The 143,422-nt window shown below is 44.0% G+C and overlaps 6 protein-coding genes across 10 annotated transcripts in view; 4 read left to right on the forward strand and 2 right to left on the reverse strand.

Moving 5' to 3' along the window:
* Positions 1-1,416: 1,416 nt before the first annotated feature.
* RP9 (RP9 pre-mRNA splicing factor) lies at positions 1,417-14,032 on the forward strand. Its single transcript, XM_083578303.1, has 6 exons — positions 1,417-1,876; positions 5,739-5,769; positions 7,065-7,194; positions 10,090-10,181; positions 10,695-10,756; positions 11,710-14,032. Exons 1-6 carry the CDS (start codon positions 1,701-1,703, stop codon positions 11,900-11,902), a joined length of 684 nt encoding a protein of 227 aa, XP_083434429.1. The 5' UTR covers positions 1,417-1,700; the 3' UTR covers positions 11,903-14,032.
* Positions 13,749-26,344, reverse strand: LOC310745421 (uncharacterized protein). Its single transcript, XM_083577957.1, has 6 exons — positions 26,242-26,344; positions 22,489-22,635; positions 18,586-20,457; positions 17,388-17,513; positions 15,423-15,542; positions 13,749-13,997 (listed from the first exon to the last, which is right to left on the reverse strand). The coding sequence occupies exons 2-6, from the start codon at positions 22,625-22,627 to the stop codon at positions 13,960-13,962; spliced, it is 2,295 nt and encodes a 764-aa protein (XP_083434083.1). The 5' UTR covers positions 22,628-22,635; positions 26,242-26,344; the 3' UTR covers positions 13,749-13,959.
* A 216-nt stretch (positions 26,345-26,560) lies between these two features.
* On the forward strand, positions 26,561-38,076 carry KBTBD2 (kelch repeat and BTB domain containing 2). Of its 4 annotated transcripts, none has more exons than XM_083578017.1 (4): positions 26,561-26,659; positions 30,758-31,282; positions 33,369-33,534; positions 35,366-38,076. In XM_083578017.1, the coding sequence occupies exons 2-4, from the start codon at positions 31,113-31,115 to the stop codon at positions 36,899-36,901; spliced, it is 1,872 nt and encodes a 623-aa protein (XP_083434143.1). In that variant the 5' UTR covers positions 26,561-26,659; positions 30,758-31,112; the 3' UTR covers positions 36,902-38,076. The 4 variants fall into 4 exon arrangements, with proteins under 4 accessions (XP_083434143.1, XP_083434142.1, XP_083434144.1 ...); XM_083578016.1 differs by having other exon boundaries at positions 26,650-26,833; XM_083578018.1 differs by lacking the exon at positions 26,561-26,659 and adding an exon at positions 28,289-28,506.
* Positions 38,077-39,707: 1,631 nt separating this feature from the next.
* On the reverse strand, positions 39,708-76,343 carry AVL9 (AVL9 cell migration associated). Its single transcript, XM_083578012.1, has 16 exons — positions 75,867-76,343; positions 67,686-67,806; positions 65,612-65,697; positions 62,907-62,978; positions 61,450-61,539; positions 59,999-60,065; positions 59,419-59,459; positions 57,037-57,075; positions 54,921-54,990; positions 53,743-54,293; positions 50,597-50,731; positions 49,074-49,293; positions 47,620-47,737; positions 46,630-46,683; positions 45,290-45,378; positions 39,708-43,598 (listed from the first exon to the last, which is right to left on the reverse strand). The coding sequence occupies exons 1-16, from the start codon at positions 75,969-75,971 to the stop codon at positions 43,504-43,506; spliced, it is 1,953 nt and encodes a 650-aa protein (XP_083434138.1). The 5' UTR covers positions 75,972-76,343; the 3' UTR covers positions 39,708-43,503.
* A 4,442-nt stretch (positions 76,344-80,785) lies between these two features.
* Positions 80,786-87,900, forward strand: LSM5 (LSM5 homolog, U6 small nuclear RNA and mRNA degradation associated; the record flags this gene model as incomplete). The annotated part of the gene is made up of 5 exons (XM_083578392.1): positions 80,786-80,831; positions 82,482-82,577; positions 83,188-83,215; positions 84,214-84,286; positions 85,045-87,900. 5 exons carry the CDS (start codon positions 80,786-80,788, stop codon positions 85,075-85,077), a joined length of 276 nt encoding a protein of 91 aa, XP_083434518.1. The 3' UTR covers positions 85,078-87,900.
* Positions 87,901-108,432: 20,532 nt separating this feature from the next.
* Positions 108,433-143,422, forward strand: part of PDE1C (phosphodiesterase 1C) — a 343,488-nt gene continuing 308,498 nt past the window's right edge. Inside the window, exon 1 of one of the 2 annotated variants that reach the window (XM_083577923.1) lies at positions 108,433-108,945. In XM_083577923.1, the coding sequence (XP_083434049.1) occupies positions 108,624-108,945 (322 nt within the window). In that variant the 5' untranslated portion in view covers positions 108,433-108,623. The remainder of the gene's footprint in view (positions 108,946-143,422) is intronic. The other variant, XR_014540117.1, reaches the window with a different exon arrangement.

The raw sequence follows: 143,422 nt of genomic DNA on the forward strand, positions 1-143,422 counted from the left end.
CATACTGTAAAATAAACAAGGCAGTATTGTGGATGAGAAAAATTAAAATTATTATTATTTTCTTACCTGCACTGATGATAGTTATTGTTTGGAAGGGGGGCTTTTATCCATTTCCGCAGTCACACAATCAGTCAATTAGTATCTGAACTGGGTTCCACACAGTCACAAAAATAAATTAACCATAAAAGCCTCAAAAATGCAAAGTAGCAAAAACAAAAGTGCCAAACTTAATCCGTTCCAGAAATCTGTTTGACTTCCAAAATGTTCAAAAACCAAGGCACAACTTCTGGTCGCTGCAGGCGCCCCAGAAACAATAGCCGACAGCTGCATAAGACATTCGGCTTCCGAAAAATGTTCGAAAACTGGAACACTTACTTCTGGGTTTTCGGCATTTGAGAACCAAGGCGTTTGAGAACCAAGGTACCACTGTACTTAGTTCCTGAATCCAGGTCACAGGCTCACCATAGTATACTCTTAAGACAGGATTTGTGAACAAAGAGACAATGGGGAGGCTTTTCCGGTTTCCTTCCTCACTGCAGAGAATATCTGAGGTCACTGGAAGAGTCAGAATGGCTTCAGGATTGCTCTCCTGTAATATTTCAGATGTGGTTTATATACTTATATTTTATATTTGCCTTGTAGATTTAGGAACATATGATTTATATATATATCTGAGACCTTAGAATTCCTATAAAATAACAACAACAACAACAACAACAACAACAACAACAATAATTGAATGGGACGTCCCTACTTTAATCAGAGAAATGTTGAAGGATATGGAGAAAGTTGTGGAGTGGGGCCAGCAAGGTGTGCTCAGGGAAGGGAAGGAATGGTCTGGGGAAGGAGATGGCCTAGCCAGGGCCGATTTAGGTTTGATGAGGCTGTAAGCTAATGAAGGTAATGGGGCCCTTTATATGTCCAGCTGTCCTTTGTCAACAACAAATTGCCGCTGCTTTTTGTGTTGAATATATGCTATATGCTAATTTATGGACCCAATAGGTATCTAAAGCCATTTGCACATGCAGAATCATAGCTGCCAACGTTTCCCTTTTTTTAAGGGAAATTCCCTTATTCCGAATAGGATTCCTCGCAAGAAAAGGGGAAAGTTGACAGCTTATGTGCAGAATGTAGGCAACCCTATATAGAGAAATGAGCAAACCAGTGATATTTTAGTGAGCCTTTTCTTGCATCATAAGAGCCTACACAACACAAAACACTGCTGCTGTATGTAGGTTTTATTTTATTTGTTTAAATTTTGGAAATATTAAATTTTGGAAATATAGGAAATATTAAATATTAAATATTAAATATTGGAAATATACATCCAGTCCCCCCCCCATTATATTTTTGGGGGTCCCCAAGAGAGGGGGGCCCTAAGCTAGGGCTTGCTTAGTTTACACGTCGATCCGGCGCTGCTCAGAGGAGCTCAATCCGGCGCTGCAAACGACCATCGGGTTTTATTATGAACTGATCGGGTTTCGTTATGGATTGATCACGGACGGCTTCGGTTCAGCCTGAGCAGGCGGCGCTGGGAAGCAGCTCCGCCGAGCGCCGCGTCGCGGGGGCGCTGCCGAGAGCGAGGCGGCCCCGTCGGGCCGGAGGAAGTGCTCGCTTGGCCTCCCCGGGAAGTCAGGCGCGCCAGGCCGGCGCCGAGCAGCGCGGTCGGGCCGGGCCGGGCCGCGGTTCCCCGGCGCACCATGTCCCGGCGCGGCGAGGGCGGAGGCCCGAAGCGGCACCGGAGCCGCAGCGAGTCGTCGTCGTTGGCCGGCGGCAGCCCGGCCGGCTCCAGCAGCCGAGGCCACGAGCGGAAGGAGCAGAAGAGGAAGAAGCGGGAAGTGCAGCAGATCCAGCAGATCCAGCACCTGGAGTCCTTGTAAGGCTGGGGGGGGGGGTCGCTGGGGGGTGGCTTGGACCCTCCGCCTTCCTCCGAGGGCAGCGGGGAGGCGCACGGCATCCCTCACCAGAATCCAGGCATCCCCAAACTTAACCCTCCAAATGTTTTTTTGGGACTACAACTCCCATCATCCCCTGCTAGCAGGACCAGTGGGCAGGGATGATGGGAATTGTAGTCTCAAAACATCTGGAGGGTCGAGGAAATCTGGTCTGTGCAAATGTTCTAGCTCTGAAGGGGATCCTTTAGCTCAGGGGTGCTCTCTTATTTCCCCCCCCCCCCGCCGCCAAGGGGGCAGGCATAGGCAAACTCGGCCCTCCAGATGTTTGGGGACTACAACTCCCATCATCCCCAGCTAACAGGACCAGTGGGGAGGGACGATGGGAATTGTAGTCTCAAAACATCTGGAGGGTCGAGGAAATCTGGTCTGTGCAAATGTTCTAGCTCTGAAGGGGATCCTTTAGCTCAGGGGTGCTCTCTTATCCCCCCCCCCCGCCAAGGGGGCAGGCATAGGCAAACTCGGCCCTCCAGATGTTTGGGGACTACAACTCCCATCATCCCCAGCTAACAGGACCAGTGGGGAGGGACGATGGGAATTGTAGTCTCAAAACATCTGGAGGGTCGAGGAGATCTGATCTGCTCAAATGTTCTAGCTCTGAAGGGGATCCTTTAACTCAGGGGTGCTCTCTTATCCCCCCCCCCCGCCAAGGGGGCAGGCATAGGCAAACTCGGCCCTCCAGATGTTTGGGGACTACAACTCCCATCATCCCCTGCTAGCAGGACCAGTGAGCAGGGATGATGGGAATTGTAGTCTCAAAACATCTGGAGGGTCGAGGAAATCTGGTCTGTGCAAATGTTCTAGCTCTGAAGGGGATCCTTTAGCTCAGGGGTGCTCTCTTATTCCCCACCCCCCCATCAAGGGGTCAGGCATAGACAAACTCGGCCCTCCAGATGTTTGGGGACTACAACTCCCATCATCCCTGACCACTGGTCCTGTTAGCTAGGGATGATGGGAGTTGTAGTTCCAAAAACATCTGAAGGGCCAAGTTTGGGGATGCCTGAGTTGGGGGGGCGGCTTGAACCCTCCGCCTTCCTCTGAGGGCAGCGGGGAGGCGCGCCGCATCCCTCACCCTCATCCAGGCATCCCAAAACATGGCCCTCCTAATGTTTTTGGGACTACAACTCCCATCATCCCTGACCACTGGTCCTGCTAGCAGGGGATGATGGGAGTTGTAGTCCCAAAACATCTGGAAGGTCGAGGTTGAGGAAATCTGGTCTGTGTAAATGTTCTAGCTCTGAAGGGGATCCTTTAGCTCAGGGGTGCTCTCTTATTCCCCCCCCCCATCAAGGGGTCAGGCATAGGCAAACTCGGCCCTCCAGATGATTTGGGACTACAACTCACATCATCCCTAGCTAGCAGGACCAGTGGTCAGGGATGATGGGAATTGTAGTCCCAAATCATCTGGAGGAGGGCAGAGTTTGGGGGTGCCTGCCCTAATCCCTAACCTTCAAAACAGCCCTGTGAGGTAGGCTAGGCAGGGCTGTGGGCGACGCACGCCCTCTGCGTTGAAAGCAACCCCCCCACCCAAAAAACGACCAATAATTCCAGGAAGTGGCTCAGCTGCTCTTCTCAGCGATCTTAACAAACCACAGATATAGATATTGTCGCAGTATAAGCCAGGCATAGGCAAGATTTCCTCAACCTTGGCCCTCCAGATGTTTTGAGACTACAATTCCCATCATCCCTGACCACTGGTCCTGTTAGCTAGGGATGATGGGAGTTGTAGTCCCAAAACATCTGGAGGGCCGAGTTTTCCTATGCCTGGTATAACCAAAACAAGCTATAGCTTAGGCCCCACTCCCTTGGGGGCCCCCAAAAAAATTAAAGGGGGAAAAAACTAGATGCACATTTCCAAAATATAAGATTAAAAAACAAATAAAATAAAACCTACATACAGCAACAGTGTTTTGTGTTGTGTAGGCTCCTATGATGTAAGTAATGGGCCCCGCCTGCAAGCCTGCTCCCTAAAATATCACTGGTTTGCTCATTTCTATATATAGGGTGCCTACATTTTGCATGTTCAAATGGCTTTAGATACCTATTAGGTCCATAAATTAGCATATAGCATATATTCAACACAAAAAACAGCAACAATTTGTTGTTGACCAAGGACAGCTGGACATATAAAGGGCCCCATTACCTTCAGTAAGGGCCGCATCAAACCTAAATCCGGCCCTGCCCCCCGAATCCCGGGAAGTGGCTGAGCTGCTTTTCTCAGAAATCTTAACAAACTACAGCTAGATATAGATAATAGATAAGATAGATAGATATGTGCATACATATACACACACTACCACCTATTCCCTTGACAGGATTCAAGACGGCTTGCTGATAAAATACGAACAGTCAGAAACACAGGAAAAACAATTACATATTTTTGGCCTTTGTTTTTATTATTTTGTGTTTTTGTCTCGTATGTTCATTCCGTGAACTGCCCCGAAATCTTCGGATGAAGGGTGTTTTCATAAATAATAGCAATAATAATAATTGTTAGCTTCAGCTATTTCTATTTATCTGGGTTTCTTTTATACATGCACATGTGTATAATTTATTAAAACCATACAAATACAATAAAAAACAGCACAGCACCAGACCTTTTCATTAAAAGCAGTCAGTTTCCAAAACGCTGTTTTAACAATAAGGCTGTTGGTTCAGCTGTTGGTGGATGGAAAGGAAGCAATAAAATTGCTGGCATATTTGCAAAGCTAAGCAGGGTCCAGTAAGGTTAGGGTACCAGGTGTTGTGATTTCTGCATTGCCAGGGGTTGGACTAGATGACCCTCGGATCCCTACCAACTCTAGGATTCTATCTTCTGCAGGGAGGGAGTTCTAGCGTCTAGGAGTAGCCACGAGAAGTTTCCAATATTCTTTTTTGGGGTGTTTGTGGAAATGTTCCCTCCTTTCTGGTTTGTTCTGTCATCTAGGCATAGCCTTAGTGATCACATGAAGTGATCAAAGGTTTAAAGGGCATCCTGTCTAGTGCTGTTTTTATTTACCCATTCTGACTTTGTCGATCAGAGTTGCTATTCTGCTGTCAAATTAGCACAGCCACTTGTGTCCATGAAATGGCATCGCTTCAAATCCATGACACAGAATTTTATTTTATTTTTAAAAGGAACAGGCAGGCTGCTTCAAGTCAACATTGCATTTCTGCCACTAAAAAAACCCAAAAGCTTTCAAAATTTCTCATTTGTGGCAAGGTGGTGAAAATAAATATTGTTTTCTCAGAGATGGCTGCGCTATGTCTGACAAATAGGTTGTTGCTTGAAATAGTTTCTGGGATATAGTCATTTTCAGCCAAACTCAGATCAAGATTTGCAGTTATCCTGAAATCTGTAACATCTGTAACATATCGGGGTACCTTTTTATTTTCTTTTTTCTTAATACCATTGCCAGCATCAATAGATAGTTGAGGCCTTTTTGATGTTGCTTTAAGATTTCTCATTTATTAAATCATCTTTTACTATGTATTATTATACTACTGTTTGGAGTTGATGAGTTGTTTGAGATTTTAATAAGGATGCTTTTTATTAACTGCTTATGGTCAAGTATCTTATATTTTTACTTGTAAACCAGTTTGTGACTTTTGTGAAAAATGAATGACATAAATAATAAGCCTCCTTGCTGTGGTTCTCCCTGTCCTCCTTAGTTAAGGGAGGGGGGATTGAGTGACAGGTGTTCAAAAACATTACCCCCTTCTCTATTTTTGCTTCAGCTGAACTTTCTGCATTGCTTTGTAGTTTGTTTTTTAATGACACTAAAGTATATTTTCAATCTTTTTCAGCTATGAGAAACTTCCTCCAGGGTTTATTAAGGTAGGTTGGGTAGCTTGTAAAACTGTTCTTTAAAAAAAATGAAAATACAGTAAACCAGGAATAAAGATGGAGTTTCTCTACCACTTTATACAAAAAGAAACCTTGAAGTGTTTTACACAAAATATAACTGAGGGACACACACACAATATTTAAAAATACAGCGCAAGACTTTAAAAGCTAAATGAAACTAGAGTAAAACTATACTTATCTGTGGTATAGATAAAACGGGGGGTTGAATTAGATGACCCCAAAGCTCCCTATTGCAATCTCATGTACCCTGAGGTGAGTGAGTTTGTTTGTGGCAGCCATGTAGTTAACAGATCAGAATTGGAAGCTAAATGCTTTACTCAGCCTGCCTAGATGTCTTGGTGCACACACTGGCCTGGTTCTGCAGAATTTGAAGTGAAGGAATGGGTTTCCCAAATCTAAAAACCTGACTGTGTAGTCAGTCTGGAACGGGCCCCAAAATCTGCATTTTTCCTTCTCCAAGGGAGCATTTCTAAAATGCATTGACTTGAGCTGTTGAGCAAATGCATAACAGGAACCCAGCTGTATAAACAAAGCGCTCTCCTTTATCAGTCCATGACAGCAATGTATGGCCTTGACTGTTCCAGTGGAGCAGGGATGGCATATCTGGGTCTTATCTTACATCCTGACCACACTCTGATGCAGAGACCAAGTCTGGGAACAGCGCCAGGAGAGTTGGTGACCTTCTTACCCCAAGATAAGAGTGCCGGAACAGGAATACCCTTATATGGTCAAGAGTGCAGGAAGAGGAACACCCTTTTATGGTTAAAAGTACCGGAGCGGGAACATCTATGATGTCAACCTGCGTGTATAAGCTGACGTGGCTGGATTCCTGGGGAAAGGGGGAGAGGGTGCCTGGAGGATATATATACTGCATGAAATTTCTCATTTCTTTGGACTTGCTGTGAGCTGACCACGCAAGTGCCTTCTGCTATCTGGAGAGCAGAATAAACTCTTTCTCTGAACCAACCCTCGGTGTCATTTGACTTCCTTCCTCCCGTCCGGGAGCGACGCTCACCCTACCAATTGGTAAAGTCCAATAAGGCTACAGAAGGAAGCCCTGTTAAAAGGTCTGCCTTTCTCCAGAAGTGCAAACCATAAGTCTGAATTGGTTGTGGGCTAAAAAGTTGGAGGTGGTAGCAGATTTGCTGGAAGAAAGTAAGAGTGTCTTGCAGCCCGTCCCACCTCACAGGGGTGGAGGTTAGACCAGTTCATCCCATTTTGTTTTCGCGGCTTCGTTTCATTTGATTTGCTTCTTTTTCGTACAGGAAGATGAGACTAAACCAGAGGACTGCATTCCTGACGTACCTGGCAATGAAAATGCCCGAGAATTCCTTGCCCACGCCCCAACCAAAGGGCTTTGGATGCCATTGGGGAAGGAGGTCAAAGTTATGCAATGTGAGTGAGCGAAGTAGATTTCTGTGCAGCTTTTGGGGAATGGGGAACAAAGAATGAATGGCTTTGCTGGCTGGGGATGATGGGAATTGTAGTTCAAAAATCTGTAGAGGACCAAGTTGATGACAAGCTGGACTTGACAGGCTGGAGAGAAGGAATGAGGATTCAGAGGCAGGAGTCAACTGATATGCAGACAAGGAAGTCCTAGAAGGGTTTAGGAAAATCTTGGCAGAAGAGGCAATGGCTTCTCTTTTCTTGCTGTCATTTTTCATATTGCACTTCTGGTTGTGGTTGGTATGGCAGCTTTGACCATTCCTGGACCAGGAAAGCTTGACCACAGCAGTTCAGGTACTGGTGATTTCGAGACTGGATTTCTGCAATGTACTCTATTAATAATAATATAGTGGTACCTCGGGACGTGGGTGGCGCTGTGGGTAAAACCTCAGCGCCTAGGACTTGCCGATCGTCAGGTCGCCGGTTCGAATCCCCGCGGCGGGGTGAGCTCCCGTCGTTCGGTCCCAGCGCCTGCCAACCTAGCAGTTTAAAAGCACCCCCGGGTGCAAGTAGATAAATAGGGACCGCTTACTAGCGGGAAGGTAAACGGCGTTTCCGTGTGCTGTGCTGGCTCGCCAGATGCAGCTTGTCACGCTGGCCACGTGACCTGGAAGTGTCTGCGGACAGCGCTGGCCCCCGGCCTCTTAAGTGAGATGGGCGCACAACCCTAGAGTCGGACATGACTGGCCCGTACGGGCAGGGGTACCTTTACCTTTACCTCGAGTTAAGTACTTAATTCGTTCTGGAGGTCCGTTCTTAACCTGAAACTGTTCTTAACCTGAAGCACCACTTTAGCTAATGGGGCCTCCTGCTGCCGCCACACCGCTGGAGCACAATTTCTGTTCTCATCCTGAAGCAAAGTTCTTAACCCGAGGTACTATTTCTGGGTTAGGGGAGTCTGTAACCTGAAGCATATGTAACCTGAAGCGTATGTAACCCAAGATACCACTGTAATTATTATTATTATTATTATTATTATTATTATTATTATTATTTAATTTCTATACTGCCCTATACCCGAAGGTCTCAGGGTGGTTCACATAAAATACATAAAATCAAAACAAAACCCAACAACCCAATAAAAAAACCCCAAAAGAGCCAGCATATATTTTTTTTTAAGAGCCAGCATTTTAAAAAAGGGTACAGGATGTAGATCAAGTCAGGCAAAGGCCTAGTCAAAAAGGAACGTTTTTGCCTGGCGCCTAAAGGTGTATAGTGAAGGTGCCAGGCAAACTTCCCTGGGGAGAGCATTCCACACACGGGGAGCCACTGCAGAGAAGGCCCCGTTCTCGTGTTGCCACCCTTCTGCCCTCTTGCTGAGGAGGCACACAAGGAAGGGCCTCAGAAAATGATCTCAGGGTCTGGGTAGGTTCATATGGGAAGGGACGGTCCTTGAGGTATCGTGGTCCTGAGCCACCTATGTGGGGATTCCCACAGTCAGTGCAGAATGCTGCAGCACGGTTGCTGATAGATTGTAGCACCTCTACTCAGCAGATCTATGCTGGTTGCTGATCTGGAACTTGGACATGTTGGAAGCGATACTGTTGGTATATGAAGCCTTGTACAGCTAGGAACCAGTTTACCTGCGTGATCGCCTTGCGCCATTTGTGCCGACTTCTCTGCTTTGAACTGACCGGAAGACCACATCTGTGAGGGCGAAGTAACCCCCAGAGAGACCAGAGGCTCAGTGGGGCTTTGTTTAGGCTGCTGAGCCACCCCATCTAACAGCTGATGTTTGCGGTAGCACACCAGCACCGGCCATTTTTACAGCCCCAGAGCTGCAATTATAGTGGTGGGTATTTTTGGATTGGAGAGAAAGTGGCAGAGAGGGTGCTTAGAGGGTGCACCCCAATTTATGCCATTTCATTTATGTGCAGGGTCGTAGCTAGGGGGTGATGAGGTGGGGGGCCCCCGCCAGGGGCTCAGGTGCGGGGGGCGCAAAACTGGCTAAAATATGTCCATAAATAGTAAAGGTAAAGGGACCCCTGACCATTAGGTCCAGTTGTGACCGACTCTGGGGTTGCGGCGCTCATCTCGCTTTACTGGCCGAGGGAGCCGGCGTACAGCTTCCGGGTCATGTGGCCAGCATGACTAAGCCGCTTCTGGTGAACCAGAGCAGCACATGGAAACGCCGTTTACCTTCCCGCCGGAGCGGTACCTATTTGCACTTTGACGTGCTTTTGAACTGCTAGGTTGGCAGGAGCAGGGACCGAGCAGTGGGAGCTCACCCCGTCGCAGGGATTCGAACCGCCAACCTTCTGATTGGCAAGTCCTAGGCTCCTGCCAACCTAGCAGTTTGAAAGCACCTCAAAGTGCAAGTAGACAAATAGGTACCGCTCCGGCAGGTAAACGGCGTTTCCGTGCGCTGCTCTGGTTCGCCAGAAGCGGCCAATAAAGCGAGATGAGCACTGCAACCCCAGAGTCGTCCGCGACTGGACCTTACAGTCAGGGGTCCCTTTACCTTTAGGGGGTACAATCTGAACGATTCTGCCAGGGACGCAAAATCACCTAGCTACGGCTCTGCTTACGTGCGCTGTGCCCCGGAATGTAATCCCCGGGTAAGGGGGGTGGGAATGCCTGTAATCTTTTTCAGTGCCTGCTTAAAACAGAGTGGGGGGGGGGCATGTCAGTCTTGCTCTATATGTGCTCTTATACCACAACTGCCTTTCCTCTGCAGGACAAGGGCAGGGAGAAATCTGGTCATGTGAGGGCAAGCAACTAATGGTCAGTGCTTCGTTTTGTAAAGAAAAGCCAATCATTTTTAGATACTGGTTTTTAAAGGTACTGAATATTTACTTTTTTGGTGCACAGCACTATGTTAATATTTCTCATTTCTCCCTCAAGGCTGGAGATGTAAACGTTATGGACACAGAACAGGAGACAAAGAATGCCCATTCTTTATTAAAGGCAACCAGAAGCTAGAACAATTCAGAGTAGTAAGTAAAACATTGCGGCATTAGTTTATTAATGGTGTTTTTGAATATTCTGCCATGTTAAGGATGTCTGAATTCTTTCTTATAACTAGGGAACTTTGTATCTTCTGCAGCGTGCTGTTAGATAGAGGTAGGATTTCCCCCATCAAATGTTCCCTACTGCTGCTTTTAAGGTTTTTATCCCCAGCTTGGTAATGAAACAGTAAAGAAGCCCAGCTGTAAGAAAAAACAGTTGAGAAGGGGAACTTACAAGAGAGAGTTTGCGAGTGCAAAAGGGGTGAGGCACGTATTCAATTGATTCACTCATTGATTTTAGATACCTATACCCCCTGGTTCTGACTCTAAATTAAAGAAGAGCAGTTAATATGGATAAAACAATCACCAGTGATTCTGCATGAGGACATAGGCTGGCAAGGTCTTTGCTTGAATCCTTAGGAAACAGCAATTATTTAAAAACAAACAAGCTGCAAGTTATTCTATCGGGCACTGAGCTTCCCTCCCCCCTTTTCTTTAAAGGCACACGAAGACCCCATGTATGATATTATAAGGGAAAATAAACGCCATGAGAAGGAAATGCGGTAAGACTGATTCCTGTTTTAATCTGGGTCCATGCATCCAATAATAACCACAGTCATAATAGCACTCAGTCAGTCAGTCAGTCAGTTTTATTGCACATAGCCAAAGGCTGCCGCAATGTACACAGATAATAGCACTCTATAGAGTGTTTGGAGGCCTCCATATGCTATAGCAGGGGTCAGCAACCTTTTTCAGCCGTGGGCCGGTCCACCGTCCTTCAGACCATGTGGTGGGCCGGACTATATTTTGAAGGAAAAAATAATGAACAAATTCCTATGCCCCACAAATAACCCAGAGAGGCATTTGAAATAAAAGGACACATTCTACTCATGTAAAAACACACTGATTCCCGGCTGGATTTAGAAGGCGTTTGGGCCGGATCCGGCCCCCGGGCCTTAGGTTGCCTACCCCTGTGCTATAGGAACATAGGAAGCTGTCTTCGCTGCATCGGACTGTTGGGTGCTTCCGGCTCTGTATTGTCTGCACTGATTTGCAGAGGCTCTCCAGGGTTTCAGAAAAGGAGACATTTCCAGGCCTACCTGGAGACCTCAGGGATTGAACCTTCTGCAAAACAAATGCTTTACCAGTGAGTTACACTCCTTCCCCTAATAATAATAATCAGTTTTCAAAAAAATCAGTCTTACCCTCAGGCCAGGGCATGTGTTTGGTGAGGCTGAGATTACCAGTTATGCATATTTTTTTAACCCAGGGGAACTTTTGATTCAAAGCTCAGTGTGTCTGCCACTACATTTCAGTAGCTCATTTCATGGTGATGGTTTGAAAAGTTCAGTGTTGCTTTCAAGGATAGAGACCTCCACTTTTCCTGTCATAATTTCCATTTCCATTTAAGACTACCGCCCACCTAAAAAACAAAACTACAGGGGGTTTGCCCTGCCAGGCAAAAGGGGGAATTTGATTTTGTGTTCATTGGCCATTTGTACATTTGTACATTTAGGATACAACAGTTGAAGCAGCTGCTAGAGGATTCCACTTCGGATGAAGAAGGCAGTAGCAGCAGCAGCAGCAGCAGCTCCAGCTCTTCGGGATATAAAGGAAAACACAAGAGGAAGAGGAAGAGGAAAGAAAAGAAGAAGAAGAAGAGAAAGCACAAATCTTCTAAACCAAGCAAAAGATCCAAAGTGCATTGAGGAGACTTGTGGCAAGTTTGCAATATCTTGCGAAGCATTCGGAGAACAATTCTCTGCAAAGGGCGTGTTTTAGGTGCTCCTTGGTGTCATTTTGTGAGTCGTCCTATCAGGTCTCCCCCACTGTCCCTCCACGTTGCATTTTTCTCATTGTTTGGGTTTGACAAAGTTTGGTACTTTGAGCACAGAGGGCTGTACCTGAGATAAAGAGCCTCTGGCGTCTTAAATGTTTTTCTCTCCACCCCTTGCAACTTCCCTTTTTGGCAGTTCTTGGGCCCTGTTGTGTCCCCGCCCTCCCCAAAAAATTTTTTTAGCCTCCTGAGAGGTCAAAAATTAAATCTAAAATTTTCAGGCAGGGGGAAGCTGCCAGTGGAGAAGCTAGGCACATAGCTCCCAAGGCGTAGAGAAGCGCCCCGTGGTATTTCCTGGAGAATATGGAGAAAGGGATTCCTTTAGCGGCATGTAAACAAGGCCTCTGTGGTCCTGCACAGCCAACACCTGGGCTTTGTTGAAGGAAGACTAACAAGGAATGCCTCTGGCCACTCAGTTTGAGGCAATACAATGGGAAAAAATCGAGAGAACTACAAAGGAATTTGGTGTGACCTTCACTCCAATTGCCTGTTCTGTAGTCGACTTTTTATTATTGTACAGAACAGTGTGATTAAACACAGATCACAGTATTGTGGAAAGTGGTTTGTTTTCTGCCATTGGGAGGAAATGTCTTCATGGCCGCAGCTGGACTTCAATGTAAACATTTCTCCTTTAACTTAATGCCAGCCTGTAAAATAGGTGACCCACTCAGCCAAATGCAATCCAGCAGCCTTTTATGACAGACCACGAGGAGCTCTTCAAATCTCCTGTCTGCTTGGAACTGCAGCAGAAGGGGTTGTCAAGCAATGGAACAGAGTTGGTGGTCTGCATTCAGTTTGCAGGATCACAAGCTGTAGAGAACCAGATTTAAAGTTTTGTCCCATGTGAATTATGGCACAGTTGTTTTGTCTGATAATTCCATACTTGAAAGCGTTGTGTATATGATGTAACATAGGGAGCCACAACAAGCCTTTTCTGTTCACAGGGTAAAATGATGCAAATTTTGCATATGATGCCATCTTCAAGCAGTAATTTTAAAGAGGTGTGCATCATACCAAAAGCATATAACAGGATTGGCATTACTACAATTGAAATCTAGACTTAAATTTCAGTTGCGCTTTTTCCTGCAAATCATTATGCAGAGCACATAAAATATTTCTGCTGCCCTATGGAACTGAACCCTTAAGCGTTAAAAATAATCTTGCTACTATGTTTTTAAAATAAGCAGCAAACAGGCTGACTGCTAGAAAGATTGCTTGAAAAGTTAAACATTGTCTGTAAAATAAGTTAGCAAGATGTATTCTTTTGGAATATCAGAAAATGTTTGTGAAGTGGTTATAATCAGAATATACTTTTACGTAGCACCACTAGACCATAAATTCAGGTTCTCTTTTGTTAAAAAAAAGAAAAGAAGAGAAACCTTATAAGGGTAGAAATGTTAATATTGTTGCAGCTGATTTCTCAAATAAAAAACTCATTCACCTGTATTGGATTGAAGATACGTGGCAATGAAAACCAGGTAACAATGAGAGGGCAACAGGAGCTTTTGGGCCACAAAAATTGAAACAACTCTTCCTGTCCCTGGATTTCACAATGCTTGAGAGAGGGAATAACATCCAACAGAGTTCTTCTGAAAATGGAACTTCATTCAACCCTAAATGAAAGTTTCTCAAACTAAGTTGCAGTTTCCAAACAGAAAACTTACTTGCTTCAAAGTCAATGTTTGAGGCGCTACAATTAATATTCCGAAGACATCCCATTAGTGCAATTTTAAACTTTTATTTTGGTTAAATATCAGTTGTGTTATTTACAAAACCAAGTGCCTTTGTTTTGGTGTTCATTTTTTTTATACATTTTGTCAGACGTGTGCTCAGAAACCTTTACAGTGCAACTTTAATCTTGCTGAGCCACTTGCAACCGTTAAATAGGACTCATCCGAATGATATCTGGGGTTTACAGTTCGGTTATGATTATCTTCTTTTATAGAGAGATCTCCTTGTTCCACGTCCTGCACAAATGATATTAAAGAAGGTTAATTATTAAGGGACTCTGCTGCAGGCTCTCTTTTTATCCAATCACATTTTGATGGACACTGACCTACTAAAGGAGTTGTCCAAGATTCACCTGCAAACCTTAGATGAGGCAGAGCCTAAACATGGGTCATGTGCAGGAGTGATGAGAAAGCAATACCTGTTTGGGGAAGCTCGCAGGACTCCTAAAAAAAAAATCTGTTCTCAAGAGGCTCACCTGTGTGTTCCACACACTTTCTAAACGTTTGACGTGTCCCCAGGCCTTAAGTGTTAACTCAGTGCAAAGCCCCACAAGACAGCCAGTATTGTGGCACAACAGATACTTGCGTCTCACTCATTCTTGCAGCTACAAACTCTTTGCATACACAATAGGTGCAATTTAAGAGGCAACAGGTTAAAATGAAGCAAAAATAAGGTGAGTTTGCATGAGAAGCTGCCTTATACTATGTCATGACTGATTTGGTCTATCTAACTGGCAGCAGCTCGGCAGGATTTCGGGCAGAGAATACTCCCTGCCCTACCTGGAGGTGCCAAGGATTGAACAAGGTATATTTTAAGCACAAGGCAATGGGCCCTTCCCAATGCACAAAATACTTTTCCAGCTTGGTGAGTCAGAATACAGGCAAAGCTATAGCAAGCTGAGTATACAAAGTCACCATAGCCAACACCTGAAATCAGGTTGCTCATCTCTTCTACATCCTACAAAGCAGGGCTGATATTTCAGATATCCATGCTGTAGAGATTATAACATCAGATGGCTTGCATTTGCAACTCGGAAAGTGTCAGTGGCCTCTCTTGTCATCAGAGATAAGCCAAATCACTATAGAAAAACACCTGAAGATTCAGATTCATGTGTCCTTTCATATTTCCCCAGACCTGTGTTTCAAATCAGACTTCCTAGGAGCACCCCATGCACAGATTCACAGTGAAGTTCTCATAATTAAGTTTTCCAGTTCTAAGGTAAAGGTAAAGGGACCCCTGACCATTAGGTCCAGTCGTGGCTGACTCTGGGGTTGTGACGCTCATCTCGCTTTATTGGCCGAGGGAGCTGGCGTACAGCTTCCGGGTCATGTGGCCAGCATGACTAAGCCGCTTTTGGCGAACCAGAGCAGCGCATGGAAACGCCGTTTACCTTCCCGCTGGAGTGGTACCTATTTATCTACTTGCACTTTGACGCGCTTTTGAACTGCTAGGTGGGCAGGAGCAGGGACCAAGCAATGGGAGCTCACCCCTTCATGGAGATTCGAACCACCAACCTTCTGATCGGCAAGTCCTAGGCTCTGTGGTTTAACCCACAGCGCCACCCGTGTCTACTGACCAGCAATTTCTTCTGAGAATCTATTCTGGCACCTACACTCTGAAGACCACTGGACTAAGTCTTAGGTTAGACTTAATAAACCTACCCTTGTGTTGGGTGGCTTTGGGCTTCTCCCATTCTTCAACTTCTATGTCATGTCTTGTGTCTCTACGCTTATGTGGAGGCTTCCGTGCTTTTCTCTTTGGCATGCCTAGAAGCAAGTCACCTGAAGAAAAAGGGAACAAATATTTCTTCATCCAAAATATTCCAGAGTTTGCTTCTGCAACCCCTTTCTCCCTCCCAATGGCTCTCCCTTTTCTATGAAGCCTTATCACAGATGTACCATCTGCTGTTTGGTCGAAGAGAATATGCAAACACTTTAAATAATGCCAGTTTTATTAACCCAGTTAAGACCAGAGAGCTGTTTACTGCCTCTACCCTTACCCCGCCCCTCTCTCCCAACTAACTTGAATGACTGATTATGCTATAAAGCTGGGTTTATATTGTTAATACTTTCATGGACAGCTATGGAGAATGGTGTGGATTAAACTCAATTGTAGCAACACGGGCAACTTTCTCTCCTGCTTTGGAAGGTAGGACTCAAACCAATGGCTTCAAGTTACAAGAGATTCTGACTAAACATCAGGAAGAACTTTCTGACAGTAAGAGCTGTTTGACAGCGGAATGGTCTCCCTCAAGAGGTTGGAGGTTTTTAAGCAGAGGTTGGAGAGCCATCTGTCATGGATGCTCTAGCTGAGATTCCTGCATTGGAAGGGGGCTGGACTAGATGAGCCTTGGGGGTCCCTTCCAACTCTACAACCCTATGAACTCTTGCCTTGTGTAGATTGGCCCTCGGGATACATTGAAAGGTCAATGAAAATTAAGCATATTAATTAAATAATAAAATAATAAATAATAATAATAATAATAATAATAATAATAATAATAATATTTTATTATTTATACCCCGCCCATCTGGCTGGATTTCCCCAGCCACTCTGGGTGGCTTCCAACAGAACATCAAAATACAATAACTTGTTAAACATTAAAAGCTTCACTAAACAGGGCTGCCTTCAGATGTCTTCTAAAAGTCTGGTAGTTGTTTTTCTCTTTGACATCTGTTGGGATGCCACAGGGCGGGTGCCACTACCGAGAAGGCCCTCTGCCTGGTTCCCTGTAACTTGGCTTCTCGCAGCGAGGGAACCGCCAGAAAGCCCTCGGAGTTGGACCTCAGTGTCTGGGCAGAATGATGGGGGTGGACATGCTCCTTCAGGTATACTGGACCAAAGCCATTTAGAGCTTTAAAGGTCAGCACCAATACTTTGAATTGTGCTCAGAAACATACTGGAAGCCAGTGTAGGTCTTTGAAGACCAGTGTTATTTGGTCTCGGCGGCCACTCCCAGTCACCAGTCTAGCTGCCGCATTCTGGATTAGTTGTAGTTTCCGGGTCACCTTCAAAGGTAGCCCCACGTAGAGCGCATTGCAGTAGTCCAAGCGAGAGATAACTAGAGCATGCACCACTCTGGCGAGACAGTCTGCGGGCAGGTAGGGTCTCAGCCTGCGTACCAGATGGAGCTGATAAACAGCTGCCCTGGACACAGAACTGACCTGTGCCTCCATGGACAGCTGTGAGTCCAGAATGACTCCCAGGCTGCGCACCTGGTCCTTCAGGGGCACAGTTACCCCATTCAGGACCAGGGAGTCAAGTGCATCATATTGCATATTTGCAAATACATTTACAGATAGGTAGCCGTGTTGGTCTGCCATAGTCAAAAAAAAAAAAAAAAATTGTTTTGCAAATACATGTGTTGTATTAGATACACTGACCTGAACCCTGTGATGAACTGCAGCTGCATCTACCTTATCTGTGCCAAATCCAGCTTTGCCTCTACTTGCTTTATGTGTGCATTCAAGCTGTTGTGTTGACAATGTGTTTTTCCCCTTCCTTTGGGCCGTAACAAAGATAACAACCAAGTTTAGATGAATCGCTACAAGGACAGAAGAAAGTACTTTGTGCCTTACGTTTAACAGGTGCACTTTCCTAAAACATTTATATAGACAATGCCATACCTCTCTCTCTGCTTCTGATTACGGGGAAGTGGTCACCATGTACGAGGCTAGCAAATTTGGGCCTAGCTCCACTTTTCACCCAGTATTCAGCAGATGCAGTCCTCCCACCTTCCTTCTGTAGCCTTCCTGGGCAAGATAAGGAAGAAGAATCCAAGTCAGTCATTGTGTTTCCTGCTATTACACTAGCCTTAATGCTCTCCTCCCCCCTTGCCAGCACTCGCCTTCCAACAAGCATTCAAGATCATTTAATGCAGAAAGCCTTATTGAACTGAACTCTACCATCGACATCCAGTTTTCTTGGGTTCTGGGCCGAGACATTTCAACCATCAAGTATCACCATCTTACTGTTTCCCCCACCCACTTCATGCACTGATTTAACTGCAGAGCAGGATCACAATCACATGTACAAATATCTGTAGCAATACCAGTTAGGATCCGGCCCACAACTGACTATAAATCAGGACAGGAGCCCCTTTCAAGTTAGTTTTTGATAAGGCATTCAGTCTAGCCTGAATGTTACAAGCTGTTACAAGAATAGATTGCATCAGAAACACTTTCTAATTTTATGTGCACTGTTTGGGGATTTCATATTAAGTTTTGGATTACATTTATTAAAACCTGATTAAATCCTTATTAAGTAGTGATAATTTCTTCCAAACACCTAAAGAGGCATATCAGTTTGTATGTATGTATGTATGTATGTATGTATGTATGTGAGTGAGTGACAGAGAGAGAGATACATACATGTACCATATTTTTCGCTCTATAAGATGCACCAGACCATAAGATGCACCTAGTTTTTGGAGGAGGAAAACAAGAAAAAAAATATTCTGAATCTCAGAAGCCAGAACAGCAAGAGGGATTGCTGCGTAGCGAAAGCAGCGCCCCCTCTTCCTGTTCTGGCTTCTGGGATAGCTGCGCAGCCTGCATTCGCTCCATAAGACGCACACACATTTCCCCTTACTTTTTAGGAGGGAAAAAGGGAGTCTTATAGAGCAAAAAATACGGTATGTATAAACGTACTGAATATACATTGGGACAAGAAGAATGCGGATCCCACATACACCAGTCTATTAAAAGGTACTTTAAAGCTTCAGTTCCTGCCCCCCTTCCAAACTGGCAAGGCCCATAGTGTGTGAGAAAATGAATACTGCGTGTCCCAACATGCAGGAATGCCACTTGTGTGTTTGCTATTTACCTGAACTCTTTTGTGAATTTCTTCGTGCCTCAAGCGCTTCTAGTTGCTGGGACGTAGGCCTCTGCAGCCAGAAGCTGTAGTCGCCGAAGAGATCCTCAACTTGTTCTTGATCCTTCTTCAGTTTAGTTGCCGTTTTCATTTTATCTTGCACAGGCCAACTAAGGAGGTGTGCTGGCACAGCATTTTTTGGTACTCTCCAGATCACTTGCTGGCCGGTCTGCCTGTATGGGCAACTTCTGGTGGGGGTCAAGGTTCTTCTGGAGCCTCTTTGATTCAAGTAGTCGTCGTTGTCCTCCTCCTCCTCTTCCCCCTCTTCCTCCTCTTCTTCTGGTTCCTTTACCCAGTATTCTTCAGACTCATCTGCTTCTGATGGAGACAAACTCTTAGTAGCTTTCTTCTTGAGAGACTGGAGATGCCTTTTACTGGACGTCCTGGGGAGAACACCCAGCTTGCCACTTGGACTGGAAACCTCTTTGATCTTGACCCGTGAAGTGCCCTTCAAGTTCTGGCTGCAGCTGGTATTGCCCTGTTCCATCGCCACCATTTCCTCATCTTCATTGAGGGAGCCTCCACTTTTTATTTTATCTATCTCCAAACCTTCGACGCTTTTCTTAAAGGTATACATATTCTGAAGCATGTAGTCAGAAGCAAAATAAGACAGCGGTGCATCGTCCATCGACGAGTCTTCATCTCCAGAAGACATCTCATCGGAGGTAAAACTAAGTACACTCGGACGCTTCCTTCGGGAGAAATGTGGATTGTAATTTGAGTTGGAATCCATGCTGTTTAAGCAAGCTAACCAGCCCTCAGGAGGAATGTATTTCTCTGAGTCGTCACACCACATGCTTTTTTCTGAAGTTGGCACGTGTTCATCACTCGCATCATTGTTTTCATTCAACTTGCGAGGGAAATACGAATCATTCATTATCTCCATGCCAGACGGAAACAGTTCCCTTTGCCGAACCAGGTTGGACACATCGTGAGGAGCTCTGGAGCCACCGAACCTCTTCAAGCCAGATCTTTTCGACAGCAAAGCCTCTTGCCTCGCCCCTAACTGGTCGGGTCTGTTCTGTTCAGCCAGCTGCACTGTTCTGGCTTCGTCGAGAGGAGACTTTGGCCCATGAGTAGTAGCTCCTTGTTTTTCCAAATCCAGCTTCGATTTATACTGAGGCTCTGTCTCTTGCACATCTTCAACAGCCTCTTGCTCCTCCGGGTAAGAAATGCTCGGCACCAGTTCAGTTTGTTCACGAGGCCCATATGCAACGCCTTCGCAGGAACTCATAGCAAACATATCCCTTTGCATCACATTCTCTGGCCCTGGTTTCTTCACCACATCATAAAGAGGAATTGTTTCTTTGAAAGACTTCCACAGTTGAATGGCGGGAGCCCCACTGTTCCCATACTCTATTCTCACTTCCTCTTTCTCAAAAGCGTAACCTGATGGGGGAAGGCTTCGGAACTGTAAAGAACCTGCAGAGCCCTTGGCAAAGTCTCTCTCTGCAATCAGAGGAGATACAGCCCTCTCTGGCTTTTCCAAAGAGATATCAGCATCTTTACCAACACCAGATGAGACACAGGCCATGTTCCCCATTTCACAGTCTCTCACTTCTATACCATGATCCTGATGTTTTTTCGGTTTACTTTCAGCCTGCCTAGGGTCAGTCTGAGTTTCTTTGGTCTCCGTTCGCTTGCCGGGGTTATAGTGCCTGAAGCGTGTGGCTTGGAAAAACATGGGTGATGAGGGCGGAGGACCATTGAAATAGGGTCTCCTGTTAACTCTCATCTGCATGGGGTGCTGTGGAATAAGATATCCAGGATACTCTTGAACAGGAACGGAGTAAAAGGGGAAATATGGACTCCCACTTCTTAAGCCTAAAAAGAATAGAAACATGCATTTTCCACCAATGTAAGTTTTGCCCAAACAACCTTAAGATTCATTATTTCATAGAAGACATTCAGACCTTTAGCAAGACCTACTTTTGATCAGCAAAAGTTAATTGAAATCCCTCTGTGATGTTCAAGGATGAAAAAAGGTTGCATCTATCATTACCAAAGCAACCTCTTCAGGTTGCTTCTGTTCCTCCTTGGCATCATGTAAAGAAACCTGTGTTCTTGATTTCTGCTGCAATATGCACTGAATACAGCAGTTGGGGGAATCAAGAACAGGGTAGCACAAGCAACCCCATCATGCGGGGAAGAGCCCTGTATTTGGAACCATCTGGGGTGAACTGTCCCATGTGCTCTGCCCCACTTCCCCCCACCCTTGCAGGGACCTTGGGGACCTTGCAGACGTCGGCTGCCAAAGGGGCAGCACTCAAAACTTGATAAATGCCTGGCTGTCAGGGGTAAACAGCAGCAGACAACAGACCAGCATGGTATGGAAGGAAGCCCTGTCCTGTCCTATATTTACACAACTGCATTTACACCACAGCCATCCTGGCGCGCTCAGGGGCATTTGGGGATGACCCAACACCTCCAGTGGATTGGATCACTCTGCTGAGCTGTAATAAGAATAAATTAATAATAATAATAATAATAATAATAATAATAATAATAATAATAATTTATTATTTATACCCCGCCCATTTGGCTGGGTTTCCCCAGCCACTCTGGGCGGCTTCCAACAAAACACTAAAATACAATAACCTATTAAACATTAAAAGCTTCCCTAAACGGGGCTGCCTTCAGATGTCTTCTAAAAGTCTGGTAGTTGCTTTTCTCTTTGACATCTGGTGGGAGGACGTTCCACAGGGCGAGTGCCACTACCGAGAAGGCCCTCTGCCTGGTTCCCTGTAACAGGCAGAACGATGGAGGTGGAGATGCTCCTTCAGGTTACAAACTGAAGAGTTACATACTTTTCAGGTTTAGCCTTTTGGAGGCTTGGACTTGCCTAGAGAGCATAAGGCAAGGGGCCAGCTTCTCTCCCACTGAGGCAACCATTAATCTTGGGCATGTTCCCAAGATGAGCTTGCGGGTAGTTATTTACACCAACTGTTTGTTGGCTCTGGATAGACAAATGAGATGGTGAAGAGACCACCATTTGATTTCTCTAGTTCACCTGGAGTAAGCTTCTTATGATCTGTTCCAGGCTTCCTCAACCTCAGCCCTCCAGATGTTTTGGGCCTACAACTCCCATGATCCCTAGCTAGCAGGACCAGTGGTCAGGGATGAGGGGAATTGTAGTCTCAAAACATCTGGAGGGTCAAGGTTGAGGAAATCTGGTCTGTTCAAATGTCTAGCTCTGAAGGGGATTCCTTTAGCTCAGGGGTGCTCTTATTCCCCACCCCCAGCCAAGGGATCAACCTTTTTAGGGTCAGGGGCGGCATTCTCTAGCTTAGAGCCTCACACTGTTGCCAGGTAGGTTCAAAGCAAAAGTAAGATAAAGTTTATTGAAATAAAGCAACTTGAGTAATGAAGTATTAAAATAATGGCTATGATAAAAATTGCTTTAGGGTTTCCTTTTTCTTCTTCTTACAGGACAACATGCAGAAGTTCAGTAGGTGAAGCGTTTTCCATCACTATTGCTTGTTACTGAAAGCTTTACCCATTGCAATTCCTCTGGTGCACAGAGGATTCCTGCCAGGAAGGGAGCACCCCAACATGGCAAAACCACAGTTGTAATTGCTGCAATCATGAAGGTCTCTGTATAATTCTCTATTATATCACAGATAGCCAGTTAAAAAACAAACTAGAACTGCCTTCGCCAACTTGATGCCCTCCAGGTGGTTTGGACTACAACGCTATTCAGTTCTGACCGGCAGAGCACCAGGTTGGCCAAGGCTGGACTAGGGAAATACCAACATTAAATCCAAACCTGAATATGAACTGCAAGACCACTGCTACATAATGGATTCCATTCTTATTTCATCCGTGGCCCAATCTGTACCTCTTCCTCAGCCTTACCTGCTGTAGGGATGCCGTACGGGTTGTACATTGGGCCAAGGAACCATGGATTAGGGAAAGGTTGCTGTGCCGTCGGTTGTGCGTAAAAAAAGGGCCTTTGGTTTGTGGAATAGGGTCCGTTTTCCGAGGAAGCTTTCATTTTGTAGGCTGGAAAACAGAAAAGCAGCACTTAAAAACACACACACAGAGACAAAAACACACACACCACCTTTGTTAAGTTTGTGGACGGCCTGGGTTTTCTGGGGATGAAACAGCTTCAACACTCCCCATGGAATGGTGGTTCCATTACGCATTTAAAGGACACAGGCAGGGCTCAGGGAACAGGAAACAAATGCTAATTTCTATGTTATCTGGAGAACTTAAGTTGATGGGTGGCTGGGGTCGCACCAGCACTCTGTTCTGCAGTGCAACCGGTTGCCTTGTATGCAAAGTATTTGGGAAACCCAACCAAATGGGTGGGGCATGTATGTATGTATGAATAAATTAATATAATTAAAGGGAAGCAGAGGGAAAGTGGGAAGTAAGGCTGGGGGGGGCATGGGCTTGATACCCATTCATCTAGATATCATTCCCCTGTTCTTTCCCCCCACATTTTTGGAAAAAGCCCTCTTAAAGTAGAGAGCCTTAAGGGGGCTTTATGGGACAGGTGGGTATTGACCATTCACCAGGTTCCCTTGTGACCTGAAAGCCATTATTGCATTTAAGATAAAAACAACTTCAGCCTGACTGATTCCTGCAATGTTCAGAGAACTCTATCATTTATTATTGGAAAAGTCCTCCAAACAGATTTTTGTGAAACCATGTCCTTAGGCCTCATTGCTCTCTGTGGATCTTATGCCATAAGTGCTCTATTTAATCACACAAACATACAAGCAAATACTCTTTCTTCTACTTTAATCATCACCTTTTCCACTCAAACCTGACTATTTTGTGCAAACTGTTGCAGAGAAACCATAAGTACTAGCAGAGACTATGACCACTGCTTAAAGACAATACTAGAAATGGAAAATGCATATAACTTTGAAATAATACATTTCACATCCCACAGATACATTATAGCTCACTCCTGTGCAAGCTCACTCAGAACTGAGTCCCTTCAATTTCAAAATTTCAGTAGGACCAATTTCAAAGTATACAGGGCACAATGTTGACCCAGCTTGCTTAATGACTAATCAGAAATACATCTATTTCTAAAATGGCAGAAGGCTATTACAATGAACACACCCGTCTCAATTCATTACAGTCAAAGTTCTCTTCTTTCCTCCTAGGCAAAGACAATAAATCTCCCATTACCCCTCAAGTATTCATTATTGCTGTAGTCAGCATTAATACTAGGATTTAACACATACACAAAACTTTAGCAGTGACTGCCTACATGATAACTTATCCAGGATACCTTGTTGAAACTATAGCTTTGTATTTTTAGAAAGGGGCTGTAAGTTTATAAACATATAAAAAGCATGACAGGAAGAGAAATACACTTATTCAAAGGTAACAAAAAGCCTACAAACCTCTTCTGAAACCCAGACAGTCCAACAATACAGAGAATTCTTTCAACAACAGGCCAGCCTCTTCCAGGCCTCCACTAAAGCTCTCACCATCTTTCTACACCTTTCTATAAACCAAGAATCCCCACCTTCCAATTGCTTTTTACTCCTTAAATGCAAGCTCTACGAAGCCAAGTCATTCCTGCCCTTCCTGTATTTGGCCCCAAACCAGGTATCCATGCTGCTGCTGCATCCGAAGACAGCCCAGCAAAGAACTAATTGCCAACACCTCTCTCCTCTCTCTTAAGCACAAGCCCTTCCTCAGCACACCACACCTGTGGCTAATTGAGGCCCTTACTTTAAAGCAACAGGAGAGTTACAGCTAACAGTCTGGTCCCGTGCAAATTTGAGTGCATCTAAGTTGATTAATTTCAATGGGCTGATGCACACTTTACTTTGCATAAGGTATGGCTGCTTAAAGTTATAGCTATGGTTTTCCCAGTAGCGATGTATGGAAGTGAGAGCTGGACCATAAAGAAGGCTGATTGCCGAAGAATTGATGCTTTTGAATTATGGTGCTGGAGGAGACTCTTGAGAGTCCCATGGACTGCAAGAAGATCAAACCTCTCCATTCTTAAGGAAATCAGCCCTGAGTGCTCGCTGGAAGGACAGATCGTGAAGCTGAGGCTCCAATACTTTGGCCACCTCATGAGAAGAGAAGACTCCCTGGAAAAGACCCTGATGCTGGGAAAGATGGAGGGCACAAGGAGAAGGGGACAACAGAGGACAAGATGGTTGGATAGTGTTCTCGAAGCTACCAGCATGAGTTTGACCAAACTGCGGGAGGCAGTGGAAGACAGGAGTGCCTGGCGTGCTCTGGTCCATGGGGTCACGAAGAGTAGGACACGCCTAAACAACAACAATGGGTGCATGCATTCACTCACCCTCAACCTATAAAGTTCAGGCTTATTGCCAAGGTAGAGACACAGTAAGGCCAGTGACCACTGCATTTCATTTGCACTTTGATCCTGCAAATACTTAGTGCCACTCTGCATCCAGTAAACTCACTCTCATGTCTCCCTTACTCTGCACAGGGTCAGGCTAACAGAACCAGTCTGGGGCCCCTTACCTAATGAAGTTACAGTTGCAAGTAAATGACAAGAAAAGATCGTGGGATATATTTGCCACCCCTGCTAGGGCCTTTAAGGCAGCTTTCCAACAGAATGCCTGACCCCATTCACCCTAAGAAGTTCTACCACTTTGGACTGAGTGCCTCTGAGCATGTGCAAAGCCCCCCTGGGGGGGAAATGAAGTCTCAATGACCTAGTGTCAAAAGTTCCACTGTGCATGTACAGACTTTCCTTCATGGAAAGGATGCTCACTCTGCTGTTTGGGATCTGGTGTCCTACACCTTGCCTCCAATTCAGTCTGCCTGCTTAAGATGCTGATTGTTTCACTAGCCCTCATCTGCTGAGAGAGCGTAGGGTAAAATAGGGTAAACATTGACTTAACAGAATGCAAGGTTCCATGTAGGCAACGGAGAGACTGAAACACATCCTGCAGTCTGGCTCAATACCACCTCCAAAATGGCCTGTTTCTTCCTCCTTAAGGACAAGAGCCACATAAGGTAATACAGCGTGCATGGATTGCATTCAAAGCATGATGCACGCGCACTTGTACCACACAATTTGCTGCTCACTGTCCCAAGATGGGACACTTTATTGTGCCGGTGTGAATTATGGCTGTTATGTACTGAGTTGAATAGGATCCAAACTGCAGCAGTCTGATTGGTCCTAGAACAATAGGATCCAAAAGGCAGCAGTCTGATTGGTCCTAGAACAATAGGATTCAGAATGCAGCAGTCTGATTGGTCCTAGAACAATGCAGCAGTATGATTGGTTGGCAGGAACCACCCAATCATGCTCCAGATAGAAGTGAATCCACAACCTGATTGGCTTACAGTAGAATTCTGGAATTAGCCAATCATGTGCAGCCCATTGTGTAAATAATGTATATAAAGCAGATACTTAGAGGGGACTTTGATTCATTCCTCCTCACCACTATGAGCTGAATAAAGAGCATGAAATCACTTTGCGACTCTTGAGTCTATTTCAGAAACATTCCCTGCATATACAATGTAAATAATGCACATTAGGTTCGTGGTTTATAACTGATTGCATTGGTAGCTGGGGCCTGCGTACATGTAGAATACGGTTTCAAAACCGTCGTTTGTGTTCCTGAGGGTATTCCACAAGGGGACTCTCACAATCATTTCTTGCGCCTTCCAGGTGGCACCAGGCGGCTGCAGTTACACCAGCCGGCCGGCAGGGGTGCAAAGCAGGGAACAGCCTCTTCCGCCAGGCGCCCGAAGGCGCGCTGCAAACAGCGAGCCTCTTTCCTCGAGAAACCGCGGCGGTAGGTGGAGCGAGGGGCGCGTGCGCACGAAGGGAGAAAGGCCGCGCCGGGCGGAGGCGGCCCTGCCCATGCGCGAAAACATTTCCCGCCCACACACCCAAGCTCCGCCTCCTTGCCGTTTCTCTCTCTCTCCCCCGCCCGCGTCGCGCTCCCCTCCCTTCGAGCATGCGCAGGAGGGCGGGCTGGAACGCCGAGAGGGTGCGCCCGCGCGCGCGCTGCGCTCCTTTCAACGGACGTCGGGGCGGGCAAGCAGGCGGGCGGAGAGCGAGGTAAGGCCTCCCGCGCGTGCGCAGCCGCCCTGTGTGTCCCTCCGCCCCGGGCCCCTTTCCCTCCCCCGTCCACCTCCCCCACCCCTCACCTCCTTCCGCTTTCCTTTTCGCCCGGGAGGATCCTGAGGGGAGGAAGGCGACGCGGCCGCCGCGGGAGGGGAGAGGGTGGCGCAGGTTTGTGAGGGGCGTCTGTCCTGGGGGTGCGGGTGAAGGGATGCCGCCTCCACTATCTCCTAGGCCTCTGTCGGCCCTTCCGTGACAGGAAACGCGCGCGACCCCCCCCCTCAAAAAAGAAAATCCGCCATAGACTCCTATTCTCTCTTCCCCCCCCCCCCCACGCGTTGGCCTGGACAAAGCGGCCTGGGCTCCTTCCTGGCCGGGTTGAGGGTGGTCGGCACCGGCTTCCGCGGACGGTGATGGGGGGAGAGGAGGAGGAGGAGGAGGAGGAGGAAGGCCGCGGGGGTGTGAGGCGCCTGAGCGACGTGTGTTTGTGTCAGTGTGTTGTTCCCCACGCGCCGTGAACGGCTCTCCCCCCCCCCCCCGGACTCCGCCTCTTGCGGCGACGCGACTGGAGAGTAGGTGCTTTTGGGGGGGGGCGCGGAATTCCCCGCTCAGGGCCGCCGCAGCGGCGCATCCTCCGCGCCTGCCGCCTCCCATGTCAGGCTGCGGCTCTGGGCCAGAGCGGGCGCCCCAGGTCTTTGTTCCAAAGGGCGGGCGGAGGGGTTGCTGTTTTTCTTTTGGGGAGGAAGGGGTGTTATGGTGGGTGTGGAGGTGAAAGCTGACGAGTGGGCCTGGCCTGGCTTAGCATCGCATCCAGGTGAAGCCATGGTCAGGGTGTCTGCCTTGCTGCATCCTGTCGCCGCTGCGTAAAAATACAGTGGTACCTCGGGTTACATACACTTCAGTTTACAGACTCCGCTAACCCAGAAATAGTACCTCGGGTTAAGAACTTTGCTTCAGGAACAGAAATTACGCAGCGGCAGCGGGAGGCCCCATTAGCTAAAGTGGTGCTACAGGTTAAGAACAGACCTCCGCAACGAATTAAGTTCTTAACCCAAAGTACCGCTGTACTGGTTTTGGGTGGTCATCCTTACAGAGCTGCTGTTTAGAAACACACCTTGTTCCCCTCCCGGGATGAGAAAAGCAGGTGGGGTTTTTTTGACACCACAGCCTCCTAGCGGAAAGGAAAGAGGTTGGCGTTGCTTAGCAGAGAGGGTGAGGATGGGATTCCGCTCCCCCTCCCCGCCCCCCAAAATGAAATGTAGGTGTAAAGTTACAATTAATGATTTTGAAATGGAGGTACTTAATTGAAGCTGAGCAACAGACTCCTTTTGCTTCTTCTGTTTTAATCTTGATCTCTCTCTTTCACACACACACATATAAATTTAATGATGATTTATATTGGCTTGGCATAATTATATAGTTGCATTGTGAACTTGGCATGTGAACGGATGTTTGGATTGTAATGTTTTGAGAATGGTGATCAGGTTACTTTTTCACCTGTTCTACATAGAACAGATGCAAATTTTAACTACTGAGTTGAAGTAACAAGTTCAGAAATATATTGTGCATTTGATATAGCTGTTGCTGCAAGAATTTTTTTTTTTTGGGGGGGGAGGTAGGGAGTGGGCATGGCATCAATAGGGCTTGCTTGGCATTCTTAATTTTGCCAGGTTTAGTGACTGGTGCTATTGCTGTTCCCAGGGGCTCATATTTCAGCAATAGTATGTGTTTCTGTGCTGGCACTACAATTCATATTGAGCTTTAATTGATATCTTTTTAACAGCGATTATTGGCTGGGTTAATAACCGAGGATCAGAAGGACAATTCATACAGCTTAATTTCAGGTGATGGTGTTTTAATAAAAATAATATAAAGTGCAGTTCTGTATATAGGCTTTAAAAGAAAAATAGTTTTGAATAGGATTGTGTGTGTGATTTATAACACATCTTGCAATTCTTGTTTAGAAATCAGATTTCTCTTGATCTGAAAGACTGAAGGTTGGAGAGTTCAGTCTTGCAGAGTCATCCTACTTGGAAATTTGAAGTGTATGCCATTTGAAATGTATGCCAGTATAATACTTACAGAAACCACAAGCAGGGCTTTTTTTAGCCAGAACTTGCCAAAACTCAGTTCTGGCACCTTTAAAGTGGACACCGTTGCCATTATGAGAGAACAAGGGAGGCGTTCAGGGTGAGCACCAATACTTCTTTTTCTTGAGAAATAGCATGGACCATAAGAATAAGTGATTGGTGATGGTAGTGATCAGAAAAGATGTCATTTGGTATTACAGAGGGATCCGAACTGAAGTTTGGTGCAGCTGAGCAGCCTTGTTAAGACATGGTTGAAAGAGTAGCGTTTGAGATCTGTAGGTATATGGGAGTAGCTGAAAAAAATGTTGTCTAAAAGTTCAAAATAAGTTCAATGAAATGGAAAAGTAGTAATATGTATTATATAAATGTAAGCTGTGTTGACAGAGATAAGTTGGACAAGTTTCTGAAATGAAGCCACCAAATTGTGTACAAGTTTTGATAGGATGTACTGTAACTGGTTAGGCCACAGAACTCCCAGAAGAGATTTAGAGATGTAGTGGCTGTCTGTGCATGAGCCAGTAGTTGGTGCTGTCACAGTTTAGTTCTAATAAAAGCAGTATTTCCAAGACTTTTAGGAGTAGTAGTATTTGGCTACATTTGAGCTTTGGTATTCTTTTTTCCTTAGTACTATGGTTTAAGAAGGATGTTTGGAGGGAATCAAAGGAGTATGTATGTTCTACTTGTATTTAGTAAACAAGCTAAAAACTTTGAAACTGCCAAGCTTGCCTGTTTGTATTTGTAGTTGGCATCCATCCATTGTTATTAATGAAGTTAAAAAAGAGAAAATTTTTGACAAAAAAATAAAGCACTAGAATTTTTTCTTCTCCACATCACTGCTAGAAAACAAATAGTATAAGCAAAGGTTGAAAGCATTTAGCTTTCAAGTTATGGAGACCTTGCTGGTGTTTAATGGGGAAACGTTAATCTTGATTGGGAACAGGCTAAGAACCAGCTGCTCACTGCCCTTGAATTGGAAAGTGGCTTGCCATGACAGTGAGCCCCACTTTCTCAGTGGTGATGGCAGTGTTAGAAACTGAGATATGAAAAGCCAGGAGCTAAATGGCACCTTAAGCCTAGGTTATGGGCACAACAACTGAATGTCTAGGCACACTTTTTTATAACAAGAATACAAAGCTGAAACTGAATGAACTGCAGCTAAAATATTATGTCCATTTTTCATATAGTATAGTCCTTTCCCTGCTCACCCCCCTAATATTCTTAAGAGGGTCTTTTCTCCAATCCTCAGAGAGTAGCTGGAAGTAGGGAGGCAAAAAAAGGTCCTCTGCAGTTTTAATCTGAAATCTTTGGCATAGTACTGCGCCCAGAGCTCAGAAACTGTTTGCACTAATGAAATTCCCTGTCGCAAAATGCGCCTAGAACAACGGGAGTTTTGAACACTGGGTGGTGATCTCCCCCACAGTTGGAGTGAACTTGAACCAGAGAGGACAGCTGGGATAGGCTGCTGAGATTCTCATGGCATCTCTATTACCCAGTGCAAAAACATGGGCCACCCTTTCTGTCTCCAGCAGGGTTAGAAACAGGGATAGGAAAGCTATTCTCCACATGGCGCCTGGCTTTGGGTGTCAAAACAGAATGGGAAAAGGTAGTCTGACAGTAGTGAGCCAGTAGGGCATAGGAAGTGGTCGTAGCCCCCTCTGTTAAATATTGTGAAGAGAGACAAAAACTTGATCCATTATTGCAATTATTAAGGAGACATTGCCAGTGCTAGGAGAGGGAGGACCAGTTAGGACCACAATAGATGGGTTTAATAACATTTCTACACTGCTACTCCTATCCAATGCTTCATTTTAGTTCTGGGCATTCTTAAATCATCAGAGGAGTTGAGAAGGCATAAAATGTGTTCTTCACTGTTAGTCTTTGCATTTATGAATGGCCTTCATAACAGCAACTTTATGGTTTAAAGTAGCATACCAAACAGTGTTCTAGGCAGAACAATGGTAGAACAGGCTTAGAAAAATTGCTGACATTTTTTTTTTTCTTCTAGTCACAAGTGATTGAGAGATGGTTCAAGAAAATCTACCTCACAAATTGCATTCATTTGCCCATGAACTGCATCACTGGAAATCTGAACAGGAACTTGGCGGTCGTTCTTGAAAGTCTCAGGCGAACGGATGGACACCAAGTCAGTTTATTGTATCCAAGTAGTGGGTTGCCATCTGAAGTATTGATTCAACAGTCCAATCTATCATTGCTGAATATCTTAATAAAGTTAGCAAAGGATTCAAAATATCCCTTGTAGTTTCTTCTGAGTTCTTCAAAAAATGGTTGCTTGACCTCTTTCCTGCTGAAGTAAAGTGGCTTCTGTAACCTGTTTCTGGAAATATTAATGGAATGCAATCATGTCTACCCAGGAAGAAAGGCAGATCAATACGGAATATGCTGTATCCTTACTGGAGCAGTTAAAGTTGTTCTATGAACAGCAGTTGCTAACTGACATTGTTTTAATTGTTGAGGGCACTGAATTCCCATGCCATAAGATGGTTCTTGCTACATGCAGCTCTTACTTCAGGTATGTGATTAAAGTAGTGTTATTTCTTCCATTAAAATGTATTCTGTTCATCTCTTATGTCTAAGACTACAGTGTATAATATAATTTTAAAATGGTTCTACTGGGTAATTTGAAGTGAATGGAGTTTTGGATGTGGAATAGCTAAACGGGGATGTACAACTACTTTGGTAGCTTCACAAAGTGTGGAATATCTATTGTAAGAGTGATGTTTGAGTGCCAAACATGACATTTGCGTTATGGAGGGAAGCTTAGTTAATGAAAACAAGGTCTGAAGTGTCTCCAGCTCAATTTCACAGAAGGAGAAGGAGGTTTTTCTTCTTTTTACAGTTTTGAGGTTTGCAAAGTTTTTTCTTTTTGAGCGGGGGGAAGAGAGACAACTGTCCCTCTTGCCCTAGAGTTGAGTGTGAACAGATCTAAAGTGTGTGTGCACATGCATGCAAAACCCCATTGCTCTGTTGTGTGTTAGGAAATAAGGAGGCATGGAAATAGAATACTCACATGAAATAAGAGCATGATTCCACTATTCCATGATTCCACTATTCCATGGCAGGTTAGGGAGAAGAGTGCAGTCTACTTACAGGAGTAGCCAGTGGGGCCCTCAAGCTGTCATGGACTGCAACTTCCATCAATCATTGTTTACAATTTGCCATGTGTATGTAGTCCATAATTTACGGAAAGCATCGCACACTGGCTACCACTAATCTAAAAGACTTAGGCAAGCTCGAGTGCAAATTGACCATGGGGAATATGCCCAGAGTTCTGGCTCAATATCTGCTGTGATGTTTATTGTACAAGAGCAAAATAACTTGTGCAACTAATATCTTTATAAATAAAAATATCTTATACATATTGTAGAAGATGTTGGGACATGCTGCATTTTCCATGTGCTTTGTTCCATTGTGTATTTGAAACTTCTGGTATGGTTGATATCTCAGTGAGTATTAATGAAATGAAATAAAAGCACAGTATCAGTGGCTGCTCTTGGCTTTCAGTTGTGCGATGTGTACCAAGACATACTGGCAATTCCAGACCTTTTGAAAACTTGAAACTTGTCCCAAAACGAAATGATTTTCACACCAGTAACATGGAAGTACTCAAGGAATACTAACATCAAACTAATTTAAATTTTATGCCTGTGTGTCTCTGGTGACTGCATGAAAGATGAAGTTAAAATTACTAGAAAGTTGCAGATGAGTGTGAAATACTCAAATGAAACTAGTTTTAACTACAGGAATCTGCAATTTTGTGTATGTACGACTAAGTGTTCTGGTGCTTACTACAAGCCATTGACTGATGTCAGAATGTGTTTGACCAAAAAAAGATTTTGACCATTGACAGTTGTTCTAAACAGGAGATTTTGAAAGTAATAACTGTTTTTATACTTTAAAGAAGGGCAGAATGGTTGGATTTCAGTCAGCATTGCTCTTATGGGAGAGATTACATACCATATTTTTCCATGTATAAGACAACCCCTATTTTTTTGAACCCAAAATGAAGAAATCTGAGCCTGTGTTGCCAGAGCCTAGACCACCTGAGCCCGGGTCGCCCCCACCAGAGCCTGAACCCAAGCCCAGGCTGCCTGCACCAGAGCCCAAATACAAACCTGAGCCCAGGCTGCCTGCACGAGAGCCCAAACACAAACTTGAGCCCGTGCTGCCCACACCAGAGTCCAAACCCAAACCCTTGTGTATACACCCCTGCGTATAAGATGACCACCAATTTTTGACTACTGTTTTTAAAGCAAATTTAGCTAAACAGAGACTTATACACTGAAAAAGATGGTGTATCTGCTTAATGTAACCTAAACACAGAGGAAGTTGATATATAGCATTTATTATGTTTTCTAAACTGATTTGTACCTCAATAAGATCAGGGAGTCCTCTTGCACACAAACTGGACAGTAGCTTATCCATGAAACTGGATGTAAATAGTGTGAAATCCCAATCCTTGGAATGCAGCCTTTGTGAACCATTTAATAGTTTTGAATGCTCTTATATGTACTGAATTTTATCCAGCTCCAGGCTTCAAAGAGTTGGAGAAAGTAAGATAGAAGCTTGAAGTTAATGTATTTTGTTTTATCTTTCAGGGCTATGTTTATGAGTGGGTTGAGTGAAAGCAAGCAAACACATGTCCATCTAAGGAATGTGGATGCGGCCACTTTGCAAATCATAATAATTTACGCATACACGGGTAATTTGGCAATAAGTGACACTACAGTCGAACAGCTTTATGAAACGGCTTGCTTCTTACAGGTAGGAATGTTATATGCTAACTTTTCTAAGACACTTTTAAAAAGGTATCATTCTGAATATTTAACTTTTTATTTTCTTTTACATTTAACAGAAACTGTCATGGAAGTATTTGCATTTTCTGCCCTGATGCTACTATAAACTAATTACAATCTATTTCTATTTGGTTCAAATGAGTTTGCTCTCCATTACATCCTTGTAGAATTAAGATGTAAAATTGATGTATTGATATAGGGCAAGGATAGCTAACCCTCAATTTGAGAGACTAATGTGGCCCTCTAAGCATTTTTTTGGCCCCTTAAGACTGCGGATTTTTGGTAATGACAATTTAACTAAGTTGTGCTGCACTGGGTGGAGCCCAGTGTTCAGAAAGGGGTGATTGGTCATAGGATTGATCATTTGAGCAGAGGGGAAACAATAGCCCTACTCCTCTATTGTCCTGCATGGATGCCACTTTCAAAGGGTGGCCAATGGTGAATGGGTCCCCCAGGCCACAAAAGTTTAGCTGCTCATGATTTCAGGGAGCCATGCACTGTCCTGGGCTTTCTAAAGGGAATTTGCAGTATAATTAATTTTCTATATTTAATTTGTTAACCTCTTTACAACCAAAAAGCAATATATAACAGACCAATTAAAAATAATGATACACATTAAAAGTGTTCAGTCACAGAAGCCATTATAAAACACAAATATCCCTCCCACTAATGGCCAGTACACTAACTTAAGGCCCACATGCCTGGGATAATAAAATAATGTCTTAGCACGACACAGAAGAGATATTGGTGAAGTTCCCTAGGGAGAGCATTGTACAACTGAAGCACTACTACAAACATCTCTTGTAGGAGGCACACAGGGAATTTTTTTTATATGATTATCTCAAGAGTCTGAGGACGCTTATAAGGAGAGTGATAATCTAGAGGTACTTGAATACATTGCAACGTAAGGGGCAGCAGTGCAGTAAAAGGAAGTGGAACCTCCCAGATTTGCATCTGTTGCCTTGTTATGGACATCATTACTGAAATTCTTTGGAGACTGATGTTTACAGCTAACAGTTGAATGACTGTATTAACCAGTGAACTAGCATAAGGTTTGATTCAGCTTTTCCTGTTCACTACCATCCCTGCAGAGATTGGAGCTGTCTGATACCTAGTGAGGTGGGAAAGCAGGGATTTTTTTGTTTTGTTTTGAGGTATGTAACAATTTGACCAGCAGTAGGGAAAGCCTCTCCTTATTATCTACAGAGATAAATAGGGAAAACCCCTGATCACTGAAAGATGGTCAGTTTCTTCAGTAACCAATAGACTTTGGCCTTTGCAGATGAACTGGGGCATTTTCTCCCTTCCTTTCCTTTTTGTGAACAATGGTATGTTGTAGCCAGTATGTTTAGGCACATTCTGTAAATGATCCCTTCACCTTTGTACAGTAGAAGTTGTTTATTAATTTCATATCTATACTGCTTTATATTTTTAAGAAAAAATCTCAAATCAGTTTTCAACCTACATTAAAACATCAAATAAAGTATTACACTATAAAGCATTACAAAAGAAACTGAAATGCAAAATATACAGTCAAAGCAATGTAATTAATAGGAAACAAAAATATTTTCTTAAAGATTTCAAAATAAGACATTACAAAGGAAGGTGAGGTATAGAATACACATTTAAAACAGTATAAATGGCAAGAGAATAAAATATTATCTTAAACATAGAATAAGTTAAGGGGAGGTTGCTTTTATAGAAATCTAGGGAAATTTGTTTCTTTTCCTGTTTCTTTTTCTTTACTGTTGACCTTAAATATGAAATTAATGTAAGCATTGCATTGTTTTTTATTGCAGGTAGAAGATGTGTTACAGCGTTGCAGAGAATACTTAATTAAAAAAATAAATGCAGAGAACTGTGTGCGGCTGTTGAGCTTCGCTGATCTTTTCAGCTGTGAGGAGTTAAAACAGAGTGCTAAAAGAATGGTAGAACACAAGTTCACAGCTGTATGCCACCAGGAGGCTTTCATGCAGCTCTCACATGATCTGTTGATAGACATTTTGAGTAGTGACAACTTAAATGTGGAAAAGGAGGAAACCGTTCGTGAAGCTGCTATGTTATGGCTGGAATACAACACAGAATCTCGATCACAGTATTTGTCATCTGTTCTTAGCCAAATAAGAATTGATGCGCTTTCTGAAGTTACACAAAGAGCTTGGTTTCAAGGCTTACCGCCGAATGATAAATCGGTAGTGGTTCAAGGATTATATAAATCTATGCCGAAGTTTTTTAAACCAAGACTTGGAATGACTAAAGAGGAAATGATGATCTTCATTGAAGCTGCTTCTGAAAACCCTGGTGGTCTTTACTCTTCAGTTTGCTACAGCCCACAGGCTGAAAAAGTTTACAAGCTCTGCAGCCCTCCTGCTGACTTGCATAAGGTTGGGACGCTTGTAACTCCTGATAATGATATTTATATAGCAGGGGGGCAGATCCCATTGAAAAATGCAAAAACTAACCACAGTAAAACTAGCAGACTTCAGGTTGCCTTCCGAACTGTGAATTGCTTTTACTGGTTTGATGCCCAACAAAACACTTGGTTTCCAAAGAGTCCAATGCTGTTTGTTCGTATAAAGCCATCCCTAGTTTGCTGTGAAGGCCACATCTATGCAATTGGAGGAGACAGTGTAGGTGGAGAGCTCAACAGGAGAACTGTTGAAAGGTATGATACTGAGAGAGATGAATGGACAATGGTAAGCCCACTGCCCTGTGCGTGGCAATGGAGTACAGCTGTTGCTGTTCATAACTGCATTTATGTAATGGCACACAACCTGATGTACTGTTACTTCCCCAGGTCAGATGCTTGGGTTGAAATGGCTATGAGACAAACTAGTAGATGCTTTGCTTCGGCTGCTGCTTTTGGGGATAAAATATTTTATATCGGAGGCTTGCACGTTGGCAGCAACTCTGGTATAAGGCTCCCTACTAGCACTGTAGATGGGTCTTCCGTTACTGTGGAAGTTTATGATGTGAATAAAAATGAATGGCGAATGGCAGCCAACATCCCTGCCAAACGATATTCTGACCCCTGTGTCAGAGCTGTTGTAATTTCCAACTCCTTATGTGTCTTCATACGAGAAACCCACATGAATGAGAGAGCCAAGTATGCCACCTACCAGTATGATATGGAACTTGACCGGTGGTTCTTGCGCCAGCATATATCTGAACGGGTGCTCTGGGATTTGGGGAAAGACTTTCGGTGCACTGTGGGAAAGCTATATCCATCTTGCCTTGAAGAATCCCCATGGAAGCCTCCACCGTATCTCTTTTCACCAGATGGAGCTGATGAGTTTGAGATTGATGGAGAGATGCTGACACTGCCACCTGTATAGCTCCCAAAATTAAGAGACTGCATGCCTATAACTGGTTATCATGAAAACTCTTTGAGAGAACAGGGCTGGAATATGAAACAATAAGCTGTCTTGTATGTATGCCCTATTTAACATTTTGTGGCCATTGAGTGTAAATCGGTGGAATTTATAAGCAGATATGCTTCCATAATCTGAAACAATCCCTCTGGTAGCTGATGGGATCTGTATGTATATTGCAAGCTTAAAGCATCTGCTTATTGTCTAAATTTTTAGTCTTGTGAAGACTTTTAGTTCAGGAAACTTTCACAAAAGCAGCTTCTATTTCTAGGATGGTATGTTAATTGCTCAAAGTATCTTCCAGTTATATTTGAGTGAGTTCTGGAAATCTTTGTATGTGCTAGTTATTATAGATTGTGTGGCCTAATGGAATGTGCTACACCTATTACACAACAGCCGTGTTGGTATAATAATGCCATGTAAAGAGAGAAACAAATCCCATGGATCTACCTGTGGTAGGAAGGGTAGATCTTCCAATTTACGGTGACATGCAGGGCAAAATGACTGCAGGCTCAGTCAAGCTGTATTATTATTATTATTTTATTATTATTAGGTGCATGTATTTTCACTAACTTATACCTGTCTATTTAGAATACAGGTCTTCCGAGCAGCTGGTAGTTTGCCAGGTGTGAACTTACGTTGCTGGGCTTGCAGTAAGAATTGCCAGCCCTACCTAGTGCGGGTGTGTGTGGAGCTTTTGCTCAGTAAACAGTTCCACATTCTGTATTTCAGAAACAATGGCTCATGCATATTACTTCCTGCTGCTTATGTCCCCCTGCCCCGATGTTAACCAAGATATAGTGTGGATTAACCAGGTTTTTATTTTTGTTAATTTAATAACAAGCATTACTGTAGTGTGACTGTGTATAGATATCCCTTAGTTGTCTCTCTTTTGTTTTTGTTTTTTTTTTGGGGGGGGGAACAAATTTTTTTTTCCAGGAATACTCTGTGCAGGAGAGCAGTTCAGTAGTGCTGCTCTGGCATTAATCCCAGGAACCACTAGCAGTAGCGGAGCGCCGCCAATCTTACATGAGCACAGGTGCTTCATGATGGATCATACTAGCATGTTCAGCTGCATCATGTTCTGGCACTGTATTTTGAATGATATTAATTTATTAAAAAAAAAAACCTGAGTCAAAGACTTGTTTCCTGCGTTTTCTGCAAGACAGTATCTTCCCTCAAACTGTAATGTCAAAAAAAATATTTCCTCAAACTCTTAATGTCAAAAAACATTCTGGTACTGGGTGGCTCAGAAAATTAGGCGCAACAGGAAGTGCAAGTGCCTCGTGTTCTGAAATATTCCAGAGAGGTAAGTTACAGTATACAAGTTTGTTTTCCTCTGAGGGCCACAAGATGTAGAGGGGACAGATGATGCTGTACAGTGCACTCACTACACTTTGGAATCATAGGCAAGGTGCTGAAAATCGTATTTAAAATGCATGCTTTCTGATAGCTGGTTCACACGTCATGCTAAGCCAAACAGTGGCTACATGTGAGTGTGCGGTCTTCCAGGGAGATGGTGCCTGCCTCACTCACTTGTTGCATTGCTGCTGTGCCGTTCTGAGACCAAGAACAAACCTTGGTTTAACTCCAGATGTAACCATGAATTGTAACCAAGGTTTGTTCTTGATTACCTTTTGTCCACGACAAACCAACCACAAGCCCAGGTTTGGATAGCATGCTAAGACAAACCATAGCTTGGCTGAACATGGCACAAAACAGCTGGTGAGGAGTGAAGTGGCCACAATCATCTCCCTAAGCTGTGGTTTGGCTTAGCATGACGTGTGAACCAGGCCACTGTTAAAACTTGCATAGTTCTTTTCAGTAGCTGAAAGATTCTTGTCCAGCACTTTTCTGCTAATTGTTTTTGGTAAAAAAATTGAACCTATTAAAAAAAACCAACCCACTTCCAACTTGTTAAAATAAAGTCGGAACATTATGGCTTCTGAATTCCGCAAACCGGGAAGTGAGTTTGCAAACGTTCTTTGGAACCTAAACGTCCCACTGGCAGCAGGAGCTTCCTGCAGCCAATCGGAAGCCGCGCCTTGGTTTCCGAACATTTTGGAAGTTGAACGGACTTCCGAAATGGATTCCGCTTGACTTCCAAGGTACCACTGTAAATCTGCCCTTCTAACAGAACAGGAGGAAATATTATTCAGAAATTTATAACTAATACTAACTAGCCAATAGGTTTCTTGGAAGAAAACAGTATAGGAAAGAAATACTGGAGGAAATTATTATCACATTGATTGCAAGTTCATGAAGATAAACAAGTAACTGGTTTGTATTTTTTATGAAGATGATTTTGTTCCTGTAATATCAGTGCACCTAACCTGTGGTCTAGAATGGATCAGTTTCTTTGAGATTTTGCTCAGTGTCAACTGAATGTCTTGGGCAACTTTAACAAGCAGAAGAAGACATGGATTCATATTTGGTATTTAGAATGTCGGCTGTAATTTTGACTGCAGCAGGTGAAAATGAAGGCTATATAATTAAAAGCTGCTGCTGATTTGCATGAGGCAGATAATTTTAGCACACTCTTGAAAACAAACCGGTATGAGAAAGTCATGAGGGAAAAGAGTTAAAACATGAATACCCATTTTTAAACCACCAAAATTAGTCTGATATAGCTGGCAATGGGGGAGGGCCTGTTCACACTTGTTAGTGTTTCTTGCCTGTTTCTCTTCCCCTGTCTAGGTTGTGAGAGAGAGTAGGTCTCAAGCTTTTGCAGTTCAAACTGCAAGTAAACCCTTGTGCCAAACAAGTTACATTCAAGCAAAACAAGAACAATCTTTATTTTCTTTAGAACAAAATATACAGCAGAAGCATTAATAATCTTTTGAACATAGTAACCTATTTTTTTACACATTGATGATAGATGAAATACCTAATATTTATCAACCCTCCTCTTCCAACAGGCTGGTAGCAGTAAAAACCATATGGAAATAAACTTAGGTTTCATTTCACTTAAGCCATGATTATATAACTGATTTCAGGTTTATGTCTCAAAACCAGCCTTGAATGATTGATATTAATTTGTTAAGTGGTATAGAAACTGGAATAGAGGTATTTCTAGTCTATTTCTTACTGTAATATGATACACATTTCCAAATACTTGTAACATTTAAAAAAATATAAAAATCAGTTTCTCTACTGTGCATGATGCAAATATATACGTTTGTAATAGGGAGCACCAGCACATAAAACAGCCTTACAAAATACCAAGTTAGCGGCTTGATTCTAAACACTTGTGTGGGACAAAATGTTCAAACACCAGCATAATACTCTTTCAGTAGCCATAAAGCACTGTACTATGCAGTATGTTGGCACCAGTCAAGGTGTTGCATCCTGAACATTTACTTGCTTGTGGAGCAAGTATTAAGATCATACTGTTAGATATAACTCAGGGTGGAGGTTTTCCTTTGGGCTGGGCAATGCTTTTACATTTGGAAGGGAATTTTTTTTTATATTTTACTTTAACATGCTCTTGCCATTTTCTATAGAACAGCACATGTATTATTTGAATTTGAAGCACTTCATGTTCTTAATTTGGCTTTAGATCACATCAACATCGTGTGCCCCATTACGGGTAGAATTTGCATGCGGTACTAACCAGCCCTTAAAGAATGTAACTGAAAATAGGGGTAGCCACTGAGTGTGCCCTAGATGATACCGAGCTCATAACCATTCCTACTAGCCATGCTGGCTGATACTAATGTGAATCCAACAATATCTGGAGGGTACCACATTGACTACCTCTGCATTACAGGAACAGCAAGGCTTAAGTCACTAGAATTGTCACTACAATACTAGAGTAAATGACAGTGCTTGCATTTTAGCTGGTGCTTTCTTGATGTGAAGAACTTCAAGCAAGAGTGCTTCAATGCGCTACATGTGATGTTTCAATAATACAAGCAGCACTGCCTTTTACGTTTTCCAGAATAAATTAAACTCAAACCTCAAAACTGAAATCAGTGGCTAGAAAACAAATGCTAGTCATATTAAATTTGAATTATTTTCCCTTACAGACCTCCATCTAATCTATAGTCTTTCAATACCCTTTTGCAAAGATATGTATGTGACCCCACACATTTGTAATACACTATGTGCTTATGCCGGTTTTTTTTCAGTGTATACTACGACTACCTGCTGAATCCAAATTATGTGATTGTAACTACTGCAGTACACACAGTAATCATTTTCAATAGGTTTTACAGTTTATTCCTGCATTTGACTTGTACAATTAACTACTGCCAAATTTTTCCCTGTAGCAAAATTATAAATATAAATTGGTCACTCCCAAGATGATGGCTACTATAAACACTTATACAGCGTATTGTCATGTACTATGAGCGATCGCCAAAGAAGAGAAGACATTTTAAAAGAATCACCAGCTTTTCATTCCATCTTGTCCCTAAGGATTTTGCTGATCCCTCGTTATGGTGCCTGTGGATTAATTGGCAAAAGGTGTTAGTCAGATGCCTCCTAATTTGTGCTCCCTTTAGGGAAGGATGGAAACCAACAACTGGATGTAACAATTCCAACCAAGGAACTCCCAAGAAAAAAACTCTGTTTACAAGTTGTATCAGTTTGACTGCAGTGTAAGGACACTCATGGCGTGCCTAGTTCTGTAGTTTCAATAAAAGGGTAGCATCTCCAAGCCGCAGCATCCTTGTAAAATGTTTTCTTTAGGAGCACAGTCAACTTCTGTGGTTAGAAAACTATAACTCTAATTTATGGGCTCATTCATTTAAAGAAGTGTGGAAGAAAACATACAAGGGGTTTTTTATGCTGGCTATATTATTTCAGATATCTGAGTAAGCTTGAAAGCATAAGATGTGTCTTGCAAAGAGTACTATATACATGGATTATAGCAGGGCACCTGCCACTTCATAACAACCTCCCTGTTACAGCACCTATGAAAAATACACAGGTGTGTGAAAATTGCACCTGTGTACTGGTTGCAGTCCACAATTGGTCATTAATTTTCATAATGCGTATGTGGAACAGGTGTGAAAACAGCTGCACACAGTGGTATACATGCTTCTCTCTTGGGAAGTTAATCTACAGGAAAGTTGGGTGAAGTAGCCCAAACTGCTTATATGAAAATCTTGAAGTGCAACCCTAGCCATCTCTGAAAACTGGGTTTTTGAGATGTGGCCAGAATACAGGAATTCTGGTTGGGGTATGCTGTGACAACTTTGGTGCACAATGTTACATCATTAATAAATATTCCGTCCCCTAAAAGGATATGAAGTAAAGCAGTCTAGCTACAGTACACCTGAATTAACACTTTATACTCCACATCCATTTAAATCATTGCAGTTTGGAGAAGAAAACCAAGAAGGAAAGGGGAGGAGACTTGAACTGGCAGTTGTAAGCAAAAATATGATCTAAGGGAAGCCCTGGAATTCTTTATTTTGGTAACTCATTCATATTGTAATGTCCTACACTAAGATGAATTACTTAAAGTCCAAGGCAATCTCACGGCTTCCTATATTGCAATCCATAAAACTATCGTTGGCAGAAAGCCAATATCTCGTTACAGTCATTTCTCAAATGTCTGCTAACCTACACATTAAATTAGAAAACCCTAAAGCAGCTAGGAAAGGGGAAAAGCACTTCCGACTCTTGCATTTGGAGTCTTAACTGTGCCAGAGAGGTAGGTATTTGGTTATAGGTATTCACTAGTGAAAGTTTTCGAACAGCCACTGTTTGATGCAACACAAGCAAATGGGAACGTGAAAGATGAAAGCTAAATTCACACACACAACTTGAAAACAAGGAAACTGCAGTTACTGAGCAAGAGTTGCAAGAGTTGTTTTTCTGCTAAGAGGTATCTTGGGTGTTAATTCCAAAGAGGTAACAAAAATATGGTAAACCTGTGTATTTTAGTCAGTATCTTACTTCCATTTTATCCATGACCTTTAAAAACAAACTTTTTTAAACCTAAGTGCTAGCAGCTAGATTTCCGAAAGCTGAAATGAGCTGGTGCAAAACGGCCAACAGCTGTTCAGATCAGCTGTCATTTAGGCGCTTTAAGTGTTAAACTGGGTGTGAACGTCTCATTTAATCTGTATTTGTTTCACTTCGTTCCACCCACAGGTGCAAAAGGTTGCAACATTAGGCTGCAATCCTTTGCACAAGTTGGTTCCACTGAAATGAAAAGATCTTCCTTCTGCATTTGGTATGGGAGGGTGGAAGTGAGAGGTCAGTTTTCTGTTCCAAACCTAGTCAGCCCCACTCTTTCTTTTTTTCAAGAAAAAGTCTAGACAGCTGGAGTTAATACAACAAAATTTACATAAATAATTATCAACAACCAAAGAACAGCACACACTGAAAAATAAAGCCCGTCTTACAACAAGGCTTGTATGCTACTGTTGTTACAAAGGCTCAGATTTTTTTAAAAGAGGCATTAATGCAAACTGCAATGACATCCTGTGATGCAGCTTTAAAGGCCATTCCTTCATCCTCATGCTGCTTGAATTCATGGGTGTGTTTTTTAAAGCAAAACCACAGGTCTCTTTCTCAAAATGAATGTAAGGGCTTGGTCCGCGGCAGAACAGTTATTCCCCAAGGCTTTGTGTTGACTGGGTGAAAGTAGAAAGCCACGAGGACATGGCTGATTTTGCACTCGTGAGAGCTCCTCCAACTGACTGACCTGGATTTTATAGTAAAAAGAGGGGAAGGTTAGGCAAAGGTAAGGCTAAGATGAGAGCAATTAATGGCTTCCCTTTATCATAGACACAGCCCAACAAGACAATGACAATAACCCACCAACAGCATACAAATCAATATGGCTAACCTGATCCAAAACACCCACCCACCCCACTCACACACGAAAACAAAGATCACCACAGCCAATCACAAACAAACAACCACACCCTAGGCCAACCCTAACCTCTCTGACCCCCAAAGGAACACAAGTGAACAGCACAAGCAACGCTGACACCAAACCCCACATACATTAAGCATAATAGAAACATCGCCACCTGACCCCACCCCCACCCATCTTCCCTCCCTCCACCCCCTTTTCCCCCCCTCCCCCTAATGTCTCAACAAATGAAACAGATTTGTAAAAATGTTACATGGAAAAAATATGAGAGACATTACACTTACTTCTGTAAAACAAGAAAATCTTTAATAATAATTAAAAAAAAAAATTCCACTAAAAAAAAAAAATAGCATGATGCTTACTTAGAAGTAATTCCCATTAAGTTTAATAGAACTTGAAAAGTATATATGGGATTGTAGTGCAAGGGCACTTACATCTATGTGTAAAAAGCAGATTTCTCAAACAGACAGCCTCTTATTTTGGCATTCTCTACGACATTTTTAAAGCTGGTTCAGATTGGCGAAGCTTGGGATGAACGCTCCATAGGTCTGTGTAAGTATGCAACACTCATAGCTAGCTCTGGAATTGGTGGTTTGGGGAAAGTGGGCTGAGGAGTATGCAAGGCTGAGGGGCTCTCCCCATTGCAGTAGCAAACTTGATGGCCGAGATGATAGGCATGTGGAATCTTACAGCTTTCAAATTCCAAAAATGAGGGGTGCTAAAAAGATGTAACATGACTTGGGAATCCCAAATATATTTTGATTAAGTTAATATAATTTCGTTCTGCTTGGTAAGTTAGGTGTGTGCAAAATGGTATAGAAATCATGGAAAATGATTGCCAAGTACTTGCATTTATATTATATACAGTGGTACCTCGGGTTACATACGCTTCAGGTACATACTCCGCTAACCCAGAAATAGTGCTTCAAGTTAAGAACTTTGCTTCAGGATGAGAACAGAAATCGTGCTCCGGCGGCGCGGCACCAGCAGGAGGCCCCATTAGCTAAAGTGGCGCTTCAGGTTAAGAACAGTTTCAGGTTAAGTACGGACCTCCGGAACCAATTAAGTACTTAACCCGAGGTACCACTGTATTACTTCTTATTATTTAGCATTACCTGACATTTTCAGAAGGTAAAATTAAAATCCTTTGGTTTATGTGGTTTTTACCAAGCTAGATGTTGTCCAATCACAAAAATAGTAAGAATTGAATTCTTCACACCCAAAAACATATTTTAAAGACCCCTCACTGAAGAAATATGCGATAAAGTTTCACCTCCCCGAATGACACGTCCTACGAGTGTTGTGCATGAACTTTCCCGTTTCACTTCTCCATACATAGTGCTTCAGCTAGTTTCCAGCTATCCCTTCATTTACGGAAGGTAGCAACATTTGCGTGCAGTTGGTGGAGATATATACCACCAACAAGATTCTTGAAACAGGCTGTGGAAGTTAAGGTTTATGTTTGTAGCATACAAGTGTCACAGCACATACTGATTTCCAGTTACGAAGCATCTTACCTACGGCTCTTCCTGTCTGTACAACATTCCGGCTCGTCGTAACCATGGCATTTCCAATCTTCTTGCCCCGTTCACTATTCTGTACAGAACTAAACGAGAGGGAAATGTCATAGCATCATACAACTGACTTTCACTGTTTCCAACCATGTAAACTGATCATGAAACTAAACAAAGGGGTTGGCAATAAAGCAAGAAAAACACACCTAGTAGGCAGATACTTTTATTAGGTACTAGATTTAAATGGCAGGTATTAAGCCCCGTGGTCACTAACTCTCAAACAATAATAAAGGTTCTTTATAATATTGTAAGCATAGATATAGATCTAGTTTGCACATACTGTTAAACCATAGTTGTAAAACTCAACTCAGCTACCAAAAAAGGGCACTTTAAAAATGGAAAGCATTAGGAACCATAGAAATATAGAAAGCAATGATACAACTACTATATTTAAAGCAAAAGTTTTATGAATTTGGAGGGAAGAGACCTAAACTAGCAAACGGGGGTGGGTGGGGGGAATAAAACAACTTTAACAGGAACAAAGACCAAAACGGGGGAAATTATTTTCTACTAAAATTTTGTGAAGATTTAAGGAGTTTTTCCTCATCTCTGTACTCTTCCAAGTCCCCTCCACTCAGAAGAGATACAAGAATTTCTGGACACAATAACGACACCAACTTTGGGGGATGCAGAGGCAAAACTTATGGAAAAGCTGATTATAGATGAAGAGATTCAATATTTTTTTAAAAAAGGTAGGCAAACCCCAGGCCCAGATAGGTTCTCCACAGTATTTTATAAAGCATTTAAATCTGATGGTTACACATATGACCAAACTATATATTGACGTTCTAACGGAGACCTATCACCACCAATCTGGAAACACAGAATTCTTTCTACAGCAGAATGGTCAACAGAATGTAATTTTTTTTTAATTGGAAAATGCATTCATCTGGATCTGGTTGGTTTGTCCTGGGCCATAAGATTACAGACCCAATTCAAATAAACGTAATTTATTATGGTAAACAAACTATTTCATCAAGTGCTGCTTTGTGTAGAACACAAAGTCTGTACTGTGTTTGCACAAGTGTGGCACAGGCAGGCATGAGGGATGAGTGAAGTGGGGACTTTTGAGCAATGTCCAGCAGCACGCTCCTTGTTCACGTTATTTTAAAACCATGGTTTAGTGTTATGTGTAAACCGCCACAGAGTCAATCTGACAATTACTGTGAACATTTCAACAGTCATCGCCTGCCAGAATACCAAACCCCAGTTTAACATGAAACTATGCTCGCCAATTTATAAAAATCCCAGGCTTGAAAAGCATATTCAGTTATACTACTTACTGTGACAATCTTAATTTCACATCTGAAACCGAGTATTGGCCTTGGAATGGGTGACTGGAAAGTGTTTTGTAAGGAGGTGGAAGAAAAGAGAAGAGAAAAACAGAACACAAATTTAAAATGTTGTGTGTGTTGTAACAATAAAACCAGAACCCATAAGCTATTCCTTTCTAACTAGACTGAAAACATTAACATTTCTTGACTCCTGGTCTCATCAGTTTGCATTGGGGAGAGGGGGAGATCTCAGAGGCCCCAATGACTGTACAGTGGACAAAACATTTGGCATTGATCCATCTCTGAATTTCTTCCCTGGGTTACAACCTGCTGCTCCTCTGAAATGCCTTCCATTTTAAAGTGGCTGTTCAGTTACACCACAGTCACTTCCAATGTCCTCCAGTCTTCTCTCCTACTTCTGACTCTATGGGGCAGTGACCACAATCAGGAGCCAAGGTCCTCAGCACCTCCAAACAACTGTTTAAGTAAGTACTTGTTGGTGTGACAGTGCAGCGATATGAAAGAAATTAAATTCTTGGCTAAAAGCCTCAGAAGTTCAGTTGGAATTACATTCAGATAAAATGGTCAAAGCAACATCAAGAGCACAGATACATCCTGCTGTTAGGGGCTTGGAAGCACTAATTGTTTGAATTGTGTTGTGTTCTGATCTTCAGAAACAGGACATATTTTGGCCACCTTACACCAGGCAAGCAAGCAGAGAGTACCATATTTTTGTTTACCTAAAGAACAGCGTTCAAGGCGAGCTAAATGCAGAACATGCAACATCTGAAGCACAAGCAAGGAGAAAGATATGTGGGGAAAGTGAGTTCCAGAACTAGAAGTTTGTAATTTCGAAGCCTGGTACTACTAGGAAATGGAGAATTCTTGCTTGTGCTTCCTGGAAATTAAATGGCAGACCTAGGAAGTCACAGATGCTCAAGACGACAGCACTCCTCTCTCTACTTCTTCCATACAAACATTAAAGCTAAAACTTCTTACCTGGGATTTACCTCTGCGAGAGCTGGGTGTTTATTGCTGTTCCACACTCTGTAATTGTGTGTATTCTTCCAAGCTGCTACAAAGGTTGTTCCAAAGTCTGATAATATTTTTTCACTGTCTGATGAAAAAAATAGATAAGAGAAACCTAAGCAGTTTCAGTACTTTGCATGCTATGCGTGTGCATGCAAAGAAGCGAGCACATTTAAATTTTTTAAAAGGCAGTGTGCACCTTCTGCACAGTAATACTGTCAATGCAACACAGCAACAAATAGAAAGGAGATGGTGCTGACTAACAGACTGGATTTCCACATGTTTGAAAGCCCAAAAATCTTTCTTGTTTTCCCCCTTGATGTGTTGTGTATCACTGTAAATACAGGTGTGCAAGGGCTGGTGTCGTCCCTGATTACGTCTATGACAGTGATGGCCAAACTTGGCCCTCCAGCTGTTTTGGGACTACAGTTCCCATCATCCCTGACCACTGGTCCTGTTGGCTAGGGATGATGGGAGTTGTTGTCCCAAAACAGCAGGAGGGCCAAGTTTGGCCATCCCTGGTCTATGACATACCAAGTCACTGAAAGACAGCTCCTCCACAGCTGTTTTTCAATGGCATGGTGTCAGCAGACAGAAGAAAGACACCACCCTCATATATAAACATGCACCTGGGCTAGCATTCAAGAATAGGAGTGTGGACTTGGGACCAATTGGCAAACAGGCAAATCTATCCTTCCCCACTCAGTGCGCAGTGGCAGCTGCAACTGCCAGGAAGCAAATAAACAACTGGGAGTAAAAGGTTTAATTAGTGAAATTGATGGGAAGTTAAAACTAAGCAGATTATGCAATTAAGAAATAAAAAACAGCTTGAAAAGAGACAGAATTTTAAGAAGGAACTAATCTGGATTATAACTGGATTTGGAGAAGTAGGACCATTTCTTCCCTTGCATCTGATATAAAACACTTCAAATCATCACACAGTCCTTTAGACAGAGCCAAGCGCTTTGATAGTAAAACCTGGATCTGCATTACTGTGTGCTAGCATGTAGCATCAGATCAGATTAAGAGGAAGATTTAGGGCTGTGTTAAGTGCGGAGCCCCGGGGGCACTGCAACTATGATGTAGAATGGAAGGAGAGAGGAGAGGGGGCAGCAAATTCTGGCATTGCACAGGGTGCTGCTAATATTTGAGACCCCAAGACCTGCCACTGAGATTAGGTGGCAGCAAGTCTCATGGACAAGACTCTCTCTCGGGCCTCAGACAACCTCTGCATGGGCCTGTGAGAAGCAATCCCTCTTTTTAATACAGCATCAGAGCTTCCATACGGTTACTAACCAGGTCAGACCCAGATCCCTATATTTCTTTGTCCTTTCCTTTTACTCTTCCTAGTTACAGCTGCTAAGTATATTCTTAGAGGATTTTTTAAAAAATAAAAAAATGGAAGCAATGACACCAGGGTTTACCTGGCTGCAGAGTAGCAGCGAGCAGCGCATGGAGATATGAGCCAAACTGGGCTCGGATCCACTCATCTCCTCCTTCCCAGCCAGTGCCGTCTAGGAAGACGTCGTCCCGGTTCTCAGTTACGTGCTTTACCAAGAAGTCTGCAAACCTCAAGTCAGCTGTTGTGGGATTCAGAACCTTCCTGAGCTCTGGATCATGGACTTGAACCAGAGCTTCCTCAATCTGTTGAGAAAAACCCAACATGAAAAAGCAGTGCAGAGGACAAACTAAGCAACCTGAGCTGAACTCTTAAGAGGAGCTACTCTCTTCTGTTGAACCACAAGCCACAACTGATGTGCAGTGCTGCAGCGTTTGGAGATGAAACTCAGTCTGACTGCAGAGTTGCAGGTGGCAACAGAGGAGTTTGGATTTGACATCCCACTTTATCACTACCCTAAGGAGTCTCAAAGCGGCTAACATTCTCCTTTCCTTTCCTCCCCCACAACAAACACTCTGTGAGGTGAGTGGGGCTGAGAGACTTCAGAGAAGTGTGACTAGCCCAGGGTCACCCAGCAGCTGCATGTGGAGGAGCGGGGAATCGAACCCGGTTCACCAGATTACGTGTCCACTACTCTTATAACTAACTCAGTCACCGATCAACCATCTTTAGTCCCTACAACAAGCAATCAGCTTTTTCCTTGTGATAAACTGAGGTATAGAACAGACCACAGAGTGAATTCGGGGTACGGGTCCTGTTCTGGGGAGGCAGGGATGAACAGTCTCTCTCTGGGTCTATTTCAACTCTACAACTGGATTGCTGGAGATAGAAGGGAAGTTCTCCAAGCAATGTTGCCACTCCACGGGGCAGGTCACTATGTGTTTACAAGGAAAATCTGAGGAAGGTTGTTTCAAGCAACTACCATGTGGGAGCTGCAGTCTGTAGACTGGACATCAAGGCAGTCTTTTCGGGAACAGTTCTGTATGAGTGGAAAGAACCATTAGTTTTACTCTGAGTATTTGAAGAGAGCCAGTGTGGTGTAGTGGTTAAGAGCGGTAGTCTCGTAATCTGGGGAACCGGGTTCGCGTCTCCGCTCCTCCACATGCAGCTGCTGGGTGACCTTGGGCTAGTCACACTTCTCTGAAGTCTCTCAGCCCCACTCACCTCACAGAGTGTTTGTTGTGGGGGAGGAAGGGAAAGGAGAATGTTAGCTGCTTTGAGACTCCTTAAAGGGAGTGAAAGGCGGGATATCAAATCCAAACTCCTTCTTCTTCTTCTTCTCTGCCCAAATGTGGTCCTGGAAATTATGTTTAAGATCTGCTTCCCTCCTACCATAAAGAGACGAAATAGGACTTGGGATAGGAAGAATCTTCCTGTTGGGTAGAATATACTCAGTAGTTAAGCAATTGTATTTGTTAGGAAGTATGATCCTTTGCTGGTTGTATCTTTATTTTTATGGCACATTTTACCAAAAAAACCTCTTTCTTTTTTTTAAAAAAAGCTGCCATTCAGTTACCTGCCTATGATATAAAAGAAAATGATTCATACCTCTACAATAGCATCATTTAGATGCTTTTGCTGACGGAAAAGGATGTTGGTGGCTCCTGCAACAAACCCACGAATGGTTATATCAGACAGGAGATGGTGTTGTTGCAGCGCCATGTACGGCAAGCAAAGGTATCCCTGAAACAGAGAAAAGGGAGGGAGGAGATCAATGTGAGAAAGAAAAAGGTTGAAGAGCAGGAGCTGATACTTTAAAATGCTGTGATGCTCTAATGAACAAGGAAAAAATAATGAAGATTGTAATTGCAACTTGAACTGTTACTTCCTCATCAGTTAACAATTACACCTCCGTGGAATATTGCTCTGTTGAGTTAAACTATTGCTGTCAATAAATTAGCAGGAAATCTAGGCAGGATACAGATTCAGCAAACTATATGAACACACCCTGTGCTCAGACACTGCTTTCTCCCAGACATACATGGGAGCAAATATGAATTAAATCTGAAGCAGACAAACTGTGGCTTGAAGCCTTTGCTGTGGGTTAAATTGGAAGTGAATATGAAAGGAGAAGTGTGGGAGGGAGGGAACATAGAAATGCAAGGCTTTTTTGTAGTAATGCCAAACCAGTGTCTTGTGGTTCCTTGCTTTAAATGCGTCCAGTTGATGGTGCCTGCATTTTATAGTTGTCAGATAAAAGGGAATGAGAACGGATTGATCTGACTGCAAGCCCAATTACTGTGACCTTCGGAGTCTCAGCAAAGAACATAAGGACAGAATGTACTATGCTGGGAAGTTGTATATGAGTAGGGCATACTGCAAAAAGTTGATCGTTTCATTATTAAATTTTATAGGAAACTCACCACTAGAACACTCTTGCTTTGTGACTACTCACTTTTAGAAATACACCCCCCCAAGTAATATTGCAGTAACACTGTGAGTTTAACATGGAAAATTTATGGTGGAGGAAGGGGAACTGTTTTTAAATGAGTAACCATGGAAGAATTACAGGAAGTCAAGCTTATGATACAACAGTATCCTATAAAAACCGAGTAAGTAAACTCATTCTAAAAGAAGTTGATATCAGGTTTTCCAGCTAGAGTTTCACAAAATTAAGATTACAGAGCACATGGCTATAGTTTGCGTGTGTCTGCCATCAATTACGCCAGTATTTTTCAGGAAAGTTTACTATTTTTAAGAAGTCTTTGAACAAAACACTTTTATGTAGATTATACCCTAATTTTAACTGATGCTATTGAAAGCATAATAATTTTAACTTATAAATAGAATCAGTAACTCTAGCCCACTTCCAGCTGTTATAAAAACTGTGCGGTTGACTTGAAAGACTAAAGACACATAGAGGGGAAAGGAAACAAACATGAACTAGGGCACGGCCTCATATAATCTGGACATGAGAGACAATAATTCCCATACTATAACATCTGTAATGTTGTTTAGCCCTTCAGACCGCTTCGCATGGTGCCCTTCCAATGTTTCGGTCCAAAGCTCCCATATCACCCTTGACCATTGGCCTTGCTGGCAGGGGCTTAGGAGAGTTGGAGTTCATCTGGAGACCCCCACGTTGGCTACCTCTGGCCTAAGGTATCAACATGCTCCTGACATTATCTTACTTACAGGAGCCACCAGCACTGTAGTTGTTCATGATAGATTTATTTATACAGTACAGTGGCACCTCTGGTTATGTACTTAATTCGTTCTGGAGGTCCGTTCTTAACCTGAAACTGTTCTTAACCTGAGATACCACTTTAGCTAATGGGGCCTCCCGCTGCCGCCGCGTGATTTCTGTTCTCATCCTGAAGCAAAGTTCTTAACCCGAGGTACTATTTCTGGGTTAGCGGAGTCTGTAACCTGAAGCGTCTGTACCTGAAGCCTATGTAACCCGAGATACCACTGTATCTGTCAGCCATAGTAGTCAACGGGACCCAGATATTCTGGAGGTCTCTTTTAGACCAGCATTTCCCAATCTGTGGGTTGTGACCTGTAAGTGGGTCATGGGCTTTAGGATTCTTGCTTGGATGTCTCAAGTTACAGATATAAAATCAGCAAACATGCAGTTAAAATGCATGAAGCTAATGACTACTGAAGATCTGAGGACCACAATTCATGTGACAATAAAACCACTGTTTTACACTACTGGATAGAGAATCCCTTAGTAGTGAGAATTTAATGAGTGATTCATACATGGCAAGTGCTGGAAACGCAGAGCTAGGCTAGGTCCCAGACTCACAAAGTCAGTGCTGCTCTTTTGAGACTCTTTGTATGGAATAGGGCAATATTCAACCAAGTCTTGCTCAGAGTACACACATTAACATTACTGAAACTAAGCCATGTGCATTAACTTTGGTGGGCCTATTCTGAGCTGAATAGGAAGCTGCCTTATACAAAGTCTGACCAACAGCCCATCTAGCTCATTATGTTCCCTACACTGACCAGCAATGGCTCTTCTGGGTTTCAGACAGGGGAAATTCCTAGTCTTTCCTGGAGATGTTGGGGACTGAACTTGGGACCTTCTGCATGCAAAGTAGTTCTCCACCAATGACCTATGACCCTGGCCAGATCAGAGAAAGTGTTTGCTACTTCCATCCTAGCAGGGCCCTGCCATGAGTGAGTACACCCCAGTTCCTGGTGATGGCACAAAAACTCTGGGGTGTTCTGTCTGTTTTGGCTTTTTGTCCCACTCCCTTTGGGTATTAAGATATCCTTGCAGTTTGCAAAAAGGTTAATGCCACTGACTCTGTCAGCACAGCTGCCCGGCTTGTATCACCAGGACAGGGAGAGCTGGAAGACTTGTGTGCTGTGCTCCCCCCCCCCCCCCGTCACATTATTGTATTTCCCCTCTCCTCTAATTGTGGAGCTTTGATCAGATACCTCATTCATCTCTCTACAACTGTGGCAAATTTAAACTGTGCAAGGTTTGTTATGACCCCATGGCATTCACCATCCAAAAAAGGAGACCTTGTGGAAAACAGGTCCTCACCTTTTCAAAAGAGAGGCCACAATGTTTTGTTGACTGATTTACGAAAGGAATTGCTTATTTGTTTTTAAAAATTTTCGCAGTCCACCTTTATGAGTAGCACTTGCTCCAGGATTGCTTACCCAATGGGAGGATAAAAATACAACTTTGAAACAAGATAAAAAGCAACGTGGAAACTTTCCAGAAGCCAGAACATTACCTTAGTGAAAACAGCTAACGGCATGCCATACTGGTCCTCTTCCAAACCTGATATAAGGCCAGGAACAAAGACGGCGTGCCCTGTGTTAGGTTGAGGCTGCACAGTAATGGGAATGCTTTCAGAGACTGCAGGTTCCTTTGGAAGGATTTCAGTCTGTGCTGCTACTGCAGTGATTTCACCTTCTCCTTCTTTCAAGCTGGGGTCCTCCAGGATATTGGGATCCAGGGTTTCCCAGTCACTTTCAGATGATTCTGGAGAAGTGCGTGAGGGAGGTTTCAAATGCTGCCTATTGTCCCTGGAGACGTGCGCTCCGTCGAGATTGTCCTCGGTCTGAAATAAAGGTACATCTACTTTCTCAGTGTCCTGTTCTTGGTTTCCAGACAACGCTGGGCCTTCTGCATCTGTTTCCACGTTTTTGTTTGAAAGCGCCACAGTGGACAAGGAAACATAATAATCTGTAGGAGGTGGGACTTCCTGTTGGCCGACATCCTCTGAAACACTCTTCCTTGGCCGGTACTGTGAACAGTCAGTGAGACCATGCTCTATCATACCTAGAAATTATAAAAAATCTCTTGGATAACAGCATCATGAAAAGTGAGTTTATCATAATACAAAAAACATTGCATACTTTGAAAGCTACCTTACAGCTCTGTATCTGAAGGCTCCCTTTTTCCTGAGCAAAGATGATATTCCTGCATAGCAGGGGGTTGGACTAGCTGTCTCTGGGGGTCCCTTCCGATTCTACAATTCTAAGAATGATCTTAGATTACCATGCACAGCATATTTATAGCTTGAGGCACAGTTCCTTATACTTGCTAAAATATACCATACTAGTGATCTTCCATGAGACAAGCTGCATCTGAATGTCATTCTAATCTATGGTTTAGCAATACCTGAATGAACATAGCCTTCTTTCAACCTTGACATTTCCCTTCCTCTCCTCTTACTGTATGACTGGGAGTAGTAGTTCTGGTTAACTGTGATTTTTCACATGGTCTGGGCCAGCAAACTGTGGTTAACATTAACGATGGTTTGTTTCAAACAATCCAACTTCGAACAGTGATTTCTAAAAATGGCTTGTTGAAACCAACCATAGCTAATCACAGTTCTAGGTTCAGGTGACATGGGAAACTGTGTAACATGCTTTCTATTGTTGTAAATACTTTACTCTCACTTACCAGGAAAGAGTGATAAGACTGTCATTAGTGCTCCCACCAGCCTATTCACTGGAGAGATATAAAACAGAACCTGAAAGGGAGGGGTGGGTGGGAATGACAAATGTTAATTTCTAGAGAAAGAGAAGAACGAAAAACAAACAATTCCAGTTCATAACACCCAGAATGACAGCAGCACATGACTTTCTGAGGCATAAAAAGGTAAAGGACCCCTGACAGTTAAGTCGAGTTGCAGATGACTCTGGGGTTGTGGCACTTATCTCGCTTTACAGGCCGAGTGAGCCAACATTTGTCCGCAGACAGCTTTTCCGGGTCATGTGGCCAGCATGACTCAGCCGCTTCTGGCGCAACGGAACACCGAAACCAGAGCAGCGCACAGAAACGCTGTTTCAGTACCTATTTATCTATATGCACTTTTTGTTGTGCTTTGAACTGCTAGGCTGGCAGAAGCTGGGACCAAGCAACAGGAGCTCACCCCGTCGCGGGGATTCAAACCGCCGACCTTCTGATCGGCAAGCCCAAGAGGCTCAGTGGTTTAGATGTTTAAAGAACAGCATGCAGAACTCTACAGCACTGGAAATAGGAATCACAAGCAGCAATTTTTTTTAAGCATTAGACACAATTTTTCCTATATTGCAGTTTAGCTAAATTATTCAAGGATGCCCCAACACCATCTATATCCAGAGCCTAGGAGCCAACAGAGTACTGTGTGCTGTTAATAGTTCTTGAATGCATCTGGAGCCAGGTCTCAAGGTATATAGTCTGAGTCAGCATGGACCTGCTCTTAGTTAAGACCTATTCTTCAAAGAGGTTCACCTGCTCTTTTGTTTATGACTTTACCCCCTCCTCTTCTGCAACATTTGTAATCTCCTCAGATAATTCCAGCTATACAGCTGGAAGAACCCTCAGTCCCTCCGCTGAAGACTGAACCTAGAAGCAGAGGATATGCTACTCTGCGCTTGGTCTTCCTTCCTCATAGGTTCAAGGAAACATCCCACAGATTTCTGTGCATTAAAATGGGAAGGGCAAATATGACTCAACGCTCTGGAACACTCCTGCTTTTATGCTTTGTGACATGTAAAAAGTTCATATTAATAATCATCTTCCCATGCTGCTGTAGCTATAATAGCCTGCAGCATTTAATCCAGGGGTCAGCAAACTTTTTCAGCAGGGGGCCGGTCCACTGTCCCTCAGACCTTGGGGTGGGGGCGGGTGGCGGACTATATTTTGAAAAATAAAATAAAATGAATGAATTCCTATGCCCCACAAATAACTCAGAGATGCATTTTAAATAAAAGCACACATTCTATTCATGTAAAAACACGCTGATTCCCAGACCGTACGCGGGCCAGATTTAGAAGGCGATTGGGCCGTATCCGCCCCCGGGCCTTAGATTGCCTACCCATGAATTAATCCCTTCCACCCTTCATTTTTAAACATACGTGGCTACTGGATGAATATAACCAAGGGTACCCACAGGCGCACCCTAACCTCCTACGGTTCCTGCAAATGATCTCAGTAAATATCTTCTCAAAAATCTACAATGATTGAGAGACGATTTGCTCTTCCTGCCCAGTTCCTATTTACATTGGCTTGGCTTCTACTACACTGAACACACACTCTTATAAGCCTGCCTGTATTTTATTACACGTCAAAGCTGTGACATGGTCTGAGCAAAGGAAAGGTGCAGAGAGCTTCTCTCTGGGAGTGAGCACAGTGTTGGCTGATGTAGGTGCCTTTTTCCCAGCGGGGCGGAAGGAGACATGCCTGTACCATTTTGGGGTACTTTCCTTTTCTGCTCTTTTACATTTGGCAGCCATTTTGTGTTATGCTGCCTTGCATACAGCTGTCTCTGTACATCTGCATATCTGTATCCATATAGCCACACCACAACCTTAGCAAAGTTCGCTTACCTTTGCCATGGCAACTACTGCTGAACTGAAACATTAAAAAGCAGGCAAACAGAACAGGCACGTCTCCATACTAGCTAACTGCATGCGTGGGATAGCTCATAACATCTATCCACAGAGGCTTTTAATCCATATTCCATTAAACTACGTCATTAAGCAAATCCATTTCAGTTCTTTCTGCCAACTTGGGAAGAAGGAAGAGAACTTACCTTTTTCTCTAGGAGAATCAGTTTAAAAAGTATTAAGACCTTCAAAACAAAGAGACACAAATCTTAAACAACAGCAATAGGTATGCATATTCATATTTCATGATATCATTTCCATTTGACACTTCAAAAATGCACAATAAATATCTGAACAAATGATTTCATTTACTTTTATAACCTGGTTTTTCTTTTAAAATACTCAAAACACCCAAAAGAATCAATCAACCAATTAAACAACTCATAGTAGCAGCACAGATGAGACATTATACATTTCTAGGTTTTAGGCCCAGATACAGGGCAGAAACAGCTTTGGTCATCCTGGTGGATGACTTACAATGAGAACCAGACAAGATCACAATACGATTCATTTTCTTAGAGCTCTCAGTGGCATTCAGTACCATTAACCACGGTATTTTCTGGGTCGTGCAGCTGGATTGGAAAGGGGAGAAATAGTACTACATCGGCCCCAGTCCTTTCTGGAGGTTTGGTCCCAGAATATGATACTGGAGGATTTCTCTTGTAGCCTATACCTCTAGCTTCTGGAGGCCCTAAAGATTCTATTCTGTCCCCTATGCTGTTTATCTTCTAAGTCAAACCATTGGGAGAAATCACCCAGAAGCTTGAGCTCAAATTGCAGTTGATGCCAAGCTCCGCTTCTCTTTTCCACCTGTCAATCTCTGGGAGGCTGTGGAAATCCTAAATAGGTGTCTGGAGACAGTCCTGAGGTGGATAAGGGTGAATAAACAGAAACTCAGGCCAAATAATATGCAGGTGCTATGCTTGGGGAAGCAAGCTGATCCAGACACAGGGGTACAGCTGCTGTTTGATGGGCCTTGACGTCCCTGAAGGACCAGGTTTGTGGTTTCTCTTGGGCTCAGCGCTATTTTTGGAAGCACAAGTGCCTTTTTTCCAGGGGAAACTGGGACACCACCTGCGACCCTATCTAGAAGGACTGGACCTTGTCTCAGTAATCCATGTGGTGGTCACATCCAAGGTAGATACACTGTACATGGGGCTGCCTTTGAAGATGATTTGGAAATGTCAGCTGCTAAGTTTGATTGCTAGTGGGTGCAAGATGATCACACCAATTCTGGGCCATGTTTATAGTGCTGGTTTTGATATTTAAAGTCTCAAATGGTTTGGGGCCATGTTACCTGAAGGCCGTCTACATCAGTACAATATCTGCCTTGAAAGGAAGCTGCCTCACACAAGGTCAGATCTTTTGTCCATCTAGATCAGTGTTGTCAATAATAATAATAATAAATTTTTATTTATATCCCACCCTCCCCAGCCGAAGCTGGGCTCAGAGTGGCTAACAACAGTAAAATGATACAATATACTAAAATCATTTCATTATAAAATCAATTCAAATCAGATTAATGGCAACCATTGGGCTAGAGTTCTGTGAGGATTGCCAAAGGAGGGGGTCAGGCTGTGCCCTGGCCAAAGCTCTGTCTTGCAGGCCCTGCGGAAAGATGTCAAGTCCCGCAGGGCCCTAGTCTCTTGTGACAGAGCGTTCCACCAGATCGGAGCCACAGCCGAAAAAGCCCTGGCTCTGGTTGAGGCCAGCCTAACCTCTCTGTGGCCTGGGACCTCCAAGATGTTTTTGTTTGAAGACCGTAAGGTCCTCTGTGGGACATACCAGGAGAGGCGGTCCCGTAGGTACGAGTGTCTTAGGCCGTATAGGGCTTTAAAGGTTAAAACCAGCACCTTAAACCTGATCCTATACTCCACTGGGAGCCAGTGCAGCTGGTATAGCACCGGGTGAATGTGATCTCGCAGCGAGGACCCCGTAAGGAGTCTCGCCGCGGCATTCTGCACCCGCTGGAGTTTCTGGGTCAGTCTCAAGGGCAGCCCCATGTAGAGCGAGTTACAATAATCCAGTCTGGAGGTGACTGTTGCATGGATCACAGTGGCTAGGTCAGGGTGAGAGAGGTAAGGAGCCAACTGCTGAGCTTGGCGGAGATGAAAAAATGCCGCCTTTGTTATAGCTGCAATCTGCGCCTCCATGGAAAGGGAGGTGTCGAAGATTACACCCAAACTCTTAATGGACGGTGCTGGCACTAATTGTGTCCCCTAATACTGACTGGCAGCAGCTTTCCATGTTTTTAGGGAGGGGATCTGGGACCTTCTGTATGCAAAGCAGTTCTTCTATCAATGAGCTACAACCCTTCACTATTAAGTATCACATCCAGCCCAAACGAACTAAGCCAACTATCAACCACAGAACAGTAACCTTTACAAACTGAGCGGTCTTAATACATTTGAGAATGAATCCCCTAATAAACCTTGCTAAAGCTGATACATCTTCACTGTTTGTCAAAAGCAGAGCAAAGGCAGAAGTAGATGTACCTCCTTCAGGATTCACATCAGGAAGAAACATACCTTGTGTCTAAACTGAAGGACAAGATCTCGTGGAGACAGGCCTAAAAGTAGGGACAGCAAAACAATTAGCACACCTTAGTAAGAACCACCAACCCTTCCTGCTTATAAATGTGGAGAAACCTGCTGGCAGCAGGATTAAAAGATTTTGTACTATTTTCCCAGCACTTAGGGGCAAAGAATCTGTGGGAGCTTACATGGTTCATTGATCACAAATGCAAATTGGATTTTAACTACCAATAATAGTTGACTGCCTTCTCCCATTAAAGCCAGGAGGAAGGAACATTATCTGGCCCTTCTCCTATTAATAGGCCTTTAATAATCCACTCATTACTTTTGAATAAACATGATTTTGAAAAAGCATCTGAGCAGCTCTCCTCACCCAGCAGCGAAAATGACAAGGATTCTATGTAAAAGGAGAAAAGTGACAGGTTTATCTAGCCCCGTGACTGATGGGAAAAGTAATCACAATAATTAGTGCATTATTTAGGCACACACAGACTTGGCATTAGACTTTAGTACCAATAAAGTACTTTAGGAAATGAAAATTGAACAGTTGTGTTATTTAGTAAATATTGCTTACCAAGATAAACTTGTGATCCTTCCAGGGGGCTTCCTCCCAGCGAGCTATTCATATGCTCATAAAGTTCCTGCAAAGCCATAAATTTTGAAATTTTGAAATTAAAAACACTTTTTAAAGGCATCTCCTAGAAAAGAAATGAAAAGGCTTCATACAGCATGGATCTGCCAAAATACTATGCTACGAAGAAGATTCTTGGCTTTTTTTCCAGTGAGTCACTAAATGCACAGACATCAATCCAATGGACTCCCAGAGGCTTCAGCTGGAATCCAAAAAGATCCTTTGGTAGAACCCAATGAGTAGCTATAAACCCAATGAGATCTTTGACCCTTTTTAATGTGCTATACCACCAATGGCATTTGAAAACCCTCTCATTTGCAATGGGGCATGGGGGAAAGCACTGGTTGAGAAAAATAACACATAGATCCCCTGGGCTCATTCTAGGACAGCCTTTCTCAACTATGGGTTCCCAGATGTTCTTGAACTACACCCTGACCACTAGCCATGCTGGCTAAGAATGACAGGAGTTGTAGTCCAACAATACCTGGGGATTGAAAGGCTGATCTTGGAATACAGGGCACTGTCTTAAACTGAGCAGACCCACTCGTTTACCTAGCTCAGTATTGGCTACACCAGGGATGGGCAGAAAGTAGACTGGGTCCTACCTAATAGATCCCTGGGTAATTTTCAGCAGATCAAGAAGCATTTCTGACTCACAACTATTAAACAAAGGTAGCAACAAAAATGGCTCTTTGCTGAAATGAAGAAAGCTTGGAGTAACCAGGAATGGACTTTGGTGGGGAAGGACTGTGAGGTTCTGGGCCTCAAAAACAAACCAACCCCAGGGTCAGAATTCTTTGATTCTAAGTGTGTGCCTTTTTTGCAGCAGGTGGAGCTCAGGGTGATAGCAAGAAAACCCCAAGGATACCACAAGGCTGACCACCCCTGGGTCTTCACCAGTGGTAGCTAACATAGTCCACTTGAGATACTGTTGGACTCCAACTTGCATCCAGCTGGTATGGTCCATGTCCAGGGATTATGGGAATTAAGTTCATCAACATCTGGAAAGCACAACATTCACATCCCCTGGTCTATTTTCTTTATTTCATAAAAAGAATATGCTGCTTGATTTAAACGCGTGTGCACCCACCCACCCCTCAAAGTGGTTTGCAAAAAGATAAAACAAGAAAATCAAGAAAAAGAAACCTTCTGAATGCAAATAATATAAGCTAAGGGTCTTCTTTTCTATTCTGGCTGTGAATTCCAGTGAGTTCACCTATCTCTCAGTCTGCATGGGCTTCCCCATTTGCTTCAAGGGAAAGGAAAGCTATGCAGGTAGAAATGAAGAAAGGTTGATTTTAAAGTTTAGGAATCAAATGGATAATAATGAAGGCCCTCTATGGTTCACAGATCAGTATCACACAAGAGTTTGCATTTCTATACAGAAAACTTACCTTAAGTATTGAAATTTGAGAGAAGTCTTTTTCTTCAAAATAGGCATGTGTAATTAGCTGCAGCTTAGCCTGGAGTAGCCCATACAGAGGCTTGAAAGGAAAACACATCATCATGTTACATCAAGAAAGGCAGGCAGACAGTCAAGGACAAAAACAGCTACCCTTCAAAACAAATTACACATATTGATCTCAAATTGATGACAAATTACACATACATTAGGTAACAGTTTATTTGTAACGATTGACTATGTCAGTCATCCTGCTGTCAAAATGAGCAATAGTTTATGAATGTGATAGTATTCCTATCTGATCAGAGTAATGTGGTAAAATACAGGCAAAATTGGGCTGTCTTGCTCCATTTGAGAGCTGGTGTAGAGTTACAGTGTTGGACCAGGGAAGGTAAAGGGACCCCTGACCATTAAGTCCAGTTGCAGACGACTCTGGGGTTGTGGCGCTCATCTCACTTTACTGGCCAAGGGAGCCGGCGTTTGTCCGCAGACAGTTTTTCCGGGTCGTGCGGCCAGCATGACTAAGCCGCTTCTGGCGAACCAGAGCAGCACATGGAAATGCTGTTTACCTTCCTGCTTGGAGCAGTACCTATTTATCTACTTGCACTTGATGAGCTTTCGAACTGCTAGGTTGGCAGGAGCTGGGACTGAGCAACGGGAGCTCACCCCGTCGCAGGGATTCGAACTGCCGACCTTCTGATCGGCAAGCTCTAGGCTCTGTGGTTTAGACCAAACTCAGGTTCAAATTCAATGTTCAAGTCAGCCGTGAAGTTCACCAAGTGAGTCTGGACCCGTCACTAACCCTCTGTCTAACCTGCCGCATAGGGCTGTTGTGGTAAAACAGGGCAGGAAGAACCACACACACTACCTTGAGCACCTCTGAGTAAAGATTGGATAAAAATGCAATACATGAAGAAACATAAATAAGCTTTGCTTGCGCAAGTCAACTTCTCCATGAGGAATCTCTCTCTCTCTCCTTATGCAATTCAACTCCAGAATCTAACTTTGAGTATCATGTACACACTCACAAAAAGTATTTCACATCAGGTAGTTGTTACATGAGGTGTGACTTGAAAAGGCATGCTGGGGGAGAGTTAACTAATAGCTGAATTTCTGGATCTAGGGTTGGGAGCTGGGCAAACCATGCTCCAGATTCAGTTCCTCAACTGTACAGTGATGGACCTCACAGATCTGAACGATGTTAAAGAGTGTGACCAGAAGTGTGGTGTGTCCTATTTCACTTTCGTACAAAGCTAAAGGGGGAAAATGCTCTGGGATGTATTAAATTAGAAATGCTGTCATTTTAAGAGCTTGCAAATGGCATTTTTTCTGTTTACTAGAATACAGTTTTGAAAGAATGCCTTTGTCTTGGATTTCAACAGGAGTGTGCCTAACATGAAAGAAAGATCCCCAAACACGCTATTTTTAAGGCATGTAACTATCTCTTACCAGCTGACTTAGAACACAGACACTTTTCTGTACTGTTTCTCGGGTAATATCTGCTTGCCGTACTTTCAAGGCCTTTGAAAAAGAGTAAGAGAGAACAAGCTTTTACTGTATTTTTACACATCCGCTTTTAAGAAACAAATACTCATTTAGCCGCAGCATTCATAAAAACAACTGAGCACTCTACAAAATAAAAAATAGGACAAGCTCTGCCTGTAGGCATGTCGTCTAATAAAGCACTAGGCATGTTATGGAGAAAAGAGAAGGAAGGTAAAAAGAAGGGAGAGAAGATGGGGTCAATAAGAAAAAGCCAAGTGAAAAGATTTGCTTTGAATACAATAATAAAAGAAGAGATCCATCCCTTTTCTATATATTGTCTACATTTTTGGCACCCCCAGTAATCATATCAACTTTAATGTATTTATGAAGCTTCCACAAGTTTACATGTGAAGACATGCGTTAGTTCTGAAAAATAAGGCACTTTTCCTGTGTAAGAGGAATGTTGAAGCAGATATTATCCTTACAGGGCAAACAATCCTATGCATGGATCTACCCAGTCAAGGTCAGTGGAGCTTACTTTCAGGAAAGCATGCATGGGACTGTGAACCTAACACTCACACAGGCTCATCTTTGTAACGTTAAACCATGGTTTTGCATCATGTGTGAACTGAGTCACAAAGTCAGTTGCTTTCTTAGCCAAAATTACATACCACCACCATATAATTCACCCAAATTGCACAAAAAAGCAAGGGAGTGTAGATGGACAGGTATGTAATGTAAGGTCTGTTTTTTAAATGCAGAAATAGTAGTAAGTGAAGACAAGACCAGTAAAATTATAACAGTCACAGTGAAATAAAACAGTAGTTCCATTGCCATAAATCTTTTATTGTAATATCCTGTGATATCCAGTTAGAGTTATGAAATCGCTGCAGAGGCTTAACAGACTATAAATGCTGCTGGAGTATGACAGGGCAACAATATTAGAATATAAATGAATAATTTAGGAACTCGTCATTTTAAAACTATCATTTCATAGAAAGGAAAAATGGTCTGCCTTTACCAAATATATCAAAACCTTCATAGTCATACCACCCGAGTTACATCTCTTAGGTTAGGATCAAATCAGTTTCTCCCACAAAAGGAAGACATATATTTACGACTCTATTTCTAAATATAAAACTCCTGGAAAACTAATAGTTAATGCTCATGGCCAACTTCCACCTGCTTTATCCAACTGCTAATTTAAACATGAATCAACAAAATAATCTCTATCAGCCTCTCTGGGTTTATGTAAATAGAGGAGTTAGTCATCCAGTAATGGAGCAAGAAGTTAAAACACACATGATTATGAATCCCAGGCTATTGGATATTTTGTTGCAGATTAAGTGCTATTTGATAGCTAAATGTATACTAAACTGGACAGAAAGTAAAAAAATATGTTCCAACGTATAGTGATGTTAAATTCTCGAGAATAATCTTTTGGAGAATATTCTCGAGACTGTTCTCGATTAATGAGAGTATTAGAGAATTTTCATTTAAAATAGGAGAATATTCATTTTAATGCACTGAAAAAGATGGAATTTTAATGCATTGAAAATTTATTCATGGGTAAACTTGCTCAGATGGCAACCAAAAACTGTACAGATACTTTTATTCAATGGGGCAATGCAGTGAATTCACATTCTTTGCTAGGCCTAGGTATTTTAAGTGTACAAAGCATTAAGGCCACTTTCTGTAAAAAAAGCACACTATATGGCCAAGGGTATAGAATTGCTAAGAATAAGGTCACACCAAAATAGAAAAAAGCGCTATTACATATAGTTGAAATACATATGAATTCAAATGTTCATCAAATTAAATGAATAGCACTTTTAAAACTAACTAACTAACTAAATAAATAAATGTTTTCTGTAGCTCGCATTTCAGAACTGCCAATGGTGAATGACACAATGCCCAGTAATGTAACTGGATCAAAAAAATCATTATTCATTATTTACACTGGCAATATCACAGCTTGACTTATTATTTACTAGATTTTTTTTAATGTGGGTTGTAAAACTGGTTCTTACATTAGAATTTACAGTTTGTGGAGAATATTCTCTGGAGAATATTCTCACCTCACATCACTACCCACATAATATTTGATATCAAGAGAAGTCACCGTGTAAACAATGAACATTACTCCTGCAGTTGCATTCATGGTATCAATACAGGCCAGAAAATCTGCAGCTGGATTCTTAGCTAATGTTTCCATGTTCATATTTGCACATCATAGCAAACCATAGCTCAGGAGAGCCTTAGGCTCATGCATTCCTCCTCCTCCTCCCATGTGACAGGAAGGAATTCAGAGTCTTTTGTTTTGCTTAACCATGGTTTATCATTTCACTGTGGCTTATATTAACTATATTTTGTTTGAAACAAAGGCCACTATGAAAAGCTCCTCGACAATTGCCAAATGCTAAGTCCAACAATTCACAAGAACTGAAAAAAGCTCAAACATATGACAGAGACTCTGACATAAAAAGATTCAGGAGGAATATTACCCTGCATCAAGGGCCTCAAAGACTTAATGTTCACATTATACCAATAGCTGCACCAGTACTTTGTACAAATGGTCAAATTTGGAGGATGCCAAGTTGGAGAAGCTACCTAAGTTCCTCCACAAGACCTTTTTTCTTTTAATGTTCACACAATAGCAATATAATTACCTTAGCTTCAATCTGCCTGTAGCATGAGACACCATACACTGTACTTCGATCTCCGCTTCTTGGTGGCAAGTGAAAAAACACAGTGTCTGAAAGAGGAATGAAATGGTCTTAGCATTCACTAAAGGTATCACATAGAGGTATAAAGTTTCTACAGGGTTATCCTGTTCGATATCAACCTAAGAGCCAATTTGGTAGCTAGCCTAACATGTCCAGGAAAACTAAAACATTATGGTGTGGAATAATGGGTAGAGCATGGGTCTACATGAGTATTTTACATTACCATGCAGAGCTGCTGAAGCTATTTTACTGCCCTGGGGGAAATTAATTTTGCTCATCCATCAATAGATCTTTTTGTAACAGCCAGGAGTGCACCTCAGTCAGCAGCGATAAGGAACTGTATCTTGCAGCTGCTGCTCCCTATCCCATTCCAGAGAACTATAAACCAGCTGTCCAAGACCTGGCTGGTTAGTTGAAATCCGCAGGTGAAACTTGGCACCACCACCGTTCCTTGACTCTTGACACCCTCTCAGAATCACCGGGTCACAATGCTGCAATGACAGCAGAAACCACAACCAACCTGTGATCCCAATTCTGTCAATGAGTCTCTTTGTCTCTCTCCTTTCTTGGCTTATTTCCTTCTGGCTGGTAAGGAGAACTATTCCGGTTTCTAGGCCCTAACTGGAGTTTTGCCTGAGGCCTACCTTTTTTGGCCATTCCTCAACTTCACACCTCCACCACCCGTGGTTTCCTTCGCTTCCAGCTTTTCATTATGCTCCTTACTTTACTGAACTCTCTTTAATCACTCTGTTTGTTGACCAGCCAATCTCTCCAGCCCTGCCCCATAGGAGAGCCTCATCAGCTGCTTCTTATCATTCTACACTGCCTCTAATCTTCTCCCCAGGGTTTCTCTTTCTCAGGGCTCATCCACACTTCCACTTTCCCGCAGGAAAACCTGCTCTTCAGCACTGAATCGGAGCAAATGTCAATAGAGTTTTCCGATTCAGCAGTAAAGAGGTTTTCCTGGGGAAAGCGGCAGGGCAAACAGAAAACCGCTTGGACCCATGCACCCTTCCTTTAGTCACTTTGCCTTCACTTCCTCCCAGGATTTCCCAATCCACCACAGCCACCCATATGTGAGGTTTTAATCCCAGCCAAACTGACATTTGCTTTCAGCACAGAAGATGGACAGCAAACAATTTAAGTTTCCTGTTTAAGTGAACATTCCAGGCCCCACCTTCTGCAAACTTAGCTAATCAGTTAGAGCCTTTACTGTCAGAAGTGCATCAGGATAAGCCAAAATCTGGCACCTTAAAGCATGCTTCCTGCCAAATCCGAGGCAAAAAAGGTATAGAGAAAAGTTTGCTAATAACTTGCTTGTCAGCTGCTTTAAGAGCTGGCCAGGACGGGGCTCCTGTCCACCATCTCTCACTCCCACTTCAAATGAAGAAAAAGGCTGCTGACCAAGGTTCTACAGATATAAAATTAAGCTTCTTGGATTTTTTGTTTTAAATTGTCAGTATTAATCGGCAAAGAACATCAAGCTTGAATGGCAGCCTTACAAGAAGAAAGCACTTCCTCTAAGAACAGCTGTCTTACACTTTACAGCCAGAGAGCAGAGATACCCAGGAGAATGCTTTCAACTGAACAGGTCTGATTGCTTTGTTGCTATGATAGCTTTGTAACCATTACTTTTGCTTTTACCAAAACTATGCACTAATGCCTTGTTGCCATAGGAACAGATTGGCCAGCAGCTGTGTTTTGCCTTTGCATTTGGGGCTGCGACATCTAGGAATGTTTCACTTGGTGCAGTTAGAAGCAGGTAAACATTAACTAGTTAGTGTGTGCCCACTAGTCTATGTACCAAACTTGCGTATGTCTGTCGCCTTGCCTAATTTATTCTCGGCGGAATATTTTGCCCCTTACCTTTGCAGCCGCAGGGGCTAGAAACCTGGTTTCTATAAAATAAAATAAAAAGCTGAGATTTTAAGGGTGCTGAATACTCCAGACAGTGCCCAGTTCTGTGCTTGTTCACGTAACATAACATTGGTCAAAACCATCCCAAATGACTCCTTACCTTCTTGATAGTTGTGAGCCCCATCCGGCAATGCTAGGAAAGGTAAATATTTCCATTCCTCTGGCAAACTGTGATTGTCGTGGCCTTCTCCTGGGATTAGGGGAGGGTAGGAGAACTCAACCTGCAAACAGGCATGTTATGTTCAGTGAATTGCTAAAGGGGAACAGAAGACTGACCCACCAAACCCAGCAGCCAGTAACCTGATATCTAAGTGAACAATGGGTAAGCAACCCCTTTGTGCTTCTTTTCCCTAAAAGAAATAATTGTTCCCATCAATCCAGCCAACATGAAAAACAAGCAAGCGTGAAAGTCTAAGACATTAGGGATGATGGGGGATAATGGATACCACCACATTGGGCATCCCTTCTCTAAGGAAAATTGTAAATATGAATGTGCTTTGCATCAATATGTAAAACAAACCACCTGACAATCCTCCATAAACCTTTGCTTATTGTACATATCCCTCTCAAGAGATTGCCAGCTAATGCAGCGCTCACAACAACCTCAAACTTGTTGAAAGCTAGAACACAGGAACATCTATAAAATGCACAGAATGAAATTCAGGGATAACAAAACAAAACAGTGGTATTAGTGAAGAGATCAAATTCATTAAGACACATTACAGCATATATCAAATGGCCAATATTGTGCAAATGCAGTTTATTTCTCAAAATAGCAAGGGGGCATTCCTCCCATGGTGTTGCCCTTTGTACTCACTAATGGAACATTTTAGATTGTGAATTTTAATTCCTAAGAGCAGAAGTGGGGTTGAAATACAGACCATCTCCTTCCCCTCCACTTTAAAAAAGCAAAATCCTCCAAAAGGTGGTGAAGTAGTTAATATTTTTAAGTAAGACCAATTTAGGGAATTATTGCCATGTTAAGGTGTGGTCAAAGTCCAAGTTCTGTCAGGCTCTTACACACACACAAAAAATGACACTGAAATTAATGAACCAGACTCTGCGTGCAAAAAACTCTTGCTTGTTCATCAGACCCCGCTAGTGTAAGAAGATCCACAAGATGTAGGCTGACTATGCTCTTCCCAAAATCCTTTCCTGTTTGTTGCCTCTAAATTCCACCTAAAATTTCATAAAGATATAGCTTTGTCATTCTTTTAAAAATGTACCTCAGCACACAAAAAGCAACTTTTTAATTCACTAAAATAACACAATTAAGAACTATATTTTATTTTTTAAACCACAGAGTAATGCAAGTATAGAACAGCCCTGTTTTCAGGAAATCTAATTTGGGAAAATAAATGGGTAAAGCCCTAGTTCTTTGCAGAATCATCATTCAATGATAATAGCTTCAATACAAAAAGCTCATCAAGGAATGCAAATGCAGCTAATATAAGATTCTACCACAGATCTCCCTAATCCAATTTCAAAAGCAGATGACCTCTTTCTTCCTTATGGCATATTCACAAAAGGCAGTTATCCGAATGGGAAACATCAGTGTCACAAGGTAGGCATCGGAGCAGAAATTATGACACTCTAATTGGAGCAATTTGCCAGTCATCGGGTAAGAACTTTATTCCATGTTGTGTCAGGAACAAATTTCTAATTCATAGCAGGGACAGTAACCCATGGAATACAGAACTCAAGAATGCCCCAGAAATGATAAATGTAGGTAAATGGCCGTACGGGCCAGTCGTGTCCGACTCTGGGGTTGTGTGCTCATCTCGCTCTATAGGCTGTGAGCCGGCGCCGTCTGAAGACACTTCCGGGTCACGTGGCCAGCGTGACGAAGCTGCAGCTGGCGAGCCTGCACCAGCGCAGCACACGGAAACGCCGTTTACCTTCCCGCTATAAAGCGGTCCCTATTTATCTACTTGCACTTAAGAGTGCTTTCGAACTGCTAGGTGGGCAGGAGCTGGGACCGAACGACGGGAGCTCACCCCGCCGTGGGGATTCGAACCTCCGACCATGCGATCGGCAAGTCCTAGGCACTGAGGTTTTACCCACAGCGCCACCCGCGTCCCATGCCCCAGAAATGACTGAAGCCTAATTATATGACCATTTTTATGTCTTGTCAGGATTGAATCAAACTGAAGGCACAGCTTGTTGTGAGCATGCCCAGTTTTTTTGCTTAACCTTTGAGATTTTTCTTTGTACAAATGGGTACACAGGATAGAGACTTAGTAATACTTCTGCTGCTGTTTAAAAAGGTTTCTTATTTTTACTTATCAGTTTGTTTTATTTTGGAATTACATAAGCCACCTTGTGTACTCTCGCCCTGAAAAAAGATGAGATTTACAACAAGTTAAGTGAAGTCTAGTGGGACGCGGGTGGCGCTGTGGTCTAAACCACTGAGCCTCTTGGGCTTGCCGATCAGAAGGTCAGCGGTTCAAATCCCCACGACGGGGTGAACTCCCGTTGCTCAGTCCCAGCTCCTGCCAACCTAGCAGTTTGAAAGCACGCCCCAAAGTGCAAGTAGATAAATAGGTACTGCTCCGGTGGGAAGGTAAATGGCATTTCCATGCGCTGCTCTGGTTTCGGTGTTCTGTTGCGGCAGAAGCGGCTTAGTCATGCTGGCCACATGACCCAGAAAAACTGTCTGCGGACAAATGCTGGCCCCCTCAGCCTGTAAAGCGAGATGAGCACCACAACCCCAGAGTCGTCTGCAACTGGACTTAACTGTCAGGGGTCCTTTACCTTTTTTAAAAAAGTGAAGTCTATTATGGCTTATTTACACATTATGCTTGTATTTGAAACGATGAGGAAGAAAGATTATGATTTCATAAGCTCTGCTCATCAATTCTGCAGGACAGCTTCAATTTATCCTCCTTCTTATAATGAATTTGGTGCCTTATGCAATGCTAGCTCTAGCTAAGGCTAATTATTACAAATGACAAGGCACCCACAGACCGAAAAGGGGCTCAACCAATTACAGAATCAAGCTTGTAGCTAAACATGAGTTCAAACTGGAGCTTTGACAAATAATATATTGTATATTTTTGTTCTCAAGGAATGTTGTCCAAAATTGCTTATAAAACAAGTAACCTTTACATCTTTAGGGAAATTGTGTGATTGAGCAGAAAAGAAAAGGGGAAACATTAAATAATGTGTGTTAAGTATTATGGCAAAGATATTATAGTAACCCAACCTCCAAGTTCCTACCACATCTGGGAAAATAGTTGCCACAAACCAGTTACAGAGAAGAAATATAATTGGTCTTATAAATGTGAGGAAGCAAGACAGCTAATGATAGTTCAATTACCTGTGAGTTAAAGGGCTACTTTAGACACACCCAAGGTATACCCTGTGGGATTTCTCGCTTTTTGAAATACAGTGTGTACCTTATAACAAACAGCATTTGATATTCCTTTCAGTTTCAAAGAATTGTTTGTCCTGCAGCAGAAGGGCTGCTATTTGGGAAATATAAACACGAAGCACCACTGGTATATAGTTCTTTGGAATCATAGAATTGTAGATCTGCAAGGGACCCTGTGGATCATCTAGTCCAACCCCCTGCAATGCAATAATATGCAGCTGCCCCATACAAGGATTGAACCTGCAACCTTGGCATCATCAGCACCACACTCTAACCAACTGAGCTATCCAGGACTCAGGAAGGGAAAGCTATCAAAAAGGTAATAACCTATGTATTGGATGGGAAAGGGCAGTATAATTTAATCAGTAACAAATGGTCCCTCTGAAAGGCAACCATCATGTGACTTATCATGCCAAACCGTCAGGTATTGTTGTCAGTTTCTGCCTCAACTGCCTTCCTAGAAAAAGTATTGGAACAGGACTGAAGAAAGGAAGTGCACTCTAACTTCTGCCATCAGCTAGGGGCGCTGGGGCCACGGGAAGCTCACATACCCTATGCCTCTCAGGAATAGCATAAAGGCAAGAAGGACACCAACCTGCTCCATCCATCAGCACAGAAGGAACACTAGCAGGAAGATCACTTTTCTTCTCTTTCATGCCTGAAAGACCACTTAGCTGCAGCTGTCTGTTATCCTGGGAGTGCAGATACGTGGGGGGAAAGGACTCTCTGGCTCCATCCATCAGTCAAAGGAACAAGAGCCCATCACTATAGCAATATAAGCACTAAGGGACAATCAGCTTGCCCAAACAGGATATATATGCTCTCTTATGGATCACTGCCTTCTTTTGGTCTTAATGAACCGATCTCTCTTCTGCCCTTTTTCTCTCTACTCCCTTTTTCTTATGGGCCTTGTCTTTTTTTAGTTTGTAAGCCTAAAGGAAAGGCTTATCTCCTTTTCTTTTTCTATTCTGTGTGCTGCTTTGAGAGACAGTAACTGCCTGGAAAGTAACAATCTGTGTGATGGGCGGGAAAAGGCAGCAGAATTTAATAATTAGTACCAAGAAGGCTGATTGCCGAAGAATTGATGCTTTTGAATTATGGTGCTGGAGGTGACTCTTGAGAGTCCCATGGACTGCAAGAAGATCAAACTGATCCATTCTTAAGGAAATCAGCCCTGAGTGCTCACTGGAAGGACAGATCGTGAAGCTGAGACTCTAATACTTTGGCCACCTCATGAGAAGAGAAGACTCCCTGGAAAAGACCCTGATGTTGGGAAAGATGAAGGGCACAAGGAGAAGGGGACGACAGAGGATGAGATGGTTGGATTGTGTTCTTGAAGCTACCAGCATGAGTTTGACCAAACTGCGGGAGGCAGTGGAAGACAGGAGTGCCTGGCGTGCTCTGGTCCATGGGGTCATGAAGAGTCGGACACAACTAAACGACTAAACAACAACAACGAACAAATCTGAAAGGCAACCATCGCTTGGCTGGCTGCATCAAACAGTTAGGTGCTGGGGTCAGTTTCTGAGAACTGCCTTCTTAGACACAGTACAGGGGTCTGCACTGAGTAAGAAACAGTGTTCACAGAACAGAATCATTGTATATTGCATAGCTGGAAGGGATCATCTGACCTAGACCAACCCCCTGCCATGCAGGAATCTCAATTCAAAGCATACATGACAGATGGCCTTCCAACCTCTGCTTAAACACCTCCAAGGAAGGAGAGTCCAAGGGAGTCTGTTCCATGGCTGAACAACTCTTACTGTTGAAGCAGGAGGGAGAAAACTCGTTTTCCAAGAAATGTCTATAAAACCTGATCAAACTGTGCCAACTTTCGTCAGTCAATTAAGTGCCCACCAGGAAGAATGTTACACAAGTCTGAGTGAACTTAACATAAGAATACACAAAAGGAATGTAGCAATTGAATTAATACACACACAAAAAGAATCAGCCAGCCTGTGACCAAATCCCAGGCAAGTTTACCCATAAACAACTCCCACTGAGTTCAGTAGTGAATTTTACTCCCTAGTCAATGTTCTCAGGACTATGAAGTTTAGCAACATGTTTTTCACAATCCATTTTCTGTCTTTGTCCATTCATAATCATTATTTTACATTTAAAATGGCTAAGTTGCCAGATACCTTTACCTGATTAATACTCACAACTTGTTCTGCCACTTCTCTTCAGATCTACCTGAAATTTGGCACCTTCTGCTAAACATACAACCTTTTGAGTCTGAAACCTGAGAAAATCTTTTTTTCTAACTGAGTAAATGTTCCCGTGCATAAGTGCAGCATATTAACTACAGCTGACAAATCGAGTCATTCCTTCTTTACAAACTAAGTTCCGTTGATGCCAGACAAAGTAATCACAGCCCCACCCACAAAGCACAATATATTATTTAAACAAGGTCAAACAAAAAATGACATAGTCTATTCATAAAGCATGGAAAAGAAACAGCCTTAAATCACACATATACATATTTATTACACTTAAGTTCTATACATGTCTATGTTGAAGGAAGCTCTCTTGAATTCAAAGCACATACGGCACTTCCAAGGTATAGGATCTTAGCCATAGAAATGTGCTTCATCATAAAAGGCCATACCTGAGTCTCATAGTATGTCACAAATGTATTGCAGCTCAAGAAATGTACTTTTTTATTTGCAGGTTAAATATTGCAAGTTAAGCAAGGGGGGGGGGGGAGAGAACAATAAAATATTCTATGACTGAAAAGAAGAAGTCTCTGTTGTAACTCTTCACCTGATGCCATGCTGAGCTAGTATCACACTCTTTCACTTGCTACTCAGGTTTTATGGCCACTTTTAGGTACAATTTTTAAAAAAATAATATATATCTATATGCACTCCATGCAGGAACTAACAAAATTTGTCCTACTTCTGGACTTAAAAAAAATTCTGATGGGCCACTGCTGGAAACAGGGTACTGGACAAGAGGGAAATGTGTCTGAAAAGCCAGGGTGGATAAAAAGCAATGGTTTTTAAAAATAAAATAAAAATAAAAATCAAATTTTTTTTTATTTAAATGGGATTTTAAAAATAAAATGCTTTTGGAGGAAAAATCTTTCTAAAGATAGTTTTCTATTTAAGTTACATTATAGTCCAAATCAGGAAATAAGGATTTGTTTTAAGTTTTTCATGTGTGCTAAAACTCAGTCTAAGTTTCTTTTAAAAAACCCAAAACCGTTTAACCACATCAGTTAACAAACATGGATACATATGCTATAATGTTATTCTTTTAGTTAAATATTATTTTTCTCCTTCCAATAAAGTACAGCAGAAAAGCTTTACAACTATAAACAGTTAACTTATTAAACCTCACAATAATTTCATAATTATCTGTCTATGTACTTCTAATAGTATAACCAAATCAGTAATTTCTGATATAACTGTAAAAACTACTCTGAAAATTTATTATTCCAAAAATGAAACCTTCATCTGGTTGTAAATATTAAGATTATACCAACAAGAACGAGTCTTTCTGTAAAAAAAAAGAAAGATTTAAATCAAGTCTTACTGACTAGTGATTTAAATCGTAATTTAAATCGATATCATTCATATCAAATCCACCCTGGTCAAAGCTCATCTTGTCTAACTTCAGCAGCAGAGAGGGCTCTGTGACAGGAGAGCATGCTTTCAAGAGCATTCATTTCAGATGACAACCCTTTAAAGTCCCTTTCACTGCCCCATTCCCTTATTTAATGCCTTCCACAAGCAAGTACAAAGATAATTCTGCCGGCATATGTGTCTAACGCCACAGAGGTGAGCCCAGACCTCATTTTACTTACCTCCATGCACAGGATTGCATGGCGAGTCCTATAGCTAGCAAGTATGTTTGGGATTATTTCACAGAATGATAGAATTGTAAATTTGGAAGGGGCCTTGATGCCCATCTAATCCAATTCCCTATAATGCAAGAATCTTTTGCCCAATGTGGGACCTGAACTTGCAACCCTGAGATGAAGAATCTCATGCTCTGTCGCAGACTGATGGTAGATATCCTTCTTCACACAAGTAAACTAAAATCTGCACTCCACAGCCATCATCATCATCATCATCATCATCATTATTATTATTATTATTATTATTTTCTTTTATTATTTGTTCAATTTGCATACCGCCCTTCATCCGATGATCTCAGGACGCTTCGCGTAAAAATGCAAAGTCGAATCAAATCAAGGATGCTGCAGTAATGTACATTTTCCTTTTAAGGCTGTGTTACATGCAAGCAGGTGTAAACAGGACCAGCCTGGGCGAACAACAGAAACCCTCCTTTTGCGTTGGAGGTGGTGTTGTGTGTGGTTTTGGTTTTTTTTTGGGGGGGGGGAACCATCAAGCGGTGTGCAAATTATTCGCAAAATAAGTAAATAAATAGGCCGAGCGGTTTAAAACAAAACAAAACAAAACAAAACTCGCCTTGCCCAAGGCGAAAAGGCACCTCCACGATTATTCTCCTTCTGGCTGATATAACCAGAAGGTCAGTGGCGTAGCGTGGGTTGTCAGCACCCGGGGCAAGGCAAGTAATTTGTGCCCCCTAACCCGTGGATTTGCGCCCCCTAACCCGTGGATTTGCGCCCCCTAACCCGTGGATTTGCGCCCCCTAACCCGTGGATTTGCGCCCCCTAACCCTAACCCCCAGATGTTGCGCCCGGTGCGGCCGGCCCCCCCTGCACCCCCCACGCTACGCCACTGCAGAAGGTTGGTGGTTGGAGCCCGCCCAGCAGGGCAGCTGTGGGCAGGATCCGTGCCCTGCAAGGGGTCGGTCTAGATGACTCTTGGGATCCCCTTCCAAGTCCACGCTTCCCACGCGTGAAAGGGGGGGGGAACCTCGGGTGACGAGGCTTAATGGACGGAGAGGGAAGGGGAGAAGAAGGAGAGCCCTCCTCACCTGGCAGCCCTTCTTGTGGTGGAAGCCGACCACCGCGATGTGCAGCACGGGACCCCTGGAGCCGCGGGGGTGCAGGTCGCCCTTGGAGCTGCCCCTTCGCTCCATGAAGGAGCCCCGGAGCAGCAGCAGCGCCGCCGCCGCCGGAGGACGTTGTTTACCGGCGGGCTACGGGCGCCGCTTCCTTCCGCGGCCGGCCTCCCCAGCCCGCCGGCGCCCGTCCTCTGAGCATGCTCCCTGGCCGCCCAGCGCGCCCCGTAGCGGCCGCCGGGGAAGCCGCGCCAGGGGGGGAGAGAGGCGCCGGGCCTCGCGGAGGGGAGGCCTCAATGGCGCGCGGGAGCCGCGGGCGCGAGAGGCCGGAGCAGGAGGAGGAAGAGGCGGCTGCTGCTGCTGCGGGGAGCCGAAGGGAAGCTGCCAAAACAGGGCGGCCGCCTTCCCCGGTTACCTCAGGGTGGTTCCTCCTGGCAACCGGCGGCCAGGGCTCTGTTCTTAAAGGTGCAGCCCGTCGGAGAATGCCAGACCCCGCAAACCTCAGGGGAAAGAGAGAGAATGAAGGACTTCATCTTTATTTGCGTCAGCCATCGGCCATGGCAATAAAACAACATGATATACAAATAAAAAGTCGATTATATAAAACACGCTTTAGGGTCCTGAATCAGCAGTCAAATAGTGGACCTGAGTGCTCACTGGAAGGACAGAGCCTGAAGCTGAGGCTCCAAGACTTTGGCCACCTCATGAGAAGAGAAGACTCCCTGGAAAAGACCCTGATGTTGGGAAAGATGGAGGACACAAGGAGAAGGGGACAGCAGGTGTTATGTACTGAGTTGAATAGGATCCAAACTGCAGCAGTCTGATTGGTCCTAGAACAATAGGATCCAAAAGGCAGCAGTCTGATTGGTCCTAGAACAATAGGATTCAGAATGCAGCATTCTGATTGGTCCTAGAACAATGCAGCAGTATGATTGGTTGGCAGGAACCACCCAATCATGCTCCAGATAGAAGTGAATCCACAACCTGATTGGCTTACAGTAGAATTCCAGAATTAGCCAATCATGTGCAGCCCATTGTGTAAATAATGTATATAAAGCAGATACTTTGAGGGGACTTTCATTCATTCCTCCTCACCACTATGAGCTGAATAAAGAGCATGAAATCACTTTGCGACTCTGAGTATATTTCAATAAAACACACTTTAGGGTCCTGAATCAGCAGTCAAATAGTGGACCTTAGCAGTGGCGTAGCGTGGGGGGTGCAGGGGGGGCCGGCCGCACCGGGCGCAACATCTGGGGTTAGGGCAAATCCACGGGTTAGGGGGCGCAAATCCACGGGTTAGGGGGCGCAAATTACTTGCCTTGCCCCGGGTGCTGACAACCCACGCTATGCCACTGGACCTTAGTGCTCACTGGAAGGACAGATCCTGAAGCTGAGGCTCCAATACTTTGGCCACCTCATGAGAAGAGAAGACTCCTTGGAAAAGACCCTGATGTTGGGAAAGGTGGAGGGCACAAGGAGAAGGGGACAGCAGGGGACAAGATGGTTGGGCAGTGTCCTCGAAGCTACCAGCATGTCTTTGACCAAACTGCGGGAGGCAGTGGAAGACAGAAGTGCCTGGTGTGCTCTGGTCCAGGGGGTCACAAAGAGTCGGACACGACTAAACGACTGAACAACAGCAACAAATCCTGATTGCCCCAGCTAAAAAGCTTGCAACCTTTGCTGTCATCTGCTCATCTTGATCTGCCAAGAGAAAGGACACTGGGGCAGTGGTTGGGCGACCCAGAATGGACAATAAAAGGGGGGCGATAACCTCATTCCTCAAGTCTTTAAAAAGAGTGCCAGCCAGAAGGGCATGCGCCACCGATTCAATACTGCCATGTCCACAGGGACATAAGTGTTTTTCGTGTGGAATCTGTTGGAACCGTCATTCTAGTACAGTCGAGGGCAATACATTCAATCTTGCGAGAGCAAAAGCATGTCTATATTTTAGAATTGCTAGATTATGCAGATAGGGTGCCAGATGGTCGAAATGGGAAGGTGGAAAATAGTCATACCATGGGCAAAATTTCCTTATTGTGGTCAGGTTGTTCTGACGCTCGACATTATTAAAAAAGGTAAAGGGACCCCTGACCATTAGGTCCAGTTGCGGACGACTCTGGGGTTGCAGAGCTCATCTCGCTTTATTGGCCAGTGAACCAGAGCAGCACACAGAAACACCCTTCACCTTCCCGCTGGAGCGGTACCTATTTATCTACTTGCACTTTGACGTGCTTTCAAACTGCTAGGTTGGCAGGAGCAGGGACCGAGCAACGGGAGCTCACCCTGTTGCGGGGATTTGAACCGTCAACCTTCTGATCAGCAAGTCCTAGGCTCTGTGGTTTAACCCACAGTGCCAACCGCATCCCCGACATCATTTAGGCACAGACAAATTAGACTTTGCTTGCAGTAGCCCAGAGGCTTGCACATTTCTTTCTGTATCATGTTTGTACACTGCCTTTTTTTCTGCCAAGGAGCTTGAGGGGGCACGCGTGGTTCTCCCCCTCCCCATGTTGTTGTCCTCGCAGCAGCAACCCTGCATAGCTGCCAGGGCCCTGGAGCAGCCACAAAATTTCCCATGAAGGGGCCAGGCACCCACGGATTTCTTTTTTCCTTCTTTTTTTAATAATTTTATTTGGTTTTACAAAATCACACAATTAACATTCTTGAAAACATTGCAAATGAAGCAAGATTCTTTTGAATCTTAGGACTTCCCTCCTCACCTCCAGGAATTCTGAAAGGCACCCACAGATTTCGGTGCCAGGGCCATGCATGATGTTGCATGGCACCCACAGCCCCAGGGACCCACGGTTGCGGGGCCAAGCTGGCACTCCTGCAACTCTGCGAGGAAGGTTAGGCTGAGCGATACTGGTTGGCCCAAGGTCACCCAGGGAGCTTCATGGCTGAGTAGGGACTCAGTCCGAACCACTATGCCACACTGGCCAATATTGTCATCTTAATTGAATGCTGCCTTGTCCATAGTGCTCAAGGCAGCTTGCAAAATGGGAAGATTTACCATGGCGGCCAAAGTTATGGGTATCATGTGGCAGGACAGAGCCTTGGACAAAGTCTCTCCCAAGTCCACATTCCCAGCATGTTCACAGTCCTGTCTCAGCAACATCTATGCTGGCTTGGTCATATCCACAGAATGAACATGTGGACATGTTCATAGGAAAATGTCCACATGTTCCTATTGGAGAGCTGGCTGACCAACTCTGCATTACAAAGATGTCTGCAAACATGACATGAAGGCTGGCAACATTATCCCTGTCATGTGGGAATCCCTGAAGGCAGCCCTGCACAGGGAAGTTTTTAATGTTTGATGTTTTGCTGTGTTTGATGTTTTAATTTGCTGGATGCTACCCAGAATGGCTGGGGCAACCCAGTTGGATGAGCGGCATATAAAAAAATAATATTATTACTACATACTACCAATGCTACTACTACTATAGACAACTGCAGTGCCTTTGTGGGTTCTCTCGCCACATACACAATCACTGCAGGTTAGGAGGCCAGGCTTGTGCTTTGCTTTCCATCATTCAATTAAGTTAACTGATTCTCTTTCCTCTCAGGAGATAAATTTGGTGGGTGGGGACCATTGAGTGTATGGTTATAGCACAGACCAGGGCACAAGTCTGGAACATGTGACATCTGGCCAATGAAAATGAGCACACTTGTTTAATGTTACCTTAAAAGGTAGCCTCTATAACTGGCGTAGAGAGAAAGTGTATTGAATAAGCCAGTTGTATGATACTGCTTACAAGGCATGCATTATTACATACAGCGCTAGAAAACTTTTCACTTTTGGTACTATGGATTAAAAGTTGGCAGTTTACCAGCAACATGGGTACATCTGGGGGGTATGTACCAGCATCAGTTGGTACCCATAGTAAAAAAAATAATAACCAGACTAGAGCTCATTTACACTAGTTGTGGTGTCATCACTCTAGCGCAGGATTTCCCAAACTTGGGTCTCCAGATGTTTTTGGACTACAATTCCCATAATCCCTGGTCCTGCTAGCTAGGGATGGTGGGCGTTGTAGTTCAAAAATACCTGGAGACCCAAGTTTGGGAAGGCCTGCTGTAGCGCATATGACAAAATATACACATACATCCCTTGGCCTGACTGCTCAACCCGCAGCAGTCTTCTAAGTGTGGAAGTGGAGAGCAGATAAGAATGCAGGCTTGACCCTGACTATATATTATACATAGCAAAGCCCGTGGCCTTTTAGCTTGTTTGGGAAACCTCATTGCAAATGCTATTTGTTGCATTTAGGAAGGGCAGGTACAGGCATTGGGTGGGTAGTGACTGCTTTACTAATCTCCAAGGTTAGAACACAAAACGACGGGCTAAAATCCATCTTTTTGACATGCTGCACTTTTGAAAAACGGGTGGATAACGCAACCCATATTTTAAAGGGATGCAACCCTTGGAGCATTTTCAGAACTCCGGCTTTTCGAGTCGTACTTCGGCCAAAATCCAAGCGCCCGAGATTTTCCATACCAGGGTCCAATCTAGGAACAAGGGGGCGAAAAGATACCTTTGAGCATGCACAGAGTGCCTTCTCCTTTACCACACACAGCCCGCCTTTAGGTCTTTGGAGGCAATAGAAAGAGTTCCAGGAGATGCGTTTCGGATTTAAAGCACGGTACGTTTTAAGAAAAGAAACAAACCAGAGTAGGGCTTTTAAAGTTAGCGCTCGGTCGTCACGTGCCCCTCGGCCTCGACTTGCGCCGGGACTCCTTTCCGAGGGCTGTCCTAGTTCGATTGCTCTCTTATCGATTCCCTGAGTCTGTCCAAGCTGCAACAGTCTGCTCTGTTATGAGTGGCCGGGGACGCAAGAGCCCGCCTCCTCCGGCCTTTATTTATTTATTTTTTAATAAATGGCAAAATGGCGGCCAACGCGACTACCAACCCGTCTCAGCTTCTGCCTCTTGGTAAATGAATGGCGGGCGCTCGTCCCGGAGGAGAGGGCTAAAGAGAGGGCGGGAGGGGGAGGGGAAATGGGGTGGGGGAGAGAGGGGAGAAGAGAGTTGAAATGGGTTGGGGCAGGGTGGGGGTGGGGAAATGGGGTGGGGTGAGGGAGAGGGCTGGAAATGGGGTGAGGGAGAAATGGGGTGGGGGAGGTGAAATGGGGTGGGGGAGAGGTGGGAGAATGGGGTGTGGTGTGGTGGGGAGAGAGGGCTGAAATGGGTTGGGGCAGGGTGGGGTGGGGAGGGGAAATGGGGTGGGGTGAGGGAGAGGGCTGGAAATGGGGTGAGGGAGAAATGGGGTGGGGGAGGTGAAATGGAGTGGGCTGAGGGAGGGGAAATGGGGTGGGACAGGGAGGGGGAAATGGGGTGGGGGAGAGGTGGGAGAATGGGGTGTGGTGTGGTGTGGTGGGGAGAGAGGGTTGAAATGGGTGGGGCAGGGTGGGGAGGGGAAATGGGGATGGGTTGGGGCAGGGTGGGGAGGGGAAATGAGGTGGGGTGAGGGAGAGGGCTGGAAATGGGGTGAGGGAGAAATGGGGTGCGGGAGGTGAAATGGAGTGGCCTGAGGGAGGGGGAAATGGGGTAGGACAGGGAGGGGGAAATGGGGTGGGGTGGCCTGAGGGAGGGGGAAATGGGGTGGGACAGGGAGGGGGAAATGGGGTGGGGGAGAGGGGGAAATGGGGTGGGACAGGGAGGGGGAAATGGGGTGGGACAGGGAGGGGTGGGGGAGAGGGGGGAGAAATGGGGTGGGACAGGGAGGGGGAAATGGGGTGGGGGAGAGGGGGAAATGGGGTGGGACAGGGAGGGGTGGGGGAGAGGGGGGAGAAATGGGGTGGGACAGGGAGGGGGAAATGGGGTGGGGGAGAGGTGAGAGAAATGGGGTGGGGAGGGGGAGAGAGGGGGGAGGATGAGGGAGACGAGAGGTGGGGGGGGGCAAGTGCAGCATTTGTACATGTGGCATCATGGCCACATACCTGGGGCAAAGTTACACACAGCATGGAGAGGAGGGTTCTTTCCCTCTCATGGCACCAGAACTCATGGGCATCCAATGAAACCGAATGTTGGAAGATTCGGGATGGATAAAAGGAAGCGTTTCTCCATGCAGTGCAGTTGGTTCAACTGTGGAACTCGCTTCCACAGGAGGCAGCGGTGGCCCACAACTTGAACGGCTTCTAAAGAGGACTGGACAAATTCACGGAGGATAATAAGCCTAGCAGTGGCTACTAAATGCAATGGCTGTGCTCTGCCTTCACAGCTGCAGCCAACAATGCTCCTGAATGCTAGTTTCTGAAAAGCAGGGAAAGGTTCAGAACTGAAATCACATTAAAATTTGAGGCTCTAGCAATCCTTTTATTTTGTATATGATCATAATCAGCTCCCAACTGCATCTTTTGAACTTTGGGGTTATTTAATTGACCCACTGGATTTATTTAATGATGTAATATGCTAGTGTCCCCTGCTATTAAGATTGTTTTTAGTTTGGATAGAGACTGTTTTGTAAATGAAGTATGTTTAAAATCATTGGTAACTGAAAACACATCTTGAAGAAAGAGACAGTGCTCATACATTTGTACATACATTAGTAACTGCTAATTAAATGCTTTTTCTGATTAACAGAGCTGGTGGACAAGTGCATAGGCTCACGAATTCACATCGTGATGAAAAGTGATAAAGAAATTGTTGGCACACTCCTAGGATTTGATGACTTTGTCAGTATCCTTTACAGGGAATAATGTGGAAGCTTTTGACAGTTTGCTTTTTGGGTTGTGTGTGTGGGTTGTTGGGGGTTTTTTTTGGCAAGCAGCTGTTTAAAATAACGTTCCCCTGGAAAGGGAGTTGTTCTGGTGTTTTGAATTGGAGAAAAGTAGACCTGCATTTAGGTTTGTACATTTGGTGGTTTGCACTGCAACTGTGCAAGATCATTTGCAGCCACTGGGCTTCTGCGATTACTGTGTCTGCAGTACTGACAGATGGTACCTGTACATAATGGATGGGGTATTATATCCTTGTCCTCCAGATGCTGCTGGATTATATCACCCCTCACAATTGGCCATGCTGAATGGGACTGATGGGAATTGGAGTCCAACAAGATCACATGTTCCCTACCCCTGTTGTACATCATTCTTCCAGGCTGCAAGCCTAGCACCTATTGCACATGCTCTGAGGCACTTGTGTGACAGCCATGTATTATATGAACAGGACCTACACCTTGATAATATAAAAACACTGTTAGCCCTCTTGGATATCTACTCATCTAATGAATGCAGGGGGAAATGTGAATCACTACTTTTGTAGTAACTTTTTCCTTGACATCAGGCTTCAGACATGGTATTGGAAGATGTTACAGAATTGTAAGTATGGCTGCTTCTGGCTTTCAATCTCAGCGCATTTTGTACCAACAGTTGTCTTTACTTTGACTCACTCTTCAGAACTTGCTCTCTTGACCTCTCCCACACTTGGACGTAGGCTGACAATATTAGCTACTTTTGTGAGGCATGCTGTAATACTGTTCACCAGTTTTCAGAAAAAGCAGAGTGTAATTCTCCTAAGGTGAGAGTGGAGCATTATATTAGTGGTACGAGGCACCAGCTGGGGAACCCCCAAGGCTCAGAGCCCAGAAATTGGTAGTGGGACTACGATAAGGGGTCAGAGGGAAAAGAGGGAGCAGACTGGGAGGAGGTGGTGTTGGAAGCTGAAGAGGTAACAGGGTTTAGTGAGCAGGACGAGCCTGTGGTAGAGAGCAGTCCAGAATTGGGGCTGGAGAGGAGGGGGGGCAAGAAGCAGATGAGGTGGACCTCTGAAGAAGCCAGGGGGTCTCCCCCTCCTGTTGTGACCGGCTCCCCTCCCCCTGGTCTCCCAGGACCAAAAGAAGTATGAAGAGGGTGGAGGAGAGACAGACACATCAATGGAGTCTCAGATTGCTTGGAAAGGACCCAGGGGAGGTGGAGACTTAGGCAGCTGTGGGAAGGCAGGGACCTTCAGTCCTCACAACTGCCTCATTGAGGCAAGAGTTGCTGTGTTCACTAGGCTTGGCCTCCTGAGCTCTTTGTTTCTTTGAATGAAAAGTTAACTTCATTGATGCTGTGTGAGTTATTATCCTACTCTTGGCACCTGCCCCCTGACACTGGGATGCTCCTCTCTACAAATCCCCATTGCAGAACAATGTGGGTAGGATTGCTGCAATTATTTATCTTACCAGTTTTCCCCTTCAGGGACATTTGGGTGACTCTGGTGTGGAGAGTAGCAGTCTCTTATCAGATAATTAAGACTTGAATGAAAAATAGGTAGCTAGTTTTCATCAAACTTTCTAGTTTTGTATCCTTTTTTCTGTTTGTCTTGTTTTCAACAGTGAGATCACACCTGAAGGACGAAGAATTACAAAGCTAGACCAGATTTTGCTAAATGGAAATAACATAACAATGGTAAGTAATTCTTTTTACATTTCTGCCCCTAGTTAATTCCTGCTAACTAGGCAAAACTGTAGTTACTGTGGAAGCTTGGTTAATTCAGAAACTGTTGTCAGAAACTGAAACAGAATCCAATAAAATGCCAAAAAATTGAAGTGGTATCCTAAAAAAGAACTGAGATGTTGCATGTTCTGAGTCAGGGAGGTGGAGATATGGCCTATTTTGGGTGGGGGTCTCAATAAATGTAAAACAAGGGAATATAAGCTATTCTAATGTAATTTATTTACAGACACACATGTGTATATAATCTTTTTTGAGCTGAAAAATTCAAGGTGTCTTATACAATGGCCTGCTTCACACAACATGCTAAGCCTAACCCTGACTTGGTGAGAACGGGGGGGGGGGTGTCCCCACAGACAAGCTCACAGCTGCCTTGCTGCTCCTTCATCCTTTTTGTTGCCAAGATTTGGTCTAGATTACCATCTGCACCAGAGCTTGCGGCTAAGTTCTCTCCCCAGTAACTGTGAGCTATAACCAAGTGTGAACCTTGTTTGACTTAGTGTGTTGTATGAGCCAGACTGCAAATGGTGGGAGGAATCTTGCTGCCTGAGACGGGTAGTCAGGGGGTGGCTCTGCCAGACAGGCCAAGAGAACTGATCTTGCTGGGCATGTTTCTGTAGCTCCATCCTTGAGAAAGGGTAGAATGGTTGTACGTAACTTTTCTAGATGAAATGCTTATGTTCTTCATCTTCTCATGTGAACTTTCTTTTCAGCTGGTTCCCGGAGGAGAAGGACCAGAAGTGTAAATAAAGTCATATGTCATCATTGAAGACTTCCTGTTAAAGCTTCTGTAGGAATATATTGATGAAACCTGATGCGTTTTTTATTTTTATTTTTTACATTTATATAAAGGCAAATTTCCATTTCAGGAAAAATGCATCGTTAACAAAGACTTTGTAAGTTAAAATCATGACTTTGTTGTAAAGGCAAAATTAACTTGCTGTTCAGAGCAAGGCAATAAAGAGGTTTTTTTTTAAAAAAAACCAACCGTATTGAACACAGTTGTTGTTTTTGTAACTCTGGCATTTTAGATGTCAGATAAAACCAGGAATTTTGAATGGTTGTGGTTCAGGCTGCTTAGAGCAGGTTATGAGCTGGTTATAAATATTTCTTACTTTTTATCTATATCATACATGAGCTGGTTACGCTGTGGTTCATAATGTGTGGGGGAATTGTTTTCTCATGCATTTCTCTCCAGCTTTCCTTCCTCGTCCCCACAGCCTAGAGTTTTAGGCTGTGAGAGCAAATATCTTGCTAAAATACCTTGTGATTTTATTTCCTTTAGATGAAAACAAATGTTAACTGCTGTCAGGGAACTGCAGGCAGCGAGGGAGGAAAGAATTGGAGGATACAGGGAACGATCTCCACTGCTCAGTACTGAGTCCTCCTCAGAAGACAGAGAAGAGGATAGTGAGTCTGGGGAGGAAGGGGTGCTTCAGAGAGAGGGGGATCCACGTTACAGGGAAAAACGGAAGGGGCTGAGCCGTTGGTTGTGTTGGTCTCGAGGGAGAGGGAAAAGAGAAACTAGTCAGAGCAACGCGTCATGAGAGACGGATCGCTTTGTTTATTCTGCATGTAATCTTGTCAGAAGGAAATAAAGAAAGGAATTTATGGCTGGCTGCCGGGAGCGTTTTCTCTGCTAAGTGCAGCAACGCGTGCAGCTGGCTAGCTGACAACTGCTTTGTAGGTTGAGATAAAAATAAGTAAAAGGAAGAGATTTCTATCGCCAAATTCTTATCATATTGTACCAATTGCTCAATATCATTCACCGTTAAAACACTATTCTGCCTTGCCATAGAAGTGGCTTATCTACTTAAAAGATGTTCTCAAGAACCAAATAAAGTACAGTGGATGCTTGGGTTGCGAACGTGATCCGTGCGGGATGCACATTCGCAACCCACAGTGATGTGTCTGCGCACACATGGGTGTGCACACATTCAGCGCTTATGCGCAAAGCGCAATTTAGCGCTTCTGCACATGCGCGACCACCGAAACTCGGAAGTAAACTGTTCCGGTACTTCCGGGTTTCGGCGGTCCGTAACCTGAAAAAACGCAACCTGAAGCATCTGTAACCCGAGGTATGACTGTATATGGAAGGAAGAAAATGTACCTGTATCCTGTAAACAACAGACACCACAGTTAATTCCTATAATATTTAAAGCAATTCCAAACTGGTCTCATAGTACAATATTATCATTATTCATAGAATTGCTGATTTGGAAGGCACCATGAGGGTCATCTAGACCACCCCCCTTGCAGTGCAGGAATCTTTTGTCCAACATAGGGCTCAAACCCACAACTGAGATTTAAGAGTCTCATGCTCTACCAGGGGTCAGCAAACTTTTTCAGCAGGGGGCTGGTCCACTGTCCCTCAGACCTTGTGGGGGCCAGATTATATTTTGGAAAAAAACACACGAACGAATTCCTATGCCCCACAAATAACCCGGAGATGCATTTTAAATAAAAGGACACATTCCACTGATTCCCGGACTGTCCGCGGGCCAGATTTAGAAGGCGATTGGGCCAGATCCAGCCCCCGGGCCTTAGTTTGCCTACCCATGGACTGATGTAAAATAAGCACAAAAAGCCTGGTCATATATGCTTACTCTGCATTTATTTTTAAGTAGCTTTCCACACAGAAACAATGCAAATATTTCCTCTTAAAAAATATTACTGCAGTCAATATATAAGAGATTTTTTTACAGTGTTTTAACAAAGCCAGCTTTCCATTCCTAAATGCATTTACTTGGAAATTGGTTTATTGACTATTCTGATCTTCAGATTTAATGCAGATTTAAGTTTTTTCCTTACAGTTGTGCTGCTCAGCTTACATTTCTAGTTAACCGGAGGGAATTGAGAGAGAAGCCTTGTCTGTAGACAGTATGTGACATTAGAAAATAATGATAAGAAAGGTGAAGTTACTATGCAGGATAACTAGAGTTTAGTTTTCTATAGAGACACAAACAATTAAACAGTTTTCAGACTTAAGAGCATCTTTTAAAAAATGCACTCAACAAGATGTTAGATCTTGCTGTATGAAATCTTGTCCTGCTTTAATTAAGCAAAAATTGCAAACTGAAGGAAGTATATCCTTGAATTCTGTTCACTGTATCTATAGGCTCTGAAGCAGACTAGGAGGAGCTTGCCTCTGTCAGTACAAGGGGACTTCTTTTCACTGCCCTTCTGGTGGCAACCCTCCATGTCCACCGAAAAGCCCTCCCAAAGATTGACCTCAAAGCATAGTGGGATGGAACAAGGAAGGAAAATTGGTGGGGGGAAACTCCTTCCCTGTATGTGAAAGTGCCTTCAGATCTAAGCTACATTGGTTTCCTATTGTATTCTTTCCACTGGTATTCTTTCCACTAGAGGGAGCCGATGGAAGTTAGCATTTTAACTGAACTACGGCGGCTTTAAAACAATGCTCTCAAGTCTGAACCATAAGAGAGTTCATGGAAGAGGGGAAGTTTTGTCTTGCCCAAACTTGCATATAAATCCATTCATGCTTCTTCCCGTAATCTCCAGCTTATGCTTCTTAATTGCTTCATTAAAATATTTTCTTTGAAAATTCATACTTCTACTAAGTACTTGTTTGTCATCTGTACTGACTGCATTAATGTTCACATTGTCATTTGATAGAAGCAAAGTAGGATGCTATAACTGAATTATTAATTTCTCCCCCAATTATAGGAAGTTGTTTAGTGGGAGCTACTTGAGTGAATATACAAAAGTAGAATATCATGGCCAAAAGACATGTGGCACATGTGCTAACGAATAGGCATGATGAGATTCCTTTCTTGCTACAATCCAGTGTATACATAAGGTAAAGGTAAAGGGACCCCTGACCATTAGGTCCAGTTGTGGCCGACTCTGGGGTTGCGGCGCTCATCTTGCTTTATTGGCCGAGGGAGCCGGCGTATAGCTTCCGGGTCATGTGGCCAGCATGACTAAGCCGCTTCTGGCGAACCAGAGCAGCGCACGGAAACGCCGTTTACCTTCCCGCTGGAGCGGTACCTATTTATCTACTTGCACTTTGACGTGCTTTCGAACTGCTAGGTTGGCAGGAGCAGGGACTGAGCAACGGGAGCTCACCCCGTCGCAGGGATTCGAACCGCCAACCTTCTGATTGGCAAGTCCTAGGCTCTGGTTGTAACCCACAGCGCCACCCGCGTCCCAGTATATACATGCCTAGGAGAATTCCACTGAACTCAACAGGACTTACTTCTGAGCAGACGTGCATACGACTGATGTGTCTGTAAGGATTTTCCAGGGCATCACATAAGGAATTGGTAACTGCAAGTCATCAACCTTAGCTTCATTTCTACAAACACTTTTGCACCTTATTCTTAGAGTATATTCAAATAAAGACCTCATTTATCCAGAGCACATGAACTTATTAAAATGACTGGTGGTAAGCTTTTAGCCCTTCGACCTTAAAAAGTGACAATGAATTACCGTATTTTTTGCTCTATAAGACTCACTTTTTCCCTCCTAAAAAGTAAGGGGAAATGTGTGTGCGTCTTTTGGAGCGAATGCAGGCTGTGCAGCTATCCCAGAAGCCAGAACAGCAGGAGGGATTGCTGCTTTCACTGCACAGTGATCCCTCTTGCTGTTCTGGCTCCTGAGATTCAGAATATTTTTTTTCTTGTTTTCCTCCTCCAAAAACTAGGTGCGTCTTGTCTTCTGGTGCGTCTCATAGAGCGAAGAATACGGTATACGAAACCTGCATCTAACTCCAATCCAGCATAAAGCCAAAGCATTTTCAATACAATACTTGACAAATTCTTCGTCCCCAAAGACTACCAGGCCAGCAACTGTGTATCTCTCCTTAAACGCAATATATGTGCAGTACCACATGACAAGTTACCAGGCAACTACACAAGCCAGATGCACTGGGAGTTTCAAAGCAGCTGGTCAATTGCTTTCAACCAGTGGAAAAGTACAGGCTCACATCTGAGCTTGAGCCTTTTTATCAAGTTCATGGCTGATTTCTCTCCTGCCCCCTGATTTCAGCCCTGACTCCAGTAGTAATTGCCCTTTCAGTGGGGGGTAATTTATTTGAATTCCAGCAACATTCTTAAGATAGGCATTTAAACTTGTAAGATCAGGTTGGTAAGTTATTTTTTGTTCAGTTTTGCATGATGCCACTAGGATAAAGATGATTACAGTGGTACCTTGGGTTACATACGCTTCAGGTTACAGACTCTGTTAACCCAGATATAGTGCTTCAGGGTAAGCAGTTTGCTTCAGGATGAGAACAGAAATTGTGCTCTGGCGGCGCGGCAGCAGCAGGAGGCCCCATTAGCTAAAGTGGTGCTTCAGGTTAAGAACAGTGTCAGGTTAAGTACAGACCTCCGGAACAAATTAAGTACTTAACTCGAGGTACCACTGTAATGTTGCTTGTTCAGTTGTTTCTCTTAAAGGGAGTAGCCTGTCTTTGTTACTCTGGTCAAAGGAATTGACTCCTTGGACGCAGATAGCAGATCTGCACACACATACACCCTGCATGCCTGGATAGCTCAGTTGGTTAGGGTGTGGGGCTGATAATGCCATGATTGCAGGTTTGATCCCCGTATGGGACAGTTGCATTTTCCTGCATTGCAGGAGATTGGACTAGATCAGGTATCCCCAACCTGTGGCCCTCCAGATGTTTTTGCCTACAACTCCCATGGTCCCTAGCTAACAGGACCAGTGGTCAGGGATGATGGGAATTGTAGTCCAAAACATCTGGAGGGCCGAAGGTTGGGGATGCCTGGACTAGATGATGCTCAGGGTCTCTTCCAACTCCCTTCCAGTTCTATGACTCTTACATAAAGCACCTCCTCACGCCTGCAGAGAATCCTGAGCTACAATTTCATCACCATTTGTTAACCATATTTCCCAGAATTCTTTGGGGTCTGGGATGTGCTTTAAATGTATGGAGATTCATATTGTTGTCATGTGACTTGATCAAGCGTGCAGAATTCAATTTGCTCTGTATAATAGAATTGGAGAACTGGAGGGGATCACAGGGGTCATCTAGTCGAACCCCCTGCAATGCAGGAATTATTTTGCACAACGTGGGGCTCAAACCCACAGCCCTGAGATGTAGAGTCTCATGTTATACCAAATAGTTACCTAGAAAGCCAGTAGGACATTTTTGGAAGGACAACATTACTTTTAATACCCATGAGATGATATTTTCTGATATGTGTTTTAATCTACTGGCTTGGACTCTAGTTTTTTAACATGTTTATGCATTTATACTAGTATGCAAGTTTTATAGTTTTTGTGTGTTAATCTTTAAAGAATTCAACCTTCCCTTAGTGCTCCTGGCTGACAATCCCTTAGCTTTCAAAAGCACGTAATTTAATCCATCTTAAATCCTATGTTAGGATTGTCTTTCCCCATCCCACATACTCCTTGCCTCTTCTGTTTTTCTTCATTTCAGACATTTGTTTTAATTATGCCCCAGCACTCGATTTCCCTCTCAGCAGCAGTCCAACTTTCCATGAGTATTACTTCAGCTTGAGTTACTGGAATGTTGTGACATCACAGCAGCTTAGCCAATGGTTTGAGAGAAGGACCAGCTGAAAAGGAACAGCCAATTTTTAGCTTGACACTTAATACCAGGCACGCCCAAACTCAGCCCTCCGGACGTTTTGGGACTACAACTCCCATCATCCCTAGCTAACAGGACCAGTGGTCAGGGATGATGGGACTTGTAGCCCCAAAACATCTGGAGGGCCAGGTTTGACCATGCCTGCCTTAGAGGGAATAACAACACAGCTGTATCTTATTGGTCCTCATGAATAAGTCAAGTGATGCCCATGCATGTGTGAATGATGTTCCAAAACGTTGCATAAAGAATTACTGCTAAGCTTATCTAAGTCACTTATTTATGGTTAAATTGCTATGTATCAATAGGAGGTAAAGGTAAAGGGACCCCTGACCATTAAGTCCAGTCATGGCCGACTCTGGGGTTGCGGCACTCATCTTGCTCTACTGGCCGAGGGAGCCGGCCTACAGCTTCCGGGTCATGTGGCCAGCATGACTAGGCTGCTTCTGGTGAACCAGAGCAGCGCACGGAAACGCCGTTTACCTTCCCGCTGGAGCGGTACCTATTTATCTACTTGCACTTTGAGGTGCTTTCGAACTGCTAGGTTGGCAGGAGCAGGGACCGAGCAATGGGAGCTCGCCCCGTCGCGGGGATTCGAACCGCTGACCTTCTGATCGGCAAGCCCTAGGCTCTGTGGTTTAACCCACAGCGCCACCCGCGTCTCTTATGTATCAATAGGAACATGAGGTTAATTCTGAAAATCTCAGCTGCCTTTGGTAGGGAAACATGGAAAAAGTTACCTCCTAAGAGAAAATCATGTGAATGATTCATACTGCCCAGGGGTTTGCAGTGTTAATCAGAACACAGTGACTTGCCTCCAGCCAGGATCTGGTTGTTAGGCTCTGCCAATGTGAGATTTATCCATGTTTGTCCAGGGAGTTGAATTTTCAACTGCTCTTGGGAGGTGGGAGGCTGTATGGAAATAAATATGGCCTTTTATCACAACAGCCACAATATATGAGATGTTAGCATGGCGGTTTACAGTCTGCAGAATAATAGACAGCAGCTGCTTGCCTTGCATGTATTTAGCGCTAACTAGCCTAGTAACTGTTATGGCAGGGTTCCCCAATATACACTGCTTTATGAAAAGAGTAGTCCGCAATGTTCATCACTTGGTTAAAACAAAAATCTCTGCCACAAAGATTTATATAATATGACAGGGTGGGATTTACACTGTCTAGTTACTGATCAGTAAGAGAGATGAGAACACTTTATGAGAGGAGAACACTGCGTAAAAATGATGCTGTTATGCAGCTACTTTTTCTGGTGCGGAGAAAATGTAAGATAGAATTGGCTTCGCAGTATCAAATACTTGACAGGAGCTAATGGTTTCTGTGACGAAATAAAAACATGTCTGCTAATAGAGTGGCGTTTAAGTCTATATTTCTTCAAGGAACATTGAGGGTAGTAATGGATTATGTTTCGTTTTGTGGTGGGATACAATTTTAAACAATACATGGAATCTAACTCCATTTCCAGTCACTTTACACTACACTAGGTTCTCCTCAAATAAGTCCACATTGTGAGATAGGGTCTCTCTGAATGCAGGGAGTTATGTACTGAGTTGAATAGGATCCAAAATGCAGCAGTCTGATTGGTCCTAGAACAATAGGATCCAAAATGCAGCAGTCTGATTGGTCCTAGAACAATAGGATTCAGAATGCAGCAGTCTGATTGGTCTGCAGGAGCCACCCAATCCAGCTCCAGATGGAAGTGAATCCACAACCTGATTGGCCTACAGGAGAATTCCGGAATTAGCCAATCACGTGCAGCCCATTGTGTAAATAATGTATATAAAGCAGATACTTTGAGGGGACTTTCATTCCTCTTCACCACTATGAGCTGAATAAAGAGCATGAAATCCACTCTCGACTCCTGAGTATATTTCACAGGGAGAACCTGACATTTCTGTAGAGATGACTCTTTCAAAACAATGTTTATTTTCAGTTGCCTGAAAACTATTGTATGGTAATTACTTTACTTACCCAGTTTAATTATCAATATACAATATTTAACTGGATAATTAGCAACGGAATAACCATTTCATCTAGTAACTTCTCTGTAATATATATATTGTTTATAAAACTTTACACATATTAAAAGATGGTCTTTCCTATATTAAAAAATCATTACCATTCATTATGAGCTTATCCATTGGGAATTAATTGTTGCATGAGCACAACTGGTGTCTGTACTAAGCCAGGGGACCACTTGTCTCTTTGCAAAATATTTTCCTGTCCTATTGACGTTGTTTAGTGATTGAAGAAAACCCTCAAAGGAGTTATGAGTAAATGGACATCTTGAATTCAACTAAAACTGTAATTTCTTTCTGCAAACCCCAAACAGGAAATGTATCTCTGTCTTCCTTCAAATAAAGTAAATGTGTTTCAACAGTCTCAAGGCTTCGCTGTTTTATGGAATTGTGCTTTCAGCAAGCACTTAATTTGATTTTCTTTTTCTTTTTTTGGTGGTTGGATATAGTCCAGAACTAAAAGTCATAAGGTTTATATCGTAGGTGCAAATAATGAACACTCATAACTCACTAAAATGTCAGGGCGTTTGCCTCCAGAAACTGAAATAACCACTTTCCATGTTTCACATGCTGCTACGGCTGGTTCTCTACATTGTGTGGGGCACAAAGGAGTTATATTTCCTAGTGGGCAGAGGATTAACAGTGTTCTGAAAACAAGGCGGTTAGCTTTGAAATGCTTGAGGGAGGTGATGGGGAATTGTGCAGCTTGTTTCAAAAGCTGTGGGTCCCTTTCGGAACAGAGGGTCTATAAGAAGCAAGGCCTTTTGGAACGAGCTGATGAAGCTGCTAAATTAATGTGGGAGGTTTAGCAAAATGTGTCTGTGTGCAGGGAGAATTGCAGCACAGCAGGGACCCCTGGGAGATGTGTTATACCACTATCCACACTGTAGAAAGAGGCAGGGCCCCTACCACCTTGTGAGACACCCATTGGTGGGGGTTCAGACATTACAGTGCAGTATTTTGCATACCCTCCAACATTCTTCTGATGAAAATAGGGGTGTCCTATTCAATAATATTTTTTTAAAAAAAATAATCTATATTAATTTAAATCACACACATATACAAAGAATTTACAATCTCATACTACAAAAAGAAAATTTAAGAAAAAAGAAAAGCAGAAAATACAGAAAAAAGAAAGAAGAAAAAGCAGATTTATGTGCATAAAAAAACTTAATCTTCCTAATTAATAACTTAAATAAACAGTTAAATAAAAAAGACTTTGGACAAAATGAGTCTTCCAATCGTTCTCATTGTACTGTTTATACTATCATTGTTTTCCCCGCATAGTTTTATATTCTTTAATATTGTTCCCGTCTACTCCACAAACGGTATTTGTTGTGTTTACAAGTATCACTCAAGTTCTGCAAATATGGTGTGGTTGGTACAATATGATCTTATTCTATTCAATAATAATCAGTGTGATTATTCCCTGCCCATCTAACTCGGTTGCCCTAGCCACACTGAGCAGATTCCAACATATAAAAATAATAATAAAACATTAACGATTTTTTAAAAAACCTTCCCTATACAGGACTGCCTTGAGATGTCTTCTAAAGGTTGTATAGTTACTTATCTCCTTGGCTCGGGGGCTACGTAACTCCACACCCTCCAACATTTCTCCGATGAAAATAGGGGAGTCCCAAGGAAAAGTGGGACATTCTTGGTTCAAATCAGAAGCTGGGACGGCTTCAGTAAAGCCGGGACTGTCCCTGGAAAATAGGGACACTGGAAGGGTTGGGTTTTGCCTACCCATGTGGCAGTGAATGATAGCCATTCGCTGATGTGGGAGAATGAGGTGTACTTGAGTCTTGAAGACTTGGGGAAAAAGCAGAAGCTAATCCTATTCTTGGTGACTCAGGCCCTGGAGAATCAAGGTTATTGCGATCAGCACAGGACATGGTTCAATTTCTGGGTGGGGTTTCTTGATTATACTGGCCTGCGATGAAACTGGCACAAGCACTTTAGGCAAAGGAACTGAAATATACTCAGAGTCGCAAAGTGATTTCATGCTCTTTATTCAGCTCATAGTGGTGAGGAGGAATGAATGAAAGTCCCCTCCAAGTATCTGCTTTATATACATTATTTACACAATGGGCTGCACATGATTGGCTAATTCCGGAATTCTACTGTAAGCCAATCAGGTTGTGGATTCACTTCTATCTGGAGCATGATTGGGTGGTTCCTGCCAACCAATCATACTGCTGCATTGTTCTAGGACCAATCAGACTGCTGCATTCTGAATCCTATTGTTCTAGGACCAATCAGACTGCTGCCTTTTGGATCCTATTGTTCTAGGACCAATCAGACTGCTGCAGTTTGGATCCTATTCAACTCAGTACATAACAGGAACCCCTGACCATTAGGTCCAGTCGCAGACGACTCTGGGGTTGCAGCTCTCATCTCTCTCTATAGGCCAAGGGAGCTGGCGTACAGCTTCTGGGTCATGTGGCCAGTATGACTAAGGCGCTTCTGGCAAACCAGAGCAGCGCACGGAAACGCCGTTTACCTTCCCGCTGGAGCGGTACCTATTTATCTACTTGCACTTTGATGTGCTTTCGAACTGCTAGGTTGGCAGGAGCAGGGCCCGAGCAACGGAAGCTCACCCCATCGCAGAGATTTGAACCACCGACCTTCTGATCGGCAAGCCCTAGGCTCTGTGGTTTAACCCACAGTGCCACCCGCGTCCCTCTAGACATGGGCATAGTCAGGATTTTTACTGGGGGGGGGCAGAATCTCAGATTTGTATTGATTTTTGTTGATTTGGGGGGAGGGCAGCTGCCCCCTGGCTACACCCATGTCTCTAGGTATGTATAATAAGTGGTATGATATTTGTGACATGATTCAGGGCAGCATTTGAAACAACCTCATCTTCCAAAACGAGGAGCAGACAAAAGTTGGTCATGGTTAGCTGTATGTAGTCCAAAGCCTAGACCTAGACTGTGTTTCTTTACAGTCACCAGCTAAGTTGAAATTCAAAAGAATGTTCATTGATTCCAGCCAGGCAACCCCTGTCCTTTTGCTGCTCCCACTACCACCAGGGCTTTTAAGACTTATTCAAAAATCTGCTGTTTACTGCTGCTTTTTCCTGAGACGAGGAAGCAAGTTTTCGCCTCTGCTTTAATGGATACAGCCAAACTTCGGTTGTCAAACGTAATCCGTTCCGGAAGCCCGTTCGGCTTCCAAAACATTAGACAACCGAGGCGTGGCTTCCGATTGGTCGCAAGAGCTTCCTGCACTCAAGCAGAAGCTGCGTTGGACGTTTGGCTTCAGGAAATTGTTCAAAAACCGGCGCATTTCCTTCCGGGAGCTGAAATGTACAATAACAGAGGCATTCGGGAACCAAGGTTTGACTGTACCATTTTGGATAAAGATGGTGGACTGAGCCTTTCAATACAGTGGTACCTCAGGTTACATACGCTTCAGGTTACAGATGCTTCAGGTTACAGACTCCGCTAAGCCAGAAATATTGCTTCAGGTTAAGAACTTTGCTTCAGGATGAGAACAGAAATTGTGCTCTGGCGGAGCGGCAGCAGCGGGAGGCCCCATTAACTAAAGTGGTGCTTCAGGTTAAGAACAGTTTCAGGTTAAGAACGGACCTCCGGAACGAATTAAGTACTTAACCCGAGGTACCACTGTACTGCATTGAGTTTTTGGTTTCTTAGATTTCCCCAGCAATGTGGTTTCTCTCCTTTTTGCACAGGCTTCTGGGGAAAGAACTCAGCTAATGCAAAAGCAGTTTCTTTCTCACAATCATTGCAAATGGTCTCATGGATTGCACCTGTGTTGTGTCATGTGTGCCAGGGTGTCAAGGCAATTCTGTTGCCTTGCTAATTAGAGCTGACCTGCCTCAGCTGTGGAGCCACAGACACACAAACACACTCAGTTCTGGAGTGTGACTTCTGGCTGGCTAAGAAGACACTGGCCTGTTGCCGGGTCAAAGCCTAAAAGTATTCTATATTTCTTTGTTTAAGGCCCAACATTTTTAGTTTTGAAGTTTGCGCAACACATCTGTTGCTGGGCATTTTATCTTAGTTTTGGACGTCCAACTTCATTCTTGCAATCTTTGTTGCCAGCTGCCTTCTGTGGGGTCGTTGCTCTATTGGTGAAGAACAGTTGAGACAAGGTAGTTTTATTGTTTTGTAACTTCAAATTATATTTTTATATTTCTTTTCTGTATTCTCCAACTATATTTTCCTATTGACTTACAGGCTCTAGGCTTCATATGCTGCTGTTTTAATTATTATTAATAAATTAGAGAGGTAAAGGTACCCCTGACCATTAGGTCCAATCGCGGACGTCTCTGGGGTTTCGTGCTCATCTCGCTCTATAGGCCGAGGGAGCTGGCGTTTGTCCGCAGACAGCTTCTGGGTCATGTGGCCAGCATGACTAAGCCACTTCTGGCAAAACCAGAGTAGCACACAGAAACGCTGTTTACCTTCCTGCCGGAGCGGTACCTATTTATCTACTTGCACTTTGACATGCTTTCGAACTGCTAGGTTGGCAGGAGCAGGGACCGAGCAACAGGAGCTCACCCTGTTGCGGGGATTCGAACCGCCGACCTTCTGATTGGCAAGCCCTAGGCTCTGTGGTTTAGACCACAGCGCCACCTCTTCAATTTTGTTGTGGTTCCTTGGATTGATCCTCGGTTATTAAGCCAGCAACTTAGCCTTTTGGTCAAACCTGCTACTGTATAGTTTGTGGGGTGGTTTTCTGCTTTAGGCTTCAGAAGCAGAAAATGACGTTTTAAGAACTTGCTTATTGGAATCTTAAGGACATTCAGTAAAGTCTGTGAGTCTCCTGACTCAGGCTGGTCAAACTACAGGAGTGGTGACAGTTTTACTACCTCACAGGACTGGTTTTCAACTCTGGTCAATTGACACCATTTGAACTAACAAGAATACTGTCCTGTGTTGTTGTTGTTTGGCTCAGATACTTCATATCCCCCCTACCAGTAACCTCTGTTACAGATCCTGCAACCCCTCTCCAGTTTATCAAATGCAAGCTCTGAAGAAAGCACCATAGAGCAAAACCCAACAGTTTCAATCAATAGGGCAAGACTGTGCCATATAAAAAAGAAGAAAAAGAAGGAGGAGGAGTTGTTTGGATTTGATATCCCGCTTTATCACTACCCGAAGGAATCTCAAAGCGGCTAACAATCTCCTTTTCCCTTCCTCCCCCACAACAAACACTCTGTGAGGTGAGTGGGGCTGAGAGACTTCAGAGAAGTGTGACTAGCCCAAGGTCACCCAGCAGCTGCATGTGGAGGAGCGGGGAAGCGAACCCGGTTCACCAGATTACGAGTCCACCGCTCTTAACCACTACACCACACCACAAGAGAGTTTCCAAACAAAATAAACATTTTAAAAATGCGAGGGCCTTGAGATTTAAAGCCCATACACCCATTCTCACTAGGGGCATTTACCCTATGTACAATAATACCGTATTTTTCGCTCTATAAGACGCACCAGACCACAAGACGCACCTACTTTTTAGAGGAGGAAAACAAGAAAAAAAATATTCTGAATCTCAGGAGCCAGAACAGCAAGAGCGATCGCTGCGCAGTGAAAGCAGTGATCCCTCTTGCTGTTCTGGCTTCTGGGATAGCTGCGCAGCCTGCATTCGCTCCATAAGACGCACACACATTCCCCCTTACTTTTTAGGAGGGAAAAAGTGAGTCTTATAGAGCAAAAAATATGGTAATTGAAGATGGGGGCCCTTCCTGTTGTTCCACTCTCAGCAAGATGCTACACCAATCCTCTTGGTGAGGAGGATGAGGGAAGGGCTAGTGGGCAGTATGTCGACACAGGAGCAGATGTTCCTGCTATTTCTCTGTTCTGTGGTTGGCACAGAATCATAGAACCGCATCATAGAATCACAGAACTGCAGTGGACTTATCTAAAGTCCCACCTGCCAACAGAGCGGTCCGTCCCATTTTGTCGCTTGAGGTGAAACAGGAAAGTGCTGTGCTGTCTTGCCATTGCAGTGCCACCCCTGCTGAAGCATCCCTTACCTAGCTTGCGTGGCGGTGGCAAGAATCAGCCGTGGCAGCAGGTTCCAGTAGTATCTTGTGAGCAATTGCGGGGCACCATCTCGGGGGCTTCTGCTGCCTGAAGCAGCTGCTTCACTCTGCCTCATGGGTGGGCCAGCTCTGCCTGCCAGGATTTTTCAGTTGGTTAAAAGCTGGTTGAGTAGGTAAAGCAATTTAATTGGTGGGCAGCCCATGTTAATTGGCAGCAGCTGTGATTTCATCATATGGGTTGCTCTGAGTGTTTATGAGAAAAAGAAATATTGCTGCAAAAATTGGACCTTTTCCTGTTAGGCAAAGATAATAAGACGACCCGGATGGTGCCAGATTCTGTGTACAGATCTGTAGGCGCAGACCATCCCCCGACCCAAACTAGCTTGTTAAGAAAATCCCCAAACTCGATTCCATGGGTGACTTTGGGTCATCTCTTTGCAGTAGCTTATCTTAAAGTTTTAAGTGTCTATACGCTTATCGCACTTATAAATTTTAAATTTATCATTGTACATTGTTTTAAATGTTTGTTTTCCTTCTGGGATTGTACCCCCAGGTGTGTTTTATAAGCTGGTCTCCGACCGTAATAAACTATCTAAGACTTTAAGAAATATTGCTGCTTGCTAGATGGTCTTGGCAATGGTGAGTGCCATCGAGCCGAAATAATAATAATAATAATAATAATAATAATAATAATAATAATAATAATAATTTATTTGTATCCTGCCCTCCCTGGCCGGGGCTAGGCTCAGAGTGGCTAACATCATAAAAACAACACAATAAGCATAAAAACAGACATCAATTAATTAAAATACATCTTAAAATTAATTCAAACAAGTTAAAATCTGGGCAGGTGGCAATAAGAGAGTGGTTAATAATTTGAAATATACACGTCAAAACTTGCAGCTTGTTTCCACCTCCCCCACTCCCACTTATAATAAGGAAGCCCCATTTTTTAATCACCAGCAAAGTGGCATCTCCTGGGATGAAAGGATTCTTTTTTGCCACCTATCATGTTATCTCTCATGATGCTAGCCTGTGTTTCTTCCCTTCGGGAAAAGCCCCAGAGACAGACACTGGAGACATAGATCTGCAAAGGAAAGCAGCACGTCTGTGCTTTGTTTTGTGTCTTAGGCTGAGCGCATTAGCATTGTTTATATGTTCACATAAGGGACAATTCCATTAGCAGTGGAAACTCCCTGTGATGATGTCAGTGGGGCCGAGCTGCCTCGGATAACAGCGTGGCAATAGGATAAAATTTATTCCAATATGGCGGGGGTGGTGGTGGGGAACTCTTCCCAAAGCACACCTATACTGGCCATGCCTTACACCTGCCTTGAGGGCTTGCTTTGGGTTTGTCTAACAGTGTTTCCCAAACTTGGGTCTCCAGATGTTTTTTGGACTACAAATCCCACCATCCCTGACCACTGGTCCTGCTAGCTAGGGATGATGGGAGTTGTAGTCCAAACACCCAAGTTTGGGAAACCCTGGTCTAGAACAATGGTCCTCAAAGGGTTTGGCACGCCACACTGGTGGGGCAGGAGAGGATGACAAGTATGGCAGGAAGACTCAAGGACAATCAAAGAAACATTTAAACATTTCAGTGTAGTGTAGCGAGGTATAGTATAGTAACAAAACGTTTTTTATCTGCAGAATATGGCTCGATAGTCAAGAGCACTGGCTATTTTTCTACAGTTCTCCACAACGTATTGTTGTGAACAGGGATTTCCAATTCTGACAAATATGAAAAATCAGAAAAAGAGGAAGTGCTCTTTGTGTCAATGAGGAAATGAGAGTTGGTTTGTCTCAAATTAGACCTAATATAAATGAGATACAAAAGCAAGCTTGGTCCACTCACTGAGCTTGTATACATTCTTAAGGCACATATCTAAGAGGCTTGTTTATCATTATGTTTTATGTTCTTATGTAGGTGCATTGATTATGAATGTCCCATGATCATATTATAAAGTACTTGTGTTTTGTGTTATAAACCCCATACATGTTGACTCTAACTAAATTCAATAGGACTTACTCTTGACAGTTTGCAGGAGTTATCCAACGTGGTGTCCTCTGTATAGGACAGCATCCTAAGGCTTCAGACCCAAACATGCTAACTCATGCATAAGCCCCCCTCTTGAACACAATGAGACTGAGTTACTTATGGACTTCCGGGTTAGCGCCATTGGCAATGGCGGAGTTCCTCTGATCCAGAGGAACCCGCTCCGTGAAAATCGGGTCTTGCCGCCACGGCGAAGGCGGAGACCCTTCAAAAATCCCAGGCGGAGGAAGCCTGGGAACGTGGGATTTGGCTGACACCAGGAGCGCCTCCCCTACTCGCAAGGAAACCTCGGACATAAGATTACCAGGTTGATGGACTAGATGGAATGGACAGTAAGGACTGACATAACCCGAGACCAGGAAGAAGAGACGTTGGATGAAGATTGGAAGAAAATTTTTAAAAATTTATTTTGGGAATTAGTGTAAATTAACGAGTATTAGGAAAAATGTTGGAATGAAACTATTTGGCTTTAGTAGAAATGATATAAGGAATTATGTACAAATAAATATTAAGTTTTAAGCTTTAAGGTATTTTATGGTAAGACAAGGTTAAAATAAATTAAGGTAAATTGAACGACAGAATATAGTGAAAGATGGAAAGGATTTGCTGAGCTAATTAATAGGTTAGACTGTTAAGATAAATTACCCAATAAAAATTGAGAAAGATGGAAAGAATTTGCTGAAACAAATAACTAAACTAGAATACAAAAAGGGAGGTGTGAGGAGGTCGATGAAACAAGTAAATGAAAGATAAAGATATGGAATATTGGATGTGTGGTTTTTTATTGTTATTGTTGTATTGGTTTTTATGCTCCCCCCTTTTTTATGTATTGTTATGTATGTTTTGTTAAATTCTTTGTTGTTTTCTTTTCTTTTTTCCCTGTAATTTTTGAAACTTCTAATAAATATCATAAAAAAAAAGACTGAGTTACTTAGGACTGCACTGTTAATATGGCAGAAAAGGGCACGGATGCTAAAGAGAGTTGCATGGATAGCTATAATTGCTATAATTTTTGCTATGGAAATTTCCACAGCACTTATGCTACCCAGGAAAAAACAGATGTAATGTGTAAGTGAATAAATAATATGCATTTATATTAGCCATCGCACATCAGCCAGCCAACCTAATACATATACACAGCATTGCATGTTGGCGTAGGCAAGACTGTAATCATATATTTCCCTTCTTGGAAATTACAGAGGTGTGCTCAGTGTTTAATCACATCTCTAACATAGGCAGTTTCTCCCAAGTCTATTATCAGCCCCTTAGCAGAGATGAAGTGTTGTATTACAGTAATTATGACTTAACATAATCCTCAGATTTTCTATGAAATGCTACGAAGGCTGCTCCTAGCAGCCCACAAGTGAGACTTTCCTGAATGTTCAGCTTTGCAGGGCGAGCAAAGATGCAGGAAGGCTGAAATTGTAAAGCGAAAAGTGTGAGGGTGTTTGTTGCTCCTCAAAAGGGAATAAGCAAATCTGTTTGGTGCCTTTGTCAACTCCACTGAAAGGAGAGGAGGTAAGCCACTCAGGTTAACCCCTTCTAGCACCTCCTGCTTTTTCACAAGCTCTCCTTAATAAAAGCCTTCCAACAGTCAAGCAGTCCTTGAAGCACAGCAGAGAAATCAGTGGAGTGGTGAACATCATTGTTTGTCTATCCTCTTTTGTGGGAACGCTGAGGATAGTAGGAGAGGATAGAGGTAAAGGTAAAGGGACCCCTGACTATTAGGTCCAGTTGTGACTGACTCTGGGGTTGTGGTGCTCATCTTGCTTTATTGGCTGAGGGAGCCGGCGTACAGCTTCTGGGTCATGTGGCCAGCATGACTAAGCCACTTCTGGTGAACCAGAGCCACACACAGAAACGCCGTTTACCTTCCCGCTGGAGTGGTACCTATTTTTCTACTTGCACTTTAATGTGCTTTAGAACTGCTAGGTTGGCAGGAGAAGGGGATTTGAACTGCCAACCTTCTGATCGGCAAGCCCTAGGCTCTGTGGTTTAGACCACAGCACCACCCTTTAGTTCCCTCTTAAAAATAATGAAACAACAGTCTTCTTTTTGAAAGTAATTACAGTGGTACCTCAGGTTAAGTACTTAATTCGTTCCGGAGGTCCGTTCTTAACCTGAAACTGTTCTTAACCCGAAGCACCACTTCAGCTAATGGGGCCTCCTGCTGCTGCCGTGCCGCTGGAGCCCGATTTCTGTTCTTATCCTGAAGCAAAGTTCTTAACCTGAAGCACTATTTCTGGGTTAGCAGAGTATGTAACCTGAAGCATATGTAACCTGAAGCGTATGTAACCCGAGGTACCACTGTATAAGGTTTACTTACATTCAGTTCACAGTGTGATCCTGAAGGCAGGCTTTAGCTTTTAGTTATAGTTACAAAGAAAGGTGTGGGTTTATCCTCTTGTGAGGGATGAGCCCAACTGCTGCTGGCTAAGAGCTGGTACACAGCAAAAGCATCAAGAAAGTCGAGAGGAATAGCATCAAGAGGAAGAGAGAGCACCAGGAGTAAGATGGCTGCGTGACAAGCCCCTTTATAGGGTCTGTCAGGGTCATGCCCATCTACCTGGTCACACACAGGGGGAGGATGTTTCAGACCAGGTGAGACAGGAAGTCCTCCTGGCTAGTGCAACATTCCCCTGTGTGTCCACTCTGGGCAAACAGGAAATGCTGTATTTGACTGCTTTTGTGATGTTACATCCCCCACTTTTGGTCCGGAGGCCAAACCTAGGTGTGCTACAGCCACTGAAAAGGGCAGTTGCACCATTTGTCCCTCCTCTGTACCATCTAGTCAACTTTACTTGTGTCATGGCTTCATAAGGTTGGAAATAGCGCTCTGTTTTGGTTCTCTCAGTTTCCCATGCTTCTAACCTTAAATTCACTTCTCCAAATCGGCAGCAATTCACAATTTATTTTAAAGAAAAAACCTAATGAAAATTCATCAGCCTCTTAGGGCAATTTTCTCCTGATAAACATATGCAGTTTTGACTAATGCACACTTTTTTTTTTTTTGCAAGCAATTTCCCCACATAAATTCATTTTTGGAAACGTTGGTTGGAGAATTGCATTGCAAAATTCAAATAAGTACAAATTTTGAACAATGGCTGTGTTTTGGCATGCATATTGTTTTGGAATTTGATAGATTAAACATAGACACAGAGTTTAGGGTCTTCTCCTCCTCCATATCTATGTCATCGTGATGTTAAGTGTTTCCCCACTCCCTATGGGCAGCATCCAGTGATGGCAACAGGGTGTGAAATGCAATACAGTGTAATGTAATGCAATTAAGCAAGTTCTGCTACATGTTATGAAAGGAGATAGGAAGTGAGATACATTTGCTGTTTTCAGCAGCTGTGAATTTCATGTAAATATCAGACTTGGTCTGCGGGAACTGCTATTATTTGGGACCAGATGTTGGGTGATGTGAGATATGGGCCTAATTAAATGTATGTATGTGTGAGTTAAACCACAGAGCCTAGGACTTGCTGATCAGAAGGTCAGCGGTTCAAATCCCCACAACGGGGTGAGCTCCCGTTGCTCGGTCCCTGCTCCTGCCAACCTAGCAGTTCGAAAGCACGTCAAAGTGCAAGTAGATAAATAGGTACCGCTCCAGCAGGAAGGTAAACGGCGTTTCTGTGTGCTGCTCTGGTTCGCCAGAAGCGGCTTAGTCGCTTTTACATTATGGGTAATGTAAAACAGAATTGCAGTGACAAATAATTGGGTAAGAGAAAAAGGATTAAAGAAAGTGAATTATAAGTAATTGAAATTAGGGGTTGCTGGAAAAATTTAAAACAGGGATGCAGAAAAGGGAGGTACGGGGAAGTCGTTGAAATAAGGTTTAAGAAAAAGAGGTTATGAAATTATACGTGTTTATATGTTTGTTTGTTTATGTATTGTCAGTTGTATTGTGTTTTAATATATGTTGGAAAATTAATAAAAAATTTATTTTTTTTTAAAAAAAGATAAATAGGTACCGCTCCAGCAGGAAGGTAAACGGTGTTTCCATGTGCTGCTCTGGTTCGCCAGAAGCGGCTTAGTCATGCTGGCCACATGACCCGGAAGCTGTACGCCGGCTCCCTCGGCCAGTATAGCGAGATGAGCGCCGCAACCCCAGAGTCGGCCACGACTGGACCTAATGGTCAGGGATCCCTTTACCTTTACGTATGTTGGACTGGCTTTGTAGACTGGCTTTGTTCAAGTCAAGTCTGACTGATTGTCACATTTGGTTGTGTCCCCCAATGTCAGGTTGGCCAATGACTTGGTTGCAATGGTGTTTCCTTCCCTCACAGCACATTGCACATCTCATTTATGGGAATTACCATGAGATGTTCCTTCTGCAAACAGCTCTGTGCTTGTGGCAGGCTGTGACTTGGGACTGTGTCAGTTGACTTGCAGAGATGATCATGGACGGAAGTGCAACTTCATAGTAGGAGGCTAGACTCTATTATCTGCAGAATAAGAGTTGGAAGATGTCCAAACAGAGGGTGGGATTGGGGTGAGGCAGATGGAAAGGAACATTCTCTTGATCCCTCCTTCTCTGCACATACCAGGTGTACATAGGTCTGTAACTCAGGATCATTATTTGTTCATCTGATGAAATGGTGCACAAAAACATAGGTTACAGTAAACATGCTAGTCTTAAAAGAGCCACAAGACTTTGTGGTTGGGTTGCCCATGCTGGTCTTGAACATGGATCAATGTCTAAACTGCTTCCACTGAAAGGTGTTGTGTTAGAGGAAGCATCTGTGGTGTTGCTCTCAAGTGGTAGTTTTGTGCAGGCAAGTCACTTGTTCATATGGGTGTGTTTGACATACATGCATGTTCAAATCCCCTCTGTGGCAGAGACAAGAATGAAGAAACATCAGCAGATGAGCTGGTGAGAGAGAGAGGAAAAGTAGGTGCGTCTTTTAGTTGAGTCAGTGCTTGTTTACAATGTCAGCATACAAATATTGTTACTTGTTTTAGAGATTGCATTGCAGAATATTTTGCCAATCTCTTTGGTAACTTATTGGTCACTCTGTGCCACTATATGTAACTATTAAATACACTCATGAAAATAACAGTTACAGTTTCCCTCTGTCTCTCCCCATAACAACGCCGGCTACATCCAGTATTTTTCCGGATTTTGCTTACTCTCAGCTCGCTTCAACCTGCAATTCATATTCCCTCAAACATGTAAACAAACCAGGTCATGAAAATGACTCAGAGGTTTGTTAGCCCCGTATGACAGATTGTATAAACAGGCCCTCCCACAGCTGCACGCAAATGAATTGTGCATGTGTGTCAGGATGGGATAAGTTACAGAGAGGTAGCCGTGTTGGTCTGCCATAGTCAAAACAAAACAAAAAATTTTTTTTTTCTTTCCAGTAGCACCTTAAAGACCAACTAAGTTAGTTCTTGGTATGAGCTTTCGTGTGCATGCACACTTCTTCAGATACATATCTGTGTATCTGAAGAAGTGTGCATGCACACGAAAGCTCATACCAAGAACTAACTTAGTTGGTCTTTAAGGTGCTACTGGAAAGAAAAAAAAATTTTTTTGTTTTGTTTTGAGGATGGGATAAGATGGATGTAGATATAGATTTGTATTTTGCAGTAGCTTGCTCAAAGAAACAATCAAAAGTGACTGCAAGGCTGAAAATGAGCAACCAGACATTTATTTGAAACCTTAATATATATTTATTTGAAACCTTAATATACCTTAATATATCTACATCTCCATTAGGGCTCAGTCCCACAACCTGTTCTGTAGTACTAGATTCTCAGAAATTATAAAGAGTAGAACGTATGCAGAATGTTTACCTCTTAGTTAGTTAGTTTACCTCTTAGTTAGTTAGCAAATGACTCCAAGCAGCTCCCGTATATGAGGATTGGAGAAAAGGCTTCCCAGGCAGAGAGTATGAGGCTCACATACTTATATGAGAAGCAAATGGCTGAGTTCAGTTCAGCCAGGAAGACCAGGCCCTCTGAAGACCACAGTGACCTGAGCCACTTCTGGCTTCTGCCAAAAATAAATAAAAAATATAAAATGACAACACAAAAAACCAAAATAAGGCAGGAAACATGAGTGAGCGCTTTGATCTGAGAGGGCATGTTCACCTCAGTCTAAACTTGTGCCATCAGAACCAATATATACGGTATATCATTAATATTATGGATATTTTAAATTCGTTAATTTGACAGGGAACAACAAAGCAAGTCTTTTACTAAATCACACCTCTCATTTGCAGCTTCAGGCTGAGTGTGTGTGCATGCCACAGTTTGGTCCAATGCAGATAAAAAAAGTTGTGAAACTTACCAAGTGCCAACAATAAAGGACAAGAGTCTAAATTTGAGGCCCTATTTGAGCTTGACGCACTGGGGGAGGAAGAGGAGTGCGGGGGTAGCGCACCACTCCCGGCAGCGCGATCCTGGTGGGTTGCCATTGCGGCTGCCCCCCTGCCCGCGCTGGGTGCCACACCCCCACAGACGGCATGCCACGCCCCCAGGACGCACACCATGCCCACGGGATGCACGCAAGACCCGCCCCCGCCTGCTCTCCGCCCCCCAGTGCCAGAGCATGAAGCTCCGCGACTGGCTTGATGTCCTGGTCCAAATGACTCTTCCGCCAACACTTGAAAGAGCGAGGGAGAAGAAGCGCGCAGAGGAAGCAAAAAAGTAGACCTGCAGCTTCAAATGGGAAAAAGCAAATCAGCTTGTTATGATTTGCAATAGGAGCCAAGGTCCCTTCATCTCTCCCCATAAAATATTTGAGGGGGCCAACCCCCCCACAAGTCGATGGGCATTGTCATTCAAATACTGTGTGTGCCACATCATGTGATCGATTATGTAGGGTGGGACTTACCTGCTCATCCCCCAATATTTTATTCAAGTTGGCCCCCCCTGCACATCACAGCAAGCAGTTACAAAGTCCTATCGACTTAGTGGGATTAGATGAATGGATATCTTATAGACACAGACTACGTATCGACAAATATTATGACATTTGGAAAGCTTTTGTATATAAAAAGTAGGTTATAAATAAATGTATTAGAATAGTAATTTCCTTCATATACCTCTGTATTAGACTGGTATGTACAGAATTATAGTGTTTCTATGCACCGTTTGTTTTTTATTTTTAAAAAACCTTTTTAGCTGAAATGTTTTCAATAAAATAACAAAATAATAATAAAAACGATTAGACTATGGAGCCGGTAAGCCAGGCTAGGTCTTCTTCTTTTTTTAAAAGAGAAAAATATTTTTTCAGATTCTGACGGCAACCCCTTCTTCTGCCGAGCAAGCGAAGTTGGAACAACTTTGTCCACCGGCTCAGCAAGCAGCGCCTCTGAGCGCCGAGGGGGCGGCCCTTTGCGCGCTGGCACCACCAGTGGGACGTCCAAAAGCGCGTGGGGGTGGGGGGTAGCAGCCTGCCGGTTTCCGCGCACTCGCGCGCAAGGCAGAGCTTGGCGCCCGAAGCTGCCCGGAAGAACCCGGGAGTTGCGTTTGCCGAGCGAGGCAAAGGCGGAGCGAGCGCGGACGGGGCGGCTGCCTGCCTACCTACCTACCTGCCTTGGCCGCGGACCCGGGCGCTCAGTTCTTCTCCGCGGAGCCATGGGCTCCATCGCCTCCGCGCTGACGCGCTCGCGCAACGCCGTGGTCCAGGTGCGCTCGGAGCCGTCGGGGGCTCCGCCGGCAGCCGGCAGCAAGCCGCGCGCGCCCCGGATCAAAGGGGCGAGCAAGGCGGCCACCGCTGCCGCGCCTGCCCGCCGCCCGCCGCCAGCTCCGGGCGCCTGGGAAGGGAGCGACCGGCCGGGCCAGGCGGAGCACAAGGAAGCCCGCCAGGAGCTGTCCGTGGTGCTGAAGCGCCCCGAAGAGGAACAGGGACCGACCGGGCTTGCCTTGCCCCTCAATCCCCGCCGCTGCCGGAGCGCCTGTGAGTGTTAGACGATTGTGCCTCGCTCCTACTCTCTCTCTCTCTCTGTGCGTCTTGCTTTTCTCTTCCCTCTCACCTTTTTGCGCGTCTCTCTGCTACCCTCACGCTTCCATCGGTGCCACTCCACGGACCTCCCCGCTCAGGACTTTTGAATCTGCTCGGCTTTCTGAGTCGGGCAAAACTTGCTTGGAAGTTTAGTTGAGAGAGACAGCGGTAACCGAGGTGACTGGGTTGAAACCACTTCAGGCAGGGGAAAGCGCAGCGCTCTCCAACGCTGTGACATGGCAAGCGGCGGCGGCTGAAATCCCTTCCCCCTGTATCAAAGGATAGTTGCATATTTTTAAAAATTGTTTAGCATCTGGTTATTCAAGCAGCTCAGAGTGACACTGTAGCCTCTCAACAGCTCTGCGGAGCTAAGTTATAGTTTCAAGGTCCGCTCGCTGCCGAATGGAGGTTTGTATCTGGGTTTACTGCCCAGCGCTCCGTGGTGTGGCTGTATCTGATGGGTGTCCTTTTGCACGCGCTAAAGTGATATATATTTATTTTTGCAGAGCAATGCAGGGCAGGAGGGTTGGTCCATGTCCAGAAAATGTGAAGACTATATCTGGCACAGGGGAGACAGCAGAGGAAGTGCAGTAAACAATAGGAGGAAACGCGTGCAATAAGCCTGAGTTACAGGAGGGATTGGATGTTGATTCAACAGTTTTGGCAGTTAGCAGCCTCAGAGCATACCTTCTAGCAGTTTGCAAGCTGAGGCATGAGGATAGGTGACAGTGAAGCTGTGACCTACAGCATGTTCTGTATTCCAGGAAGACCTTCCAATACAAGACCGTGCCCCTTCACTTCCCCACTCAGAGAATTCACAAGCATACTGTCCCTTGCATTTCAAATACTCGTTCATTTTTTAAATGTTTGATTTAATTTCTTTGGTACCTCTCCCATCCCCATCCCAACCACGGTTGGGTGAAGACAGGATGGTAAGAGACCATGGTTATGTTATGCTGTGTATAAATGAGTATTGCTTGAGCTGTTAGCAAATGACTGCCGTGTGTTTAGGGAAACAATAATTTAAGGGGTGGGAGGAGGGAAAGGATGGGCTTTTAAAAGCACAAGGTGCTGGCAAAGGCAGAATACAGTTAAGAGTGTACATTGATATGGCAAACAATTAAGAGTCATGTGATTTTGAAAAAGCCCCGCCTTTGAAAAAATGTGCTGCAACTTTTTTCAACCACGGAGGAAGCCAAGAATCCTTTTGCATTGTGAAGAGCAACAGATTCATCACGGCATAAGCTTTTGCAGACTAGAGTTTGCTCCGTTAGGTAGATGAAGTGTTATCCTTGCTTGACAAGCTACATATGTGTGCGAGGAGAGAGAGAGAGAGGGAGAGAGAGAGAAGTCAGAGGGAAATGAACATGAACCCTTGGGGAATGCTGGTCTCACATCCAGGTAACCCAGTACAAAGAATTAATTGCTGAGCTGGTCCATTTATTTGACCACTGTGTGATACAAGATAGTGGATTAGATAGGCTTTGTATTGATCTTATCTATTTTGTCAACTTTTATGAAAGCAGATAATGCAACATAGGAATGTGCAAGACTTTGAATGAGTTAATATTGTTGTGATTACAATAGATATATTTTACTTGTTTCCTTGTATTTCTTTTTTATATACATTTTTATTCGTTTTTTAACATATCATTTCCAACAATCATTTAACATACATTCTTTTCTTATACAATATTTTACACTTCCGTCAACTACCTCTAAAGATTTTACATTCTTTATCACTTAATCTGCATTTCTTAATTTCTTTATTACTTTTAATTGTCCTTAACTGATAATTCTCTTCATAGTCTTCCTTGCAATATTTCACACAGTCCTCCTTACAAAACTTCTTGCAGTCCTACTAGTGTAATCTGTTTATTACAATTGCTTTTCAAATAGTTCAAATATTTACTCAGGCCTCTAAGAATCTCTGGTCCTGCAGGTTACAAATCCTTCCTGTCGGTTTGTCTAATTCTGCATAGTCCATTAATTTCATTTGCCACTCTTCTTTCATCAGTAATTCTTCTTGTTTCCATTTTTGTGCCAATAATATTCTTGCTGCCATTGTTGCATATAAAAACAATTTACAATCCTGTCTATTAATATCCTCCCCTACAATGCCAAGTAAAAATTCTTCTGGTTTGTTAATAAATGTATATTTCAACATCTTTTTCATCTCATTATATATCGTTTCCCAGAAGTTTTTTACTTTCTTACATTCCCACCTTGTATTTCTATCCCAGGGGTCAGCAAACGTTTTCAGCAGGGGACCGGTCCACTGTCCCTCAGACCTTGTAGGGGGCTGGACTATATTTTGGGGGAAAAATGATGCAAGAGCACGAGCCCCATTGGCTGCTTACCTGTGTCTTGCGAGCGGCAGGGGCTGGCAGCGACAGCGGCAGAGGGACGATGAGCAGTACGCTAAAGGGCTCTGGAGAGGGGCTGCTTAAAGTGGCGCTCGGCCAGCTCAGCCCAGCCCCCTTCCTCCCCTAGGCAGGGCGGGGAGAAGCCAGGAGGAGGGAGGGAGGAGGTGCTGCCACCGCTGTGTGAGGGAGAGGGAGGGAGAGGGAAAGAACGTGTGCGCTGGTGATCCATGTGGTGATTTCTGGACCATCCATGGGCCAGATCCAGAAGGCAATTGGGCCTGATCTAGCCTGCGGGCCTTAGTTTGTCTACCCATGTTATATCAGATTCTTCCTCCTAATGGGAGCACAGTAATCAGCTCCACACTAGTTTACGTCAAGGTTACCAGATTTTTTTCGACAAATCCGGGGACACTTTAAATAAATAAATAAATATTACATGTTGGCGGTGTTAGAGGGGCGGCCACTGCCTTGACCTCAACTGCCATGTTTCCCCTTCTTCCAAGGCTTCTATCTCCTTTCTCCATGAGCCTGGGCAGCCCCTGAATTGTTGGTTCTTTGGTGGTGGTGGTGGGAGAAGCGGTGTGTGGTGGGTCAGGCATGGAAGGCAGAGAAGGAGGACTAGAGCGGCAGCGGCAGTGAGGCTTGGGCAGCGCGATGCCTCCTTTCCCATCGGAGCAGCCCCAATCCCATTCCTACTTCCGTGCAAGCAGGAGGGGCGGGGATCCCTCAGCTGGGAAGGGAGGCTTCCCGTTGCCTGAGAGATCCCTGCTCCCTCCTGCTTGCATGCAAGCTCTGATAGACAGCGTGGAGCCTCCCTTCACAGCTGAGAGATCCCTGCCCTGCTCCTGCTTGCACGCAAGTAGGAGTTGGGAGGCTGCTCCGATAGGCAGCATGAAGCCTTCCTTCACAGCTTAGTTGCTGGGGTCAGGGAAGGCGGAGGCAGCCCGGAAGCTGCATCTTAGAGCCCCTGCACCACCATCATATGGGGACTTCTGAGCAGCTCCTGAAGCCAGCCAGAGCCAACTGCTCTGGGCTGCTGAGACTGCCGCTGCTGCGTTTCCCGGGGACATTAGATGAAATCCGGGGACATTCCGGGGATGGAATTTGTCCGGGGACTTAATCGCAATTCCGGGGACTGTCCCCGGGAAACGGGGACATCTGGTAACCCTAGTTTACGTGGTCTGTTAGCACCACCAATTGATATGGAGATGCACTTGGGAAGAGAAACAATATGACAGATCCTGAGAAGACAAGCTGACAGCAGCTCAAAAGCCACTGGAGCTGTAAGCATGATCTTTGCATCCCTTCTCTTTTAATTTTCCTTTTTCTTGGCCGCTGCTCCCTTCTCTTGGCTTCAACAACATGGGAGGTCCCATAGCTCAATGGTAGAGTGCAAGCTTTGTATTCAAAAGGTGTCAGGTTTGATCCATATTGTGTTGTTGTTGTTTAGTCGTTTAGTCGTGTCCGACTCTTCGTGTCCCCATGGACCAGAACATGCCAGGCACTCCTGTCTTCCACTGCCTCCTGCAGTTTGGTCAAACTCATGCTGGTAGCTTCAAGAACACTGTCCAACCATCTCGTCCTTTGTCGTCCCCTTCTCCTTGTGCCCTCCATCTTTCCCAACATCAGGGTCTTTTCCAAGGAGTCTTCTCTTCTTATGAGGTGGCCAAAGTATTGGAATCTCAGCTTCACAATCTGTCCTTCCAGTGAGCACTCAGGGCTGATTTCCTTCAGAATGGATAGGTTTGATTTTCTTGCAGTCCACGGGACTCTCAAGAGTCTCCTCCAGCACCAGAATTCAAAAGCATATCTCCTGCTAAAAATGATACAGGTAGCAGAGCAAGGAAAGACCATTGGAGAGCAAGAGTCACTCAGTCTAGCCAATGCCTGGGTAGATAGACCAACAGTCAAACTCATATAGGGTGTGATATAAAATAATCATCTTGGCAATGAGCGCTTTCCTGTCAGTTCTCTGCTGATGATGTGTGTCTAGCTCACCATTATTATTTTGCACAAATTTATTAGAATGCATCCTCATGATAATACAATAAGCTGAATGAGTAGAGAAAATGACAAAATTTGCACACCATTAGTGCAAGGTTTTCCAGTTCACTAACTAGCAGCTCATCAAAGCCCATTCCACTTATCACAAAGGAAATGCATAATTAGACTAACATTATTTTAAGACATCAAGAGATGTATACTTCTAAATTGGCCTCTTGAGGGTTTATTTATGGGTGAGGACATGCAGAGCTCATGGAATATACTCATCACTGTTTGGCAAGGTGAGCAGGCTGCAAACATGGAATGCTAGATCTGAACCATTTGAACCTACGGACGTGAGTGGTGCTGTGGTCTAAACCACTGAGCCTCTTGGGCTTGCCGATCAGAATCCGGGTGATGGGATGAGCTCCTGTTGCTCCATCCCACTCTTGCTAACCTAGCAGTTTGAAACCATACCAGTGCTAGTAGATAAATAGGTACCACTGCAGTGGGAAGGTAAACGGTGTTTTCATGCACTCTGGCACTTACCACAGTGTCCTATTGCACCAACAGTGGTTTAGTCATGCTGGCCACATGACCCGGGAAGCTGTCTGTGGACAAACACCAGCTCCCTCGGCCTGAAAGCGAGATGAGTGCTGCAACCCCAGAGTCGCCTTTGACTGGACTTAACTGTCCAGGGGTCCTTTACCTTTACTCCCTCTGGATCTTCATCTTCATCTTTTCCTATCGCCAGCCCAGGCTCTTTTTGTATAACTCCAGATACATTTGAGTTTGCACTTACAAGGGGAAAGGGATTCATTTTTAGAGCAATGTTGTGGTAGTAGGCAGAACATCTTAGGGAACTGTATCCCTCATATTGCCCAGTCTCTTAAAAAAACTAAATAATCATGTCTGAGATATTGGGCGCTTGAAAAAAAACACCCTTTTAAACTGATCAGCTAATGAGGGTAAAAGTGCACTTGTAATTGAACAACATGGGATTTAGAAAGGAAATGCTGTTTTGACAATGGCAAACATGTTTTATTTAGTTGCTGAGGAAGAGAGCGAGGGAGGGAGTTGAAAACTTTGTTCTTAAAACCACACGCATCAATCCATTGAGGGAGGAGGTTCATTCACCTCTCCTCCATTCCCAAATGACTAGCAAGTTCTGTTTAGAAAAATAAAAATTGTATGTTTATATGGTTTGTTAGATGCTAAAGGTAAAGGGTAAAGGGACCCTGACCATTAGGTCCAGTCGTGACCAACTCTGGGGTTGCGCTCATCTCTCTTTATTGGCCGAGGGAGCCAAATACAAATCTATATCTACATCCATCTTATCCCATCCTGACACACATGCACAATTCATTTGCGTGCAGCTGTGGGAGGGCCTGTTTATACAATCTGTCATACGGGGCTAACAAACCTCTGAGTCATTTTCATGACCTGGTTTGTTTACATGTTTGAGGGAATATGAGTTGCAGGTTGAAGCGAGCTGAGAGTAAGCAAAATCAGGAAAAATACTGGATGTAGCCGGCGTTGTTATGGGGAGAGACAGAGGGAAACTGTAACTGTTATTTTCATGAGTGTATTTAATAGTTACATATAGTGGCACAGAGTGACTAATAAGTTACCAAAGAGATTGGCAAAATATTCTGCAATGCAATCTCTAAAACAAGTAACAATATTTGTATGCTGACATTGTAAACAAGCACTGACTCAACTAAAAGACGCACCTACTTTTCCTCTCTCTCTCATCAGCTCATCTGCTGATGTTTCTTCATTCTTGTCTCTGCCACAGAGGGGATTTGAACATGCATGTGTGTCAAACACACCGATATGAACAAGTGACTTGCCTGCACAAAACTACCACTTGAGACCAACACCACAGATGCTCCTCTAACACAACACCTTTCAGTGGAAGCAGTTTAGACATTGATCCATGTTCAAGACCAGCATGGGCAACCCAACCACAAAGTCTTGTGGCTCTTTTAAGACTAGCATGTTTACTGTAACCTATGTTTTTGTGCACCATTTCATCAGATGAACAAATAATGATCCTGAGTTACAGACCTATGTACACCTGGTATGTGCAGAGAAGGAGGGATCAAGAGAATGTTCCTTTCCATCTGCCTCACCCCAATCCCACCCTCTGTTTGGACATCTTCCAACTCTTATTCTGCAGATAATAGAGTCTAGCCTCCTACTATGAAGTTGCACTTCCGTCCATGATCATCTCTGCAAGTCAACTGACACAATCCCAAGTCGCAGCCTGCCACAAGCACAGAGCTGTTTGCAGAACGAACATCTCATGGTAATTCCCATAAATGAGATGTGCAATGTGCTGTGAGGGAAGGAAACACCATTGCAACCAAGTCATTGGCCAACCTGACATTGGGGGACACTACCAAATGTGACAATCAGTCAGACTTGACTTGAACAAAGCCAGTCTACAAAGACAGTCCAACATACGTAAAGGTAAAGGGACCCCTGACCATTAGGTCCCGTCGTGGCCGACTCTGGGGTTGCGGCGCTCATCTCGCTATACTGGCCGAGGGAGCCGGCGTACAGCTTCCGGGTCATGTGGCCAGCATGACTAAGCCGCTTCTGGCGAACCAGAGCAGCACACGGAAACACCGTTTACCTTCCCGCCGGAGCGGTACCTATTTATCTACTTGCACTTTGACGTGCTTTCGAACTGCTAGGTTGGCAGGATCAGGGACCGAGCAACGGGAGCTCACCCCGTTGCGGGGATTCGAACTGCCAACCATCTGATCGGCAAGCCCAAGAGGCTCAGTGTTTTAGCCCACAGCGCCACCCGCATCCCTCTTTGTTAGATGCTAGCCATGCACAAAAGTCAACCCACAGTTAAGTATGCCTTGTTCCGCTTTCACCAGCACAGACTTGTCCTTCACCAGATACTTCTTATGAAGCTCATGCCACAATGTATTCTTACACACCACCTCCAATCTCTGCCAAGCAGCAGCAAGGTTCCAGGGGGTTCCAGACACACAACCAGGGTTGTGTTTCTGTTGGAAAATCAAGGCACAGCGGAGCCTGCGGTGTCTTAGAATTATGGTTTATTCACACATATTTATACCTGAAGCCTTCTGTGGAGGGGGTGCAGAACATTACACCCCATTAGTGTCTCTCATTGCTCTCTTCATAGCTTCAACACGCTTGGGTCCAAACCAGCAACTAGTCATGGCCCCATGTCTCTTGGTAAAGTCTCTTCCAGCCAACGCCACGTGTCCAGTTTCCTCCTCCTTGTTCCCAGAACACCTTGCCCAAAACCTCTGTGTAAAAGGACAACTTTTCTTTCCTTGTGACATCTCACTTACATTTCTGGGGCAACCTCCCCCTTGGTTACTGGTTGGGTCTTTTGTCTTGTAGATGGATTGACGGTGGGTTAATGGCAAGGCCATCATCTCCCTCTGTCCGGCATTAAAATAAGCTCAGCGTACCTTAATTGTCAAAGCTCTGATTAAGCCCCAGAACAGGCAATCCTTGCTTTACACAGGGGTTCCATTCTGGACACCCCCCCATTGGCAGCGTGCTTATAAGGCCACCCTGCCCCCACCCTGCCCCTCTTCATGATGTCTTTTGGGGCTACTTCTGGGTTTGGCGCTGTGCACATGTGCGCAATCATACATTGTTTGGATGTGCTTAAATCAGTCATGGCTTGCACCCAAGAATCTAGAGGGAGATACCTGGTACCCAGGGATAACACTGTCAAGACTCTTGGCTGTTTCATCTGTTGAAAAGGACTCCATCATACATTGCTTAGCAAACTAAACAGGAGATTACAGCTATGACAATAGCTATATAAGAAAAATTGGATGCAGTTAACTGGGAAGGAGGGACGCGGGTGGCACTGTGGGTTAAACCGTAGAGCATAGGGTTTGCTGATCAGAAGGCTGGCAGTTCGAATCCCCGCAACGGGGTGAGCTCCCGTTGCTTGTCCCTAGCAGTTCGAAAGCATGAAGTGCAAGTAGATAAATAGGTACCACTCTGGCGGGAAGATAAACGGCATTTCCGTGTGGTGCCCTGGTTCTCCAGAAGCGGCTTAGTCATGCTGGCCACATGACCCGGAAGCTGTACGCCGGCTCCCTCGGCCAATAAAGCGAGATGAGCACTGCAACCCCAGAGTCGTACGTGACTGGACCTAATGGTCAGGGCTCCCTTTACCTTTCCTAACTGGGAAGTAAGTTTTGAGATAACTGTAATCAATGCATTTGGACACATCTCTGTGATAGGGCAGGGCAACCAACAAGCATCTGCTTCCTTGAATTCAGTTAACTGCTTGGGCTGCTGCAAGGCTGAGGCTACTTTTAAGGCCAGTTTGCACACAGTCCTGTTTCTTACAGCTGAGTGGAATGGTGTTAGTAGGAAGTCGCTATGGCGATGTAGTTCTCTTGCTTACTTCCTAGCAACAGCATGGGAGCTGCTTCTCTGTGGCGGCTTCCCTCTCTTACCATTCTGGTTCTTCATAGTTGTCCCCGTGCAAGTCCAGTAATGGAGGAATGGAGGATCCACATGGGAGGGTTGTGACCACAGGGGAAGAACGTAGGCTACCATCAGGGACCAGTTCAGAGATGGGCCAGTGCTGTACAACCGTGGTTCACCCCACGGAATCCCTCCACTTCTCTGATGGCACGGGAAGCAAACCTGAGAGTGTGACTCCTGGGCTGTGTGATTCACAGGGCACGAATGTTCACGGCGAGGAATTAACTCTTTATTTTCACAACTATGCTTACAAGTTAGGAAGAGGCATGTCCACCAGTCCTGTGAATTCCAGCAGTTGCCACAACAGAGAAGCCCCTGCCCTGACCTCGGCTTATGTATCTTCCCCACCCAAGTTGCATGAAAGCAAGCGAAGACTTTGCCTGCATGTCATCTTCTGCTCCAACCCTCTTCTGGTCCTGGGAGACAGTGGAGCAGGAGAGGTGGGGGCAGCAGGAGGAGGTGTTCAGTCCCCGTATGGGACAGCTGCATATTACTGCATTTTAGAGGGTTCTAGATGATCCTCAAGGGATGCGGGTGGCGCTGTGGGTTAAACCACAGAGCCTAGGACTTTCCAACCAGAAGGTCGGTGGTTCGAATCCCCGCGACGGGGTGAGCTCCCGTGACTCGGTCCCTGCTCCTGCCCACCTAGCAGTTTGAAAGCACGTCAAAGTGCAAGTAGATAAATAGGTACCGCTCCAGCGAGAAGGTAAACGGCGTTTTCGTGTGCTGCTCTGGTTCGCCAGAAGCAGCTTAGTCCTGCTGGCCACATGACCCGGAAGCTGTACGCCGGCTCCCTCGGCCAGTAAAGCAAGACGAGCGCCGCATCCCAGAGTCGGCCACGACTGGACCTAATGGTCAGGCGTCCCTGATCCTCAGGGTCCCTGCTAACTCTACAATTCTATGATTCTTTTTGTGTGTGTGCTCGATATCCAAGAGCAAAGAAGCCATAAAATACCTTCTTCAGAGCATAGTACTATTTAAAGAGCAGCCCAGTGAGACATTGTACTGCTCCTATAGACTTTAGGGAGGTGCTGTGGTCTAAATCACTGAGCCTCTTGGGCTTGCCGATTGGAAGGTCAGCGGTTCGAACCCTCATGACGGAGTGAGCTCCCGCTGCTCTGTCCCAGCTCCTGCCAACCTAGCAGTTCGAAATAGATACCACTGTGGCGTAAAGGTAAACGAAGTTTCCATGCGCTTGGGTTTCCATCACGGTGTTCCGTTGCACCAGAAGCGGTTTAGTCATGCTGGCCACGTGACATGGAAAGCTGTCGGTGGACAAACGCCGGCTCCCTTGGCCTGAAACGAGATGAGTGCTACAACCCCATAGTCATCTTTGACTGGACTTAACCAACCAGGGGTCCTTTACCTTTTTTTTTTACCTATAGACTTTATCTGGAAAGCAGCTGCAATGGTTGTTGCTGTATTTTAATGACGACAAGTGTATTGACAATTGCAATTAAATGTAGGAATTTATTTTGGGGCATAAAGGATTGAACAGCTTTTCCCCTGCTAGCATAATAGAGTAATAATAATAATGCGCATGAGTGCACATGTCTTTTTTTTTGCTGAAGAACTCATGAAACATTTTAAAAGATAGTTCTTTGTTTTGCAAATGCGCACAAGATTCTTCAAAGCAAGCTTCCGTGCTGTGGCCAAGGCATGCTCACATATTTCTATTTCATGCTCTTTGGCTTTGTGAAACAGAGTTGGTTAGTTGCACAGCAGGCTGCGGCCTTAACTTTAATAGCCCCGCACAGAGATCAAATGGAGTGTGCTAGTGCACAGATGGGGACGAAAGCATAAAAGACTGTAGGCTGCATTTACAAATGTAGGAATGTGAATGTCATGCCACGATCTCTCAGGAAACAAACCAAGGCAACTGAGACAAAAACTAATCAAGGGGAAAATCTCCAGGGGGTGAGCGTACAAAACGGAAGAAAAGAAAATGTAAGATTTAAACACACACCCTGTGCTAAAAGAGAGAGAGCTGGAAATGTAAACACTATTTAAGAAGTGAAAAAGCCATTCTTTGCCAGATTTCCAAAATCCCAAGCAGTCAGAATGAGACTGAAAAAGAATTTTATCCCCCAGCTTGGCCCAAGCTGCGTGATAAAAACAAACAAAAACCAGCCACAACTCTGTCCTGATAATATATTGCATATTTATGCAAAGTTGCCTCTTAAATATTGCTTTGGTTATGCTTGAGTCTGAAGATGTTGCAGCGTGTGGCAGAATTCCTTTTGTGATTTTGTGGCTGGGTGGAAAGGGGCGATTAACAGAAGGAGGAACGAAGCAGAGTAGTCGAGGGAGGTGTGCATATTGGTAGGACAAATTGGGATTCTCCATGCCTTTTTCAAAAAGGAAAAAGAGCTGCATGGGCCTCTGATCTGCAGCTGCTTTGATTTTAAAATAGGCAGCGGAAGAACCCCAAACATGTGATTCAAAGCTGTATTTAAAGTAATGTCTGGTGACTTGAGGTCATGCAAGATGCAGAAGAATTGAAGCTCTTGATGTGGTCCAGTTCTGCACTGCCTTGTATATTTCTGGGGCCCGTTTGCTTGTCACAGCCTCACCATAAGAGTCACTATTCTGTAGCTTCATTTCATAAATTGGCTGGGACTTTTAAAGTCACCATAGCTATTTGGGCACAATTTCTTTCTTTTTTTAAAAAAATAATATTTTTTATTAATTTTAACATTTAAATTATAAAATGTACCACAAAACTTATCACTTATACAATCTTTTTGGATTTCCATCAGCACCTCTGATGATCCACCGTTTTAACCACTTATGCATTTCTTAACTTTATATTGCCTTTACATCTCTTAACAAATCATCCTCCCCCTTCTCCATTTTTACAATACTTCTAATAATACTCCTCACAAAACTTCTTGCAGCCCTACAAACGTCATCTGTTCTTCACAATTACTTTTCAAATAGTCCGTAAATTTACTCCAGTCTTCCGTGAATTTCTGGTCTCGCCGGTTTCGAATCCTTCCTGTTAGTTTATCTAATTCTGCATAGTCCATTAACTTCATCCTCCATTCGTCAATCGTCGGTAACTCTTCTTGCTTCCATTTTTGGGCCAATAATATCCTTGCTGCTGTTATTGCATATAAAAAGAGCTTACATTCCTTTCTATTTATATCACTCCCCACAATGCCCAATAGAAATGCTTCTGGTTTCTTTATAAATGTATATTTCAACATTTTTTTCAACTCATTATATATCATCTCCCAGAAGCATTTCACCTTTTTACATTCCCACCACATGTGATAAAATGTTCCCTCTTTTTCTTTACATTTCCAACATTTATTACCGACTTTATACATTTTCACTAACTTAACAGGTGTAATATACCATCTATACATCATTTTCATCACATTTTCTTTTAGGGCATTGCATGCAGTAAATTTTAAACCTTCCTTCCATAATTTCACCCAAGCTATTTGGGCACAATTTCAATGTGAAATTGACAGCCTGATCCCAGCTGGGTGATGATTTCACGTTACAGATAAAGACCTCAGGCTGTTGACTCTGCCCACATGGTTGTGGGTCTTTAAACATTGCTCCCATGGCACAACTAGGTAGCGTTTGAAAGCTCCCTGACATAAGCCTGCCTCCGCAGTCCTCAACCAGGAAAGCCAGCAACTTACTAAGAAAATATAATGCTAAAAGTGTCACCGGCTGCAATTCTGTGGTAGATCTTTGATCCAAATAAAATTCTCTAGGTGTAATAAGTGCTAAAGTTGAATAGCCCGAAGCATCCAGATGCTCTGGAAATTATTGGGGATTTTTTGGGATGCAGGAGGCTGGTCTTGGACATAGACTGCATGTACTCATTCCTTGGTGCAATATGGGGTGGTGAACTTGTTGGACTCCAATTTCCATCCCCCCCTAACCAGCATGCCTAATGGTCAGGGGTGAAGTTAATGTAGCCTTAGCAACATCTAGAACAGGGTGGTCCAATCTGTGGCCCGTGGGCCACATGTAGCCTACAAGGCCATTTTTGGCAGCCCTTGGCAACATTCAAGAAAAACACATTTTAAAGCCTAAAAAGAGTATTTTTTTTCTGACATGCGTTGTTCACAAAAGTGCATACACCTGTTTGTGTATTAAATCTGTTTAAACATTAAATTTGTTAAATCAATTAATTGTGTATGTAATTAGATCTATTGATTGTGTATATTTAATAATATTGAAGACATTGTAAGCACTTTAAATTACAACATGGAGATTTAATTCAGTGTGTGGTCTGCAGGCTCTGTGTTGAAGTATTCTTGTGGCCTAGTCTGTATGAAAAGTTGGACCTCCCTGATCTAGAAGGCACAACATTGACCACTTCTGCATTGGGTTTTAGTGTCAGGAGTTCAGCCTACACTCCAGTAGGACCCTGGCAGAGACACATGCCCAACTGGCATGTTCTCGCCCTCCTGGTCGTTCAGGAGCTTCAAAAGCTTTCTTCAGCCCGAACATCACAGCGACCGATGCCAACCGACACCGGCACACTTAGGGATCAGCAGAGTCTTCGCAGTTTGTGTGACAGACCTCAGCAACTCAGCATTTTGGCTAATCTACTTTATTTACATATAAACATACATGGAGCACTGCAATATGGCTCCCTCTCTCTCAAGCATCAGACAGCAAAGAGAAAAAGAACAAAGGACAATAGTCCCACTTCACGGAACACAGTAACACAAACATCCTGTCTCTGTCACTTCCCACTCTGTGGAGTCAAAACATATACCATCATGTGAAAGATAAAAATCCCAGACTGCAATCGTGGGATTTCCCATTTTCATAGTGTTTAATAGTGTGAAAAGCTGGTACAACTGCTTTCACTTGCAACAACCACTGCATTATTAACATCTTTGAAACATGTTTTGATGGCTGTGTAGAACACTATTCAAATGGGAACATGGTAACTAGAGGTGATAACAGGGTTGGTACAGTACATGGTTGTGGGGAAGATGATGCTGAGCAGAGCACATGGAAAGCCCATTCACACTATGTCCTGCATCCCTGTTGCTGGGGAACAAAAGGTTACTAGTAGCTCTTAATACTTGCACAGTACAGTTGACTACCAAGGGTATAATTACACAAGCATCCAACTGTGATTTTGAGAAATGACTCAAAATTATTGTTCCCGGCTACAATTATGTGTTCATTCTACCCCATTTGGTCTCGAAGAGAACCTGATAGTTATTATTAAGTGAAACTGTTAATAGGCAGAGCAAGTCGAAAGCTCAGCTGCAGCTGCTCTGGAGTTGTCAGTACGGCAACTGCTAACTTCATCCCCCACTGCTATACTTCCCAGGGCTCTAGCTCCTTATTCACGGATATTTGTGTGGTTACCTAGAGCTGTATAAATGCGTCATATAAGCATGACTATAGGGAAGAGTGGAGGGTCATGCCTGCGGACCTCACCCTGCCTGCTGTGCCTTCAGCTTATGCATGTGAGCTTTGTACAGCATCCAGCTGCACCCATGTGGGCTCTGTCAACACAGTTCAGAGAACACGCCAAAGGCAGGGTCCCCCATTCATGTGAGCAGAGCAGACATTAGACCAAATGTGCAGAAGTTGGGCTATGTGGTTAGCAGGCAAGGTTTTGCTGAAAATGCTTCTGGGCCCAAGCGCCAGGTCCATTCGTTATTTATTTTATGGAATAAATCAGAGCTGGGGAACCTTTGACCTTCCAGGTACAGCTGGACTCTGACTCCCATCAGCCCTGGCCAGCAGGTGCACTGTAGTCCAACAATATCTGGAGGGTTCCCCATCCCTGAAATGATAATAAAAAAAATTGCCTATGTAAAATAGTTTACATACATGATTGAAAACCTACTAAAATTACATGAATGCAATTTTAAAATCCCTCATGATAAAGCCCTCCCTCATTTGAGCGTAACAGAGGATTAAAGGACCCCCATTTTACTTTTGTGCAGTTGCTTCCTCCTGCCTAGAACCTGACATTTCCCCCTATTTAAGTATATTTTGTTAGTTTTGGCCCAGTTCTCCAATCTGTTAAGGTCATCTTGAATCAGTTTGGTGTCATCTGCAAATTTGATGAGCTTCCCCCTAATTCCTTCATCCAAGTCATTTATAAAGACGTTGAACAACAATGGGCCCAGGACAGAACCCTGCAGCATCCACTTGTCACTTTTCCCCAGGATCACAAGGAACCATTAGTCAGCACTCTTTGGTTTGATCAGTCAACCAGCTACAAATCCACCTAACAGTTACCTCATCCAGACCACATTTTACCAGCTTCTCTGCAAGAATATTATGGGGGACTTGGTCAAAAGTCTTACTGAAATCAAGATACACTATGTCCACAGCATTCCCCTGATCCACCAAGCTTATAACTCTATCAAGAAACGAGATTTGTCTGGCATGACTTGGCTTTGAGAAATCACAGCATCTTAGTAATGCTGGGTCTGAGTAATCACAGCATCCTTTTCTAAGTGCTTACAGAGCAACTGTTTAAGTATCTGTTCTAGGACGTTTCTTGGTATTGAGATCAAGCTGACCGGTTGGCAGTTGCCTGGGTCTCCCCCCCCCCCCCGGAGATGGGGACAACATTTGCTCACCTCCAGTCTGTAGGGGTCTCAGCTGTTCTCCAAGAATAGACAGAGGTTGTGAGATTACATCCACAAGCTCCTTTGAATTCATTTGAATTCATTTAAAGTAGCTAGGTGTTCCCATACCACCTTTTTTGCTGCAGCTCCCTCCTTGCATTGTTTATTCTGTTATCATCAGATTATTCTGTTATCATCAGATTGGGTACTGCTTTCTTTTTGTTGATGGCAGAGGCAAAGTAGTAGAGCACTTCCACCTTCTCTCTGTCACTCAATAGCATTTCTCCATCTTCTCCCTTCAAGGGACCTACTACTTACTTGCTCTTCCACTTGCTTTGAACATATCCAAAGAAACTTTTATTATTATTTTAAACTTCTCTTGCAAGCCTGAGCTCATTCTGAGCTTTGGCCCACCTGACTTTCTCCCTGCAACTGTTGGCTATTCCTGTATTTTCTTCCTTCGTGATTTCTCCTTTCTTCCATCTCTTATACATGCCCTTCTTACATCTCAGCAGTGCTTTTTTTTTTAAGGGGGTACGCAGTACTGGACCTCTCTTTTTTGTTGTTAAAAAGTGTGGCACTTACTGTAACAACTTCATGGTGAGTACTGGCACCTATTTTTCTAGGAAAAAAGCATCGCATCTTAGCTGATCTGTAAGATCTTTATGGAGCCACACCAGTTTCTTTAGGTGCCTCCCACTTTTCTTTATTGTTGGATTTTTTTTTTTTGCCTTTGTGCCATCAATATTTTACCTTTAAGAAACTCCCACCCATCTTTAGCTCCCTTCTCTTTGAGTATTTCTGACCATGGGGCTTTACCCAATAGTTAAGCTTTTCGAAATCAGTCTTCTTGAAGTCCAGAGTGCATGTCCAATTACATTCAGCTTTCACTTGCCTGTTTCTAATGACACACAAGAGGACATGATCACTTCTTCCCAAGGTTCCTTGTACTTTCACTTCATTCGTCAGTTCCTCCCTGTTGGTAAGAACTAGGTCCAAGAGAGATGACCCCCTTGTTGCTTCTTCCATTTTCTGGGAAATAAAATTGTCAGTGAGGCAATTGAGGGATTTGTTGAACCTTACATTCTTGGCAGAGCTGTGAGTTCCAACAGATATTGGGGTAGTTGAAGTCTTCCATGACCACTGTATCTGTCATTTTTGAATGTTTGGCAGTGTACTCTAGGAAGGCATCGCTCAAGTCTTCAGTCTGGCTTGGAGGTCTACAGCAGACACCCACAGCATGGCCACAGTTGTTTCCTTTCCTACATTTTACCCATATATTCTCAGTCTGCCCTCCATGCTCTTCCCTAATGCTCCTCATTCTCCCAATTCGTTTGGTCTATTTCTTTTGAATAGGTTATACCCCTCAGTTTCTACATTTCACTCATAAGTCTCATCCCTCCCGGTTTCAGTAATGCCTATTAGGTCATATTTTCCATCCTGTATTAAGAGCTCAACTTTGTATTGCTGGTTCCCTATACTCTGTGCATTAGTATAGAGACAACTATAGTTTGCATTACAGTGGTACCTCGGGTTACAGACTCTTCAGGTTACAGACTCTTCAGGTTACAGACTCCGCTAACCCAGAAATAGTATCTCAGGATGAGAACAGAAATTGGTGGCGGCGGTGCGGTGGCAGTGGGAGGCCCCATTAGCTAAAGTGGTGTCTCAGGTTAGGAACAGTTTCAGGTTAAGAACAGACCTCCGGAACGAATTAAGTTCTTAACCTGAGGTACCACTGTAATATAGAGACTGCTATAGACAACCATACAAGGAGAAGGGGACGAGAGAGGACGAGATGGTTGGATAGTGTTCTCGAAGCTACCAGCATGAGTTTGACAAAACTGCGGGAGGCAGTGGAAGACAGAAGTGCCTGGCGTGCTCTGGTCCATGGGGTCACGAAGAGTCGGACACGACTAAACGACTAAACAACAACAATAGACAACCATGGCTTTTCCTAAATTAACTGCTGGATTTATATATTGTCTTTTAGATCATAATTGTCCTTACAAAGTGGTGTAAGAGATGTTATAAAATGCAATAATAATGATAAGAATAATAAAAGATGATTAAATAATAATTTTAAATTAAAACAATAATAAGCACCCTTGAAAGAGAGCAGTAACAATTTATACATCAAAAGCATTTCATAAAAAGAAAACCACAATAAAAATGGTTAAAGTCTTTTTTAAAAAAATACTTTTCCAAAGATGGAGACCACTCATATTCCCTGGGGGCAAGAATTCCATAACTGCAGGGCCACTGCTGAAAAGACCCAATTCCTGGTATCCTTTAATCCAATGTCTCTTATAGATGGGCCAGAGAGCAGGGCTTTAACAGAGAATGGTTAACCCAAGGCAGGCTTGTACAGGAGCAGCAGGACCTTTAGACAACATGACCCTAAACTATTTAGGACTTTAAAGACCCAAAGCAGTGCTTCAAACCAAGCCTGGAACCAGGCAGCTGGTGTAACTGGTAGAAAATGGTGCAATATGTTCTGAATACATGGTCCCTTGCAGCATCCTTGCTGCCATAGTCTGTCCCAGATGAGGTTTAAGAACCATTTTTAAAGCGGCTCCACGTAGAGCAGATTACAGAAATTCTGCGGATGTATCTATGAAACACTGTACAGTGGTACCTCTGGTTAAGAACTTTATTCGTTCTGGAGGTCCGTTCTTAACCTGAAACTGTTCTTAACCTGAGGCACCACTTTAGCTAATGGGGCCTCCCGCTGCCACTGCACAATTTCTGTTCTCATCCTGAAGCAAAGTTCTTAACCCGAGGTAATATTTCTGGGTTAGCGGAGTCTGTAACCTGAAGCGTCTGTAACCTGAGGTACCACTGTATAAGAACGAAGGCTGACTCAACACACAGCTCTGCACTGTCGGCCGGGGTGGGGTGGGGGAGGTGCTGGCCATCCCACAAAGCCGCCGCACCCCTAAAAGGGGGTAAGTGGACTTATTGTGTCATTGCATCACAATTACTTTTTTCTTTTCTTGTTTCATCGATGCACAGAATTGCCACATGCTCATTGGCAACGCCCAATGCAATTGAAAAATTTGATCCACTCATAGAGACCATTGCATCAAAACTGCTTCTTGGCACTGTACCTGCCACTGTGTACGTGCGCACCAGTAATAAACTGAAATCTGAACCCAACCATCCGTGCAAAGAAGCATGTTGTTATTGGGTAGTCACAGAAGGAACAAAGGAGGATTCCCGAAAACGTTGCTTTCACTTTGGAAACAAGACCAGCTGATTCAAAACCTGGGAGGGGGGTGGAATCTCTCTTCAAGTCAAACACAGCCTGCAACATTTACTCTCCAGGCAGGTTGGTTGTGGAAGGTAAACAGCCCCCCTGTTAACACATGTGCTCAGAACATGTGTCTTTGAAGCCTGTTCTTCTCTGTTCTTCAGGGAGCGAACCCTTCAGGAACCTGAGTGCCTGGAGGGAAATGAGTTGGTTGCTAGGGGAACCTCTTTCGTCCGAGAGCTCTGGAGCTGTTCTGTCGGAAGACGGGTTACCCTCTGTCTCGTACACCTGGCCTGGAAACATGCACGTTTCACCAAATACATGGAAGAACAGTGTGTATCGAGATGAGAACTTTGATCTGAATAGTGAAGTGCCCTTGTATAGTTCCCCAAAAGGAAAAAAGGATTCCAGGATCTGAGTTTTTACAGAAATTGGGTCTTAATGATAAAGTGTACAAAAGGCAAATTCTGTGGGATAACCAGCCTCATATAGCCAACATGCTTAAATCTAGTCAATGCAGGGAGGGGTTAATACCATAGAGTAAGTTGCCTGCCAGGCTTACTTTGGTCACTCACCCTCACCTTAGGAGGAAGGTATTCAAGCCTGTTGTTGTACCTGAGAAACTCTACCAGAGAAGCTCAGCATGTGAAGAGGCTAGGCTGGTTGCTGCAGCTTATGTTCCTGTACCAATAATTTAGAAACTTCCACAACTGTAGCTAAGCCAAGTTTTACTGTCTGTGTTTTCTGATTACTGTATGGAAAAGCACATGAACCTGACCTTTAGGGGGTTTGTAAGTAAACCATTTTTAACACACCAAATCTGTGGCCTTTTTCTATGCTAGGGGAAATGGAAAACTTTGGAAGCAACTTAGAAAGAGGATATTTTAAAAGGTCTAAAAGCCTATATTTCCATGCTTTACTTCAGGCTTCCTCAACCTTGGCCCTCCAGATGTTTTGAGACTACAGTTCCCATCATCCCTGACCACTGGTCCTGCTAGCTATGGATCATGGGAGTTTGTAGGCCAAAAACATCTGGAGGGTCGAGGCTGAGGAAGCCTGCTTTACTTTGTTGCATATTTTATGGTTTTAAATATCTTCCCACCTTGCACTCTTCCCACTTTGGATCAATTCTATGCTTCCAGGTGTCATAAGAAAGCTGCAGAGGTAGTGCAGGATAGTTCGCACCCCAGAAATGATCTTCTTTCAGCTTCTGCCCTCTGGAAGAAGATACAGGGTTATAAAGACTTGGACTAGCCGCCTGAGAAACAGTTTTTATCCAAATGCGATTTTAGTTTTAAACGCAGTGTAAGGTAGTCTCTGTGGGAGTATATTGTATTTAATTATGGGGTATCAGAGTTTTTAGGGGGTTAACCAGGCTGGGATAGTTGGGATAGCAGGCTTGTTGGTTTTTGAATGTCTGATGTAGTTTTTTTTTCCAATTCTGTTGTTCTGTATGGGGCAATGACAATAAAGATTATTATAGCGTATCTTCTGGTGTTCTCCCATCAAAGGGTACCTGCCTCAAACCTGGATCTTGGTATCCAGGGAATTTTCTTTTATATGCCTACCGTATTTTTCACCCTATAGGACACACTTTTTCCCCTCCAAAAATGAAGGGGAAATGTGTGTGCGTCCTATGGGACGAATGCAGGCTTTCGCTGAAGCCTGGAGAGCGAGAGGCGTCTGTGCGTACCGACCCCTCTCGCTCTCCAGGCTTCAGGAAGCTATCCGCAAGCCTTGCAAGCCCGGCGGGAGTTCCCACCGGGCTCCCAAGGCTTGCAGACAGCAGCCTGCAGCCCAAAACCCAGGGAGCGCAGCGGCGCGCACCCTGGGCTTCGGGCAGCTCTCCGCAAGCCTTGGGAGCCCGGCGCGACTTCCCCCCGGACTCCCTAGGCTTGCGGATAGCAGCCTGTTCTGGGGGCTGGGGTCGGGGGAAGCTCGGGCTTCCCCCGCCCCAGCCCTGTGCCTGGGGGGGGGGGAATATATATTTTTTCTTTATTCCCCCCCAAAAAAACTAGGTGCACCCTATGGGCCAGTGCGCCCTATAGGGTGAAAAATACGGTACTTTTTTTCTTGCCACCAACAAATGCCAGGCCAGTTACTAAACTCTGTTCTAGATTAAGGGATGTGGTGAGAGAAGTGGCACTGAGATGGAGGTAGCTGTGTGTGAATCATAGAATTGTAGAGTTGGAAAAGATCCGAAGGGTCATAGCGTTCAACTCCCCTGCAATGCAGGAATCTCAACTAAAGCCTCCATGACAGGCAACCATCCAACCTCTGCTGAAAAACCTCCAATGAAGGTCCACCACCTTCTGTTCCACTCTCGAAGAGCTATTACTGTCAGAACGGGCGAGGGAGAGAAAAGGAAGCATGCAGAGGACAGAGTGGAGGCCAAGAGGTTTGGCCAGAAAGAAAATGGTAGTAGGCCTTTAAAAATCTGCCTGCCTGCACTCCACAAAAACTGAAGATGTGTGCTCACAAAGTCACTGTTGTTTAGGCTTACCAGACGTCCTCGGTTCCCGGGGACAGTCCCCGGATTTGCAAATCTGTCCCCAGACAAATTCCATCCCTGGAATGTACCCAGATGTGCAAATCTGTCTCCGGGAAATGTGGCAGCGGCAGCCTCAGCATCCCGGAGCCAGGCTGGTAGCGCAGTTGGCTCTGGCTGGCTTCAGGAGCTGCTTGCTGCCGCTGCCACTGCTGAAGGTGACTGGGGACGTCTGGCAGGACAGATCTCCTGCCCCCTTCCCCCTTTGTTTTGACAGATCGGGGGAGGCTCAGGAGTCGTGGCAGGCGGCCGTTGCCCAGGAGGGGCACAAGGCGCATGGTTTCTCTGTCAGGCAAGGTGCAAAGCCTTTCTCTCACACCCTGGAAAACATAAATGCACAGAGTTTTTAAAAAACTGGGCAACGGTGTGCTGCCTGCCCGCGACACCTGAGCCTTCCCCAATCTGTCAGAACAAAGGGGGAAGGGGCCAGGAGATCAGGGAAGGCTTGGGAGTCATGGACAGGCGGCATGCCATTGCCCAGTTTTTTTAAAACTGCGCATTTATGTTTCACAGGGTGTGAAAGAAGGGCTTTGCACCTTTATACAATATGCATGTGTGCTTGGGTCCAGGGTTTTTTGCCTCACCATCCCCACTACTGACTCCCTGTTGCTACTCAACTTAAAAAAAAAAAAATGTGTCCCCGGATTCATTGAAAAAAATCTGGTAACCATACTGTTGTTCCTTTATCATAATGTCGACACAAACCTTTTTAATACTCCAGTCACACCAGTCTCCCACTCTTAGTCTCTCCCAGTACAGATCTACACCATGTATTAAAATCACATCAAACACACATTTAAAACCTATGGCTCCCCCAAAGCACTCTGGGAACTGTGGTTTCCCCCTCACAGAGCTACAGATTCCCAGCAACCTTAACAAGCTACCGTTCCCATAATTCCTTGGGAGAAGTCATGTGCTTTAAATGTTTGGTGTGGACCTTGCACCTCGAAAGTGTGGAGCAGCACATGCAGCATAATGTGATGTTACAGTTTCACCATGAGATGGATGACACCACCACAGGCTGGACTCTAATATTTCTCCTTGCTCTTTTCAAAAATTATTCTTGCAGGGATGGTATTCTGTGATTGTCCAGTTAGGGAGTGTTCAAAAATAAGAGTCTACACCCACAGCCCAGAGGGATAGTTTAAATGTATTTATGTGGGGGTTTTTGTCTGTCGGTTTGGTTTGTACGTCGCTTTCGGTCACCCAGGGCAAGATGAAGCAACTAACAAATTTAAATTAATCATCATCCTCACCCTACTTTAGGACTCCACCACCTCACTCTGTTGCAATGTGGCTTTTGCCATATTGACCACAACTTAAGCTTGTTCACATTACATTTAAATTGGAGTGTTATTTGCTTAAATTGCTCCCAATAAGACAGGCGAGACTTAAACTTGCTTACTTTTGGCAGGACCTTGCCCACTGTTTTCATCTCAAGATACTCCCAGTCATGCCTTTATAGGATTGTGACTAAATGCAACTCTTCTTTCAACATCTTGTTGCCAGAAGACCTCTATTCAGATCTGCGAAGTTGTTTACAACTCGGAGCCTAGGATGTGTCTGAGCAGATGCTGGCAGCGGTTCCAAATTCAGAATGAGCTCGTGTCTGAATTAATGATGGCTTAGACTGTGAATACTGTGAATGATTCAGCAGTAGAAGTGCTTTATGCTGGCTGTGAATTGGCGTGCATCCACAGAACGTCTTCCATTGTGTCCCTTACTATAAACCAGAGCTAGTCTCATTATTTCACAACAGCGCTTTGTACCTGCACCAGGCACCAGTCTGCAATAAAAAGAGCAGAATGATTTTGTTAGACAATGAGTCTGTTGAAGAAGACAAGAACGTAATTTTGTTTTTGTTTGAGTTCCAAGGGTAGAGATTGGCGGCTGCCGGGTAGCCTGGTGGACACTTGAAAGAGGACTTTGCTCTGCTTGTTATGGCTGAACATCATTTAATAATAATAATAATAATAATAATAATAATAATAATAATAATAATTCATTATTTATACACCGCCCATCTGACTGGACCTCCCCAGCCACTCTGGGCGGCTTCCAACCAAATATTAAAATACAGTAATATATCAAACATTAAAAGCTTCCCTAAACAGGGCTGCCTTCAGATGTCTTCTAAAAGTCTGGTAGTTGTTTTTCTCTTTGACATCTGGTGGAAGGGCGTTCCACAGGGCGGGTGCCACTACCGAGAAGGCTCTCTGCCTGGTTCCCTGTAACTTGGCTTCTCACAGTGAGGGAACCGCCAGAAAGCCCTCGGCGCTGGACCTCAGTGTCCGGGCAGAACGATGGGGTGGAGACGCTCCTTCAGATATACTGGACCGAGGCCATTTAGGGCTTTAAAGGTCAGCACCAACACTTTGAATTGTGCTTGGAAACGTACGTTGCTATGCTTGAAAAGAGGGTGGCTCTGCAGCTACCAGTTCAACAGGGGCCAGGGATGGGGAGCCCTTTGCAGCTGGAGGGCCACCTTCTCTCATGGGCAACCTTCCAAGGGCCACATACCAAGGACAGGAGGGGCCAGAGGCAGAATTGGGGCGAGCGGCGCAGTGGCTGTGGCTCTTACTTTATTCCACCCACACAAATTTCTTTTTCATTCCCACCTCATTTCTCCACCTTCCATTCATGCTTGCAAGTTCACAGCCGAAGGAGACATTGCCATTGTCACAGGGCTGCCAGGCAAGAATGGCAGAGCGAGGAATTAACTTGTCAAAAGCACACTTGCAAGTTAGGAAAAGGCATGTCCATCAGGTCTATGTTAAAATGGTTAAAAATGAAATGTGCAGGTGTTGGTGTTGGTGTGGGGCAGGGCATGGAGAAATGTTATCAACAACAGCTGACAAGCGTCGTTACTTTTCAAAACACAGGATTTTAATCAATTTCCCGCAAATTTCTTTTCTTTTCTTTTAAATCATTTTTATTTGGTTTTACAAATGCAAAATTATAAACAACAAATTGAAAAGAAGGATCCACATAGAGAGATTCCTCCGAATCTACAGAGTTCCCCCCATCCCCTCCATGGTGGTCTCATTTTAAACATTTATTACTACATATTCTTCGATCCTCCAGTTTTTATATCAAGCCATATTATCCATGGTCAGTGTTATGCTACAAGTGAGTCAGAATCCTGCTAATGTTTCCATCTGTTTACAGTGGTCTCCTAAGTAACTTATGGAGATGCGGGTGGCACTGTGGGTTAAACCACAGAGCCTAGGACTTGCTGATCAGAAGGTCGGCGGTTTGAATCCCCGCGACGGGGTGAGCTCCCGTTGCTCGGTCCCTGCTCCTGCCAACCTAGCAGTTCGAAAGCACGTCAAAGTGCAAGTAGATAAATAGGTACCGCTCCGGCGGGAAGGTAAACGGCATTTTTGTGCGCTGCTCTGGTTCGCCAGAAGCGGCTTAGTCATGCTGGCCAGATGACCTAGAAGCTGTATGCCGGCTCCCTTGGCCAGTAAAGCGAGATGAGTGCCGCAACCTCAGAGTCGGCCACGACTGGACCTAATGGTCAGGGGTCCCCTTTACCCCTTCTTTTATAAAGTTTTTGTCCTCTTGGTTTCTGAGTTTCCAGTCAGTTTTGCCATCTCGGAATAGCCCATCAGCTTGGTTTGCCACTCCTCTCTGGTAGCGACTTTGTCTTCTTTCCATCTCTGGGCTAGTAGCATCTGGGCGGCTGTTGTGCCATACATAAAAAGTCTTTTCTGTTCTTTTGGGATGTCAGTCCCTGTAATTCCTAATAGAAAAGCTGCTGGTTTCTTAACAAAGGTTATTTGTGTTGAATAGTTTGTTTAAATGTTATGGTTCATTATTGTTTCACAGGATGTGTACCACTTTTAAAGCCAGGGTGCATATCCTGACTTAGCTTTTACAGCTGTGTAGCAGTGTAGCAGGTGCTGATAAGTCACTGTGTCAGCAATTGTGAATGATATATAATGTGCAGTATGTGCCTTATTCTGCCCTGGTGGATAGATGGGTGACGATTATAGACTCTACGTAAGATGTATGTTTGGGAAGTTGTTATTAAACCTTGCAAAGATATCTTTGCGTCTCTTCAGTGTTTCCATCTGTGTGGTCCACTCTGCACGCACTCTGTGACATGTTTCAATGCCCAATAACTTGAAGCATTTTTTTTCATTTCATTATATATCATCTCCCAGAAAGCTTTTATTACCTTGCAAGTCCACTACATTGGACTTGTGCACAATGGTGGAGGAACACAGTTTTGTCAATCTTATCTGAATGTGGGATTTATGCCTCTGGTTCAATTCTGCTGATACATGAACTCTGCAGTCGGGTCATGCTGTTTGAATAAACTCCCCCCGAAATGCATCCTGGGCTCTGGAAGTTGTACCTGGCCATGGAGAGATGGCCAATCCAAGTGAGAGACCCTGAAGTCAGGGATTGGCTGGGTGAGGAAGAGTGACGGAAAGCTACAGCCTGAGAACCCCCTAGGGAAGTCTCAGAAGAGGAAGGCTCTGAGCGAGGCAAGTAGTGGTGGGACACGGAAGAAAGGTTGGGGGCGGCGGCTGCGCAACTAACAGGCTTGAGTGAGAGAGAGGAAGAAGAGGCAGAAGACACTGCAGACATAGGACAGGCAGCTGAGGAGGAGGCAGGAACTGAGGCTGCAACAGAATCACAGGAGCCTGCCGGTCCTACTGTATTCAGCTCCCCTCCTACACAGAGAACACAGTGACCCCCTCCCTGATGGAGTGTAAGACTGCAGGGGAAACAGCTGGATGGGGAGGAGGTTCAGGAGGAAGTGGGAGACACAGATTGTCAGTTCTGGCAACTGCTTTACCGGAGCAGTTTAAGTGCACCATCAGTCCCTGTGATGGGCAAGAAATATGGAGCCTCTGGATTGGACAAGTCTTATTTAGCCCCTGCCTGCTGCATGTTCCCAGCTTTCAGCTCCACTTTCAAAGACTGATTGGTGTGTCAGGGAATAGATTTAGGTATGGTCGCCAGTGCCTCCGGCCTGTTCTTGACGACATCAAGTTTCCATTTCTCCCTCCCTTCGGTTGTCTAAAACAAATGTTGACTCGTTTGTATCAGAATTATGCTTAGTGATGAAATGCAGTTTTCCTTTGAAGCCCGCTCTGGCAAAACTCATTTTCAAACTCAATTGGAGGGCTTTTGTGTAAGGAGATGGGGAAATGAAAGAAATAATCCATGTTTTTTTCATAACCGGTCTTTAGTGTGTTTTATTGTGGCCTTTGATACTTGTAACCACAGCAACAGATGGTACAGGCTACTCTGTGTCAAGGCTTCTCATCTTGCTAATCATATTCCACTTCCAGATACCATATATATCACAAAGTGAATTAACATTTAACAAAAACACAAGAAGATGTTGCAGAAAGTGCCCATCTCCTCTTTTAAATGATGAACTGCTATGGCCAAAGGCCTCTGAGCATGAGGCGACCTTTAGAGAGAAAGCCGGTTGTGTTTCTGTCTTGACAGAGACAGACCAGCTGCTGGGCAAAAGGTTAATGCCAAATTCTGACCAAATTCTGTGGATGGAACCAAATGTTTCCATTCAGAAATAGGATGTGAAAACACTGGACAGGTGTGGCAAGAAGCAGCTAGGTTAAACTGTTGATTCAGGACTCTGAAATGATGTCTTAAATTATTATGTTAACGTTTGCTTTTATTTTTTTGAGCATATAATTTCTAAAACATTTTTAAATACTTAGCTTTTGTGTAGCACTACAGATAGAGTGTTCAAAGAACTCCACGGTATATTATTTTATTGTTATTTTTTGAATTTATATACCGCCCTATACCCGGTGGTCTCAGAGCGGTTCACAGAATAAAATCAAAATATAAAACCACAAAATACATAATCAAAATAAAAACAACAACCCAATAACCCCCCACAAACCCCACTACATTCTAAAAGGGCATAGGATGTCTATCAAATCAACCAAAGGTCTGGTTTAAAAGGAATGTTTTTGCCTGGTGCCTAAAGGTGTATAATGAAGGCGCCAGGCGAACTTCCCTGGGGAGAGCATTCCACAGACGGGGAGCCACCGCAGAGAAGGCCCCGTTCTCATGTTGCCACCCTCTGGACCTCTCAAGGAGGAGGCACACGAAGAAGGGCCTCAGAAGATGATCTCAGGGTCCGGGTAGTTCATATGGAAAGAGGCAGTCCTTGAAGTATTGCGGTCCTGAGCCATTTAAGGCTTTATAGGTCAAAACCAGCACTTTGAATTGGGTCCAGAAACTAATTGGTAGCCAGTGCAGTCGGACCAGGATCGGTGTAATATGCTCAAACCCTCTTGCTCTAGTGAGCAACCTGGCCGCTGAATTCTGTACTAGCTGAGGTTTCCAAACCGTCTTCAGAGGCAGCCCTGAGTATAACGCATAACAATGCGTTATACATTAAATGTATATACATTGAATGTGTGGAGAACAGTAGGGTTGTGGTGACAAGATTGTGCCCCATGTCCTGCACCCTGTGGCCCCATGCCTGACCTTCATGTCTGGAGCCAAGATCTCAGAAAGGGGATCTCCACATGAATTGATGCCTTTTGGATTTACATGCACCTGTGTTGCATGTGATTTTCAGGGAAAGGGCCAGCAGCAGAATTTCACAGCCTGCTTCTAACAGAAGACTGTAAGAGTAGCACCACATCCACCTTAGTAGGTAAGATGCTTACTGTAAAAGAGAAATTTTCACCAGGTGGTGGAAGGTCAACAGAGAAGGCATAAGACAAGCCACCTTAGGCAGGTATTTATTTTTAACAACATATTTATTTCTAATCCATCCTTTCAAACGGTAGGGTGTTTAGCGGATAAAACTACAGGGATGAGAATTCTGGCCTGGTTGCTTTTCGTTCTTTAATTAGCATTTGACTGCCTTTATGGTGTGGAAAGTGACTCAGCAGAGAGTTCTGCGAAGAAGTGTTTATAAATAGCCAATTCACAACTGAATAGTCACTCATGTAACGCAGTCACAGTGTTCACTTCTTATGCATGGAAAACCCAACACGTCAGGCCTGTAGACTGAAATGTCTTTTTTGCAGATCCATTTGTATGCAGAAGCACATGTTTGCATCCCCTTCACTTTGGCCTCATTGGCTCGAGATAGTATTAGGGCATAAAACTGTAGAACCATCTTTGTGCATGATGTACCCACTTTTGCCCCACTATTATATCTGCTCAAACAAGTCTTGGCTGTACAAAGGTTTCAGGGGATTAGATTCAGGTAGGTAGCCTTGTTGGTCAGACGCAGTCAATATATATATATAAAAATAAAAAAATTGTCCAGTAGCACCTTAGAGACCAACTAAATTTGTTCTTGGTATAAGCTATCGTGTGCATGCAGGTATCTGAAGTGTGCATGCACACGAAAGCTTATACCCGGAAAAAACTTAGTTGGTCTCTAAGGTGCTACTAGGAAAGCAATGACTTAAACAAAATATTTATAAAAAAATTAAAAATGCCCAGTAGCACCTTTGTTGTTGTTGTTTAGTTTTTTAATCGTGTCCTACTCTTTGTAACCCCATGGACCAGAGCACGCCAGGCACTCATGTCTTCCACTGTCTCCTGAAGTTTGGTCAAACTTATGTTAGTAGCTTCAAGAACACTGTCCAACCATCTCGTCCTCTGTCACCCCCTTCTCCTTGTGCCCTCTCCTTGTGCCCTCCAGGGAGTCTTCTCTTTTCATGAGGTGGTCAAAGTGTTGGAGCCTCAGCTTCAGGATCTGTCCTTCCAGTGAGCACTCAGGGCTGATTTCCTTAAGAATGGATAGGTTTGATCTTCTTGCAGTCCATGGGACTCTTGAGTCTCCTCCAACACCATAATTCAAAAGCATCAATTCTTTGGCGATCAGCCTTCTTTATGGTCCAGCTCTCACTTCATACATCACTACTGGGAAAACCATGGCTTTAACTATACGGATCTTTGTTGGCAAGGTGATGTCTCTGCTTTTTAAGATGCTGTCTAGGTTTGCCATCACCTTTCTCCCAAGGAGCAGGCGTCTTTTAATTTTGTGGCTGCTGTCACCATCTGCAGCGATCATGGAGCCCAAGAAAGTAAAATCTCTCACTGCCTCCATTTCTTCCCCTTCTATTTGCCAGGAGGTGATGGGCCCAGTGCTTGTTAGCCCTTATCAAAATGGCCTTCACCTCCATGGTCAGGAAAAATAAATAAATCTAGTATAACTGGGCTGCATTGATGCACAAAGCACATTCGAGGCACAATTCTTTCCCTCAAAGAATTCTGGGTACTGTAGTTTACCCCTCAGAGTTACAATGCCCAGCAACCCTTAACAAACTACAGTATCCAGAATTCTTTGAGGAAAAGAATGTGCTTCGAATGTGCTTTAAAGATACAGCATGTAGGCAGCCGTATTCTGAACTGTTTTGCAACAGTGCTTCTTCCTGTGAAAAATGCGCTTCATTATTTGTGCTCTGTGGAATCCACGGATCCAGAAAAGAATGATTGATGTGTCCTGAAAACAAACCTTTTTTCCCTTTTCCCTTCTTTTTCCTTATTTCCCCTTCCCCTTCCCCTTTTCCCAGGAGGTAGCTGGGGTGTGGACAGCATTGCTGGAAAAAGAGGTTGATGAAGAAAGCTCCAGTGGGATAAGGAAAGGAAAAGAGAGAGTGCAGAATTCAGGGGAAGAGAGAACTATGGAAGCCCAAGGCAAGGGAAACACAACAGAATTAATAAAAGCAACACTGCCACCTGCTGAGAGCTTTTAAAAATTGCTGCTGCTGTGGCGTTAAAGAAATAAGACCTTTGGGTGGGAAGATTGTGCAGTGGGTATAGGGCGGTATATAAATTCAATCAATAATAATACTAATAGAATGAATGAATGAATGAAATCAGGATCCATAACATTCTGGGTGCCCATATTTATAGTTGTAACTCCTCTGCAGGCATGTTTTCTCAGAAGGAAGGCCCACTGGATTCTGCCCTAGTAAGACTGCTTAGGATTCATTTCCAGTACAGTGGTACCTCGGGTTAAGTACTTAATTCGTTCCGGAGGTCCGTACTTAACCTGAAACTGTTCTTAACCTGAAGCACCACTTTAGCTAATGGGGCCTCCTGCTGCTGCCGCGCTGCCAGAGCACGATATCTGTTCTCATCCTAAAGCAAAGTTCTTAACCTGAAGCACTATTTCTGGGTTAGCGGAGTCTGTAACCTGAAGCGTATGTAACCTGAGGTACCACTGTATGACTTTATTCATGTCCACTGTTGGGAGTGTGGGGTTTAGAGCCTGCTGCCACTTACAAAAGACAACTTCAGTGAAAGAAAGCTGCGTTCGTGTATATAGTTAAATATTTGTCTAGTTAAATGCTTCATATGAGAGATGGGGTGGTGGTGAGAAATAGCTTAATTTTAAACCTGGAAAATGTTCCAGAGTATTATTATTTTCCCAGGTCCTAGTCCAACACTAACTGCTACACCACACTGGGTACCCCACCCATGGAGAATGTGCGCATAATATTTGCATGAAGAGGGAATTGTGCATTTTTCCTGGTCAGAACGCAAAATTTCCAGCAGGCCTTGAGGAATGTGCATATTTCAACTGCTTTTTGGACACCATCTGGCTATTATGCACATTCTCCAGTATATTGTTTGGAGACCGTCCTACACTCGAGTAGGACCCTGGCAGAAACACATGCCCGACTGGCATGTTCTCTCCCTCCTGGTCGATCATTCGGGAACTTCAAAAGCTTTCTTCAGCTCGAACATCACAGCGACTGATGCCAACAGACACCGGCACACTTAGGGATCCACAGAGTTTGCGTGTAATGCGTGACAGACCTCAGCAACTCAGCATTTTGGCTAATCTACTTTATTTACATATAAACACACACGGAGCACTGCAACACGGCTCCCTCTCTCTCTAGCATCAGATAGAAAAGAGAAAAAACAAAGGACAATAGTTCCACTTAACGGAACACAGGAACACAAACAATCTGTCTCCGTCACTTCCTACTCTGTGGAGTCAAAACATATACCGTCATGTGATAGACAACAATCCCATGACTGCAATCACGGAGCAGGAATTCTAACAGATATATGCACAGTCTCCAAGAAGCATGCCCCCCTTTTCTGTCTATCTTTGTGCCAGGAATCAAACCTGGGATGTTAGTTGGCCAAACCATGTGCTGTTTTGTATCCATGTCCTATGGTTGCATCTGCCATACCAAAACACTCATATATCACTTTAACAGCCATGGCGTCCCCCAAAGAATGCTGGGAACTGTAGTTCTCTGCACCCTTAACAAATGACAGTTCCCATGATTCTTTGGGGAAGGCTATGCCTTTTAAAAGTGGCATATGAGTGCTTTAACTGTGCAGATATGGCCTATAGCACTCCTCCAGTTACAGAAATCAGATAGGATTAAATTGGTATTCATGTTCGGCTGTGAGCTTCATGAAAATGGCACGTCTGACAAAGGGGATATTTGTTATCTTACCTGATATTGTGTCAACATTTGCCATTCTGATTTAAAACCCCGAAGAACAGGGAAGCAAACTTGCCTGAACTTTACATTTTAATTGTAACATCCTTGTTGCTTTTGGCCTTCCAGTTTGCGTTTAAAAGAGGGGAGGGAAGCTTGGCAAACTTAGATGAAATTTACATACCTGAATTTCAGAAGGAGACTATAGCTGCCCAGGCTACGCCGAACAGCTTGCCATTGTTAGCTAATAATGACATTTTGATGGAGCTGCTCAGTGAACTATGGTCCTGGATGTTAGCGAGAAAAGACTGATATCGTGATCACAGAAGTCTCTGGTCTTCAGTGTTTAATGCATCATCAACTCATAGTTTAAATGAACCTTGTAAATCCTTGCTGTCTAAACAGACTTCTTGCATTGTTGCCTATGATCTTGTAGTAATAGTAAGAGGGGGGAAAACGAGAGTGCGTTTAAATCATTTTGATTTTTCTTAAAAAAAATATTAATTAAAGATTTCAAAATAATTTTGATTTGAACAGATTTATTCACTCTGTTTGACCCAATATAACCTCTCACCTAAATGGGACGTGGGTGGCGCTGTGGGTTAAACCACAGAGCCTAGGACTTGCCGATCAGAGGGTCGGCGGTTCGAATCCCCGTGACGGGGTGAGCTCCCGTTACTCGGTCCCTGCTCCTGCCAACCTAGCAGTTTGAAAGCACGTCAAAGTGCAAGTAGATAAATAGGTACCGCTCTGGCGGGAAGGTAAACGGCGTTTCCGTGCGCTGCTCTGGTTCGCCAGAAGCGGCTTAGTCATGCTGGCCACATGACCCAGAAGCTGTACGCCGGCTCCCTCGGCCAATAAAGCGGGATGAGTGCTGCAACCCCAGAGTCGGCCACGACTGGACCTAATGGTCAGGGGTCCCTTTACCTTTACCTAACCGCTCACCTAGAAACCCACTGTACTTTTAGACCTCTGAACTCAGCTAAGAGTGTTTTTGGATTAGTATATGTCAAAGTGATTAGATATTTGTTCATCTGCGGTTCACCTGTTCTATTCCTCTCAAGAAAGGCCTGTAAGGGGCTTAGGAGGAAGGAAATTGGTTCAGCTAGTGACCTAAGGTTATCAGATGTCCCCATTTCCTGGGGACAGTCCCTAGATTTACAAATCAGTCCCCTGACAAAATCCATCTATTTAGTAGAAAGTTGGAAAGTGTTCCCAGATTCTTTGAAAAAAAATCTGGTAACCTTAAGCTAGTCTTCCTGATATTGCTTGCTAACATGATAAGAAGAACGCATACTGGAAATATTTTTGGAGCTTCAAAGCTTACATTAGATTGATGATCACAGCTTGGGAAGTCACACATGACGTCAAGTCATCTTCTGTTTTGAGCGTTAGTGGAAAAACATTGTTTAGGAAATGCTGACGTGCGAGTGATTATCTGGGCTTCAGACAGTTCACAGTTTAGGAGCAACTTCAAGAGACAAGAAAGGAATGTCAGTTCAAAGAGGTTAATATAATCAAGGAAGAAACAGGAACGTGGAGAACATGTGGGTCTTAACTTATAACCAGTAACTTTAATAACTCCCTTGTTAAAGAAGGCTTATCAGAGACTTTTCAGGTTGGATATTACTAGCAAAGCTTAGGTGTTTAAGGCTATAAATATTACAGCAACTTCAAAGGAAATCTCAGGAGACTTTTGACACCTCGGGTTCTCACAGGGAGCCAACCTGGGCCCCAGGTTATGGGTTACGTCATGCACACCCCCCAGTCTTGGAACCTGAATTCTGGTGGTACTGGAAGTCAGGTTTCGAGACCTTGTGAGGCCTTGGAGATGGTGTTGGTCTTCCAAGACCTCAGAAGGCTCAGAGATGCTTTCTGAGGTCTTGCAAGACATTGGAACCTGACTCCGGTGGTGCTGGAAGTCAGGTTCTGAGGTCTCGGAAGGTCTCAGAAAACATCTCCAAGGCCTCAGAAGTGCTCTCCTTGCAAGACCTCATCAGTTGCGTGGGGGTCCTGCAGTGTGGGTGCTTAGCACCCACAACATTTTTTTTGTGGGTGCTCGGGCACCCAGAGCACCCTATACTTGGCGCCTCTGGCCTCTCATATCATCACAAACTCTGCCCTTCTTTAAAAGCAGCAATGCATGCTTGAGAACAGTGAAAGGCAAGTAGTCCTGGATATGAATTTTTACTTAAGACTATAGGAAGCTTATTCTTGAATCTGATCTAGTTCAGCAGTCACGGCAAGAATAATAGAATTGTAGAGTTGGAAGAGACCAAGAGGGTCATCTAGTTCAACCCCCTGCAATGCAGGGATCTTGTTCCCAACGTGGTGCTCAAACTCATGACCTTGATATTAACAGCCGCCTGCTCTACGGACTGAACTATCCAACCCCAGCAACCAGCAGCTGCTTTTGTGGTTTATTGCAGATTGAGAAGCAAAGAGAGAAGCGGAAAAATGTGGAAAAATAAAAATAAAGAGAGAACTGGATTCAAAGAAGTGCCTGTCAACTCTAGCACATTTGAGAATCAATTTCTCTCTTGTTTCTCCACTGCAAGTTGGCCAGTATTTCACCAGCCAATGACCACCTTCTTTCTGCCCACTGTTTTTTTAGATTGTGACCTGAGCAACAGCACATTTAACCCTCAATCCCTTTTATGGGAACGTTGTGTATGTACTTAAGCCTGTCCCATTGAAATAGCTCTACCTCTCTTTTAAATCAGAACCAGTGAAGGTGGTGAAGGTCCTGTGTGAGTGCCTGGAGGCGGTTG

The sequence above is a fragment of the Podarcis filfolensis genome, assembly GCF_964270895.1.
Source record: "Podarcis filfolensis genome assembly, chromosome: 12".
NCBI lineage: Eukaryota > Metazoa > Chordata > Lepidosauria > Squamata > Lacertidae > Podarcis > Podarcis filfolensis.

What these genes read in the sequence shown, in the direction of transcription:
- RP9 (XM_083578303.1), top strand. Translation starts at nt 1,701, where the DNA reads ATGTCCCGGCGCGGCGAGGGCGGAGGCCCGAAGCGGCACCGGAGCCGC. An exon ending in TTCCTCCAGGGTTTATTAAG is followed by an intron (nt 5,770 to 7,064) that starts GTAGGTTGGGTA and finishes TTTTTCGTACAG; the next exon opens with GAAGATGAGACTAAACCAGA. An exon ending in CGCCATGAGAAGGAAATGCG is followed by an intron (nt 10,757 to 11,709) that starts GTAAGACTGATT and finishes TTGTACATTTAG; the next exon opens with GATACAACAGTTGAAGCAGC.
- LOC310745421 (XM_083577957.1), bottom strand. Translation starts at nt 22,627, where the DNA reads ATGAAAGCTTCCTCGGAAAACGGACCCTATTCCACAAACCAAAGGCCC. An exon ending in AAATTCACAAAAGAGTTCAG is followed by an intron (nt 17,514 to 18,585) that starts GTAAATAGCAAA and finishes TATCTTGCCCAG; the next exon opens with GAAGGCTACAGAAGGAAGGT. An exon ending in CAAAGCCACCCAACACAAGG is followed by an intron (nt 13,998 to 15,422) that starts GTAGGTTTATTA and finishes TCATTTGTGCAG; the next exon opens with GACGTGGAACAAGGAGATCT.
- KBTBD2 (XM_083578017.1), top strand. Translation starts at nt 31,113, where the DNA reads ATGTCTACCCAGGAAGAAAGGCAGATCAATACGGAATATGCTGTATCC. An exon ending in ACATGCAGCTCTTACTTCAG is followed by an intron (nt 31,283 to 33,368) that starts GTATGTGATTAA and finishes TTTATCTTTCAG; the next exon opens with GGCTATGTTTATGAGTGGGT. An exon ending in AAACGGCTTGCTTCTTACAG is followed by an intron (nt 33,535 to 35,365) that starts GTAGGAATGTTA and finishes TTTTTATTGCAG; the next exon opens with GTAGAAGATGTGTTACAGCG.
- AVL9 (XM_083578012.1), bottom strand. Translation starts at nt 75,971, where the DNA reads ATGGAGCGAAGGGGCAGCTCCAAGGGCGACCTGCACCCCCGCGGCTCC. An exon ending in ACAGGCAGATTGAAGCTAAG is followed by an intron (nt 62,979 to 65,611) that starts GTAATTATATTG and finishes TCTTTTTCAAAG; the next exon opens with GCCTTGAAAGTACGGCAAGC. An exon ending in TCTGTGTTCTAAGTCAGCTG is followed by an intron (nt 61,540 to 62,906) that starts GTAAGAGATAGT and finishes TTTCCTTTCAAG; the next exon opens with CCTCTGTATGGGCTACTCCA.